At 39.7% G+C, this 144,179-nt stretch overlaps 2 long non-coding RNA genes across 2 annotated transcripts; one reads left to right on the forward strand and one right to left on the reverse strand.

Annotated features, from left to right (window-relative positions):
• Positions 1–34,264: 34,264 nt before the first annotated feature.
• LOC109145562 lies at positions 34,265–90,209 on the reverse strand. Its single transcript, XR_002047009.3, has 3 exons — positions 90,088–90,209; positions 78,516–78,611; positions 34,265–35,131 (listed from the first exon to the last, which is right to left on the reverse strand). It is a non-coding gene; the product is annotated as an uncharacterized LOC109145562 (long non-coding RNA).
• On the forward strand, positions 65,444–66,965 carry LOC109145561. The gene is made up of 2 exons (XR_002047007.2): positions 65,444–65,785; positions 66,134–66,965. It is a non-coding gene; the product is annotated as an uncharacterized LOC109145561 (long non-coding RNA).
• Positions 90,210–144,179: the final 53,970 nt, after the last annotated feature.

Genomic DNA, 144,179 nt, shown 5'->3' on the forward strand with positions numbered 1-144,179 from the left:
AGCTCCTAAGACTATTTGTGGAGCAGATACTGCAGTCATTACTCAGCTGATTTCTGCACGGTGGATAAAAGGCCTGGCTGCAATGAGAGCTCTGACTCAGTCCTCTGAACAAGCCAGCCCAGCTGCAGAGCTGATGTGAGCACTCAGTCCCTTAGCGTGGGACTGCATTGCCTTCTGTAGAAATACTCTAGCATCTCCTGAGGGTCCTCTGGTATACAAGATTTCTCTAAAAAGGAATGGTTTTCATTCTCTCAAAAGAGACAAATATGTGCATCACAGATACTCCATTAACAGTTATTTGAATAACTTAGCTCCCTATTTCATGCCTTTCACCTGACCTTGGCCCTCTGAGGCCTGCGGTATGGAAGGGCATTGGGTATCTTTAGTCCACAATTGTCCTCACAATATCTACTCAGTTCAGTCATGGGACTGAAAATTCACATTTGTTCCTCTAGATGAAATATATCCCAAGTGGAGAATGAAGTTAGTGGTATTACTGGTTTTTATTGCCTCATATGCTTTACACTTAACATTATTTCTTGGTGCCCATTTCAGTGATTGATTCAATTAGGAGTGTGTACTGTGGAGCACTATTTCTGATGAGCATATTCCTGTATGAGCTGGGGAACATCTACCGAGAAATTGCCTCTGTGAGAAGAAACAGAAAACCAGTGAACACACACACGCACAAAACCAGGAATTTTAAAGGTTATTGAATCAGTTATGCTACCTTTAAATACATATTCATGAAGACATCTGCAGGTACTGTCAAAGTCTCATGGAAATTTAGAATGTATTTTTTGACTGATTATAAGGCATATAGGTTTGAAAATGTTGAGAAATGTAAGAAGATGATAAATACAGTGAAGTGAAAAGAAAATGGCAAATCTCCTTCTGGGTCAGAGTAAGTGAGGCTGCTGAATTCTACTGCATCTCTTTCACAACCTTTTCCTGACCCTTACACAAAGGACACACCTTTGGAATAGCCACCAAATTGTCTACCTAGACACACTGGGGCTTTTATTAAATGGCTATGTGTACAGACAATACACCAGCCCTGCATTACCTGCTCTAACTAGTCTAAAAAAATTTAAATGAAGCATTTCTTTTAGAAAGAGCAACTAAATATAATTTTTCTATGCTCTTAGAAGTATGGAAAAGAAAATTCCCAAAAGTAAAGACTAAGGTAAAGGCGTCCACTCCCCCCTCCCCTTTGAAATCTATCAGACAGTACAATATTCCTTTCTGCAGCCTGAATTTCCACCTACAGGGGACTTTCTTCACAGCATCATAAATTACATTTATCAGTGTGATTCCTGACCTGCAAGGCAGATCAAAATTAAATGCTTCCAAAGCTCACATTAATTAGGCCCGGAGATGCCTCCATAGGTTGTGATTTAACAAATATTCTGTACCTGCAAATAAGGTATGTGTGGGGGGAATATTGTGTTTAGGCAAGATATTTTAGCTGTCTGACAATACAGGTTGATCTGTATTAACTGCTCTCTTCTCAGAAACTGGGTGCAAGTCTGTGATGGGTTACCACAGCTATGGAAGTGAGTCTCTTGCAAAGAGGTGCTTACAGCTTCCTCTATGACCTGACAGAACCTATCAACTGGCTAATGTGAATTTTGACAATTTTTTAAGCCACTTAAAGAGCTTGACACACCTCTGTGGTCCACATTTAAGAATGGACAAACCCCGGGAAAGCCTCTCTCTCTTGCTTCTGGCCTTGGGACATGTAACTGGGCAGGGCCCATGAGGCCCAGTGGGGCCGGGCCAGGACACAGCTGTCCTGGAGCTGTGCGGCCCTGTTCCATCTGCACCCCCCCACAGTCCTGTTACATGCAGACAGCGCGTGCGGCCCGGCTCTCCCCACTCCCCCTCCAGTTTGGCCAAGGTTCAGCTGAAGCTTCCCCACTGCCCCGCAAAGATCATGTGACCAAGAGTGATAAACGAATTCCAGCTGCGGGCCCGGGTGAGATTAACCCTTTTAGGGCTGTAAGTTTCCTCCAGAACAGATGAAGCCTGCAGACATTAATCCTCTTCCGAGTCTGAGGAAGTGGGAAGGTGAAGAAAACACCATAGAGACACCAAAGTCAGTAAAGAAGGAAGAGCTGAAACTCTGAGGGAGGAGAAAGAGGAGATGCTTAGAAGCTGAAATTCTGTTGTAAAGCTATGGTGGTGATGGACTATGATACATCAGAGTACTCGTTGTAATTTCATGAAAGCATGGGGGGTGGAGCATTCAAACTGTACTTGTGAGCAAAAGTACCTATGCTGAAACAAGCAAATGATTGTAATTGTGAGCAAAAGTACCTGTGCTGGAATAAGCAAATCCTGAAGCAGCTGTAATTTGATGAGAAGTTTGAACAGGGAGAGATGGAAGTGATGAGGACCCTTGCTCCAAATCGGAAGGAGAAGATCTCTGTTCCTAGAGATGCTCCCAGAGATAGTCCTAAAGAAGAAGATGATAAGGACCCAGGGAAGGGGGAGGGCCTCTATTCCTAGAGATGAAGATGCTCCCAGAGATGGGTGAAGAGAGCCTTTGTTTCTGAACAGCTCAACCTTAAAATGGTACCCCAGTAGCTCAAGATTGGACCCTCAAAAGCAGTTGTGGAGAAAGCTGCAAGTCGGGGGAAGGGACTCTCACACGCGGGCAGAGAACCAACCTGGGCGGCTGTCTCGCTGTGACATTGAAGCCATGAGAGAACCTCTTGTGGAGATGTCTCCATAGCATGAGGAAGAGAGACTCCTCTTCTAAGTGAACTGAAAAAGGTTATTATAGAAGTGGTAAACTGACTGAAAATCTCAAGGGTTGTCTTTTTACATTGTCAGTGGGAGAAGAGTGAAAGTTGGGGGGAGGAGAAGTGTTCTGAAGATGTGGTCTGATTTTTTTTCCCCTTCCTTTTAGGTCTGTTAATAAACTTCTTTAATTCTTTTAAGTTTTGTGCCTGCTTTGCTTTCTCCTAATTCTTATCTCACAGAAGGTAAGTAAGTAAGTAATGAGTATTTTGGACCAAACCACTACACTAAATTGGTGTTTCTGCGTGGTTACAAACTGAACCCGTTACAAAGTCACGTCCTGATGCTCTGCTTTGGAAACAAAGAGAGAGTCTGCTCCTTTTCTAAAAGAAGGTTGGGCTCTAGAAGGCTGCTTATGTCCATGAGCAAGTGTGGGCAGCAATAAATCATATGGACTTATTTAGGGAATCTGTACACCTCTGGCCTTTTTCAGAAGTCTTGCACATGTTATGCAATAATTATGACCTGGCAAAGCAGGTACCAGGCCCAATTCTCAGGCAGAGGCAGCTGTAACAAAACCATATGAACAAGCTACACAGGTAAGGTGACAAAGACTCGTTATGGAAAACTAAAATAAGCACCATTTAAAACAAGTTCCTGGGCCAGGTGAAAATTACTATGGTAGAGAAAAAAAAAGAGAAAAGGTGCAACAAAAGCTCACATTCTCTGCCCTAAGCACCACCAGAAGCAAAAATCCTGGGCACTGCTTGATCATATCACTCACCGAAAGCATTTGTTAACACCTGGTATTTCATTTGCTAATGACTGGTATTCAATGCAGAGGCAGCTGACACTGCTTTATATCTTACAAACTCTTTCCTGGAAGACAACGTGCAGAACGGAGGACCCTCACCTATGATCTCCTTCAGTGCTGTTGGCCTTGCAGTGATGTGAGCAGATGGTCACTGGAGATCAGGGGCACTGTGGAACCAGGGGAGAGCTCAGCCCTGCACACCACAGAGGCAAACTGGAGTCAGCAATTCAGTCTTTTGAAATATGAATGCTCCTTCCTCCTAAGTCTAATTACCACAGTTCAGTGGCTTAAATGAAGTGATCCAATAGGTTCAGACCTGTTTTCTAGACACCAACCTTCCAGTGAAAATATTTAATCTTCTTTATAGCCCTGTTTGTTTTCCATCTCCCTGCAAGGCTTGTAGTTTACAGAACTAAGTTCTCTGTTAGGATCCCACCAGAGGACAGGGTAAGACAGCAAGGCAAGCAGAGATTTAGGCTGCTCTGGATAGTAATGTTGCAGACCTAAGCAATGAACCAGACACAGGATATCAGAGAGACATTAGAGATCACATCTAAAATCTAAGCAACGATTTAAACTGGTTTCACACAGGTTACCACAGAATATGATACATTATTGAAATAATGTTACATTTGTAATATAAATTAGGGGAGGAAAGTATGATGAAAATCAGGGCTGATTCTAATTTCTGAATATCCTTAGGCTGAAAAGAAAAGGAGCATGAAAATTTAAATCATTATACTCACTTTTGTTGATTTTGTAGTATGCTTCTGTCAACTCAATGTATCTCCTATCTATACCATGGAAAGAAAAATAACTACTAGTTGCCCTTATTACTTTCTGAGCTTTTCTACCTTTCAGTCTTGCACTGAGCCTGTATTACCCAGGTAATTCTTGCTCAGAACGAACTCTTAGTAATAGAACATTTGTTCTACCTTCATCTATACACACAAGTATTTACCAGTAGAAAAGAACCACGTTAGTAAAGAACTATATTTTACATGTAGAATATAGTTCTTTATTTAACAGGAATGGCTTCCTTTTGTTAGCAGAAATTACATCTAATGAATGGATATTACGTAAAATGTGAAATAACATAAAATGCTAAATAACATGTTTTCTTTATTATACTCAGTGCATTCCCTACATGACTGACAAGCTGGCTGGATGCACATGAATTTGTTTATGAGAGATTACACGTATTCATGTCTGTTCACCATCCAAGATGAAATCAATTAGCCTTAACAGTAATCCTTCACCTGCCCCTGGCAGTTTTTAATTACAACAGTCGATGTTTTGGAGAAGGTACTTTGTTACCTTATAAAATCTGAAGCCTTTGGACTTGTAACAAACTAAGTGGGAAAAATTAATTCCTTTTCCTAAAATGAAGGGAAGTGATGCTTCAATACAAAAAGAAAGCATGATAATTGCAAAATAATTAATGAAAGTAATGCTGAATGATAACAGTAGAAAAGCACAAGCATGACACAAAAAAAAACTTAGATACATGGTCTTAATAGAGAGAAATTTACTCTTCTAGTGAAGGACAGAAACCTCAATCAGAAAATGAGGAGACATGTTGTTTATTTGTAGATTTTTGTTGTAGATAAAGTCAGCTGACTGAAGCTGCACTGACTTGCATCCCTCCCAAGCTAACAGTCAGAATGTATCCAGCATTTAATTGTAACATTGACAGGCACTGAGCTCATATGAGCTGCTTACCCTCCTCCTTGCACTGATGGAATTCCAGTAGATTCATTTTATAGGAGAGCAGGTATGAGCAGGAGGGATTTTTATGGCTTTCTCCATACGTTGGGTATGCTATAACCAGTACTTATTTATTCCATCAAAACACTTGGCATATTTTGAATGACGACTTGCCAGGTGTCTGAAATCTGCCAGTGCAACTCAACAAAAAAGTCTCTGCCCTCTCACCTCCATGTGGAAGATACAGAAAAAAACTGTTATGAAATGTAAAATGCTGAGCTAGGTGTGTGGCCAGAACTGGAACTCAGCTTTGTGCACAAAAAAAGTAAATCATTAGATGATTTTGAAAGAAACTAAATAGTAAATTTCTTACATTACCTATAAAAAAGAAAATTAAACTAGCAAAAATCAAAATCCATCTAACCAATCTGATTCAATTCCATTAAGATACAGGACATGTGGATTTGTGCCTTTTCTGAAGCTGAAGTTTTCTGCTGAATATTTATTTTCTCTTTCTCAACCCTCCACCTCATGATCAGAAATCACTTCTCTGTGAAGACTTTAGGGAATAAGAAAATCAGTCCACAAGGCCAGTGTCTCACATGTAGAATTGATCTACATCCTCTTCTTAGCATGTTGGCTCCATTAATTGATACAGTACTGGAAAATAACAATCCACTAATAGCTCTGAATGTGGTTTTAATGGAATAGAAATGTGGAAAGCATTACACTAATAAAAAGAAATGGAACAAGATTTATGCAGTAACAATAAATATTAAAAGGAAAGCAGAATTTAAGACCCAGTTATGATTCTGACTATTCAATACCAATCTCTTCATTTTTTTTAATGAGGTCAGTTTTAACATGCCATTTGAGATACACACGCATTCCTAGGGAATGCCTATAGGGAGCTTGCAGCTGGGAATGCATGAACCAAATCAACACACAATACATCTTTTCACTTTGTTTCCCCTATTATTAGAGTCAATTCAGACTGCAAAGTTCTAAAATACATGGGATTTGGTTTTTTATTTTGTTTTGGTGGTTTTTTTAACTTATTTCATTTGAATGTGATTAGAACAATCACCACCCTTTATTTAACCTGTTGTTAAGAAACTAATGGCAGCATTTCTTCATGCTTCTCTTTCAGGTGACTAAGCATTAAAAAAGTTAACTAGTCTGTATTTTACATTCAGCTACCTAGAAATTATGGAAGGCTATTCTAACCAGCTGGATAACAGTAGAGTGTGGGCATAAATTCATTTTCTTGGTGAAACACAGTCATCCAGCTTCATCAAGGGCACTGAGAAGAGAAACCAAACATTTCAAGCCAGATATTTGACTTCAGATCCTGATGATATATTTTTTTTAAATACAAATGGAGTTAAACTCACAAATGTTTAAAAAGGAGGTTGGAGATATATTCTACAGAAATTTAAATTAGCACTATTAGAATACAACAGTAGGAGCCCAGGACCTAGGGTTACCATACCACCAAACCTGACTTTATTTTGAGCAATATCTTGTTTCCTCAGAGGTCTAATTAAATCACTGGCACTATCATGCAAGTAAAGCTCTGCCCCCTTGATCCTCCATTACAAGATCACCAAATATTCACTTTACTAAACTGTTTTGGATGTAACATTTTTCTTCATTTCATCACTACATTTAACCTTCTAAGTTATTTAATCCTGTAAGGGTAAGAAATGAAGATAACACCTTGGCTCTAGAGATATCTCTTTAATGCATGCATGTCCTTTTAGATATATAGCCTTTGCGATACTTTATGTGTGCTAATAAATTAAGCTTCAGATCATAGAAGTACTAATAACTGCTTCTTATTTCCTTCTTTCTTCCAGATTCTACTGAAGCACCTCAACCGTTCTGTTCTTTACATATAAACACATCAGAAAAGCAACATTCTGGAATACACTAATGGAGAAATGAGGCAGAAGTGCCATGATAAAGATCATAAAACAAGTCACTGGGAAATCAGAAAACTAAGCCACATTTGCAGATCTAGTTTTTCAGCTGGCATGTAAAAGCATAGCTCTGAAGAAGTGCAACCCCAGCTGAGATGTTACCTCCCCTGAATTAACAATTTAACCCTACTCTCTACTGAATAATTGTGTAAGACATGTAAATGAAATTTGTGTCATGCTATCAAGTATTATACAATCTAGGAGGCATAATTTGAAGTGTCTTGATTTTCAACATACTGCAGTCTTCTATCAGTACTGAAAATGTGAAAAATGAGCCATTGGAGAAAAGGGATTAATATTGTCATACGAAAAAATGAATTAACCTGAAGGCCAACACAGAGTCAGAGCCCAATTTGAAAATTACTGTGCTAGTCATTCTAAGAAAAGAGACTGTACTTCAAGTAACTATTTATACAGTGCAACATTGGTACGGTCACTGGGTGGAATCTAAACAAGGATCCACGTAGTACTGTGTTTTGTCTCTCATTGTCATATTTGAAGTGAAGAGATAAGATAATACATAGATCACAATTACAGAAAGATTTAAGAACACAGGGAATTTAATGTAATTATTACTTTCAGTAGTTAGTAAGCTTTAATCTAACAGATGTTACTGTAAAATGCTACACCACGTCTATCCTTTCTCAAATTTTACATACTTTAGACTTAATGATACATGATGTCAAATCAATTTGACACCAATTCAATTTGACATCAATTAATTCTAAATGCAACAGTTTGACAAAAAAAACATAAAGTCAGAATTAACTTAAGTACAGCAATTGTAAGCATCACTGTGAAGATATGAGCTACCTACTAAATGCAATTCAAATTCAGAATATTGTTTTAGTTTCAAAAAAAAATCAATGCCTGAAATACACTGTGGATGGGCTACACTTGATGCTGTTAGTCTAAGCAGAACATGGAGTTTGCAGATCTACTGAGATATTGAATAAATTGTAAGATTTTTCCAATATATTATTGTAGAAAGGGTAATTCAAGTACACTATTTACAGGGAAATCAATAAAAACCCATTGATTTGAGAAAAATGTTTTCCATCAAAATGAGAAATGTATGACTTGAAAGAAATTTAAGAAGTTTCTTATTTCTCTCATTATCCTCCTTCTCTATTTTTCAGTCTGACAAAGGCCAATTCTAGATAACAGACAATGAAATTTCTGTATTGATAAGGAGAAAAAAAACCCTGCTATCCTTCACTGTATTTGCGTAATTACATTGTATTTTTCCCAGAAAGTCAGTATATTGCTCAAATGTAATTGCTTGAGTCTGTAAGTTTGTTTTATATTTATTAGAATCTATTATAAAAACCATTAGGTGAAATACTATAGTACCAAAGAAAAGAAAAAAACACCTCCAAAACCATGATACTCTTCAATAATGAACTTATGAGAGTTGAAGGAAGTGCCTGTTCCCCTTTTCTGGGCACTCAGAAGGACACACGTGGAGAACTTTGTCCCATTTTGGGTCCCCAGACCCAACTAGGAAACTGAGTTCAAGAAGAGGAAAAATAAGATGCTTATGTGAGGGAGCCATGTTCATTTAGCTCACAGAAAAGAAGCACCTGCAGGTGCACAGCAAAAGATGCAACGAGGAAGGAAAATTCCAATTGAGTATTGGGGAAAAAAAATCATAATGAGGATGGCTAAGCACTTGGACAGATTGTCCAGACCCTGAAGAATGTGAGCCACCTTAAAGGGTAGTCCACAGTTAAATAGGTTACCAAATTAAAGAAATAGGAAAACAAGACATCAAATTAATGAAAGAGAAACCTTCCATGCAAAAAAACCTAACCAACCAACCAACCACTGCTAAACTGTGGAAACAAGTTCACAAAACCTGCTATTAAAACTCTGCATGTAGCCCTTTTTTCCAAACTGGACACACAGAACAGACCACTCTGACATCCTGTATGTAAATAACATCTTACATTAAAGAGCAAAAACATTTCTAATATTTGTTCTGTGTACTCGGTAGATTCTGGGTATTTTGCCCCAAGGACTGGCTGTAAAATCTGGATGAAACAGGCTTCACAATACCTTTGTGAGATACATATGAAAGACTGTCCAAAATTAGCAGATAGTCAAACTAAAGAATAGAGATTAGATACTGTTAAACTAATCATAATATGAAGTAGAGCTGGGCAAGACATTTTAGCAGAAGAGATGCAAACACAGATGGCAATTTTTTAAAAACAAATTTATGTTTGAACACATCAAATTAGGCGGCAGAACTCACTTTCGAATTAAAAAAAAAATTAAGATTAAAAAGAAACCAGATAAATTTCAACATGACATGATGTCTGCTTAATGGTGTATCTTAATTTTGAAGAAAACAAAGAAAGTATAACGTTCAGGGCTAAGGAAAAAAAAAAAATCTTTGTAAGAAAGCAGGGAGTAAGATTCCTGGTAAGAAAAAAATTTTGGAGGCTAAACTTTAGCTTAATTTGGCAAGGTATTAGCTCTGCCCAAAGAGTTTTACTTATTCTTGGAATTGTACTATGAAGGCAGCAAGCACCATCTCTTGGTACATTAAGATAAAATTCAAAATACTGTGGCTTACCTGGAGAAAATTCTACAGATCTGAAAAGGTATAGTGAAGCTAGAATAATCTACAAGTTGAACTGGAAAAACAAGACAATCTTTTCTGATTCAGAGACAGATCCTAGGAGCTTTTCAATGATAAAGGCCATAAGTACAGATTTTCAATGAAAAAAATTAAGATGCAACCGAAATGGTTCTTGTCTTTTGAAGCAAAGATGTGATCACAGTCTTCCCAGCCTGCTTTCCTGGCTTTTTAGTTTACAAACACCCATGGGTTTGTGCAATTTGATTAATAGTTTACATATAGATGCATTATCCTCTTGCCAGCAACTGCCTCTACCTACACTGCTTATGATTCCTCCTGACTGCAACTGAGCTGAAGATTTGTTCACTTCAAGCGACATCTTGATGAGCACACCAGCTTCTGCACTGGCCACCTTTCACCCTCCAGTTCCATTCCACACACACTGGTTTAGCCCTGAAGTAACCAAGTGTTTGCTATTGTCTTTCAGCGGTTTCATCACTACAGTTAGAGCAGCCATTCTCTAAAAAATAACAGACTTAGGGAGAAAAAAACATGTCTAGGCAGGTTCCAATAAAATGAAACACTGAACTTACTGCCTATTTGGTGCAACTGTATGAAAATTAGAGGCAATAAAATTTATATGGCTTGCTCACAAAAAGTTTCATGCATCAGTGAAAAGGAAGCATTTCCTTCCTTAGTTATCCATTAAAAAAAAAAAAAAAAAAAAAAAGAGAAGAATTTCTGGCTTTAATTCCCAATTTTCTGCTTGCTTGATGCATGTGACACTCCCTTGAAAGAAATTCTGTAGCCTCACCTGTGAAACTTGAATTTTAAGATATATCTGCAATCACTTCTGATTATACAGGATGTAAGCATGATAAAATGTCACTGGATGGAATTATAATAGCATCTCAAAAGATCATTACATTATGTTAAGGTCGGAATCAAATATACATTTTAATTCAGATCGATTCATGCAGAAATCCATTGACTTTTGTATCCCTTGCTTTGGTCATACCGTGGGCTTCATGCTTCACTCACGGAATATAGGTTCCAATAGGAGCATAACAGGATTTCAGGTTAAAACCATCACAGATATTGCAATAATCTTACTCTTACACTGCTGATCCTTGTAGGCATTTGATCATATTCTCCCTTTTGTAATACTGCAATCAACATGCAATATCCTAATGGTCTAATTAAGCAATGATGACTCAGGCAGGAGGTTTCCTGGGAATTAATGACCTCTTGGGAGGAGCTGATATCCCAAAATATAGCCCAGCACCATTAACTTCATTTGTTTATTAATCCTTCGGAAATGCTTCATGATGAGATTGCTACCTCTACTACAAGATGGAAGAATTAAATTTACTGGATATTTTAAGTCTGTCATGTTTCAGCTAGAAAATGTCAGACGTGTCTAGAGGATTTAATGATCCGTACAATTATTTATATTATGCTTCACGATTGTGTTGCTCATATTTGTGGGATTTTAAAACAGAAAGTATATAAATGTGTATTATTGAAACTTCAAAATGAGAAAATGAAAATATTCAAAATCTGAATAAAGATGTTGTGGTTGAGCACTAAAGAATCACGGAAGCACTACAGAGGTGTACTTGGGCAAAGAGGATTACTGACAGAGATACAACTTGCTACTGGTACTGCACAAAGAATACAAAACCAGATAAGGAAACCTGAAGGAGTCTTTTCATGACCCTCAAAGCTCACCTTCCTGTATCAGGGCTAAGCAGGCTTAATTTCTTATTTATAACAATCCCATGAGTGATACCTTGGTCACTGAATTAATTTATTTACATTGAATTTTGAGTTTTAGTCTGATTTGAAAGTTATGAACATTTACAGAATGTATCTCCTGGCAGGGGTGAAGCTGCTGAGAACACAGAGTGGTTTTAACCCCAAGAAAACATGGGGGTTTATCACCCCAGTTTGTAAAATAAGTGGTTTTTTTCAATTTTGCAAAGTAACAGAATTCCCACTCAAAAGAAAGTTGTAAATTCCAAAAATCTTTCACTGACTGGACATGAAGCATCAAAAATTACTTCTGAATACAAATTCCAAAGTGTAATTTTAAACAACTCAGATGATGTCCCATTTAAATTTTATTTTAAATAAAATGGATATGTCTTGTAATTTAGAAAGCCAAGTCTTTGTTCAGAGTTCTTAGCCACCTGATTCTGAGTTACAAAGCCCAAATTTCTCAGCCTAAACCCAAGCCAACAATTAGCAGATCTTGGTGTGAAATCCTGAAATGGCAAATTACTGACACTGATGGGGGTGAAGGAGTACTCAGGGTTTGGCAGCTGTAAATTGTTTTTCATTATGAAGTTCAGGGAGGAAGAAGAGTTGGTTGAATCTTCTATGCAAGTAGATTTACTGCTAGAGAAACATTTCTAAATGACATGTTCATTTTACCAATACTAGAACTGAAAGATTTTGAGCAGCAGTATAATAACATCATTAATATCAGTCCTTCTTATAAAAAGCATGTTTTGACAGTTAAGTAAACAAACATCATTGATGTGAACGTATTCTCCTAGGCATCTACACTTTCATCTGAAAAATAAAGACTTCATCCAAAGCCAGTGAAATTAAATAGATTATTTACCTGAAAGTGTTTTTTGATTATGGCATTAAATGAGAATAACATTCAAGAAGCATGTGTTTTACCTCAGAGCACTAAATTATTACAGCTAAAAAGAGGAATTTTTTGCATATTTAGTTTCCACATATAACTGCTAAACTGCTTTTGCTCAACCCATAGGAAAAAGAACAGCATTATTTTAGACAGAAGAGAATACAAAGAGAAGATAAGCTCCTTGTAATCAATATGGTCACAACTCTCCTGGCAGTTTCTTTCCATTGTTCTTGTGTCAGCCACCTTCTGACATGCTAACAATGGTTCTTGGTTACAACATGGGGGGAAAAAATCCCTTATTCAGAGCTGCATATATTACTGTGTAATATAACATCTTGGTAGAAGAGGAGAAATTAAGACTAGAATATTCACTGAAGATTCAGGTAGCGTGGTGACAAAATTCCATTAAGAAAAGGCAAGGGGTTATCCCTTTACATGTCTGTGCACATGCCACCATCACAGCCACCCACTGGTGTCTTGCATACATTTGCCTTTTATAAAGTGTGTGCTCTTGGTTTTGAGCTACAGCACTTAAATTGGACCCATGAGCAGAGACTTCTAAAGGTAGCTGCCACCCCTGGATTACAGAAGAAGCACTGCTCTATGATGAACAGAAGGGTCCCAACTATTATGTGTTGCGTAGTTTGCTGCAGACCTGGAAATACTCCAGTTTTTCCAGCACAGCAGTTGACTTTTTCAAAGATGTCTGGCTGCTTACTTGAATTAAAGTGAAATTTATAGAATATCACTGAAAGCACCATAAAATAGCAGATTTATTTGGATCTTATCCTACTAAATGCTAGCTGATGTCTCTAAATCTCAGCACTTTTACAGTTGCCTAATAGCATAGCATAGGCATAGCACTAACAAAGAAGATTGTACACTTGAACTACCCTATTCAACTAATAGAACAAAGGAAATTAGCAAAGCATAATTAGCTCCAATCTTACTCGAGGTAAAAGAAGGCAATGAGAAGTTATTATTCCAAATGTGGAATATTGAATGGGTGGTTTTACAGCACTTCAGATGACATCATTACTCTCTCCAGATAAGCGCCTAAGTGTTTGCCACATTAATGAGCCACAGGATGAAGATGCTCCTTTGAGCTCTACAGAAAGATCAATATAGAGAAGAGATGCTGTGCAGGCTCTTTGGTTCATTTGTGGAGAACCGGTCAGTTGACTTAAGAATGAGAGTCAAACTTTGACAAAGGAGCTTCATACAACCTTCAGAACCATCATAAACACTGCAAGTATTGCACATTTATCAGGAAAACTATTCTAGATAGGTAATGTCAGAAATTATGAAAAGAGAAACAACTGCTTACAAATCTTTCTTTTTAAGTCGTGTCTCCTATAACAACCTCATGTGAAGACTTCACTGCTAAAAAACTGTCGTGTTTCACTCTAATGATGAAAGTGAATATATTAATGCTTCAGATCTGTTAAAGGATCTCCTAGCATTTCACAGTTATAGTGATAAAATCTTCAGAAGAAATGGCCTAGACGAATTACTACGAATGTAGTCCCTGTTGCAAGTAGTCTTCCAAGAAAAGTATTTTGGAGATTTTATTCTCACTCTCCTCATTCAACCATGTGTGCATCTAAGTCAATGTTTATTTCCCATGGTAAAGAAAGCTGGTACTCTACCCTAATTAATGACACAATAGATGTAAGAAGAAACAAATAAATAAAATGACACAACAGACAACTCTGTTGACCCAAACTGGATACAGGACCAGTGACAGTAAGAGATGAGGGACTGTACTGGCAAGGACTGGCCTCATTCAGTAGTATTCTGCAGTCACCCTACCACTGTGGAACACTCAAAAAAAGCTAGGATGCACTGCATGCTTGTTCTTATAATCAGTAATGGGCAAAAAAAGAAAATATTCAATTTTTTTTCTTTTGTGGCCTTTCAAAACTACAAAAGCAGACATTAAAAGACCCAGAAAACCTCAGAAGGGATTTACAGGTTCTATACACATAGTTCCTCAATAATGTCTGTCCTGAAATGATTAAAATATAACACAGCAAATCAACACTCAACAAAATCAATGGGATTATTCAGCCAGCTCGCTCTCCCGCAAATCAAATTGTTCCAGTTTACAGCCATGAAGCAACTGCCCCAGGTGAGTCTGACAAAATGACTACGATCCCCTGCCTCCCTTCATGTTCCATTCACAAATACCTCCCTCTTCCTTCCCTGGTCTCATGAGCTCCCCAGGCAGAGCTGAATGTGAGCCTGCTGCTCAAAATCTTTAGTGTGCTGAAAACGGAGCTGTGTTTGGTGTGACACAGGCTCGGCATCAGCAGTAACATCATTCAGATGAATCATTTTTTCAATTCTCTCATAATAAAAGATAATCTGAAACTAAAGAGCAGTTTAAAACCAGACTGAAACAAAGTCAGTTTAATCAACTGTAAACACATTCAGAAAATATGAGGATATTTCATTGGAATCTTTTGAATTGGACACAGTTGTTTCTACTTATCACAGATTTTGTTTTGTATCCTTTCTGAGGCTATAGAAAAGGCTTATTGTTAAACTGTTATGGTTTTATTCTCATTAATCTACCCTCATTTCCTTTTTCCAAATGCTTTTGATTTGAAGGGTCACATTCAAATGCCACTATCCCAAGGACTAAACGGAGAAAATTTAAGCACAGGCCAACGTATCACTGGGATTAGCAGAACCTTCTGTAAGGTAAATAAGGCCCTTGTGGCTTATCAGTCATTGGTGTGTTCAGCTCCCTAAACTAAGAGAATTGAGGGGATTAGTTAGAGGAGAAATGAAATGTACCTAATTAATTCCCCAGATCCCTGCAGATTATATGGCATGTTCGGAACAGCAGGAAACTGTGACTGAAATTAAAAATACATACCTACAACAGTGATGCTGAGAAATGCAGCCTTTTCTCCTACTACTACAATATCAGTGATTTATTAATAAGGACCATTACATTTCAGGGGGTTTTTTATCATTTTATAACAAGTTTTCTTGTCACACTTTTTTTTAAAAAATATATAAAAGAAAAATTATGGCAGTTTCAATTTGTTGAAGCGTGAAATAATTTTTATATTTCAGCTCCTCATTCTAACCTACTTTGGAAGAAGTGCCTTAGTTGTCTCTACATATTCTTACTGCATAGTGGGGAAGAAAAAAAGTGCTGCTTATACAGCACATAACAAAACTTTTCAAAAATTATCTTCAGGAGAAGATTACAGAAATATTTCTCTGAATTCATGCCAGTGTCTTCAGAGTTCTGCTATTATTTATCTTTTCAAACCACATAAATTGAAACCAATATAAATGTTTCTGCAGGTCCAGTCAGTTTTACAGAAATGTTTGCCAGGTGCTTCTTCCAGTGTTGATTACGGATTCCTCGTATTTTCCTAATGTGGAATATAAATAAATATCTTTCCTTGTTTGTCCATTCTTTTCTGTGGTCCTTCCACATGCTCTCATCCATGGAATTGAATATCCACTAAAGATGAAATTTATTTTTCTGTGGGAGCCCTTTACAATAGCACTCCCAGTAGGTAGAAATACTTAAAAGTAGAATTTCAAAGAAAGGGTTTTAACAAAAGAGGAGCTAAAGAGGAACATTTGCACTCCACTCGCTGCGAAACTACGGGACAGCACGGAGAAGGCATGGAGAATGTAAAAGCAGCTCTGGGAAACATTTGGAGAAATAGTCACAGATAGACAGGAAATCAAGTACTTTTTCATACATTTTGTAAACAAGAAAGGTAATCTGAACTGACCACAGGGAAGGACAAACAGGAATTCAACAAAACCACTGTGTGAAAAATCACTCAACTACATCAGTTCCCATAAGACAAAATGATTCAATTTGCAATCCATCAATCATTTGCCATAATAATGGAAGTAAATACATCATAATAGAGAGCTGTCACAGGATCAATGTCTTCTACTTTCAAAATAAACATTTTGAGATTCCTCCAGTATTTATCTTCCATAAAAGAGATAATTGTAAAATAAATAATTGGGTTTACTACAGCATTTCAGTGTCAGCAGGAAACCATTGCTTTGCAACTTTATTTCAACAGCATTATGTCTAAAAAATTTAAAAAATAAGAAGGTTGAGTAGTTGTGGATGTGTCTGTCACATTCCATTTACCTGACCCTAACTACCAATGGCTCCATAAGAGCCACTGGCTGACAAATAATTTCATTAAAAGACAGCAAATTAACACAATGCAATTGTCATCACCTGCAGATTTCTGGACTTTTTGTATTTTAGAATGATATCACTCATATAAGACCTAAACACTTATTAAAATATCTCAAAATGTACAATTAATAAGCTACTTACATTTTGCATGTCAGCTAAAGCTTGCTGTGGAGTAGAAAGGTATCAGTTTGAGACATTTTTCTTAAGGATTATGAAGCATTTGATTACAAACATCAACAAACATACAGAAAACCTATACAATTGAAAATCCTTTCCTAGTTTCCTTTCTCTAGTATCATTACAATTCAATAGTTTCAATCTCTTGAAGTGTATGCCCACATTGTACCCATTTTTGAGAAACACGGAATTAATAGTTAAATTTTTTCCCAGCTTAATTCCTGAATAAACTGAAAAATAATATGTGTTTAATTAATTTAAAACTGCCATGTGATAGCAGATTTCATGTGCTACTCAGAATTTTTATCTGCTGGAACATCTAAGATTGATTTGTAACCCAAACTGAAACTCAAAGCACCTCAAAAAGCTCAAGAAATTTAGGTTATCATACCTAAGCCTATAAACCAGAAAGGAAAAGTACATGGGATCCTGCCTATAACCAGCACTTGCCAGTGGCAGACAGAAACTCTAAAAGATTTATCCATTGTGAGAGATGGAGTTACCAGCCCAGTTCCTCAGAAATTGAATTCTCAGGTTTTGTTTGTTCGTTTGCGGTAGAAGCCTGAATTCTATGCTGTAATTCAGTTCTTGGCAGGTACTGCCTTTCATTAACCTTCAGTTCACTCACCTGAAGTCAGAGCTGTTCACATAACAGGCCAGGCCCACAATTTCATACACCTCTAGATTCTCTCAATGAACTGTTTGCAGAAACTTGCTTAAGCATCTGCTTAGCTCTCATAAAGCACCTGAAGACATACCAGGCTGAGCCAACTATCTCCTAGAAATCTGCATAATAATTTAACAGTGCAAATGTTTTCAAAGGGGAATATATGTAGTATGACCAAAGTATTATGCAAATGTTGTTTTTACAATGATTTAGCCCTGCCATAATATCTTATGCTATTTTACAAGCAGTGCATTAAGCCATGTCATTGCTGACAAAGGCAGGCAGGAGCTGGACCAGATATCCTGCAGCCTCAGCCTGAATGTATGGATGCCTTGGGGGCACACTACCTATTAATTTTAAATCCTGAAACTAATTATGTATGTCAGGGTGACCTCTTTCTAATCTACATTCATCACAGAACACAAGCCTTCTGTCTCTGTTGTTTCCATAATAAAATAGCTGCTGATAGACTTATATAATTGACTGTATCTGAAGTGGACTCCTACCATGGTGCTACATTCAAATAGTATGTAATCCCACCTGAATAAAGATAAGCAAAAATAATCCAGCTATTTCAAGTAATTAACTTCTAAGGTTACATAGTAACATTGGAAAAAATTATTACCCATAATCTTAAAAACAGTGTAACAGAGTACATAGAAGTCACATTCATTGCTGAGCTACCAAGAAATTATTTGCAACATTTAAAAATGCATGTAGTGTAATACATAGACATTTCTATTTACTTATCCCATAAATAGCTTGACATGTTCAATACATATTGATGAAATACGCACCTACAGGCCCCCCAACCTGACAGTGGGATTTTTAGAGATGCCTAAAAGCATTAAAGGCAAAATTATCACTGATTTCTAAAGGAAACCATACCTAAATCTCATTGAATTTTAAAGAAAACAAAGGAGCAAGCATGGTAGAGCTTTCATTCTCTGCTGGACATCTATGGACACTACAACGAAAAACAGAGAAAAAAAGAGGTGCTGCTGCCTTCTTCTCCAGCCAACCTTGGAGAATTCCTTAGTCACATTGCTTCAAGAGAAATCAGACTTACAGTCCATTCATATGCCCAGCTTAGAATACTAACAAGATCACATCCCAACAACCTTAAGTTCCCTTTTCTTTGGCACTGGTGACTCACAGGCTGGTGACTGAGGAAATTCCAAATGACTTGGAAATAATTTAGACAGTGGTTCTGAGATCTTCGAGCTCTGTAGACCTGCTCACTTTTGGGAGCAGTCCCACAATCTCAAGCCAAGTGACTCAGACACATAACAGTCTTCATAAGATCATGTTTCTTGTGAAGATCTTTAAACCCCCAAATAACTTCACTCTATTGCATGTATGAACAGCAAAATGAAACTGAAAAATCATCATTAAAGGGATCTCTGAAATATCCTGGCTCAACAACCACACATACGCCAAGGAGACCTCCTAAGCTGCAGTACAGGCAGAGGGACAGAATGCAATAAGCAATCAAAAAGCAAACATCGTAATAATAATGTAGGAGACATAACAGATACATCTTTTTTGAAGCATGTTCAATTTCTAGTGGTCAGGAACAGAGAGCTTAGTGAGGCAAGAATTCATCTGTTTTCCCTCTTAGACAGCAATTATGAGAACAGCTACACTACAGAAAACTATAATAACACGTTAAAAGATGTAAACAAGATCCAGCTTAAAAGTCAAAAGTACATTTATACTTGGAAATACTTGGAAATATTAACTTCTATTACCAGGAGTGCAGCAGATGTCCTAAAAATCACAAAAGCAGAAGTCTGTTCTGTATAAATGAGCTGCAATGAGGAAAGGAGATGGTAAATGCATTAACTGATCTGTGTGATATTGTACCATAAACATTTGATTTAATCAGTAACAAACATTAATTTAACATTTAATCATCAGTTAAAAACAAAAACATTAGCATTTTTAAAAAGCAGGTCAGTGTGCGCTCCTGTGATACATATCTGAGTTGTACATGTAAAACAGCTGTACACTTGAACCAAACCAAAGCTTTTACACTTCTATGTGTATCTTTACCAAATCAACTCTGCTCTGCAGCAATGTTACTCACTTTCTCTCTTGCATTTCTTAATCCTCCTGATTTCTGCAATATTTATTTATGCTAATAATGAAATATTAAGAGTTCTTTTTTCACTAGAATGCATTCATTTGCACTGTGGAGTGCTCCATTAGTATCCATCTCGTCTGAAAATGATGGATACTCACTTTTTAAATGCTTCATGCTTTTCTAGAAGAGCCACTTCAGACTAATAGGTTATTTGGCTCAAGTAAAATGTAGCTGGATGAAGTTGTATGAATCTTTCATAGGGCACATTATACCATGTACCAGCCAGCTGTGAAGAATCCCGCTCACAGCTGTGAAATAACTCCTACAGGTCTAAAGACCTATGTACCCTACTTCAGGTAAAAATGAGAGGGTTTTTACCTCATTTTCTCCAATAGGTGCACACATGTCCTTTCCAAATAAAGCTTTCCCCTGGATAAATTTTGTACATGGAAGAACAAGCACATGTCACCTTATGCACTGCTGGTAGGATCCAAATGCTACACTGACAGATGCAGTGTAAGGGTTAGGACAGAATAAAATCCACAGCACAGAACATCTTCCTGTAGTCCTTAAAACCGGACAAAACACTACTTTACAACTGAGGTTACTTTTCACGCAGTTTAGCTGCCTATTTTGCCCATTTGAAATGTCACTCACTAGCATTCTAAGAAAACATGAACGCATTGTTTTTACTGAAAAACGCATGTGAACTTTACTGAATGCAAAGCTGAGCTCCTGTAACAATACTACTACATGGGACTAGTGAATCTGGGTTTGCAAAATTCCCTACTGAGCTTCAGAAGAAAACATGAAAGACAACTTACTTTGCCAAAGACTAGTATTATGCCCTCGCTGAAAGGAGGTTCTCTGTAGAAGTCACTTTTGATATTTCATATTTAGTGGTCTCTACAAAATCAAAAAACATACCATTTCAGGAAACATTCACAAAATATCAAGTACTAAAATAATTGAGAAAGTATTTCCTCAAAAGACCAGTCAGCTTATCTAATGCTTACCATTTATATTCTTTGTATTCTTACTATAGAGTCTACAAAGATGGCATTTCTTCGTGTGATTGTAGTACTTTATTTTTTAGACTTCCTATGTGCAAACTTACCCTTTTCTCAAGGAACAGTTTTACCTTCTTTGTGTGTCTGTTTGCTTGCAGCAGGATGTGCATGTGTGTGTGTGTAAACTACATAAAAATTTCCAACTAGAACAACACATTTTAATTTCTTTCATTATTGACAAAAACACTTCTAAGGAAAGATGCAAGCAAATGGTACATTTGTCTGTAAGGGATTTTTCAAGTAATAGCTAAAGAACAGAGCCACTCAAATCTTACAGACCTTTAAGATGTGCAGCTCCAGAACTGAAGTTTTGTTCTCATATTACGGAGCTTAGCTAGCAATCAAGAAGCTGAAATTCCAGACTGCAACGTATTTGCAAATCACAATAGACCTCCCAGTCTTCTGTCAGTCATTTGGACAACACTGTCCCCGCTGAAGCTCTCAGGCATTTTCTGATACACCAGACAGGTTCTACAAATAACCATATCGCAACAATAATAGGTTGGCTCCCTTCTTGTGAACAACAGTTGAGAATATAAAATTCATTATTTACACAATGCGAATGTTGTGAGCATAAAATAGTTTTACTTTATTAACAACATGCTTCTACATTAACAATCCTGGTGTAATTTAAGTGATGTCCCCATTAGAGTAGCAAATCATCTTTTCACTAATACAGCAAGAAAGCCACCAATATGAAAATTACTTATTCTGAATCACATTAGGTAATGTACTTTTCAAGTACAATAGGGCTTAATTTTAACCTATGTATTGAGCAACCTGTGAAGCAGCACCTTCCAGGGGTATCACCATCCCAGTGTTCCCTCAGTGGCTTTTATTATTCTTTTGTCAAGAGTTTTGAATCATTTTTCAGCACTGCACAAAGCCCACATTTTTTTCCAGGTAATCTATCTATTTTACATGCACAATGTTGCATTTAGTAAACCCCAAAGTGCACCTATCTCTCATCATAGGTAAGAGATTTAGAAATGAAAGTCACCTTGAAACTTGCTAGAATTTGAGGTCCCAAGTAATTTGAATTATTTTTGTATCCTTTTTTTTTTTTAAACTAAACACATTTAGCACCTGTGCTCAGCACAGCATTCAATGAAGGGCACCAACTGGCAACCCCAAAATCTCTCTTAACAATAATTAACTTACAATTCTCAACTTTACATTACAGCAATGACATATGATAGCTCTGTAATCCCCTTCTAAAACCAATCCCTCATTCCTTGCACAGAAACAGTTTTATAGTTTTGGGGCTGTGTAATGTGAATACATAGAAACAATAGAATGAACTCTTCACTTAATGTCTCTTCATCTCAGAATACTTACATAACTTTTCAGCACGTACTAGTACATGCCAGGCTAGGCAATGGGTTGGAATCAGCAAGCTTTTTTTTCGTATAGAGAACAGGATTCTTTTATTGACCTACTTTAAAACATGAGATTATATCTATTCTGATAAGAATTTCCTCCTAGTTATCACTACCCTTGAGGAAAGAGCATGGTAAGTCAGACGTTTACCATTCACTGCATGACAAGAAGGCACCTAATCTTTCAGAAGTTTTCTCTGGTTCAGGAGACAAGTTTTTAATGTGGTCTGTGGCAATGACAACACCCATGAACTGCAGAAAAAACTAATCTGGACTTTTACTGTATGCCCACCAGGCTATCCAGAGCTGCTTTGTTCTCAAAGGTTTTTCAGTTTTCTTCTTATTATTCACCTGTTCTCACTAACATAATGCCCAATAACATCTTAAATGAGGTTTGCATTGACTTCCAAAGCAGTGAGAAGTGAAAAATAATCATACTGAAATAATAAAGTGCCAAGCACCATGACCATCAGGGATTTGCATTATATTGTACTTTTGAGAGAAAAGAGTCATCATCAGGAAATGAAACTTCTGAACAAACCCCTCTATGCAACTGACCTGTTGTGATTAGAGTTCACTGCTGAGTCTATACACTAATTTCTTAGGACTTTGTCCTGAAGTTCAAAGTTATATTTCTTAGCACAAACCTTAAGAGCATTCAGAAGTGGTTACAAAGCTGTGTCAGTCCCTTTATCCATCCCACTGATAATATATCAGCAAGCTGCAACTCACTTTCACTGTCACAAGAAGTTCAACAGCAGTTAAAGAATTTTCTAGAGCACCTCTCTATAGCATTGGCACTTCTTTCATGCAAAATTCTTAACTAATTGAAGCTAGGAACTACATAACTACATTTTTCTCCATTAGGAAGTGACTGATGATTCCTGAAGAAATTACTGTTATGGCCCTTACAAAAAAATAACAAAATGGGATTTTGTCTTTTTCTTAAAATGGACAGTTCTTTACAAGTCCTAGTGTGACTTTATTTAAACCCTTTTGAGTGGAACCTTTTCATCTCCTACTGGCAAAGACTGTTCCTACCTTTTTCTTTTAGTGTCAGAGGAAGGGCTTTTCCACATGCTCAGTTGTGGCAGTCAGGGATAACTCCGGGTTTGTCAGTGATGAGTGCACAGCCTTGCAGAACAGAACAGCTAATCCTGGGTTGTGACTGATCCAGCTCCATCAATAACTTACACCTCCTCCTGCACTTACAGAGCCAATGCCATGCTCAAGGGATGCTTATGGTTGTCTCACTGAAGACTGTGGGATGATGCTTAAAGTTGTGCTAAGTTTGAACTGTTTGGCAGAAACCAATCTCACTTGCTTCTGCTTAGTCGTTAGCTTAATTACTATCAGTCAAAATAGCATCTCATGGAGACCACACTTTTGCAGGAACCGAGTGACGGGAAAAGACACATGTCACTACTGATGCTGTAATAAATCTGCTATTTATATGCTAAGAAGCTTCAGAAGTACCCATGTGTTTCATGTTGATTACACAGGGAGCTGTGGATCATGTGGAGCATGTGGATGACACATGGACGAACACAGGCAGCTGCTTTACTACTGGGATTTCGTCATCTTGACTTTGCACTCCAACCTTACAGTGTATCTGTACCTTTACACTGTAGGAGATGACTGCAGTAATATCTGCTTTCACACCTCACATTTTAACAAATCAAAAGAAAAGCCAGGACTTGGAAAAAATTCAATATCTTCATATCACTAATAAGTTATTCAGAGGATTCAGCACATATTGTAGTCAACCTGTACAGTAATAAATTATGCCACATACTATACTTTCTCAAGTTGCATATTCTGCTGTAGGGGCTTGGTGTGAGAGCTAGTTACCAATTTTTCCCTTCTTCCAAGAGAGTGAGCCATTAAAAAAATAATTTATTGAGCTAATTTAAAATGGTTTGAGTAGACTTACAAGTTGATTGGCAGCAGATTTTTTTTTTTTAAATAAGTTTATTCTTAAGATTCCCCCAAACAATGTATTTTTTCTTGTAATCTGCTATTTGTGATTCTGGGTGGACCACATTATAAATGTAGCAATAGTCACATATTTGGTATAGCCTGCTCACACAATATAATGCAGGTAGGAGCACAGGAAAATAGGTCACTAGAGCTTATCGATGTGCAGCTGTCAAACCTTTTATTCATCTCAAGGTTTGGTGGTTTCTGGACAAATGCACTATGATTGAAATCCCATTGCAGAAGTAAAGCTTTCAATATGAAATAGTATTTCATTTTCATTATCATGAAAGAAAAGAAGAACAAATGTCTGCAGTAGCAGAATACCACAGCAATATGTTAAGAATGGCAATTCTACAACACTGTTAAGTGTGAATAGAATGGTGTTCATGGCTGTCTTTTCCTTTCCCCCGATCCCCATTCCTTTCCTTTTCTTTCTCTGCACTCTTCCAGTAAACAGAAGTTATAAACAAGAAAGGCTGCACCAAAAAGATGTGCTTTTGAGACATTACTCACAGTATCACTGCCTTCTCTGGGAAAAAAAGCCACCGTTTTGTCTCAGGCACCTTACAAAGAAAAGCAGAAAATGGCAAAATAACCTTATTGTTACATATTAAGCAAACAATATTTTTACATATTAAAGAACAAAATCCCAATATTTTGTCTGGTGGTATAAATCAACTCTCTCCTGGAAGAAGGCTGCCCTCTGTCCTTAATCCTATGAATTTTTCACAGCACCATTCCCAGTACTGGTTTTCCAAGCACAAAAGGAAACAGCTGAGTATCTAGTGCAGCAGGACAGCAGGACTCTCACCACCAACCCTCTCTGCCCTTTCCACTTGGGTTAGCAGGGGCCTCTGGAGCTGTCAGGAACAGCACTGCCAGGCAACACCTATTTCATCACCAGATCTACCCATCAGGGCTCTGTACTGCAGCAATCAAACAACTGAGTGTGGGGTGAAAATAACCAGCCAGTCCCAGCACTGCCCACAACAAAGTGGGGATGACCATGGAGTGAACTATACAAATGATGTAGGCCCTGAATAAAGGATTTTAATTACTTGTAAAGAAGATGGTAAGATATGGCCATGTGGGAGGGAACAGCAATCATTATCATCCAAATTTTGGAAGCATAACCATTTGGAACAGAAAAGGAGGCAATGCAAAGGGCAGCAGGTTTAGATGAAAATTCTTCCCAGGAGTGATGCCCCCACCCAAATCTAATGGGAACAGGTCAAGCACTACACAGGGCAGGCACAGCAAGCCTGTGCCAGCTGATGTCAGGATCACATAAAGGTCCCCATTTCATTAAGCAGAAAAGAGTTTATTTAGTAGTACAGAGCAAGGCCTCGAGGATCTCTGACTGGAAGCCACCCTGGCCATCTGCAGTCAGACACAGGTGGCTTTCTGGCATGGACTTCCCTGCTGTCCCTGGTCAGCAGCAAAAAAAGGGCTGTTGGCACTGCCAAAACAGCTTGAAAGAGGCCTGTAAGCAAGGTGGTGCCTGGGGTCTTGCTCAGAGCCTCATGGAACGAAGACCTGATTGCAGCCTGCTTACTTAGGTTTTTTAAATTCACTTATACTCATCAGTATAATTTTTTTCCTCTGTCCTTACCATCTCCCAATTTATTTTTGCACATTCTACTCCTCGGGTGAGCTTGGCATCTCATTAGAGAGAGGAAGAGAACAGTAACACGGGCAGTGCTGCACCAACCTCAATACAGGGCTCTGGCATGAAGAAACTGTTCAAAACAGTGTGCAGAAGCCTGGGAGCATGTGAGCTTGAAATATTCACGTAGGCAGCAGTGAGTGCCCCAGACATTACATTTCTTGGCTGTAACCAACACTTTATGGCATGCAGATGTTTACTACTACACAGGAAAAAGGAAAAAACCTCTAATTTTTACCCTTTCCATCAAACAGTGAGAACTCTACAATAACACGGCACCATATTATTAATGCATAGAGATGAATTGCTTGATATTACAACTAAACATCAGTGTTTCATTGATCTTTGAAAAGTATAGTGCTTAAAAAGCCAACAGCATCTCCATCATACAACAAACAGCCCTGTTCCTAGGAAAGCTTGTCTCTTACCTCTTAGATACATGGTAAAGGGTAAGCCTAAAACATCTGCCGCAAGATAGGCTTCAGAGAAATCTAATTAACACCATGTCCAGGAATGATGATAACAAATGTATCCTGGATAAAGTCACTGACAGGAGATCACTTTGTTATGCCAACACAATTTCAGTTTGGAAAGAAAAAGATTTGGAGAAGTCTCCATTTAAAAAAATCATATAATATTAAAATGACAAATTACAGCAAAGGAAGGAGAGAAACACACCTCATGTAAGAAAACCCAAAACTGCACAAGGGAAAAAGAAGCTGAGAGGAAGGATCCCATCCTCACTTACACTGGACCTTGCAACTGTGAAGGTCAATAAATTAAAAAATGGCTGCAGACATTCTAGTGAGCAGAGCAGTGCCCTGAGCTGTTATGAATGTTTTAGAGCCTGCTGAAGGTGTTGACTGTAATTAAAGCCCAAATAATGGCCTCAAAATACTGAGAGCTGATATCACTGTCTTTTCTGTTTGCATTCAGCAGCAAACCAACAGCTTGGAATCTGAATGACTTCATTGTTAACGTGGTCTAGGATAAGTTCCCAGAAATCTACAATCAACTCCTCTGTCACCTAAACAAGAAGGAACACAGCGCTTTTCTTTCGAAATATTGCCATCTTACAGCTTTGCAGATCCCTTAAATAAAAACAGACTCAGACCTGGTTTTGGGTACAAGTGAATAACTCTCATTATTGTATGTATGGCCTATGTTTTACAATGATTTTCACTTTATTGATTGGCATTGCTCAAATCTATTTCATTGCCTCCCCAAAGGACTGAACTCACAGAGGGAGATCAACAAAAAATATCAAGTTCATCATGTTTAGAATGGTTTCTCAGCATCTGCGCTGCCTCTCTTTGCAATGACCTTTCACTGATAGCTTTTCAGAAGCATTTTCAGAATGACTGAAGAGAAGGAATGGCAGCCAGGTTTGCTCTAAGTTTTGTGATAGGTGTCTGAGAGATTAATGTTTTGATTAAAAGAACCTTGATTGAATTTTCTGATAGAAAATTGTTCATAAGCACATGTGCCCCTTAGTTTTGGATCCTAGGTTGGTTTTCTTGCTTACAGAGACACTGTATGTAGAGGGAAAGAAGAGAACAGAAGTAAACCCAGGCAGTGCTCAGGCGTGTCATGGTTAAATGGTAGGTGGCACAAAACAGACTATCAGGCTCAGGCTCCGCGTTCATTTTAGTGCCAGTTTGGACAACAGTTTTCCTCCTTGATCAGAGTTCACAGGTTCCCATAAATAAATAGTGACTTCATTGTTCTGTCCACTAAATATTTCACTTGTGACAGGTCACGTTTCAGGAATGAAAACAGATATGACACAGATCGTGAGTAATACGCTCATTCATTTTGACTTACAATTAAAAACTTGTCACCCTGGTGTTATTAAATGGTTCCAAGGAGATTGATTTCTTTTTCAGGGTTCTTTTTGGTTTTGGTTTGGTTTTTGAGTTTTTTTTAAAGTAGAGACATACATTAGAGCAATCTTTTAATCACACATTTATGGAGTAAGTAGTGTGTCTAGTAGGCAGAGAGGAAGCTGGCAATGAGGCTTCCCAAATTTTACTTTTAAGCTAAGCCATTGATCTCTACGTTGCTTTTGGCAAGTCACTTTTTGCGTTAGACTTGATCTAAGCATAATATACTGTAAATAATGCAGGTGTGCTGAAGTCTATTTAATCTCTGTAAATCATATTGCAGGATTTAAGCAAAGCAGAGATCCAAACACCCCTGTGGTGGGAGGGATATAAAATCCCAACTGGAGTAGAAAACCGAGTACTGTCTTTATTAAGGTTTCAAGGGTCAGTCTCAAAACAAGCAATTTTCAATTATCATTCACATACTACGTGCATCTCCTTGATTTTTTTTTCATTAAAATGTTTCCTTCAGCCACTGACAAAATGACAGATTCTGTTAAGTGCTAAAGGTAAGGGCAACTGGACTTTTCTTTTTTTAATTTTTTTTTTTTTTTTTTAGTTTCATGCCCAATTTTTCCATCAACTTCAATCCTGAATAGTTCCTTTATGTTATGATTTTACATTCACTTTGAACAGAGAAAAATGAGACTATGCAGTTTAAAATAGTGAAGAAGCAAACTTTTGATATAGAAATTTGAATAGTTCTACAACCGTTATTTAGCTTTCATTTTAGTATCCTGAGATGGGATGGAAGCAGACATCCCATCTCCAGCATCCCATAATTGCTACAAAAATGAAAGCAGAAGGCTATTTTCAGTTGGTAATTTCTCTGCTGCTTATGTGTAATAGCAGTAGAAAAAGAAGAGATTAAGTTATCCATCAGCCTTGGAAGAATTCTCCATGCTCGTGAGAGAGTAAGAAAGAAGCCTTTGAGATGTTAAATCAAATACAGACATTGCCAAAGAAGAAGGAGGCCAAGCATGGGCAAAATACACACAGGTAGACAAAGGAAGCAAGTATGCTGGAGAGCTCTGAAATGAGTAAAAAAACTTGGATTTGCTGTTGAAGAAATACAGGCTAAGAAGGTATTACAGAAGGGATGCAGGGTGAAAAAAATGCAGAGAAAAAGGTAAAATCTGGGGACAATGTATCTTGAGTGAAGGAAGAGAACAGGCAGCAGATAAATTTTAAGCAAGAAGCAAATGCTGAAAAAGAGGGCTGACAACAGTAAAAACAGTGTAAAATAAGTAGAGAGATAAAAAAAAGAGAAAGAGGAGTAAAATTGAATACACAAAGCATTGTTCTCTTTCAAATCCTGCCTTTCAGTTTTCTGATTCAACTCTTCTGATATTTATTCTTCACACCTCTAGTCTTCCATATCCTCACCCTTTCTACAACATTTAGCAAGAGTATTTCAGCATTCTGCCATTCTTCTGTCCCCCATGCTCTCCAATGTTTCCTCTGCAAACACAACCCAGGCTTTATCTGTGATGTCTTGTCATTCTTCTCTAGACTCCAGATCCACCCCTGCTCATACTAAAAGAGTGAGCTGCATCCGTGATCTCTCCTCTTACCTAAATAACTAGGAGAGAGACCTTAAACCCTCATTCACCCCTAACATCTTCCCTTCTCTCTCCCATAAAACAAAGGGTCTACAATCTTCCCAGCATTCCTTTTCCATCCACTTCTTGGGGCTCAGGCTTTTCTTCAGACATCCAACCTCTCTCTAGTACCTCACATCCAGAACACACCAAACCCTTACAGAACTTCCCTGCACGACATGCAAAATATGTATGTAATTATGCCAACTTTCATACTAGTCTCTGAAAACATTATTTTCCAAACTTAAGAGTGTGTAGGAAAAACAGTTTCTTTAGGCACCTCCTCCTTTTCCTATTACCTCAAACCTGAGCTGCTCATTTACATGTTCGAAGTCCTTCTAACCCTCTATCTTGCTTGACTCCTACTGAATATCAGGAGGTCAACCCCCACCTAAGGTTAGACCATGACCCCAGCATCTTGTATCTGCTTGTCACATTTTTAAAAAGCACTTTCTCCCCAGCTGCTCTAACACAGGGAAGACATCCCATAAATATCCACAAAAATATTACATTATACATCTTCAACAGTTCTTTAAACCATACTATGATGCCCACAAAAGTTTTAACAATGCATAAGTAATTTATTTTATAAGTACACAGACAGTTAATACTGTTTCTTAATGTCACTGTACATCTAAATCTGTTGTATGCTACCAAATACTTAAAGGAGAAGTCTTTTTGATCTGTGTTCATACCATGTCTGGCATATACATGAATTTCCAGATGTTAGTACACAGAGCCACAGTTCCTATATGCTGTATTGTTAAACATACAAACAGGTACCTTAGTAAAACATGCAAGCATAAAGCCCTATAACAAGTAGAATGAGGGCCTTGTCAATGAAGCCAAAATTGAAAACACTGGCTTCAAACCCTGGACTTTTACAACAGCTCTATTACTATCATAGTATAAGTCCTGAAAAAGAAGCTATGACTGAATTCATTGGGAAGCACTAATGAATTGTAGCACAAAACACAGCGACATGAACAAAGTTTGTTGGTATCATTCGTATATGATTAAACGAACATCTATAGTCATAAGAAATGAGTATTTTCTGCCGATCGCATGTTTATAATTTTTTCTCTTGCTAAAACAGGAAATGGGAAGCCATCTGAATTCTAATTTGGAGCAGAAAGTACTTCACGGAGATCTGCTGTTTTTAAAATATAAAAAATATGCAGGATTCTTTAATTAAATCAAGATTTAATGCAAATAAATGAACAAAAATATTAAAGATTCTAGGGCTTCGGAAGCGCTCAGCTGACCAGAGATTCACTTATTTACCACACTTTGACATACGCTCGATTCCTCAAAGCCATATTTTAAAATAAGCGAGAAGTCTGAAGAACCTCAGTGTTCTACATGAAATCATTATTCTGAAGACTGAACCTAATGCTGAGGTAATGTACAGTCTGACCTTTCCAAATAAATCTCTCTTAATAAATGTTCCTCTCTACTCTCAGGAACAATAGAAGTCTCCAATGCAGCAACAAAGTAGAAACAAGGGCAAGATGCAATACCGAAGCAAGAGGCAATGTGATTTAAAGGTGAAAGGATTTGGACATAACCCTACTGGGCAAAGGGAGGCAGAGTCTACATCTTTCATGAGTGCCTAGGGCATCTTGTTTGCAGTCTGGATCTCTGGTGAACAGCTCACTGCAATTCTTGTCTTCTATTTTTGAATTTTATCAACTTGATTTTTATGTCAATGAGACAAGAGGTAGACTAGTTGCTGTACGTCAATTTACAGCAGGGAATTACCACTATGTATACCAGACATTCATAATACCACTAGAGGTGCTATTATTTCTACCAGAATCAGTAAGTTTTAATTCCCAGGTATAAAGAAGACTCCTTTTAAAAAGTTAGTGTAAATTTAAAATCAAATAACTGCACAGAGACCCTTCTTTTGACAGGATGATGCTTAAATTTTCAAGTAAACCAGAGATAAAGGATTGCAGCAGAGGTGAGACAGAAATGATGTTAATGACCTAACTGAAATGAGGATTAAATAAAGGGGCACAGCAGGGGAGGCATCCAGAGTCTACAGGGCAGCACTAAGGACGCACTTAGGATACTTTGTTGGAATTCTTGAACAAATTGCACCACTTATTGAGTCCAGGGAAAGATCCTTTCACTTGTAATAGGCTGTAATGGCTCCTCCTTTGTTAGTCTGAGCATTCCAGACAAAGGAACTCCAGTTAAGACACTGGTTCTGCTTGGACACCTGTAGAGGTAATGGCATTCAATGACACATCGTCTGAGTGACAGGCCCAACACAAAAGGACTTTTCAATTGCATCTGGGATAAGGTTAAGATACACACACAAAATCACACCCAGCAGAAATGCTGACAGAGAAGCACAGCAGAAAAACAACTTGCTTACACAATTTTAAACCCCAGAACTATGTAGTTACCCTGAGATTTTGAAGCGATGCCCTCTGCTTTAAGTCATGCCAATTCTTCTAGAACATACCTGCTCTCCAGAGGAGTAGTAGTTATATACCAGTGAGGCCCCATACTGGCTGTTTACTCAGTCTTTACCTTCAGAGTTTATTCAGTCAGTTCATACTTAGAGAAAATTCTGGATGGATTTTCTTTTGCTACTTCAAACACTGAACAGATCCTTTAACAGTTTGCATACAAGTCCACTGCAATCTCCTCTAAAAGTCCTCCTAGAGAAAATATATAAATAAAAATTCTTGTGCATTTGGTAACTTTACTCCTATAGAGGACAGAGAGACCTATGCTGAGGTAATACTCCAGTTATGCATTCCTAGGTAATGAGCTTTATCTCTCAGGATCAATTTTCCATTAATAGCATTCAGTGCTCCATCCCACTTTCAAATTGATTTGACCTATGAACCTGGGGTGTTCTGATGTTTCTTTTTAAACTACTGGAATGTCAACACAACACAGAAAAAAATTATAGCAGCAAGACTTTAATGGCCAAACTGATGCTTATTGGATGATTTTAAGGCAGCTTAATGGCAAGTAGGCAGCCGAAATTCAGATGACAATTAAAATAAATAAGTAAGTAAAAAATAAAAACAGAGGTTTCTGCTCTTTCTACCTTAGCCATTAAGTCAGTAAGATAAGCAATTTAAAACTGCATTCTCCATGACTTTCTGAGCAAAGAAAGAATGCTATGCTATTGATCTGCAAGAAGTTTATTTCTTCCACTCTGCAATGTTAAAGGAATCAATCTCTTAACTAAAGAAAAAATAATGGTATTGATAATGAAGATGAGGGCTGAGCTTTTGTGGGACAACAAGTGTATTGTATTGGTGGTGTAATAGCATAACTGCCAGGTGAGCGTCTTTGACACACCAGCTGGGAGGTTATGACTACTGGAGTCAATTCCTGACAGTGAAAGACATCTCCAAAATGTTCAGTGGGACAAGCAAATTGTCAGGACACTGTCTGCATTAATCTCTCAGTGTTCTGCATAGCCCAGGTGCATTTTATTACTCACAGTCCGAAAGTCTGAGGACACATTCAAGTGAATGCAGATGAGCTAACGATAGTCAGTGGTGGCTTTAAGTACATTGATATACACATGTATATATGTGGCTGTATACATGGGCTTGCATTCCTACCTGTTTTATTTAATTTTTTTTTTTTTTTAAATGGGCATTGTTTTCGTTTAAAAACCAAAAACTCTGCTATACCAAAAAGTGAGTTGGTTGGAAAGGGGTGCTTAAGCTTCTAGAATTATCCCTTTTGCCAGAATCCAATACCTTGTTACAGGAAACAAAGATAGAACTGTTTCCACTTATCTGGAAGTGCACAGTAAAAAGATAAGAAATGCCAATTTCTTTCTTGCATTTTTAAAAAGCAAGCAAGTAACATCAAACATCAATAAACCTTTGGCATTGAGATTTTGGCTGTGATATGCAAGTTACAACTATTTTAAGAGTCATAGTTAAAGATGTATACCAATTAATTTAAACCTTGAAGGTACTGAAAATACCTGCTGTGTTCCAAGAAAAATGTTATCAAGGAAATAGTCTAGTTTATCCTTGAAAGGATATCAGTTTATCAGTGAAATGAGAAAGTACAGGCACACAGAGTAAGTACTGCAGATCTCTGGGAACTGAGGGCTATATAGAAAGGATAAAGATAGCAGGGTTATTATAGAAGAAGTCCACAGACCTTCAGAGTAACAATTGAGAAAGCCTGTCTTCTATGCAATTCATCAATGAACAGAGGCACAGATAACAGCCACTGAGCTTACAAGCATCAATCAATCCCTGACCTTTTCACTCCACTCTGACCCATGGGTAGTCACCTTCCTGTAGCTGTATCTGCGTATATTTTCATGGGAGTTTTTGGTAGTTATTTTGGTTTTTTTGTTTTTTTTCCTTTCCTCCTTTTTCTCTCTTTGGTCTCTTAGAAGGTGATACACACACTATTTTAATTGCAGGGATTATCTGTCTTTTCACCTACAGCAAAAGAGAAGAAATAGTAGGTACTACACAGAGTTAAGCCTAAAAAACCAACAAGCTGTGATTTCCAGATTGGGCACCAGCCACAATAGCAATGGAATCAGCTACTGGAGAATTCAGTTCACACCTCTAGGAAAGCTCACGGAATACTTGCTTTCTCTAAGATCTCCACAAAAATAAATATCCCTATCACACATCAGGCTAGAGGATTCCCACCAGGATAAAGGTGTACACTCTCTCTCCTGTCAATCATAGCATTGTACTGGACCAGGATAGCATCTGCGAGCTACCACAGAATGCTGCAATACATCTGTTCTGCAGGAAGGGCTGCTGTGCGCGCATCTAAATTGTTCTCTTGCATTTCCCAAATGTGCTTGCTCTTCCTTCCTCAGGGAAAGGCAGAGAAGGACAACCACACAGCAGGTGTTAGTCACATCACATGGCAGGATGCTTCAGCACTAACTGTAGCTCATCTTTCTCTCACTCCAGTGCAGAGCATGGCAAGTCATGCTTTACCAAAGAGACAATAAATTTAGCTGGTCACAACAAGAATCACTTTCTAAACTCTACTTCTAAGAGTTTTTTAGGTCTGTAGCATTAAAGTATACCCTCACATACTTGCTCCAGAATTTTACATAGTCTGTTTTGTTACACATAGAACAATCAAAGAGAACACTATGTCTGTTTAGGAAATTGAGCTAATTCTTACAGCACAGTAGGAAAAGATTAGGTTTCAGATAAGTTTCAATTAGTTATTAGAATATTATTAAAAACACAACAGGAAAATTTGACATAGTAAAGCTTTAAATATAAAGTTCAGAAAATATTTAAAAAAGGAGATATCCATGCAAAAGTAGAGTTTTAGTGTGTCTCCTTATGATAGCAGTTCCTAATAATAAATGCAGAATGCATTAAAAGCACTACAGTAATTTAGCAGTTGTGGTTTTATGTCTCCATGGCACAGCAGGCCTCCACTGAAACAGGAGAGGATGTAGCTAAGCCACTTTTAACTTTTTCTGTGTGGTTAATCTTAGAAAGTTTTGGGTTGAATCTGATATAACAACTACGGCACAGACTGAGACCGACAGGGAATCTGAAACGTTTATTGAGATAAACAAGCTGGTTTTTATACACTTCTTCAAGACACAGTATTTCCTTATATGGTTTTTTTGTATTTTTCACTAAGCGACCTATCACAGATTGCCACGTCAGCAGCACACTTTCCCAGTGTCCCTATATGGGGGTGATCACGCGCTGCCCACCCATCCAGCAGGCTCCAGCAGGCTCCTCTCCGCAGGGCTCTGCCGGCTGGCATCTCCTCCCCCCAGGGTCAGGCGGAGACAAGCTTCTCGGTTCTGCCATGGTGTTCTGCAGGTGTGTCCCACAGCCTGTAGCTCAGTTCTATCTTATCTCCCACCACATGAATCCATCGTGGAAAGACTCTCAGTTTATACGAACATTTTGATAAAGTCCTCTCTGTACCTATTGAGAGCAAGAAATACATAACAATTTTTAAGGTTTTTACATAAAATTTATAATAGTCACCAAGTCAAGCTCTTCAATAACAATTTTTCATAGCTGCTAATCTTAGTGGGTTTCAATGCACCCATAAAGGTGCTTTGCTCCAACATTCAATATCATTTTAGTCCAAATATTATATGACTTAGAAATAATTCATTTCAAGCTAAATTTCGCCTTAGAGTCAATTAAAAGAAGCAACACAAAACTAAAAGCATCAGAAAAGGCTTTAGTGAAACCCTGTCTTATATGGGGTTCATTTGTTACAGTTCCTGAAGATAATCTATATTCAGGAATACTGAGCCATAGCAACTGATTAATTTGGATCATTACTTACAAAGACCTAAAAATTCTACCACCGTAGACAAAACCTATGCATCTACTTAAATAGATATAATTACTCTGTCAAGTACATAAAATGCTATTCCACCCCACTAACTTTTTTTTTTTTTAAAAAAAAATGCACTATGGTGATGCATTCATATTCTTCTGAGGTATCTGTTCTTTACTGAGTTACATTCAGCGTGTTTAAGGAAGATGGCTTATTTTGGCATTAAGACCAAGTTAGGATGTTTTAATGGGTCTTTGCCTTTCAGTGTTTCTCACTATGACAGTGGTGGAAAACGCAATGTTTATAAAACCATGTATGCCCTTGGAAAGCATTTTTGTTGCAAAAAGCCCTTCTTAATTTCTTAACAAATGCACTTCAGAATTTACTAAATTGACTGATTTTTGGCTGCACAAAAGTACATTACTCAGAGGTGTTATCAAGTAGACCAAACTTCCATTAATAACACTCAGATCTTAACTTATTATTAAATAAAACCAGCATTGCAGAGCTCAGATCAACTCTGTTCCAGAGACTGTCCCTTCATCATGTAGTCTTGTTTCCTGAGGCTTGATTTAGTGAATTTAATGAATATTAAATTTACTTAGTAGCGCCCTTTCCTTTGCCAGACAGCAAAATGGGATCATGAAGACAAAGTCAGCAAAGAGCCTATTAATGTTACAATTCTTAGAATGACAAGAATCCCTGAACTAAACACACCACCATCAATCATGTATCAGCCAATGCCATGCCCTAGAATGCTAACTCCACTTGACGATGAGGAAGAAGTCTGACTCACACTTCTTTCAAGTCTTACCTTTGCCTCTAATTCTCAGGGAAAGCAGCTAAAAAATACAGATACTGTCTGTACCTTTACATTGCCTAGCGCAATGGGGCTGGGGCCTCCAAGAGGCTTGCAGTGTAAATAACACAGAGTAAATAACAATGACATACTTTTTAACTGCAGAAACTCATCAACCATGCTAAAACGTACATCACATACTGTCACCGTTTCTCACTGTTCATTAAAGAGAATGAATCCTGAGGGAAGCATCACTGAATACAGATATGTCTCCAACACACCAAATCATATCCTGAGCCTCCAGTAAAGCTAATAAAACCATGTTAAATACATCCCAAAAGTTCCCTTGGCTTAGTCCAAGCCACTTGGGCAATTTATAATTTAAAGGAGAATATGAGATTAGAGAGTGATGAAAACGGTGTGATCTAGAATTTGAAACAACAGTTTAACTGTTTTGTCATACTCAGAGGATGTACTGATTTACTGAAATTTGCTTGTAGAGAACTGAAGGTCTCAGTATTTTCACTTTCAAAAATTGTACATACAGTAATGTTGGACTCCCAAATAAATGGTAAAATATACTACTTGTAAAATCAGTATAGTCAAACCCACTCTATTTTAAAGATAATGGGGTGTGACAGTGCTCACATTTATATTCTACCTACCCTAACCGTCAACAGCATCCTACACTCTGGGCTGATAAGGCTTTTAAGTGAGAGTGCCTGAGATGCACTCTCTGCCCTTGTCACAGTCATTCATTCCTAGCAGTTCAGTTCCATAGTGCACCTAATTTCAGTGGAAGTTACAGATCATAAATGCCCAAGAGCAGCACAAAGAATATTCACTGGCTCGACTCTCCTTCTCCCTTCATTCTTGCTATTCCAGACATTTAGCTCAATTCAATATCTTAAAGAAGCAAGAGATTCCTAAGAAAGAACTAAACTAAGAATGACCATAACAAATACTTGATTAGTTTCAATGAAGTGGAGAACAATTACTGCGATCATGAAGTGATAAAGTAAAATGAGTGAAATAATGTGAAATAATGAAAACAAGCTTCTTAGCTAATTCTATCACAGTTCTTATGGGATTCAGTTGAGTGTGTAAGGCCTTCTCAAAGAAAATGACAGTAAGCTGCAAGAGAAATTTAATATGAAATTCAGTGATGTGAGTTTATTTTCTTATACAGCACCTACTTAACATCTAAAATCCCTTTCCTGCTATTACTGTCTCACAACACAACATTTTGCTAGTACATCACAGCTTCCAGACTGGAGTTAGCCTGGGAGAGGTTGAGGGACTTGGTTCAATTCTACAGCCTTTGGGATAGCAGAAATTCACCCAAACCAACACCCTTTGCCAAGCAAAAGATTCCCACCACTTCTGCAGTAACAGAAGGCTTCAGCCCTGCCTGCTTAGGTAATATTACTGACCCAAAGGAGAGACTAAAACTCTCATCTGCAGCACTTCCTTAGCAATAAAGAAACATCCCTGTGAAGTGGTTGCTAACATTTGCCTCATTATTGGTTCTTTGTGAGCTCTGCACAGCAACTGCAAATTTAGTTTCTGTAAAATATTAATCTCCTAAAATGCAGTGACAACAACTTTTCCTTTTAAACTTGCATTCAAACCTATATCCATATTCCCACATGAATGTGTGCTTACAACACAGCAAGGAATACAAACCCATTCACAACTACACTGCTGCATCTTGCAGATTTTTTTCCCTGAAGAAATCCCCCCAGGATATCAGCTTAGCATGACACATAGAATTGTTAAGACCTCCATCTATCCTCCTCCAAATCACGGAAAAGACCGCCAAGATCCTCTACCCCAACATTTGACCCTGTCAACTAAACCACAGCATCAAATGTCAAGCTCAGTCATTTCTTGATCACTGTCAGGGATGGTGACTCCACCACCTCCCTGGGCAGCCCCTTCCAATGCCTGATCCCCCTCTTCAGTGAAGAAATACTTCCTGATATCGAACCTAATCCTCCCCTGGCACATCTTAAGACTATGTCCTCTTGTCCTGTCACTGGCTGCCTGGCAGAAGAGGCTGACCCTCACCTCACTCCACCCTCCTCTCAAGGAGTTACAGAGAGTGATAAGGTCTCCCCTTTTTCCCCAGCCTAAACACCCTCAGCTCCTTCAGCCACTCCTCACATGGCTTTACCCCCTTCAGCTTTATTGCCCTTCTCTGCACATATCCAGCACCTCAATGTCTTTGTTGAAATAAACGGCCCAGAACTGGACAGTACTCGAGGCATGGCCTCACCAGTGCTGACTACAGACATGATGTAAGATTTCACAGAAACTTCTATTTTAATCTCAAAGAATCATTCTTTTGCATAGCTTTGGTTATTTAAAAAAATAAATAAATAAACACACAATTATTATATTCTTTGCAGTTATATGACACCAACAAATCTGGAATTAAAAATAAATCTAAAGAAAGTATTCCATATCACTGTTGTGCCCTGTCAGCTTTTCATTTGTGTATCAAGGTGAAATATTTGACGCTTACAAGCCACAAAATGCCTAAAATGGTGTATAGTTGTACATCGACACTGGCACCAGTACATTACATTTTGTTTGTCAATGGCATTTAGAGCAGCTGGCTTTTTGAAATAAAGCATGTATTCAGTGGAGTATCATTAAGGGCAATTGAATTGCCCTTCATCTGTTTCTGGGGCTCTGAGGACTAAAAGGCAGCATCTGGAAGCTTTATGGGTATTATCTGGCTTTCTGTTTTATTCTGTTTAGGCAGACTTGTCTGGTTTTTCACACATTAGACTCAAAGGCAAAAGGATTTCCAGCAATAACCTCCTTCTGATGAAACTCATCTTTATCTGCTGCTTCTTGTTTCTTAGCAAGTGATGAAAAAATCCTTTATGGGCATGAGATTACTTAAATCAATAGTGACTTGCCTATGCACAGCAGTGCTTTGTTGCCTGTTCATCAAAATGTCTGTTTACTGGCTGCACTGACTGTTAGAGGGAACACTCACCTGTCCAAGCACTTAGCTCAGTGCTATGGTAAACAGGGACACTAAATATTCCAAATATTCATGTTTTCAGGCTTACTGGTATCAGGGGCAAAGTTTCTCTATTTGTGATGGCAGCAGTGCTACACTTGAAGACAGCTGGCAGTTCCTAATAACCGGACAGCTTGTTGTCCCTATTGCAGTAAGTGCCACCTTATTATCCTTCCAAAAAAGTGGCTGGTACTTGCTTCCCAGGAAACTTCCCTGAGCTTGCAGGCTGGGCTCAGTCCCAGGTATGTGTCTGCTCAGCTGTCACTGGCCTCCCTGTCCAGACAGCTTGCATAGTGATTTCTACATAAATATGAATTACACACCTTGAACAGTCAGTTCTCTTTGGCAGCCACACGATCCCTTCTCTGTGCCTGCTGGCTCCTTTGACCTCTGCTCTCTGGACACCATTTTATATCCCACTCATTGGATATTTAACTTCTCATTTTCCTTGCACGCTGCTCCAGACAGCCAGTCCAGTTCCTGCTGACTCCATCCTGCCAGCTAATCCCTGCTGGGCCAAGCTAAAGAAACCTGACATACGGGTAGCTGGCAAAAGAGATACAGGCACATTTTGGTGAACGTCTGGAGGGAATAGCCCAAGCATAATGATTTTGGCTGGATTAAGAGAAGTGCTCATCTGTTATATCACTTGAAAAAGAGCTTGTTCAACTGGGTGTTTTCAAGGCCAGCTTAGCATGCCCAGACCACTGCAAAGAGCTCTCACTGACAGGAGGAGACACCAACTGGAGTTCTACCAATGCCCAGCTCTACACCCCTTCTCTAAAGTACCTGACAGCTCACCAAACATCAAAACCTTCCTTACCACAGACTTCAAGGAAAAAATGTCAGGCACATCTCCTACAGAGGTACAAATCACTCTTATCAGCCCACGGAATGAGCAACAAGTTCTATGGAATATCTTTGGAATATTTGCAGATGGCATTTCCTCCCCTGTGATCCCAGGAAATAAATGCAAATGTTCAGGAAGGCAGGAAAAAGCTTCATCCCAAGAATTGCATCCTGGGGGATTTTCTGCTATAAAAAAGAATGGATAAGAAGTGAACTATATATTGTTCATGTAAACGTGTAGAGACCATGGACACCAGTGGAATGCATAACTTTTGGAGAAGTGTTGGAGGAAGGGAGGGGAAAGTGCCTCGTTTCCTTTTTCTGTCCATGAAGGCTGAGTTTCTGTGGAAATAAAAGATGTGATTGACTGGCCCATCCTTGTCTGGGGCCTCAGACAGGGCATCAGTCTGGTCTCAAGCTATTAATCAAAAAAGCTTTACTTCATTAGCTTCTTAGCTTTCTCTTGGATCTTTTCCCACCCTTGACAGGGGATGCTGTGTCACACAGCAGGAATTTTGCTCAGGTGGGACTCCTGACATCTGCAAGTGGCTGCATTCACACTGATGCATCACGCCCTCAGCAAGCCTGGCAGTCTCCCTTTGGAAAGAGAAATAAATGGGGAGCAAATGAGGGAACAAAAAGTAGGAGAGAGGGAAGGAGTCTCCAGGGAGCAGATTTCAGGATAAGCAACCTTAAAGAGCACTGGCTAACTTTCCATATGAACATTGAGTAAGGAGGGGTGCTACCTAAACCAACTTGTTCATTTAGATATCTGCTCCAAGAGTGCACATATAAAAGACAACTTGGGAAGGGAAAATAAGAGGCTTAATAGTTCTCCTGGTATGGGAAAGAAGGCTAAATTTTAACCTTGCAATTACCATTTTATAGCAGCACAAGTCAGTTTATTTTCTTATATTATTGTTCCATAGTTTAGAAAGCATTTATTTCCTCTAAACAGTCAGCAAGGCTAAGTACATTATTCATACTTTTTCTCTGTTTTCATAAAGTCCTGTTAAATAGAACACATTCAAGAAGGCTACTGTCATTACCAGAAGGTTCTGTTACAATACCAAAGAGAGCAAGCAATCTACACAAGTGAATAAAGCAGCACCCTCTGTTCCCTAAATGACAAGTGCAAAGCACTATATTCTGATTATTTTAAACCAGCCAAAAAATCAAAACCTTTTTAACATAGTCCATAAAATTAATCAGGCAAAACCACTTTCAATTAGGTTAGCAGTCCTGTCACCCTCTGAATTTCAAATAATAAACACAAGAATCACTTAAAAATTCCACAGTGTCAGCATAACACACCTTTTCATCCACTGCATATGAAAAGGCCCAGGCATTAGCAGCTGACCATAATAAAAATGGCTTTAGGTGTGACAAGGATGTGGCAGTACCTGGTATCCTGGGCAGCTATCACTAATGAGCATCGTCTCTCCAGTTCTGCAAATTTGCATTATTTTACTTATATAATATATAAAACATCTGTAATAAATATACTATAGGTCCATTTTCACAAGTTCTCTTTGAGAAGGACAGGGGAGGTTTCATACCAGCCAAATAGCAAATCTACCACATCAGAGTAATCAGGTTACACCATCAGTGTCAGGAATAAAAAAAAAATAAATCAGATGCAAACTGGAAATAGTCTTGATTCAGAAAGGCCAGAACTCAGCACTGTCCCAGACTCCTGGTTGTCCTGTATCCCATGGCCAGAGACTATCATTAACAGCTGTGGCACAGTCAAAAGGATTTCTGAGGAGTAGGATCATGGAGCATTCATAATGAATATATTTTTCCAGCCCATCAGAAGTTTGGTAATCAAATTTCTAGAAGATCTCAGTTTAAGATGAGAAACCAAAATAGAAACTTTGAAAGTACAGAGGTTTTGAGACTTGAGTCAGACATAAAATTTTGGAATTTTTAGAATCCCCAATACAAAAGGTTTGTTTAATGGAAATCAGAGATTTAAAGGCCAGAGAAAAATAAGGGCAGAAAATGGTGATTGAAATGTAGGGGAACAACACAAAGAAGGAATTTTCAAGCTGTAAAACTGCTCAAATCAAGTAAGTTTTGATGGGGGAAGCCAGGTATAACCACCCCAGGCTGCATTACCAAGTCAATAATCTGAGCAACACAGACAGGCACAAAGAAGTCCAAAGTTTCTAGGAGAAGCACTGAAAACTTAAGCAGAGTGACTGTACAGGCAGAACCAAGGTATTCACAAGGTACAAAGGCAAACCTAAGCACTGTCCTATTTTTGTAAAAAGTCACTAAATTTGTGTACAGAAAAAAAATCTGTAAAGTTGTAGACAAACCTCAATCCCAACAGAAAATATCAGGCAGAGATTTTCAAAAGCCTTGAGTCTGCAGAAGCTTTACTTGCAAAACCTTTCTGAAAACTTACAGAAATTTTGCCAAGTGTTTTTCCATGGGATTTATTTTCCATTATCATCTTATATAAACTTACCATTTTCATGCCACAAACATACGGATAGTGTAGCAAGAACACTACCATTTGAAATGCTAGACTGCTTGAACATTGAATTCAAAGGATTTTTTCTAACTATTAACACCTGAAAGCCCTGACACACTTGGAGAAATGCCCTAATTCATAGAAGTTCTCTGACTGGTTAATGGAAAAATATACCCTTTTGCCCCCAATCCATTTTGGTGTGTGAAACCATAGACATTTCATTCCAATAGAGCATCAGAGCGCAACACTAAATTTTGGACACTCTTAGCATGATTACTTTGCAATTATGGCATATGTATTATGGCAAGTCCCAAGTAAATTATGAACTCTGTATATTACAAAGGCACTGTGAAACACTGATTGATTTGGACAGTTTGTAGTTAATTAAGTTCATTTCCAATTCCATCTCTTCACACAATTTCAAAGCATTCTGTGTTGAAAGCCCATTTTCAATTAGTAAGGAGGTTGAAACAAAAAAGTATTAATTATAAAAGTGGCAATCCCCATTGAAATCTTCATAGTACAGCAATTATTTATGTTAAGTGTTGAGAATCGGAGAGTTGTACTTGTCTAATACAATTTTTTCCTTGATATATATCTCATATATATTAAATCTGTACAAGTAGTGGCAGAGCATTTTTTAAAGTAAGGACTAAATTATTGCTCACAAACTTGTACAAAGCTCCAAAAGGTAGGAAAATGTCTGTGCTTGGCTCAAGTCAAATTAAGTGTCTTGGACTGATTCTTCTCACTGCTACTGCACTATTACCATGTAATTCCATTACTTGGACTAAAGCACACATTCCCATTGAAAAAGTAGTGATGGAATACTGGGATTAGTAGAACTTTATGCTGCCAAAGGAGTAGCCAAAAGAAGATACTGAGTTTTATTTTAAGTGTTTGATGCTGTTCAAAAAGAATAGGTCCAGGCACTTACCAAACTGCTTTTATAAAGAGGTACACACTTCTTGGAATATGACAAAAAAAAAGAAAAAAAAAATCATCCCTTAAATTTCAGATGTTATTCTTCTACAAAGCAGGTGTTCTTTAGCACGTTAATACCTTTCTTCATGTGAGCCAAATGCTTCCAATGCCCATCTTAATTTGCTGATTATATTCTCTTCACCTCTATCAAAGACTGCCAGCCACAAACATGACACCAAAATGAATGATATGAGATCAGCAGATGCACAGTGCTTTAAACCAATTTTTTAAACTCCATTTGCTGGATTTTGAACTGTCATCTACCAGCCAGTTGCCACTGACATGGAGCCCCTGCTCCAAAGCCAAGATAACTTCTTTAACCACTGGCAACGCTTCATGGCCTGGATCCTGGCTGGCTCATTCCCTCTGTCCTCTTCTCTGCCAGTTTGGTAGCAGGCTCTGTAACTGCACTGCAACAGCGGAGCAGGAGGAAAATGACAAGCACTAGAAAACAGAAAATTATTCAGGGCAGGTAGAAGGACAGGCAAGAAGAAAAAATACAACCAAAAGGAGTTAAAGTAGAAAGTAAGGCTTCATGAAATGGGAAACTTAAATTAATGAGAAACAAAGATAAAGTCAACCAAATGCAGACAGTCTGGTAGCTTCAAAAATGAATGCAGATTAAAAGGAAGGAGAACAATACAAATCTTTTGTGTTTGTGAGCTGTCTGCAATATTCTGTGACTTTCTCAGCTATCACCAAGCACTCTAAGAGGGAAGAGCCTGTTCCTTACACTACAAATGTTTTAAGCGCTGCTTTCAAAATACCAGCAGATAATTTATCTTAGACAAACCTGGGACTCTGTGCTGAGGGTTTCAGACAGGGCTGGAGCTCGCAGTCACATAGAGACAAGCTGTGCCCAATGGCACCATGATAAAGGGCACAAAAGAGGGGTTTTGTGAGATATACTGCAAGCTTTCCTTGTTTTCTACTCTTCTGCTCATTTCCTTCGTTTGAAGTAGCGTCCAATTGAGAAAAACACTTAAACTGGTATGAAATGAGATCCATGGAAGATGATTTTTATCAGAAGCTTATTAGAACTTATTTCAAAATCTGCAGTTTACTCAAAGAGAAGTATATTTTGTGTCATCTAAGTAGAAAATCTCATCAGTGGAAAAACATACTTTTTCTAAATCTAACTGTACAATCAATGAAACTACATATATTGTACTGGTTTGGCCTTTTATTCTAATGAAGGACAAGTTATGAGACACAGGCAAGAATTTCTATTAAACACCCCCATTAGAGCTGCAAACATGCATAAATAATTTGTTTGATAAATCAAGAAAAAAATCCCTGTAATTTTGATACCCCATTCCTACATCCTGTGGCATCTGAACACACAGCAGGTATAGCCCACCGGTACAACAAGTGCTCCCAGCTGCACGAGCAGCCTGAACAGCTGGACCCTGGGCTGGTCTGCACTGGTAACCTAACAGTGGTATTTGTGTATTCCTCCAACACAGGGGGCCAGAGCCTTTTCTTCGGGAGATATTTAGCCATCAATTCAGAGAGACAGAGAGATGATCTTCAGGATACATAGGTATCCATAATTAAGATATATATATATAGAGAGAGAGAGAGAGAAGATATTTATCCTTCAAAAAATTCAGGTGCAACTGAAATATTAATAATTAAAAGGAAGGAAGGAAGCTTTGATAAAAGCTCACACTTACCTAGTTTTGAGGGGTTTCTCTGTGTGTGTGTGCATGTGCTGCCTGCAGGAAGGAGATATTATTTTTGATTTTTATTTTTTTAATCAGCTTCATGTTACTGATAGTGAGGCGGCCAGTGGGTAGAGAGAGTATTTCTAGACTAGTTCTCCTTTAGGAAAATTAGGACAAAGAACAGCTGGCATAAAAGTATCTTAAAGAATTTTATATTTTTCACATGGAATTACCTTCCTCAGCACTTGACATGCATTTGGAAACTGAATTCAAAACAGAATGTTGCAAGAGACTTGTAAGGAAAATCCTTCGGCCATTTAATCAGTGTTACAGGATATCTACAGGCTTGCCTGTGCATTTCTTTGGAAAAGTCAAGCAGCTGGGGGGTGGGGGTGGGGGTGGGGGGGGTGTTTGTTGTTTTGGGGGATTTTTTCCTTTTTTTTTTTATTTTTAAAATGCAGAGTCCTAGATGGGCTGAATCTGCTCTCACAGTGTGTAATACTGCTCCAATTAGAATCACAGCCACTCAAACAATACCACCCTTGAGAAGAAAATAAAAAGCCACTGACTTTAGGGTCTCAGCCACCTTGCTCCTTGATTTGAATTAGCTCAAATCTGATGTGGAAAATCAAGAAACTTTTTAAAAAAGGAAAAAAAGAAGAAAGAAAATAGAACAAATGGTTTTAAGAAGAGTCTGTTTGGTGACCATAAAAAAGGCTAAGAAGAGAGTGCTGAATACTGAAAAACTTTCTCTCAAAGGCCCAGATATAACACAGAAATTATCTGAAGACTCTACTAACTGCCCATCAATTTACCATTTTACATATTTATTATTTCCATATAGAAGTTCACATCTTATTTCAATAGTGAAATCTCAAACGTACACCTATCAAACAACTTTGAAAAAGAAAATAAAAGGAAAACACCCCACTGACATTCCAAATGCTGCAGCTGGAGCTCAGGCCCACATTCCTGAGCCTGCTGGGAGGGTTTAAGATCGGCTGCCCTGCAGGGATCCTATCACTGTTCTGACCATGACCAGGAAGAGGAAGTGCAGATGAACAAAGGGGATTGGGCTGAAGGTCCCATTGGGTGGGCTGAAGGAAAATGGACTTGACCATGGGCTACACTGTCACAGGATCAGTAAAATACTGACTGAGCTAAGGTAACACCTCTTGCACAGAAGGCCAGTCAGAAGTACAAAGCCCAGTATTACTCATGATACAGACTAAAATATTTTAGCCAAGGGAATCCTAGAAGTTGGCTAAGAGAAGAAAAAAAAAGCCATGGTCACCAACAACACTGACTTTCCTGACCCTTGAATAGTCAAAAGTTTTCTTCCGAACAAAGTAGCTAAGAAGCTAATGATGCTAAGAAACAAAAAATATAAACTTTCAATGCTTTTTAACAAACAGATATTGAATCTTTAACCAACATGGACGACAAACAGACTTCCAAGGGTATTAAATCCTTTAATAAATTAAGGACTAATAAATTAGTCCTTTAAAATTTAAATTAATATTAAAATAGGTACATTAAATTACGAAGCTTTACATTTCTGATTATTCAGATTAGCCACACTGGGGAAAAGTATCTTCATGCAAACAGGAGCAAATTCCTAAAGCTCTATATAAATGTACTGCTATTAGTGTCATTATACTTCTTATTCACAAAGGGAGACTTCATTCAGGACACCCAGAGCTTTAAAGTGAATTGGGTCATTCTCCTTTATTAGAAGATGGTAAATGTATTTCATAAGTATCTAAGTTCCCACACTAAACATGGTGTGCCAGACCTGGGCACAAGCACATTTATCAAGTGATAACCATGCTATCATGTGAAAGAGTTAAGGCCATTCCACATCCTACTATAACAGAGGTGAAAGTTTGTTTCCCTGCATGGCATTGGGCATTAGGCTCTTCCAAAAAATTCAGCAATCTTTCTTGAATTCCTACTTCTTTTTGTCCTCCCTTTCTTCTATGTGAAGATTTTTCTCAATAGCTCCAAAGCTAGAAACAACCAAAAAAAAAAAATCCCACCTGACTGAGCTCTGTAAAACTAAAGAAGCACAAAGCACCTGTGTAAGTCCAGAGGACTGGAAGTACTGGTGCCACTTAAATCAACAGCTGAACCCCCATCAATGTCAGCAGAATTACACCTAGGCCTCCCAGTTCTTGACAGCCTCTTCAAAATAACAGCAGCAACAAGCACGGGATTGGGTTGACAATCATTTACATGCAAGTGTGACCTTTTTTACTCAGTGGTGACATTTGTATCCTATTAGCAAAATACTGTATTGTATTTAAGCAATGATTGCATTTTCTATGGAGACAAACGACATGTAAATCAATAAATGACAAGGCTGCAAGCCAAGCACAGTATTGATTTTCAGTCATGTTCATCTCTGAGTTTAATGCTGAGAAAACACAGTATATGCTATGATTTTTTACAAGTTACATCTTTTGGGCTAGATAGTTTTCTAAGAATTAAGAAATAAGAAAGTTGTTCTCCACTTGAGAGAGAAGAGATTAAAGGGGAGTGAGAATTTAACAGTTCTAATCGAAGTTAACACAGGATCTTAAAAGCAAATGCTGAACAGATCAATACTGGTTTGTACAACACCCTTGTCATCTCCTCAGCTGCTATGGTTAATCAAATTACACACGAATACCATCTGCATTAAACCCATGGTTAAATGTACCATCACTGAAACAAACAGAAGGTTTACAGAAGTGAGAACCATTCTTACTGCTTTTGTCCTTCACAGGAAAACCAATTTATTCCAACCCCACCACAATGAGACCCTGGCAAGTGGCAGATACTGAGAAGGGCATTCCTGAAACATGAAAAGTGTGTTCCCATATTTGCTGTCATTTCCAATGACAACACAGATTAGAAATTTTAATATAAAACTAAAGAGAGAAGGGAATCATCTCCTTGTCTTCCTTTTATAAACAGATCCAGAAGCAGGCAGTCCTTTATTAAAGATACCATATTCTAACACTTAAATAAAAACTGTGGTTTTAAACAATTCATTTTTAGAAAACAAAAACTTGACCAGTTCTTGATTGCTCCTTTCTGTAACTGCAGAGAAAAAACAAGAAAAATCTGGAATGGATTTCCTAATGGATCAAAAAAGTGATCACGACCTGATCTCTGTGACATGTGCACAAGTGGTTGCTGGAACCCTGGGTTCTGAGAATTTCAGCCTGTCAGTGCTGAGAGGCAGTGATCCTCAGAAGTACATTGTATTCGATCCAAAACCCTGGGAAAGGCTCCCTAAATTGTGTGATAACACTGAGGTTGTTGCTGTGTAATTAAAACTCGTATCACTGGGTGGGATATGTAGAGATGTAGAAAATTAGGTTTAGGGGATATAGGTAATAATAGGTTACAATATGGACGAATTTGGGTGTGGATCATCTTCTTCTTCCTTTCTCCTCCTTCTTCACAAATCTAGGGGTTATGCTATTGGGTCAAGAGTCCCACACTGCGGGACATGAAAAGTTAGCAATTGGATTATAAATAAAAACAAGTTACTTGGTCTTTCATAATTGGTTAATTTAGACCTTAAAAAGCCTTGGAATTTAGAACTCACGGCCATTTTCCACCCTGTTACCTTGGAGGCATGCTCCCGTGCAGCTGTATTACTGATAAGATATAATAAACAACTAAGTCTGAACAAGGATTCTTGGTCTCCTGCATTTTAATTCAAACTCTGAGTAAAAGAACTCACGGAACAGCAAAAAGAGAAAAACAAAAAATGGGAAAATTAATAGTGGTCTGCTTGTGAATAAGAAAAAAAACTTCAACACACAGGCAGCCTTGGCCATCTAGGAAGATACAAGCAACCTTTGCTACCAAAGGTACCAAGTCAGCACTGTGAATATGAGACAAGATGTCTGTCACAGGAAATGAGAAATTCATTACACTCTAGTACATTATTGCAGTAGCAGCACTGACTTTTCTAAATGTCCTCCTAAATCTTCAGTAAGGTCATTGACTGAAAATATTTTAGGAGATCTAGTCAGACTGATTTGGGATATTGTTTCACATAACTATCTCTGTGACAGCCATAATTTAAGATCCTTGTGTTTTTAACTGAAACTCTTCTCACTGTAGCCCTAACACAGTGGTGTGAGGGATGAGTGAGGAATAATCCCACAATATTATTTTATGCTGATCAGACCTTTCTATACAATATAAAAGGAGCAGACACAGATGTTCACTTCCTCCACAAAGGCCAATTTTCCTTCCACTAGATGCTATTTTGAATTTGGATTATACAATATAAATGCAGTTTTTCAGTATGTAAGACTCCATAATATCCTACAATTGAACCAACAGGTTAAGGCACTTTTCATCTGACTGCACTAAATTATTGATTCACTGGTCCCTTTTTCAGATTTTAAATCACCTGAACAGAAGGAAAAATAAATGCATTAAGACTTTCCAGTCTCAGTGAGAAAATATATGTAGATAGTTTGAGTCCCTACAGTAAAAATAATCACATAGAGTATCTTGCAGTAATCCATCTGATTTTGAATTAACCACTCAAAAAGCAGTTTATTTCAAAAAATATATTTTTAGTTTGCTTGGGAGTTGACTATATAAGCCCCATCTATCAATTCCTGCAGTTTGGGTATTACAGTATGAATAATATATGCCTTTGCCATGTGTATAAGATAACAGCCTTCACTCCTCAGTGCTCTATGTTTCTTATTCCAAATGTGACATAAAATACAATTTTCCTCAAGTAGCTGAAAAGGAATTTAGAATAAATGAATTATGAATACTTGAATACTTGAATGGAGATAGACGCTAATTTTGTAAAAAAAAAAAAAAAAATACAAAGCAAAAGAGAATACAAAGCAAAATATCAAGAATTATTTATTAAATTCAGTGAGACACTGAGAAGGGCCTAAAGATACAGCTGAAGAGTGATGTTTTCTCAAAAAACACGCCTGAATACCTGCACATCTTTTTAAGTTATCACTTCAAAAGCTTCTTAAGCCCTCTTGAGCCTTTTTCAATAGCCAACAAGAAACGTGCCCCTTGACCACCTACAGCTGTGAATTCAGATGGATTCAATTCTAGTCACTTTTTCTTATTTTAAATTTTTTTTTGCTCTGTTTTATTTATTAGGGAGGCTCAGGTAATCGTCTCTAAAGCATCAGGAAACTGCATCTGTTTAAAACAGGTTCCAGGGCTGGGCAGAACAGGGATATCACCCAAAGCCAGCTCCTGAGCTCCTGGTCAGCAGAATCATTATTTCTGTTTCTGAAACAATTCAAACAATATATTCAATATCTGGTGCACTGTTGTATTGGGTTGACCCTGAGTTGATGGACAGTCTTTAAGACCAATTACGCTTCTCACAATTTACATATTTAAACTGCACAGAAAGGCGGGACTTCCCCTTTTGTCGGAGCTCGCTTGCTGGAAGGTGGGGGGGCTCCGAGCCTCCCGGCCCCGCCGGGCCGGGCCGGGGCCACTGCCCCTTTCCCCCTTTCCCAATGCTGTGGCACGGACCCTGGGTCGCTGGGGGGAACTGTCCCAGAGCCGCAGGCAGCTCAAACCAGCCATGGACTGCTCACAGCTAAACCCATCCAGCGCGGCTTCTGGGGACAGGTGGGTCCCTCTCCTCTCCATGCGGAGCCGGCGGAGTCAACGGGAGCCGGCAGAGCCTCCTGTCTGCAGCCAGCACACTTCGGGCTGAACTGAAGAGGGCACCATGCAGCCAGCAGCACAAAGGGAGCGAGGCTTTCCCCACCGTAAAGCCTGAACAAGAACACCCTTCAACACGGCGGCTTCAGAGTCAGAGAGAAAGAGAAGTGAGTCACGTGGGACGGAGCTGAGCATGGCGACGGGAGAAAAGAGGGCGGTGCCGCGATTCTGGCGTGTAGCTTAAAAGAAACCTTCTTGCATGCCGTGGTAAGAAACTGTAATACCACAAACTGTTTGTCTCTTTAATCCATTTGAAGAACATGGGGGGATGGAGTATCTTCGTGTGCCTGTGAAGATTGTGAAGAGTGCCTATGCCAGGCTATATAGAAGTAAGTAAGAGGCTGTTAGAGACTTGTGGCGAAGAAAAGCCTTTGTGTGCAGGCCAAAATAACTTATCCTTAAAAAGATGAATAACCCCATGTGATGGCCCATGTTTTGTAGTGTGAAGGAACTGTGAGATTTTTCATGGGAGAGATGTTCTACACACAGCAGATTGTTTGTTTCCGGGCGGATCTGCTGTTAGTGGCAGTTTGGGAACCATGTGCAACTGAAGGAAAACCCTTTTTTCCTTAAGCATAAGAGAGAGACTTTTCAAGAACTGGAACACTGACTAACATCCCATGTTCTGTTATCCCTTGTGTGAGCTGGGTAAAAGGAGAGAAGTGCTGGAGGGGGATTTGCTTTAATTTTGTTTTGTTATTTTCTCTTTACTTTTAATTCTATTAGTAATAAAACTCTTTCATTGTACTGCAACTGTTTAAGGTTTGTGCCTGCTTTGCTTTTCTCCTAATTCTTATCTCACAGAAGGAAAATAAGTAAGTAATGAATATTTTGAACCAAAACCACTACATTTAATTGGTGTTTCCGCCCGGTTTCGAACTCAACCCGCTACAACTGTCCATAATGCAGCACTATGGATCTGCCTGGATACTGACTGCACTCCATAGGGCTCTGGCAGTGCAAATAATCATGAAAAACTATCAACTGACGAGAGCCACTAATAAAGGATTATTTGGCACACAACATATGACTGAAATGTTCTCTGTGTATATTTTTGGCCTGTGGCCTCCCTCACCCCATTTTCTTTATGTTCTTAAAAAAATAAAACAAAGCCTTGGCTTTCCCATTTTTCACCACCCCAGACGTATTACTTTCATTTCAAGCCAAAAAGGAATTGGAACTTTATTGTCATGGAAGAGTCAGGAAGAAGCCCAGTTCTTATTTGTTTTGGACCAGGAACAGTTTCTTTTTCTGACTTCTTTTTCCAGGTTTTTAACATGTGGGCACACACAGTTATTTGGACTGTCACAACAACTATTTAAGACATCTCTCTGTTTGATGTATGGTGAAAGAGTCATAAAAAAAGACAGGAGTGGAAGAGCCAAACAATTACAGGCAAAATTTCAAGGGGTCATGGTGGGAGGCACATGGAAAAGAAGAAAACAAGACTCCACATAGTAACAAATCCAAGAAGCACTGAAAACCTTAGAATTGTCAAAATTCTCAAAAGAAAGCATTTGGATTTTTGTTTTAAAATGTGTATACATCTTAATTTTTAAAGACTTAAATGAGTTAAATGAGGGTTTTCAGAGGGAAATGTATTTTCTGCTGACCCAAAATGATTTTCAAAATTATTTCTCTTTTCCTGTGCCTGAGAAAAACACAGTTTAGGATAACTCAGCAAAATGTTCTTGCTGCCTTCTCCTCTGGTAAAATCAGCAATCTAACAACATAATTTATTCACACAGATGTAACCAGTATCTCGACAGACCCACAACAGCAAAGCACTTTCCAAAAGCCTTGGGCTGGTGGTCACAATGAGAAAGCAGCCCAACAGTTTAACAGCAATGGACTTGGGCTTTTATTCTGTTATGGGAAAAGAAACGTCTTTATGTCAGACAGAGAATTCCCTCTTCAAGCCTTCACTTGACCTTTAAAAATCACAAGGAACCCGAAGAAATGTCAGGGATGGATAATGGTTAATGATGTTCACCAAAGCACAGTGACAGCATCCTGAACCAAACAAAGCCATCCGCCTGCACTCTACTGTTATCCTCGTTAGAAATGGAAAGTCACAAGCACTAAAGCAGATGATAACATTTGTTTTAAAGGAAATGTTAATTGAAATTGGCATGCTGCTGCTCACAGCTAGGAACAGGACCCCAAGGGATCAGCAAAAAGAAATGGAAAAAAAAAGGTGAGTTTTTCCAGATGAGCACTGACTCCCAGCCAATGATGGGGAGGGCTCCATGTCTGATAATCCATTTTTAACTACAGCAGGATTAACTTTGACCTGAATAAAAAGCCATTTCTAAAGTGCAGAAAGCCTATTATCTGTTCTTTTAAGCATGTGAGTGGGAGTGGAAGAAAATAATCACGCGAGATCTACTTTTTCTTAATTATTTTTTAAAGAGATATTGGGACCTGAATATCTCAAAATAAGAAGAAATAAAAATATTCATTTTAATGCATGCCATGTAATACTTATCACTTAGTCACTGCAAAGTGCTGTCAGGTTTAATTACAGTCTTCAGTGGCCCAGCAAGATGAATAAGTCATGAATCTTAACACCCAAATCCGAATCATGAAAGTTAGCTTTCTCCTCCCCTCCCAGTGTATACTGGATCCCTCAGGAGAAAATAACATATATTAAAAACAGCTTCTAAACAGGACAACAAACTTGCCCAAATTAATTCTTTGTTAAAAACTGTTTTTATAGCAGGGACCAAAGTTTACTTATGGACAAGAAATAACCTAAGTCAGCCTCACTCTGCATTAGTACTTGCTTAGTACAGTAGGAGCTATCCAGGGCTGGGGGACCCTGTAAACACTGAATAGCAGTTGGAAAGAAAAGATTCAGGTATCAGTGGCTGCAGAGACTGAGCAGAGAGACAAAGCAATCTCAGGAAGCTCACTGCAGCAGCCTCCCAAGCCCAGCACTCACATGCCTATGATCAGGAAATGCAGCACTCTTCCCAGGCATAAAACTCCAGGGGGAAGACCTCTTCAAAGTTTTTTTCCCGTGTCGTGCTCCATCTCACAGGCATCCTGTTGGCATGAACTACCACTTAGCCTTCAGCTACTCATTTTCCCAGGAGCTTGTTTATTCATGAGCACCTCAATGTTTATCTCAGGGCTCAATACAGTCTAAAATGCACCAACACCTGAATGGTTTGAGGAATGGCACTTAAGAACCTGATCAATGAAACATTTTTTCACTGACTTCAAAGAAAGCACAACTTCAGATAAAAAGAAACCCTATTCAAGGTATCCAGCAACTATTTTCTCATATTTTGAGGAACATGGTAATAATTTTTCTTCATTACTGTTTGGAGAATAATTTCTGGCCTTTGGGAAATTACCTGCTAGGCAGGCCTTACAGAAGACAGGTCTCCATGCCCAGTTTTCAAATTAGACTTATTCACATCTCCAGTCATGAGAAAAAATCAATACAAGTACAAATTGAAGATTGTGTCAAAGTCACAGCCCCATGGCAGCCACTCTTCATAGGGTTAGATCCCTTGCCAATAGAGATGGCCTTGGCAGCTGGACAATTCACTCCTTTGTGCTGCAGCATCACCTCTTTCCCAAGCACTGTAATGTTTTGCTACTTTCAGGGGCCAATACAGCAGGAATTAATCTGATCCAAAATTCACAATGTTCAGCAGGATGCCCTCACTTATTTTTAACTGGCTACCAGGGAGATTTCCCTGACTTTTGTTTTCTCCTTTGCCCTTCTGAACGGAAATGAGAAACTGCTCTCTGTGCCTTCTTGCCCTCTTTTGGTTCTCATTGGGTCTATTGCTCTCTCTAGATTACATCTTGCTCCAATGGTTGTGTGTATTTGAAAGGCCCCTTCCCTCACTGCAGTAAAAAAACCTTCTTACAACAATTGGCATCACCTGAGCCATTCTGATTGACTTCCAGTCACTGCCAGTGAAGATGAAAATACGGTCATTATACAAATACACACACACACACACTACCCCCAAAAAATATGTAAGAATACTTAAACCTAAGACAGTTAAGGTCTTGCATGTGCAGAAAAATAAGTGAATTTGCTGAAAACATCAAAAATATCAAATTCCTCTGAATATCAATATATGACTTTTTAAATTCTATTCATTACATTCAAGTTGATTAGTAGTTCCAATACCCATTGTTTAGAGAAGAGATGGGAATGCAGCTCTTTTCTGACCTCAATGGGTTGTTGCATTTCAAATGTGAATACTCATTATCGTCTCTTTTCAGAGTTTTTGATTCAGCAGCCAAATGATGCTTTTAAGGAAAAGGAAAGCCTAAGGCCCATACTGAAAAAAAATGGATACATTAGAGCTATGGAAATAATTTATTCATACCCTAGTGTGCAAGAGCCACTCTCAGCCAGATATATGCATGTGACAAAACTCTTTAGGAAATCAGCTTCTATTATAGAACATATTTGGAAAGGTAAAGCTGATAACCTATCTGAAGTATATTTAACAGGCTTCTTCCTTTAAGCTTTCATAATTACAGTATTAAATTCTCTGCTTTTTAATGCATTAGACACACTGAGGACATAGGACACTCACTTAATTAATGTTACATAGAAAAAAAAGGTGAGGTCTTCACAAAACAACTCAAGAGTAGAAGCATATTCTACATACCTGCACTGAGTTCCTTTCTGAGAAATAGGAAGAAGAGGGAGAAACATTTGAAATGGAAAAGAGGATCACCTTTTGCAACATTAGGTCTGTTGACTGACATTCTTAAACGCTACTTTTGATTATGTTTTATTTTAATGAATAATAAATGTGGCTCTGTAGAAAAATTAAAGTAGTTGATAGAAAAACCCCTAGCCCATAATTTTCAAAGCTGCATTCCTGCATACAGGGCCCTAAGCTTTGATACAGGCACAGAAATGGAAATTTATCCAAGAGCAAGAATTAAGAGGCTCCTGATACAGAATAATTAGAGCCTTGGGGAGGTACAGGTTGAGAATTCAAAAATGTGTGTGAGTTTACATGGTTTCCAAACAGATGTAAAGTTAAGGGTTCTTCTATGAGTATGCCTTCTAAGATAGTGGAAACTTAGTATTTCCTGCCTGTAATTGCCTGCAATGCATTTTATCACTGCCTTACCACCATTCATTTTCCTTTTTTATACAGCTCTGAGGGGAAACAGCAGTTTCTCTGGAGTACAGAAACAATTCATCCAGAGAATACAGGGTATGATAGTACCTTATAGAAAGACTGAAATTATCACAGCTCTCATCACCTTCCAGTATAGGGGGCAAAAAAAAAAGTACCTTTCCGGAGGTCAGAACAAATGCCACGTGCATTTCAAAAACTCCATTTTAAAGTTCTGTTCTGAAAAAAAGGGTTAACAGAGCAATATTTCTATTCTGTTTCTGGCACTTTCATTATGCCATCAGTTATTACGGTGACATCTTCTAATAGGAATTTCATCATGTATTCAAACTGGTGAGCAGAGTCATTCAGCAGCCACAACAAATTTAGCTCAACAGGCTTTATTTCAAGAACTACAATGGTGTCAAGTGGTCAGTCCTTCATTTTTAATTTCTGGTTATATGAGATGCAAATGCATGATCTCTCATGCTAACTGCCAGCCATGGCAAACAGTTACAATTACATTCTAACATATCCTTAACTATGGGCAAACAACATTATCAAGCTGGGGATGGGGCAGTTTGAATCACAAAGAAAGGACTTATTTTATTATGGAAATTTTTAATTTATTTTCCTCTTCATTTACCACAGTCATGTCTTCCTAATCAGAAAAATAAATACCACAGTCTGTACCTTGATCCAAAGTAGAGAAGTCCAATAATTGCTAGATTTATTTTTCCCCCCTTTTTATCTACACCTGCAAATTTGAAAAGACCAAGTCATCTGTTACACAACCAGCTCTGTGTACCTAGGTCTTAAATGCTGCTTAATAGTGAAACACAATGTTCTCCTCCTATACACAAAATGCAGTGGCACCTGGCACACAGATATCTGTGCTCTCTGTCCAGCACAAGGGTGCCAGTGGTCCCTGCACACACTGGACACCATCTCATGATAGTCAATGTAATTGAGGCCCAACACTCTCTGGAGTTCTGTGGATCTGCCTCCCTATTTGGATCAGCGAATGCTGGAACGTCACCAGTAACTGGCCCAATGAAATTAGTGAACATAATGGCACTTCCTTAAGGCTTTGAGGACACAACTGGGTCACTGGCAATTCTCAACAGTGTAAAAACATAGTTATTCATTCAGTCCTTTAGCCAACAGCCTCTGTTCCAACGGACCTTATCAGTGATGCCAAATACTTTCTTTTATTTTAAGCTCCTTTAACTATTGACTGGTTTATTTTTATTTGTTGCTACCAAACAACTTCTGACACATCATATCTTTGAAGTCCAGTCTACTGTTTATACAGAAAAAGTGAAGCTGACTCTCCTTCCTCTACTTAATTGGAAAAACACCCAAACATTATAAATGAAGCTCCTACTTCAAATGCTGATAGGAAGCAATGCTGAAATTTGCTGTAAAAGAGTTGAAAACACGCAAGCTTAACATCTGCTTTCTGAGCTGGCCAGGTCAGTAAAATCTTTAATCATGATACATGTGCTAAGAAAATTAAGGTACAAGAGATTCAATGTGAGAACAACAAAAATTCATTTAAACTCATGAATAATCATGAATGCTATCTGGAATTTTATTATTAGTTCTGTGTTGCACATCCATATTTTTAGGTGGAAGTGTATCCTGCCCTACAGCAAGCCCTGTCTAAAGTCCTGACGAGCTGTAAACCCTTGTTTCTATTGCCAGCATGCCAAGCTATTGACCCATAGCACCTTAGGGTTGTTCTGATTTGGACACAATAACTTGAGGAACATGCTCACTTCAAATGCCAGATCAATTTTGTTGTTTGCACATGGGAAGTTCTTCTGTGACATGAATTGGAATGGTTGTAAAATCTATTGATGTTTGTAAAATCTAATGGAATGCAAAGGAAAATATCCCTTGATTTCATATTGGGATACTGTAAAAGGCAAGAATGGTTAATCCTCACCAGCCCTATCAATGTCACATATATGCAGTCTTATTTACATTAAATGCCATAGCAGAGTTTACTTAAATTAGAAGGTTACACATGACTAGATAAAATTAAAGGAGTCACTTCGTGAATTTTTAATTTCCTCTGTAGTGATTTAATTCCGAAGTAATTTGAAAGAATCCTCTCAAAATGTAATATCAAATTACAACAGAACCTGCTTATCTCTACCTAAGTTATCTTTCATTGACCAGTCTTCAGATTCCAGGCTCTTTTTTCAGTGTTCTAGTGAACTCTAAAATGATTACTGAACAACATCTAACTCTTCATTCCTTCCAGACTGCACAATACAACTCTTTACAGCAGAGATGTGTTTAGTGTTGGTCTCCTCCCCATATTACACAAAAGATAAGCATTATTGTTTGGGAGTCAGCCACCCCACATTTGTTCACCCACAATGTATCTTCAACAAATGTCTAAATGAAGAAACAGACATTTTTTCTCATTTGCACTACCCCAGCCTGGATAAGGTCCTCCCATCTCACCCTCAGGCCACTGCCAGGACCTTGAAGAAGTGCTGTGCAACACTGCTAATTCATGCAACATCAATACAAAACTCAATCCCAACTTTATACTAGATAAATTAAAAGTGATGGAAAGAATTTCAGTAAGTTGCCCAGGGGAAGCAGAATATTTATTTCAACAGTGCTCCAATTTCCAAATCGTCCTAACTAAGCCGGTTGTCAACACAGCAAGATTACACTGCTGGTTCATTGCTGTTCTAGCAGATGGTGAGGACCTGTAAAAGCTGAATGCGCTGCCACTTTGCTGTTCTAACAAATTAAAACTGAAGTCTTGAAAAGTAAATTTGTTCAACAGCAATAACAAATGTGAAGTTTAGACCCTTCATAACTATATACACAGGTACATATATAAGTTTGTGAGCACTTATCCCATCTTTTGAGAAACTCAGAGCTGTGAAATAGTTTTTCTGTGAAGATTTTGGATTTTGTTTTTAAACAAAATATAACCAGTCACAGTTCATTTATCATTTCAATATAAAGTCACTGTAACTGCAAATGTCTTCAAATTTTGGCAGGGCACTCTAAAGCTCCAGAAAAGGCTTCCAACAAAAACATAAAATGGATTGTGAACAGCTAATTAAGTGTGATAGCCAGCCTTGTGAAAGAGAGAGAGCTATCTTTGGATGTGCTACATCATTATAGCTCTCTCTGGAATAATTTTCTTAAGAATAAGAGAAGATTTCACTCCCTGTCCCAAATCTCCAAAACATCAAAAGACAACAATTCTAAATGACATAAGTCACACTTCATCTCTTACTCTCTTAAAATCATAACCAGGTTATCTACCGCCATTATTAGAGAAATTGTTGCTCTATGGCTGGAACCATTGCAATATTCTCACTGACTGACACTAGCTAAGGATGATTTCTGACCAATTCATAGACCACAGCTATTTTTTTTTTACAATTACTGCATCTCTTACAATGTCTATACATCATACCTGAAATTTTTTGTTGTCAGTGTGGACACTTCTGGTGAAACAAACAATTATTATCCACATTTTACAGATGAAGCAGAAGGATGATGAGTCTGGTTTGGGGTTTGAGGCATTTTTGTTTTGGTTTGTTTTGAGCTTTTTTAATGTGATTGGTTGGTTTGGCGTTTGGTGGGGGGGGTTGGTGGATTTTTGTTTGTTCTTTTAAAAGGCATTTGAATGCCTTCCGGCTCCACAAAACAATAGCAAGCACTTCATTAAACACTCCTGTTTTCACAAGCAAGTTTAAAATACTCTGAATCAAGGAAGATGTTCTTTAACTAAGATGCTTTTGGAAATAAACTTTATAACTCAGAGCACTAAGCAGATTCATACTTTCAAATATGGGTTCTGGGAGTATCAGAAAATCACTCCAGAAGTCACCAGCAGCACAGGGAAATGAACCATGGATTCAGCAGTCTGCACTCACTCCACTGAGACAGGCAGACTCTCATTGTCTAATCCCCCACCCACTTAATTTTCAGGGCCCTATTTATATGCTCTCCTCTCTTACCCAGTCCTGCTCCAAAACAACCCACTTCACCTTCACACATGTCCTTGTTAAACCTTTTACCAAATTACATATTAACATACTTCTTATCATATCTTTTCCTCATCATTTGTCTTTCTGTATCCCAAGAGTGCCATGGAACTTGCTCAGCATTCCTTTGTGTTTGTACAGCATCTAGAAAACATAGACCCCTGATCCACTCAGGGGTTTCTTTGGTTACTATGGAGATAGAAGTAACAGCAAAAGGATTTAGGATGAACAAGTCTAATAAGAAAAATACACACCTATAAAAATTACATCATACTGTCTAGACCCTTTGACCACATTGCAATAGACTGATTGAGGTTATGTTTCTTCATTGCCTTATTTAACAAGGAAGGAAATCAAGATATTCCTCCCTGATGCACCTGACAACACCCTATTGAATGTCCAAGCTGAAACTCTACTGAGGTAGAAAACGAGGATAGGAAAGAAGATTTAAGATTGCTTGTGTAGTGAGGGAGGTTTATCAAGGTTTAAAAATATCCAATTAGCACATTATAAACTGTTAACCTAGATGGATGCTACTATTTGGGCCTGCTTTTAAAACCTGCATGGATTTGCCAGCCTTTCTGGCTTGTAAAGATCCATCCCTGTTAGATACATCACCCACCGGCACAAGAATTTCTTCAGCTGCTGTTCCCGCTCTGTTCTGCATTTCCTCCCTCTATTGCAGCTCCAAAACTTCTCTCTTACACTGCCTGGCAGAGTTAATCTCAGCTATTTAACTTTACAGAGCAATACTGCCCAAGGTAAGGGGGAAATATACAAAAAGTAATCACTAGAAACAGAAACAAAATTCAAAAAATTTCAAAAGTCAAAAAGAGCATGACTGCTATAGTAGCCATACATACATTTATTCACAAAATTATATATCTATTTTGTGCATACAGAAAATAGGCATACAGCTCACTGCCTCTACAAAATCAAGATGCCTACCTTGATAACTGCTATCAGCAGTTTATGTAAGTAAAATTTTTCCACACAGATGACAAAATTTCCTAAAATAAGGGTCTGTACTAGAAAATCAACGTTCAATAAGCCAAGCCAGCATGCCTGTGGCTGAGCCAGAATTCTGTGAAACCACGATTTAGGTCTGGGTGTAGAAATACCTACTGACAGCTGCACTTGCTGGTGGGTATGGTTTGATTTCACCATCTATTTCACAAACACCCACAAAAGGGTTTTTGCATCTAAATATTCATAAGGTGCAAATTAGTGGTTTCACAGCTATTTTCCCTTTCTTTTCCTCCCACAGTCTGCTACAATAAAGCCTCATTTCACAGAATCACAGTTAAATGTAAGCAAGGTCTCTCCCTTGATCTACACTCAAGCGTATCACCCCTTGAGATTATTTAAAATACTGATTATTTAATTGTTTCTGATGCCTCTGAAGCAGGACATACATGTTGATACTGACTTTCAGCTAGTGAAAATAATTGGAACTCTCAAAATATTTTGAAAAAGGCTGAGAGATGATCCCAATGGCCAGTTCAAAACCTGAAAAGTTAACAAAGGTATCACACACAACAGGTCCTTCTTGAAATCACCTATCTCAATAGTATGAACTATAGACAGCATCCTAGTAGCAAATCACATTTGCTTTACAAAAAGAGAAGTGTAGCACAAAGTATGTTGTGTGGGAGGAAAACAACAGAGTTTCTAAGAAAAGAACAAAACAAAAAAACAACAACCAAAAAACCCCCAAAAAACCCAAAAAAACAAACCAAAAGAAAAAACCCCACACCAGAAACCCCTCTCCCTTTTAATCAAGTTACTTAAAACAAACTTCTATTAAGGTAATACAAAATATATAGGTCCAGTCCAGAGTCCTGACTCCCACAAAGCCTCTGTATTTGAAAACACTGATTCCTAGTCCCATGGTTTAGCTTCCTTAAAAGTTTATTTGATCTAAAGAGTAGAGCTCATTAACTTAACACTGAAGTCAGAAAACTCACACAGGATAGATCACATGGTGAGGAAATCCATCCTGATCCCGGGACTGAAGAAACATGACCTGCACCTACCACTGCTGCTGACACAGATCATTCTAAGGATGGACACATATGAAGACCATACACACAATATCCTCATCCTGAAGTCACTGCATTTTTTTTTTTTTTTAATAAATACTAGTAAGTTTTAGGAAAAAAACCCCAACTTTCTTTTTAACATGAAAAAGAGAGGTTTTAGTCCCAGACTCCTAAATTATTAGTATTTAAGTATTTAATCTGAACACTGAAGAGATGAATCCCTATCATTTGCTGATACACAGTAAACACATGCATGGTAGCTTATCTGCTTACAGCACTGCAGTATTTCTTACAAGGATGAAAAGAATTCTTAAGGAAAATTCCACTCTGCAGTCCCTCCTCAGCCATCAGACAACACTGGAAGGTCAGAACTACAGGGGGTGGAGGACAGCACTGAAGGAAGCTTTCCACTGACTGTCTCAACTGTGAGACGTTCTAGAAGACTGTGGTATTTTGGTTTACATGCACTAGAAGAAATGCGGCAGAACATTTGCTTGTTTTACATTGTTTTCTTTTCTTCTCTTCCTCAACATTTGTTTTTTCCATCATCTGATGTCATTACATATATAAGAAAAGTTAAATATTTACAGCAGCTCAGGCATATATAGCAAATCCCTATAACAATTCCCCTGGGAAACCCATCTCTCTGATTCAGTTTTCAAGGAACCACAAGACAAGTATTTTTTCCTATAAATAAAGATGACACTACAGTTCCACATTGAAACTATTTTCCCCCAATTTCAAACCTGAATATACAAATTCCATTTGCTGTCCTGTTTTATTCCAATAAATGAAGCTTTACCAATGGATCTAAGCAGAAATGTCATCAGTGCTTGAGTGATTGTTGGATATTATTTTTTTGATATGAAATGAACACTGCATGAATTGGCAAATTAATCTGCAAATGACATTACTAGCTTGAATAGATTTAAGCTACTCCATGTCAAACTACAGCTTATTGTTATACAACTTTGATCACTGGCTAAATGTACAAAGTCTACAATGTACAAGGCATCAGAAATGATCTTTATAAAAATAAGATTAGAGAGTAATAAGAACAAGGTGGTTGCTGGAGATATTGTTGACATTTCATATTAAAGCCAGAAATTGTTATGAAATTGAGTTGAAACATGCTATAACAGGGAGAAAAAGGTGATCATCAATAAATTTCATTTATTGGAGCACTCCATTATTGACATTTTATAAAATTAGAAATCATGAAACTGCTGCTTTCCACAAGTTTGACAAGGAGTAAGATCATTTAATAGCATATTAAGAAAAGGGAACCAGCTAGAAGTTACAGTGAGTGAAGCATTTTCTCATTGAAGTTTTAAAATATTCTCTGCTAATTCTTCCCCTCTTCTCACAGAGATTTAGGAACATGATTCATGGACATGCATAACCATGTTCTTTCAGCCCCACTTGTTAGGGCAGTGCACAAGGCAGAGGGCACAGAAGGATGAATGCCCTGAATGGTATGAAGATGTGGGACTGAAGAGGTGAAAAGAGGCTTGGAAGGAACCATCTAGCACCCAGCTCTCTCTGCTGCTCTGTCTTCTCCAAACACCCTGACTGCAGGAGCTGACCATCACAGTTCAGAATTAAAATTGTAACCCTCTGTGAGATGCAATAGTCCAGCTTCCATAGTCAAATTTCTCTACTACTTTATTGCTTCCTAGCCAGTCAGACACAAAGCACAGCTCACTGCATTTTTGACCTGTTAGCTAAAGCACCAGTTAGGGTTCTAACTGCTCATTTATTAAATACATCTTATGCCTGTTTCTAACAGTAGGATATCCAAAAAAACATTGCTATCTACGCAAAAGAACTCACTATTCAAACACATATTCTGAATAGCTTCCCAGCCTCGATAATTTCCTCACTTGCAGCATTCTGTAGTTGAGACATTTCCAGTATCCAAATGTTGCCATTTCATCTTTCTTAATCTATTCCCAATAGAACCATCATAAGTTATAATAAGTAACTCTGAATGGCAGATTTCTGAGGCAAACACATGATTTATGATTTAGCTTTAAAAAGACCTCTTAGGTTTAACATTCAAACTCCTGTCAAACACACTTGTAAGTCAACACACGCTGATTGGGACTGCTGGAGCCTTATGTGAAAATGGCTGATAACTAACATGCCAAGGCATTCTTTTGTTTGGGAGCATTATTCATGCAGTTCTGAGGTAACTGGCTTGTGCCCACCCATCAGCCTCATCACCAGCTGCTTTCCCATAGAAGATTCCCAGCCACAAATAGGGGTATTTCATTTGAATCACACAGTTGCTCCACTGGACAAAACTGAATCAATATCCTCACAAGTAAAATTGACTTAGCAGCATTTACAGCATCATTACATATTTCATCTTTACATACATACCCTGATAGGCCACTGAATTCACACCTCCCCTCACCCCAGAAATATTTGAAGAAATGTTTCCTTCAATAAGCATTATATTTGGAGCTTTTTATTTCTCCTTTTGCATTATAAATAGGTTCATATATCACAATTAACTCTTTCATTCTTCTTGTACAGAATATATAGTCCTATCCAAGCTTACTCCCATAAGCTTTGCTTAGATGACTATATGACTACAGCATAAACTTCTGCATATTCTTTAACACACATATAGGACAAAAGTATGAATTAGAACTTTTTATATTATTTTAATGATATTCACTGATGATCACATACTGAAATGTGGCCCTATTTAAATAATTTATCAAAGAAAAAGATAACTTAGAAAAAATAATATTGACCTAAAAAGGCTAATTCACCGCACTGCGTGTAGGGAAAAATATTCTTCAGTTTAATGTAGACTAGCTAATCTTTTTTCCTGTGGTTGAGATGCATCTTTTTTGATGCTAGGTTTGTTTTACACCTTTGCATTCTAGCTTATGACACAGGTAAACAAACGAAGTGTGCAGGCACAACTGTACTGACTGAGCTGCTCACCCATGACCCTGCCAGGCCAGCTCCCAGGGTAGCAAACACAACAGAGCCCTTCTCCACCAGCACAGCCACAGCAAGCCCACACTCTCCCTGACTTCAAAATGGTTTTGCCTCAGGACCATGTGGTGGTTTAAACTTAATTCGATGGACTGGTTGCTAAACAAATTAAAAAGTTGGTACCGCCTCTGCAATTCACATATTTGAAGGAAGACCAAGCACAGGAAGTTCCTTTTGTTCCTGTTTCCCCCCCGGGATGGCGAAGCGGGGGGCCCAAGCCCCGCGGTGCAGCAGCGCGGGGCCGAGGCGCTGGGGAAAGCCGCGCCGGCTCCGCAAGCAGCCATGACCAGCCTTAAACAGCAGCGCAGCCGGAACCGCGCAGCGCGGCTCTGGGGCCGCTGGGCCCCTTCCACGCAGCCAGCGCGGCTCGTGTCGAACCGAGCAAAAACATGCAGCCTACAACAGCGAGTTTTCCCCAGAGCAGAGCCTGGACAAGAGACAAGATCAACTTCTTAGCCGCAACTTAACAGGAACCAGCTTTCTTCCAGGTCAGAGAGAAAGGAAAAGCGAGATCATGTGAGATGAAGCCAACATGGCGGCGCCAAGGTCAGTAAAGGAAGGGAAGGAGAGCAGGAGCTCCCAGCGCTGGAGCTGAAAATTCTCCTTGCAAGCCATGGTGAAGACTATAATACAGCAGGGGTTTTTTTCCCCCCTATAATTCATAAGATGAATTGGGGGGATGTAGCAATTCATGTGTTCATGAAAAATATTCATGCCAGAGTATATAGATGCAGTGAAAGACTTTTAGAGATTGAGAAGAGAGCCTTTACTTTCAGGCTGGAATAGCTCATCCTTAAAAGACTAAATCCCGTGTTATTTGTGACCCATGATGGCAGTGGGGGAAGACTGCAAGATTCATGGGAGGGATTTCTTTTTTTTTTTTTTTCGCTGCAGCAGATTCCGGGCAGACTGTTGTTTGTGAAAGTTTGAACCGCCCTAGAGAAATTCGCAGAGAGCTATCTCCCGTGGGAAGGATCGCACAGCACAGCAGAAGAAACTCTTTTCCTTAAACACAGGGAAAGACTCTTAAGAAATGAAACTGTCAAACTCCCATGTTTGTTTCCCTTGTGCAGGTTGGTGGAAAGAGGGAGGTACTAGAAGGGAAAGGTATTCTGGGAGTTTGCTTTAATTTCGTATTTTTTTTTTTTTTACTTTTAATTCTGTTAGTAGTGAATTTTCTTATACTACAACTGTTTAAGTGTGGAACTGTTTTGCCTTGAAGTTTTTCCGTTTTCCTCAATAGTCCTCATTTCACCTTGTTTTGTATGTGGTGCTTGGCACCTAACCAACGTCAAACCATGACACTGTGCTATGCTTTGGGACATCAAATTTTGTTTTACACATCTTCAGAAAGCTCCTGTCTAATTCGAGCCATTTGATACCATCAGAACTTGGCCCTTCTTTTATGACAAACCAATCACAAAAAGAGTTTTCACGTCTCAATTGTAAAGCAGTCTGCAGGAAATTAGCTGTAAAAGAGACGGGAGGCTTTTGTGGCACAGCTGAAAGCTTATGAAAAACAAATTACAGAAGAAACATTTTTAATAGACATGCTTAATGTTTTTATTGGTGAGAATGCTGAAGTGGCTGCCAATTCAACTTTGCATCCAAACTGTCAAACATAATTGCTTGTATATGTGACATAATAAAAATCTCCATTGTAAAAGCCTTAAGAACGCTAAGTAATGTAACACTGGCTTTTACAGCATTAAAAAGGAATAATAGACTTGTGTCCAGTTATTGTATTTAGAGAAATGCAGGAAACCCATTAGATTTCAAAGACAGACAAATTGTTAAATTGCTTTTGCCACTTTGATCTGCACAAAAGACAGAAATCGTTCCTTGGGAACATTTTCAATTTAAACTTGTCTCCTTAAAATATGCTTTTCAAAGTGTGCATTAAAATAAAAGGTATGTTCAAATTCAAACACTCAACTAATAATTTCTCCATGTTGATAATTGTATTAATCGGGTAGCAATCTGTGCATCTGTGATATTGCTGTGACCTCTTCAGTTGAAAGCAGCTTGTAACCGGCACTCTGAAAATTCAAGAGTCATTGACCTGAGTGCAAGAATTTTCTATTTACAAAGAAACGTGTTCAGCGGGTAAACAGGAAAAAAAATTGTGTTGAATTCTCAAGGCAATCTGAAAGATGAAGCAAACCTACTAGAATCAATTGAGGCATAATAAGAAAATGGAGCGGTAAAAACAATTTAAATGGGGTTCTCCTGCTGCTACAACCAGTCCAAGATGAAAGCTTAACTTCTTTCCTTAAGCAGAGAAAAGTCCTTTCCAACACTTTCAGTGTAATCCCAGCACATCTGGAAACTTAGCAAGGGCATAGTCTATTTCCAAGGGGAGAGTCAGACAGGCAAAAACAAAACTGCCACAAAGTATACCTACGACAAAGTATACTGGAAAAAACTCTAGAAGGTAATGTCAATGGTTACAGAAAATAACAAAAGGGAAAACAGATTAGAAATTGTGAAGGTTATGGTGGAGATTGAATCTTATTAAATATAATCTTCACCCAGGCAAGACCCCCTTCGATAACCCCAGGAAAAAGGAGAGGGAGTAAGACATGGATGATGTCCTCAATTGTGTTCCCAAACTACAAATCAACATAAGGGACAGTAGGTAAAAATAAAAGAGAAATTTCTTTCTTTTTTTTTTTTAACTGAAAGAAAAAGCTGCTGAAGAAACAGTCAGCAGGAAAAGGATGGCCTCATACTTCATCATACTTTGAAAATACAGCTTTATTTAAGCATTTCATTTATATTAGCTCTTTAGAAAATAAATCTCACATCAGCCTTTATGTCTTCTACAGAGAAGAATCCTTTCCTCATAAAAACAAATAATGTCCTCATAGCATACAGAGCTATGGCATCATCTTGAAAAGCAGTATTCTCTCTGCAAGTAACTGCCGCACAACCTTCCTCAACAGTCAGTCTTTTAAGGGAAAGAGAGCACAAGATTCTTAACATCTAATATTAAAGAATGTAACTTGGTTTGCTTCGGAAGCAAATCCAAAGAAGTTACATCAGACTGCCAGTATCAGTGCAAGAGCTCACCTCCATCTAGAATGCCTCTGACTCCTTTTCATCTGCAATAGTAAAGGCATGAAGAAATAATCAGGTAAATATTACAAAATCACATGCTTATAAAATAGAGCAGGCACTCCTCATTAAGATGAAACTAGAGAAAAAGGAGCTATTATTCACTAAACTATGTCCACCTTCAAGAGCTTTTTCTTTTTAATCCTGGTCTGGTACCAACTTCCATATAGAACCAAAATTGGAGACCTAAATTAAGACAGGATTCAAGAACAGATCCCACCAAGCAGTATGCAGGAGCAGGTTTGGATTTTTTTTATCATAAAAAGATATCAATAGAAATGAAACGTATATGAGAATTGCCTGCTGGACACTACTGGACTCTACCATCATCAGTTTATTGCTAGCTTATGTATCTATATAGCTATTATTCTTAGAGAGAGCTTGTTTTCACTCCTCTCTGTGCCAGCTATTACTGTCAAATTCTAACAGTTCATCTCCTCTCCTGTCTCTTGATTTGATTTCCTACTTCCTTGAAGTGCTACTATCTTCCCTCCAAAGGAGAGGGGAAAAAAAGAGAAACAATCTATACAAGATGCAGTTTTCAAGCAGGGCTTCACAGTATCTCAGTGGTCAAACTAGACAGGGATGCAGTTTGGAGGATTCATAGAGATAGTGGATCAGCTGTACCTCTGTCATAGAGTAAAGCCAAGGCACTTCACACTGGGCAGATGGGCTGAGTTTGAAACTCTCTGTGGCTGTTTTCATCTTCAAGTCCACACCTTGAATACTTTAAAAAAAAAAAGCTTATGACAAAACCAGGAAGAAGCTACAAAACTCTTCCCTGCCCCCTAATGCCTAAAAAGCAAACACAAAGCTTGGGCAGTGCCACCCTGCCTACCCCACAGGCCCCTCTTTACTGGTACACTTGGCCCATCGCTGTTGCCTCAACAGGAGAAACATTTGCTTCCCTTAGTCAGTCTTGACCAGGCAGATCTCAAAAGCCTGAGAGTTTCTCCATGCCAGTCCTTACCCAAATGTTGCCTTTTCCAGCTTCCTTTACATCCAGTAGAGGAAGTCCTGTCCTTAAGTTCTACAGTTTAAATATTTGAACAAAGGTATTGTATTCTCTTAACACTCATAACTTTTATTCTCAGCCTGTATCTATCACATTTTGCTCATTAATCAGCCCTGGTGATTTGCATGTCCTAGTTCTGAATGAAAGCTAAAAACTTTTATGAGGAAAAGAATTTTAAAGTTGTAGAGCATAGTTAAAGCATAAAACCTACAAATGGCAGCTTCCTCAAAGCTGGCCTCTTTAACAATTACATCCTTTCAAAATACTTCTTTGCCCAAAACCTGACCAAGCCCCTTGGTTTTTTTCCTTATAGTTATTTAAATCCCAGCCCCTTGTCAATATGGCTCTTCAAGAAAAGAAATTTAAAAATTCAAGTCCAGATTTTTCAGCACAAAACTGCAGAATGGAGCAGCAGGAAAACTGATCCTACACATACTGGGATAAGATGTGAGAGCTACATAATATTTCAGGAAACATCATGTTATTTCCTAGAACTGCTCACTTCCCTGGGTTGATTTTTCAGCTGACAGCAAGTAAAGGCTTCGAGCACCTAACACAACAGGTTTCTCACAGGAACTCTTTTTGTGGAAAGTCTTTTAGATTTCAAGAACTATGTAAAGAACTTCAAGTCCATCTTTCCTTTGCTTAGAAGAGACAAAAGTGCCTTCTAACTAAAATTGGAAATATTGCAAAATATCTACTTATAAATGGCACAGTACATTTGTATGCCAATAAATTTATACTTCCATTACACTCAAAATAAACAAGGGAGTACTGTACTGAAAGGAGGATTTCCCACTATTCTAATAAGTAAAAGAATATTATGAACTTCAAATTTTGCATGAAGACAACATGACATCATTAGCTTGAGTTACATATGTAACTAATGTGTTTTAAATGAAATAAATATGTGAAAGGCTTAAAGAAAAGTGATGGGGTTTACCCTAACTAAGAGCTATGCAGTACATATGGATGTGTGCAGAGAGGAGCTGGGGCACATCCAGCTAAAAGGTTTTAGGCCGTTAGGAGAAGGTAAAGGAACAGCAGACATGGCAAGCACCCCTTTCATTCTGGTGTTAAATAGTGCTCTAGAGAACTGCAGAAGACATACAGAAAATCAAGATCTTAACTGGAACAGACAAAGAAATAATGAAAATGAACTCAGACACTTACAAAGTAGAATTGAACAGACAGGGAAATGAAACAGAAAGAGGAAATTCAAAATTATCGTGCAGGGCATCTTTGGATAACTAAGCATTTTAGTGCTATCCTGATGAGCAGAAGCTTCATTAATCTTTCCTGACAAGTGACTTGCAAGAAACAAAGTTGTGGCAATATTTCTGCTACTAAAGGAAACTTCCATGAACTGCAGTGGCTGCAACTAAACCAATATGGTAAAACTCACCAAGAACACAATAAAATTGCTTTAAGGAATTGCAAACATAAATCTCTCTCCTGCAATGTCATTTTCTTCCCCAGTGCTAGGCTTTATGGGGCATGTCATCAAACATAGCACTGCTGCAGTGCCATTGACCCTGGGGTCAACAGAGCTGCTGTGAAACTGCATCATATCTGCCCCTCCACTGGGGTTTGTTTGCCCTTTTAATAAAGTATTCTCCTCCCTCACAATTCAGGTGCTGGTCCAAAATCAGAAAAGAGTTTTCGTTTCTTTTCAACCAGAAAAGACACCTACTTGTATTCTGGAATGGTTTTTCCACCTTGATACTTTGTCTTCTCCTAGGGGAGCACCTCCAAGATGGGGCTGTGATAGCAGCAGGGAAAGGCCTAAGGAAATCTTGCCACTCAGCAGTTTGAAGGAGACACTGCCTCTTAATCTTCCTCCTCCACCCCCATAAAACAGAACAGATGGTTTTAAGGCAAAACCTTCAGCCTGCCCTGAATGCCTGGGCTTCTCCTTGGACTTTGTCACCAGTGGGAAGGAAGAAAGGATGGCATGGAGAAAAAGACAATGTGGCTCAGACAACAAGGCCAAACATAGTTCCATGCCCTCTTTTCATGTGGCAAAGGAACAATCTGACTGTAAAATTCTGAAAGAACAGGTTAGCTCCATAGCTGAGTCATTAAAAGGTGTCACATTTAATTCTACATCAGAGTCAAAGTTCTTCTGGACAAACCACTCTGCTCATGCCATAAATGTAAGCAGCAACTGGCCTCTCCCCTATGCAACAAAGGGACAAAAATTAAAAGATTTCTTTCATGGGAATGCACACAATTTGATCACAGTGACACTGATTTATGCAAAAGCTTATCTGCTTTCTTGTTTATTCCATTTCAAGAAAGTTTGCTTTCTTGTCTTAGAGCCAGCTCCTTGCTATCAGAGGTACAGGGATCTGGAGGAGAGAGCAAAGAGTCCTGCCCAGAGGCAAGAGGAGCCAAGATGTTGTCAGAAATCGGCCCTTTTTCAGGTTTTAAAGGCATTTGGGACCTGTACAGATGTGAGTTCTCATTTTTATTGTTGCAGTGAGAGTATTATTCCCTTATGAGAAGCCGCCTGAGCTTCAAGCCACCTCTTGGTTTCATTAAATGGACCTTCCCTCCTCAGTGTGCACCTCAGAGAAGTTCAATTTGATATCCACAATCCCTAATGAGGCAACAGGGTTTTCTGTTGTGGAAAGGAGGTGTTCTATCAGTCCTGTTTTGGGTCACTCCTTTGGTAACTAGGGCACCCTGAATATATTCCTGTCCCTTTCCCCCTCACAACCCCTAAAAGCAGAAACAAGGAACAGATTTCCTGCAGAAGCCATCACCTATTGCCTTCGCTCCTTAAAAATTAAGTTCATTTTTGTTTCTCCAGATCAAGCTCCTTTTTTAGGAGATAAATCCTACATCTCAGAAGACCACACCTAAGACAGTATGGCAACTGGCCAATTTTCCCATGCTTGTCCCTAATAAATTATAAAAGTGTGTTTTATATTACTTTTAAATGCAATAGCAATTCCAACTTTATATTCTATAGAACTTACACATCATGTCAAAATACAAACAACCTGGAGAGCAGAAGGATCTGAGTTTTCTCTTAGATTTGGCACAAACCCCAGTACTGAGTGTTTTTGCAGACAGCTGGGAAGGGGGGAAGCTACAGAAGAATCAGTTTTGACTTTTTTTTTTTTTTTTTAAATGAAATCAAAAGACAACAAACCTTCAAATTGAGACACAGTATAACAACATTGCCAACAGAGAGAAGAACCAACAGGTTCAGGCACCCATCCATTGCTGCTTTCTTATGACCTGAACATTCTAACTGCATCAGAAGTGGGGTCTGTCTAACTGTGAACACAAGTAGCAGGACATGGTGCCCATCTCAAGTGAGAAAAAAAATCAACCTCTTAATACACCCAAAAAAAGTTCTTGAACAAAATATAGGTTTTCCTCCTTATAAGTATAGATTTTTACTTTGTAAAAAGCAAGGTCAGAATTGTGGGTGTTGCTTTAGAAGGAAAATAATATAATTAGAACATACTTTTTATTGAATTAAGTACAAGGCAGAGCAGTTCATTTAATTCAATAAATGCAACAACAAAGAGAGCTCCAAGTATCAGATCTTTTTAACAACAGTGTTTAGGTTCACCCTTCACATTAGCAGCTGGAAGACAAATCAATCTCAAACTGAGAAACACTTGAGCAGGGTTGCCTCCAGGAAACCGACGGCAGCAGCACAAACACACGTTACACATTCTGCAAGGTTAAATTAATGTGAAGTAAATTCCTCAAGTTATGTAAATAAATTACAGTAATGTTGTCTGACAGCTCATATTAAGTGAGATTAATTCAGCAAGCATAAAATATGCAGGGGACTTAACACCCTCACGGATCCCTGTTCATCTTATGGCAACCAGGCAAACCTTCAGGCCTAAGGAAGATGCTGCAGCCTGGAAGCCACAGCAGCAAACCCAATACGTGGCTGCTCAGCAGGGGCAGGGCTCTTGGATGGCTCTGGGAAAGGTCACTGCTGAGGCTCAGCCCAGCTGATCTCACACTGCAGACAGTGCCTGCCTGCAGTGCTGGCGAGGAAGGGACGCCCTGAGTTCCGCAGAACTGCTGAAAAGGGGAGAACCTTCAGAAGTGAAGCAGAGACCTCTCTGCCTCTTGGAGAGCTGTAAACTGACCACCAGGTAGGTTTGTAAGCTGTCCAATCTGTGAACAGACAAACCAGAGAGCTTCTAGATAATTCAGAGGAAAAGGAACTCGGTTTGCAAAATTTAAGGTCTCCCCTCCCTCAAGCCTTTTTTTTTTAAACAATTTTCTCTCACAATCAAGACCTCAAACACAGACAGCAAAAAATCCACCAGGAAACACCAGCAGAGGATCACTCCTCCATAATTAACACTGCTATCTCCATTCTTCTCTAACTTTGTGAAAATCTTCCTGACCCAAGTGAAATTCTTTCCTCTTTAGGGGGAAAATGATACAATTCCATCAAAGCCACCATTAAAGGATTCATCTTTTGTCCTATTCTCCCCCTTCAGACGGACTTGGTATCCAGTTTCTGGAAGGTCCATTCTCTGAATCTGCTTTTACACACAAAAGAATGTATTTCCGTAGTGAAAACAAAGCACCACATAGACACATATACCCACACTGCTACAGAAAAAGGAGAGCAACTCACTGAACTCTGGGCTTTTGAAACTCAGCCCTAACCATTTTACCATAAAAAAAACCCAAAACCAAAAGTACTGAAAAATGGATTTTATTCTAGTGATTGTGTATAATAGTATTCAGTTTATAGACCAATATAAAGAGGAAAATATTTTCATTAAAGGAAGAGTAAGTGCAAAAAAGGTTTGTTTGGAAACCTCAAAGTAACTTTAGCTGTGGATCACAAGAAAACTAAAGATGTGGAGACACTGAAAACAGCACTCTGTCCAAAACCATAAGCCATTCATTCCACAATATATGACTGACTTTATCCATCTATTCTGTGATCTTTTTGCAGGCGTGACTTGACTCTAGCAAGCAAAATAGTTCTGCTCTTGTTAGGTTTAATCTTACTTCTTAATCTTCCTTTCAAATTTCATCTTAAATTTCCTGCTTTCAAGTATCAAGCCAAATTGATTTGATGCTTAATCCTCGACAAATAAATAATGAGCCTTTGAATTAGCCCACGTGTGATAAGGCAATGATCCCATTATTTCTCACATTCGTATAATCAGGCAGTGATTAAATTATTTCTAATGTCCTCAACATGAATGCAAAAATACACTAAAGAGATCTTTAACAAAGCTCCCCACCATGTTTTTTTATTAAATGCTCTTAATTTGAGTATTTTATCACATGATTACACTAGCTGGGCCATAAGAGCTTATTTTAATGAGAATGGGAAGAGCTCAAACAGTGGGTGTTCTGCATATCTCTTTGACATCTTTACAACCATTTGCCATTTTGAGTGTGATTAGCTGAATAGCAACTATTAGGAAGGTTGATTAATACTTTTTAAATTTGTCAAATCTTGGATAGCACTCAGATTATTTTTGGGGAGAACAGACTGAAACAAAGACTTCCACTATCTCCATCCGAGGACACAGCAAAATGTAATGTGGGCAACAAAGAAAAGACCTCACACCCAGCTCACTGCCAGCAGCACTGACATTTCTATTTACAGAGACCTGGATGCACATATGACATCCAAGGACTTAATTAATATCACGTTCACATAAGAAGCATGAGCACGGTTCCAGTTAAAGAAATGGTGTAGGCAGTGTGGTTTCAATGGGTGCCTCTGGGACGTTGCTATTGATAGCAGACACCTATTTAAGTGCTAAGAATCAACATGAAATGCCATTTAACATCCTATTTAAAAAAAAAAGTTTTTAAAAAATCCCCTCATAGTGAGCTTGCACAACAGAACAAAGAAGCGCATTAAAAGCACTGATAGGGGTATTAAAAGGCAATATTTGATGTATGCATATCTAGTACATTCATATTGAATCTGGCTGTGATATGAGTTGCACTAGTTAAAATTACATATTTCTCTTTTTCCTCGAATCAGAGGAGGCAGTTACAGGAAAAAATCAATATCTAAAGCTTACAAAGCCAAAATCTTCTTTCAGCACTAAGATATCATAGTGATAAAGGCCATGAAATAAAGGTCAGAATACATAAAATAGTCATTAGATGCAGAGAGACATTTGTAACACACACTGAAATTAGTAGTGCCTTGCCCTTACAGAGGTTTACCTGAAATGCTGCTCCTGCCAGCACAACACACCCTCTTCTCCCCACAAGCCCACAGGGATGCAGAACTTGCCAAAAGTGAGTAGACTTTCCTGGACTGTGTGCTATGATTGTGGGAAAGAGATGGGGAGAACTGCACTGCTGGCACTGAAAACAACACAATTTTCTGTCATTCATGCTACTGTTCATCCCTAGGGCTAACAATCAACCAAGTGAAAATACTCCTCCAGAGGAACTTTAGGATGCCTCAAGTCTCTGTAGGTTGCAAAAGAAATGGCTGAAGGCTTCACTGTTCACCAGTAGTTTCTGAGTTAGTGAAGCCCTTTGCAAACAGGTGAGAGACAAAATTCTTTGAAGATGTGGGATAGATGAAGTGACATGAAGCCAGAAAATCATATCTTAATGTGCTTTTCCATTGGCTATAGCTCATGTCCAGCATGGAAAAAGAACAAGATGGAAAAATCAGAGAACTGGCACTACTGATATGTCTGTGAGGAAGGTGTCAGTCTGAATTCCCTGCAAGCTCCTCTATGCCTGCAGTTTGCCCTAGTGTGCCTTCACGTTTAAGGAGAAAGGAGCAGAAAGCAAGACTGGAAGGAGGCCTGGAGGAAAAGGTGAAAGGAAAATGGAATAAGAAACAGATCAGTGCAAAAGGGAAGAGTGTTAAGACAGTAACAGAGATCAGCATGTGCAAGGCAAGTGGCTAAAGAGGAATAAAAGGAAATGGGAAGATGCAGCAAAACCTATTCATAACTATCACCAATGTCTTGTATTGCCTGTCTGAAGACTACAGAGCAGGAGGGAAAGGAAGCATTCCCAAAGAACTTGCCTATTACTTCTCAGGTAGGGGTGGGTGAACTGCCTTTTAAAATATGTAACACACTTCCCCACTCCTGCTCTCACTACTCTTAAAAGAAGTTGTATTTATCATGACTATATGATAATTCTGAAGGAACAAAATTTACATTTCGTCCCCCAAGTGCTGAAGGTGACAGAATATACTGATGCAGGGAAAGAGGTTCATTTTTAAACACAGAAAATAAATGGAAAGTGTAGGAGAATGGAGAGAAGGTTACATTTACTTTTGAAAAATTAAGGAGAAAAATAGCTCATTTTCCAAGATGACCTTGCAACTCCTACCCCCTAGGGTCCAGCAGATGGGAGCATCAGGCATTGCTTTCTTTGGCCTGTGCTGGTACAGGAGCGATTTGTGAAAATGTCAGAGCAGCAGCGGAACCATGAAATCTTCCCACAAGTCGTTCCCTACTAGCATCATACCACTTTAGCTTCCACATCATCATCCCAAAAACTTTATCGAGCAAGCTGCCCCACATAACAGCCCCTGCAATCAGACAAGTTTTCCTACAGCAAAGCAGGTACTAAACAAAGAACCCTCCCTTGCTATGTGTGCATAGGGAAACCATATTTTTGCAATCACTCTTTATTTTTCATGAGTGGAATAAAATGGCCAAAACATTTACTCTCCATGAAAGAGCAGTGAGCATGCTTGTCATTTTGCAGCAGGATGCTGAGCTGCCAGTGGAATGGCTGCTAGGGCTCCAGGCTGCATTCCCTCCACCCCTGTTAGCATGTTTAAAGCCATGGAGCACAGAAACCACCACCCTAACAATTCACAGCTAAGTACATGCACTGTCATTTATTTTCCAGCAGTTAAATGAGGCCCTTTCCTCAAAGGTGATGCAGTGAGTGGTTAAATTGAGGGCATGACTTAAGAACGTTCCCCCAGAAAAAGTAATGATATGCAAATATGAATGGAGTTCTCAATTTGTGGGAAGCTGATACATCTTTACTGTATCACCTGGCATGCAGCACTAGAGATTAGAAGACAGAAGACACTTCAGAAGTGGGCTGGTGCTACAGGCAGCAACAGATTGCTGCCATTAAAATGACATTTATCAGAACACTATCAGAGAGTCTTTAATTTCAACAGTGAATAGCTGGTCCTTGGTAAGATTCTGTGTCAGAACATATAAAGAAATGGCCAACAGCCACAGTCATACCCACAGTACTCAGCTAGTTATTATGACAAGCAGCAGTTATAACAACAATCTTGTCTCGTTTCCTCCAAAATATAATCCTTCCGCCATTAGCATTTGCTGTGTCCTGAGAGTGCTTCATCTGAACCACTCTGCAAAAAAAAGGAGAGGACAAGCAGCATTTACCCATAGGACAAGATAAATCCAGTATCACAATCATTTAATGAGGACTACAAAGCCTACTAAGTGCTTTTTCATTTATAAGCCCTAGATAAAGGGCAGGACAAAGTGTGGTTTCCCTCCAGAATGCTCCAGACAAAGACAATGCCAATTTTGGCCTCATGACAATATGTTAATACAAGAGTATCTGCAATAAAGCCTTCACAAAGAACACCACAGAGTATATGTTTTAGTGACTGTGCCACAAAACTGGTGTGGTTTAGCAGCATAATTCCCCATCATTATAGTCATGCTTCAGTGAGGTGCAGTCATTTTCCAAAGATAACACTCTTAACAGTATTATTCCATTTCTTTTATGCTGTGTAATAAACAGGAGTTTCAGTTACTTCATTTGGCAGATGCTAGAGCAGAACCAAGCCTGTTTTTCTGCTTTACAAAACATTTTCGTGTGCTGTTTTCTCCTTACCAGATCACTCAATGGGACATTTCCAAGTCAATCTTTACATTATCTGGATCACAATAAAATACATTAAAGATAGAGGAAACAAATTAGATCAGAACAAACTATAAATTAACTCCTACACTCCTCTTGCCTAATCGCTTGGATTTGAGGTCCTGCAAAAACAAAGTAACTAGAGCTATTATTACAGGACACAGAAGAATCATGCACTCCTCAGATCCAAAGATCTTCTCCAGGTTCTCTCACTAAGAAAACAACTTGCAGTATCATCCTCACACAGTGACTATCACAACATCTTCAAATATCAATACGCACCTGGAGAAACAGAAACTTCTGCTGAGATAAATCAATGACAGAAACACAGCCCAGGCTGCACCCAGCTGGCAGCACACGCAAGCTTAGATTCACATTCTGCAAATACAAATGAAGAATAAAATTACCTCCAGGTTACCTTTGCTTACCTCTCCCTCCTGTCCCACCCAGACTCCTCCCTAACAGGCAGCCTTCAGCAGGAGCCCAGAGCACAGCCTCATCCACATGATTCCTTACCCATTCAAGGGTTAATGTCCTGCACTGAATGTTCAGCTCCACTGTGCTTCTGTAACTCATAGAGCCTTTCTAACAGGTACACACAAGGGTTAATTTTATACATAATTCCAAAATTAATTTCTAGTCTCCAGGATAGCACTGAATGAAGAACAAGAGTCCTGTTCATATGCCAGCTGTCTCGAGCAAAACAATCACATTTATTGCTCCCATTTCAAAAGGCAAAAAAAACTCCACTACCTTCTCTCAGAGTTGCTTACAGCTTTGCTTTCCTCTTTATCAGCTATGAAGGACTAGCAGCCAAACACATGTCTACCACTTAAGTTGCAGAGCTCCCACTTCCCCTTGTTGGCTGACAGAGTGGGACTCAGGAGTGGAGGCTTTCCTGCTTCTGCGCTTCCTTTGACCTCAATCTCCCCAGCAGCCACACCAGCCCTGGCCAAATCATTTAGATTACAGAAGCAGGGACCCAAAATCAAGGGGTATAGCTGTAAATTTAAGAATTAGGCAAAATGGTCTATTTTACCTGCCAGTGAATGCAATAACAAGAACATTTATCTGCATTTATCTGCAATTTCCCCATTGCCAGAATCTGCCAAGAGGAATCAACTTGTATGAATATTGTCTTTATTTAGATTGACTTGATAATTCTTCTTGTGCCTATAGCCCATATCTATCTATGTACCTCCAGTTCCCTGTACAGTGCTCCAATGCAGAGAGAAATAACTTGCTAGGAGCTTTAACCACACATTAGTTTGCATTATCAGCACAGACATGCTGAACTAGTGAACCATGGACACTTACCCTCTCAACCCACTTCAAACACTGCAAGAGCTGATAAGAGACTTGCCATCCAGACTGAGAGACAGCTGAAGTTTATTTCCCCTCTTCCCAATGCAATAGCATAGATTCTGTTGCATTTAGCAGGGTAGTGCAGTGTCACATCAACAGGACATGATGAGGGGCAGTGTAATGGCACTGCAGATGGGCAGCTGGATTTGTTGGTAATCCCTATTCCAGTGAGCCCTCCAAGGGGATGTCTGTTTAACATCTACACTCTCTCCATCAATTAGTATCACTTTGACAAAGCCATACATATGCATATGTGTATTTTCTTTCTACATATGCATGCCTGTCTGAACTATGTGCTCAGCAATCAATCCGCCTTTAAAGTTCCCCATTAAATACAAACTCCTACATCTTCACACTCTGCTTTACCTCATCATGACTACGAAAATCCCTTTATGATGACTAAACTGGCCTTTTAGCAGAACAGTTCATCTGATGGAGGAGGGAAGGGGACATGAGGAAGACACCAACAGTGCAAGTCAGAGTTAGGAAACAGGAAAAGTCTTTGCACCCTTTAAAAAGGTTGTTAATTATAATAAGCCATCCTCAGCACTTGAGAATTCTGAGAAAAAGCTTATTACATAAAAAGTGCTTGGCAAACCTGGTATCTCAGGTTTCCCACTTAAAGGTTTCAGAAACTCCCATCCTTAGAGAAAAACTGAAGCATTTCACCCTGATTTTTCCCTGAGACAGGGAGTGATAATATGGCTTATGTGGTTATGCAGAGATACTCTGATTTCTTAAAATCATTTCTGTAGATTTGTCAGTACAAAATGTTCCAGTAGAGTGAGAACATGGAGGAAAATACTATTTCCACATGAATGAGAAACACATCACTAAATCTGCTCAAACTGGCACAAAGAAGACGAAAGAGCACAAAATCTGGGGTGAAGCTTTTTTCCCCCCTGAATACACAATTCCTGTATTTCCTGAAATGCCATAGACTTGTAACAGGCTTACAAAATTATGTCCAAATTTTTGTCCAGCTTGAAATAAAAAGCCCTGATTGACAGCAAAAATAGGTCTTTCCTAGCAATCAGCATGCTTTGTTTTTCAGCCTCTCTTCATTTTGTGGACAACAGCCCAGATTTTGGCAGATTATTTCATTAGGGGAAGCTTGCAGTTTAACTAAACGTGGCTTTCTCATATTTTAAGCAGACTTGATGATTCATCTCCAGGAAATCTGTATGAAAATCTAGAGTTATGGCTGATCAGACAAAATGAAAGGTGCACATCACTTGATTTTTACCACTGACACTATTGTATCTTTACACACATACAGAAAATTTAAAAAAAACCCAAAAAATCTCAAACCAAGTCTGTTTCTTTACTTATTTTCTTCCATCTTCCTTCATGACACTTACCTCCAAAGACATGCACTGCAATCCACTTATCTGCAGAAAGGTAGGAAGAATCCAAGCTACAGTCAACTACTATGACTCAGCTGCTGCTTTATGAAATTTGATGTTTTCCATTCACAGTAAATTTTGCATAAACCTTTTTGTGGCTGTGTTTCAGCTCCCAGCATCCTGCTTAGATACAGCGGGTCTGTACAAAACAGTCTATTCTTGCCAGTGGCAGAGGGTAAAGAGGGGGGAAAAGAGTTTTATTAAAGAATTTATAAATAGTTCAGTACTCAGTCATAAAGCCAGGCTTGCCAAAGCAACTATATTTGTTCAGTGTTTGATTGTTGGCAACATCTCAGGCCTCAACAAACCCTCATATGAACAACTTTAGTTTTCTAAACACCAGTGAACTCAATGGGGCAGAGGGCAAATTTCTCCCCCAGAGTAGTTTTAAAGAGACCTTGATCTCTTTTTCAACTTCAGTAAATACATGATACATCTCTAACCCTACTACGTTATTTACCAATTGACTGGACCTATATTTAGACAATTTGCTACAACATATGCCCTAGGTAAATAAATAACTTTACCTGAATTCTCCTGTTCTAGATGCCCACCCAGAACTTAGGGTCCTGTATCTCCTCAGGTGTGAGGCACAATAGGAGAAAACACTTCCTCCCCCAACCTGGGCTTTAAGAAACAGGTGATTTAAATGTAATCAAGCTTAAGTGCTATTTCATGCCCCACACCTGATCACAATTCTTTCATTTGCCCACAAAGTGGAGCAACATAGTGACTCCATTTGAAAGATGAGGTTTAATTTGTTCTGTGAGAATTTTTATTCTTTCCTAAAAGAAACAAAAGGGTTCTCCCCACCCTACCATCTGCAATTTTCTTTGTAGTCACTGCTTTACTTAGTCAAGGCATTGCTGGGTCAGACAGTCACTTTAAAACTAGAAGAAACCAGGTGCTTTTTATATAAACATAATTAAGCAATTTAATGAAAATCTGTTGAGTCCACCTCTCTCTGAGAATATGCAGGGCTCAGCTTGGTTTATTTCTGCTCCTTTTTCAATGCATGCTGCACTTAAATGTAACTTTGCTGTCACCAACAGGTTGCCATGAGAATTAAATATTTTTCCTTTTTTTTTCTTTAATTTTATACCTCAGGATAAAAATACAAATGTGACTCACCAGACTTGCTCTTAGTGAGTATTGTTTTTAATTTGTAAGTAGACCTGTTAACTTTGATGCAATTAATGATGACTTAGTAATCTCTGACTAAGAGGAATAAATGTAGTATGGGAAGGCAGATTGAAGTTGCTGCTGTTCAAAATACTACAGACAAAGAGAGAACATAATTAAATTATCTATCTGATTTTTCAAATTGTAACACAGAGATGCATCACACAGTATGTAACTTCTGGTTTCTCAGCTTATTCTTCTTTTTTTATGAACAGAATCATCTGTATCCACTGCATGAGACAATTGATTGGTTTCAGTATAACTGGATGTTTTGCCAGCCTTCACCGTGCTCCCACTCAATATGTCATGTAAAATAATGTGCTGAAAACTGGCTGACCTACCTGTCTGCTTGGTGTTTATAAGGAGTTTGTCTCCATGGTATTTCAGTTCTTTATCAGAAAACAAAACAGGAGATACAGGAAGCCAAGGAAACCTTGAAAGGAAAGCTGTAACAGTGATAAATAAGATTTGATGGCCCAGACACAATCCTGAGAGGCTAATGGCATGTCAGTGCTCTCACCCCGCTTCCTGAGCAGCCCTGGGAACACCACAATTCTCTCCCTGCTTCCCCTTGCTCAGGGCATTTATCCTGCTCTCCCCTCATCATAAGCACATCACATACAAGAAGGCTGAGCTGCCAAGCACTAGGGGAGAACAGAGCCAGGGTGGGACCCATTACCACCTCCATCAAAACTCCACCCTGTCCAGCCTGCTTCCTCCAGGGTCATATCCTGGTTTCGACTGGGATTGAGTTAATTTTCTTTTAGTACCAGGTATAGTGCTGTGCTTTGAATTTAGTGTGAAAATATGTTGATAACACAGAGATGTTTTGTTCTTTGCTAAGTAGTGCTCACACTCAGGGATTTTTCAGGTTCCATGCCCTGTCAGCACAGGTGCACAAGGTGGGAGGGAGCAGAGCCAGGACAGCTGACCTGAAGATAAGGCAAGAGGGATATTCCACACCATAGAATGTCATGTCCTGTATATAAACTGGGGGAGTTATCTGGGAACTGGTGATCACTGCTCAGGGATGGGCTGGACATCCATCAATGGGTGGTGAGCAAATGCGTTGTACATCACCTGCTTCTCTGTCTTTGATTTTTTATTCTCCTCCCCAGAGGAGGGAAGGTGGGGACTGAGCAAGTGGCTACGTGGTGTTTAGCTGCCAGCTGGGATTAAACCACAACAGACATTAATACAGACACAAAATGCATCAGCTAAATCTTGAAATACTTGCAGGAAGCTGCCTGGTAGCAGCTGTGTACAAGAGATCAGTCAGTGCACTGGAAAGCTGAAGAAACAGGCTGTGTATGGAAGCAGACGTTAGAGAGCACTGGGCATTGAGATCCAGGGCTCCACATGCTACTGTTGGGGCCAAGTTGAATCACTTCTAGGAATTGTATCCTGAATTCGTAGCTGGGACAACTCCATTTGTCTTGAGTTAGCCTGGTGTTTTGTCCAAGGCCTAAGTACCTTTTGTACAGAGCACTCACTTTATCATGCACATAAGGGCTGAAGAAACATAGAAGCAAAATTAAAAGACTGGAACAGAAGACTTAAATTCTCACTTTCTTTACTCTCTCATTTTGTATCTGATCCAAGTTCAAGTGAATAATAAGGTAAACAATTACTATATTCTGTAGTAAGAGGTACAATCTTCTATATATGACTTTGTTTCAGCAATATCTAAGGGCAGCAGAGAAGAAAGAAACTTTATAAAATCTGGGCTCATATGTAACTTACCTAAGAATTTTAAACCACTTGCTTGGATTCTAGGGGTCTAGCACATATTAAAATATAAGGAAGTTAGCCTTACGGGAGTTATGTGTTCCTGCAAGTCTCTTTAAAGGCTCAAAAGTCAAACTGGGATCAGAGGCCCACAGACACCCAGACTACACAGCAGCTGCTTCTACTTCTGCTCCTCACTGGCCTCTCTGAGTGGTGGTGCTGTGAGAGTCCCTGCAGAAGTTCACATGATGAACAAGAGGGTAATGTCACAGATGTTGTCAGAGTGACAGATGGCCATGAAGCAAATTTTTTGATAAAGAAGTGGAGGTATCCAAGGAATGTGCCTGATTAAGAGACTTGCTGGAAGGCTGAAGCTCATCCCTATGGCACCTTCCTACACACAAGGCACTCTCCAAAGCAATAGAGCAGGCTGTCTTCTGCACAGGTGAGACCCAAAGCATCCCTGGAGCTTGTCAGCAGGGCTCACAGCAGGGAGTCCAGTGGATCTGTCTCCTCAGATGGCCTTTAAACCACAGCACTTGATACAGAGTTTTTATAGTTCTGCAAAACCAAAGAAATTAGTGCTGTCTCTTGCTTTTCACGACCCTTAATCTACTTTGATTTGTGTTGGCTCCTTAGACAGCTGTCTCCTCTGCTTGCCCACTTATACTGTAACCAAGTTAGGGTGTAATTCCTAAAATGACACAGGTCACAGTGACAAACAGGCCTCTAGAAAGCACCTTATACCATAGGGCTTAGTCCTTTTGGCAAACAGAAACAGGTCATGGAATTGAAGCGTGTGTACACCAGGTTAACTACATCTGCTGCCAGGTCTGTGAGGACAGAAGCGATTAAGTGACACCAGTACTGCTAAAGTGGTACAACCTTTATGTTTAGACAAGGTTGTAGAACCCTCCAGCACCTGCTGCTTAAAGGGGCATCAGGACAAGAACAAGAAGAAAACGGGAGTAGGTGAATTTCAGAGCTGTCACGTTAAAATGGCCTCACTGCTGCAGCAGCTCTGTGCTGCAAGTGTACACAGCCTGGTGTGCTTGGGAAACAGCTGAACACCAGACAGAACAAAAACAAACAAAAAAAAGGAATTCGCTCACCACCAGGAAGGTTTTCCCTGGTGTCCTCAGCTAGAATGTTAACCTGGATGTCTTTCAGGATAAATATCTCAAGAGTTATTTGTACACAATGCTGCAGTGTTTACCTTTTGATTACAGATCTTTACACTCTGTCCATTATTATTGAATGCCAGGATGAAAGGCAGCCTAAGGGCCTGAATGCAATGTTCTGTCACAAAGAAAATACAGCGAAAGTAATGGCAGGCTCTGAAAGTAGAGATATATTAGGTTGGAAAGAAATACGAGCACAGTTATCAGCGTTTCTTTTGCAGAGTGTTTGGCTTTTGGTTTAAGATTCATGCAATTTTGCCTTGACAGTGACATGTAAAGCCTGGATTTGGATATAAATTGAGGACACGGGTATAAAATTCTCATGACTAATTTCTGCCTCTTGCATTTGTGTCTGTACAAATAAAATGGGAATTACAGGGGTGTTATTCTACATGTCTTTCTCTCCAGAACCACAATGAACATTAAACTGTGCTTTAAGCTATCTAGAACCCTGATTTTTAAACATCCTAATGACGTTTAATTTGTGGTTATACTACTCATGTTTCAGTACTCATACAAATATCTATGATTTTTATTAATCTTCTCTTCTAGCACTGGAATATAGTTTACTCCTTAGTCTGCTGCAAGAGTCATACAACTTGTTTGCAATTTTTATGCTCATGTTCCAACAGTCCAGATTTGGATTTTGAAAGGCCAAAGCCTGGGGCCCTTTTCAGAAAGCATTTTGATGTGTCACCTGATATAGATGATTAATATTTTCAACACGGTCACTTGTGAAGTCTAGACAGCAGCAGAGGTGTGCAAACCTCTCTTTTAAATTGCATTGTGATTACCAGATGGTAATCAGAACACTTTCTTCCACTGGCCAATTTTTGGCATGATTTTTAATGAAAAACCTTTCCACAGCAACTTATTAGTGTAACTACACTGACTGGTTAGTGCAGATTACCTGTAAATCTTGAGTTTAAGGGAAGTTTTTTTGTTCTCTTTTACAGCATCTCAGTGCTTGCTGCAATACTTCTAAGAATAACAAACCCTCTAACTACACTTAAAACATTCTACCTGTTAGATCCACTTGAAAATCCTCCTGTCATAGGCCAGTTAGGCCTATACCACAGCACCATCTGACTTCAAAGGACAAGAGAAAAACTGACCTCAAGTAAATACAACTGCTTTACATTTAAGGGTAGGAAAGCAGGCAGTAACAATTTTTCATATAATCTTGCATTAGATTTAATTCTTATTAATAAGAAATTAGAGTCATTAACACTATTAAAATCAAATTACATTAGCAATTTTCTATCAAGTCATATATGAGTAGTTAAGTATTGATATTTGTTTTTCCTAACGAGATTCAAAAGTCTAATTAAAAGTCTCTCTTTTGTGGTTATAATGGAATGAATCTTTATGAAAAACAAGATACTTCTAGTAGTCAGAGATGGCATATTCCCTTAAATATCATACTTCACAACTGCCTTCCTCTTCAGCACTTTAACCAAAAAAGAAAATAAAATAAATTTACTTGGTGCTGAAAGAGCACAACTGTGAGTCCCTTTCTCCTCTTCTCATTCCCCTCTCCATGCCCAGTTGTTTTACAGTTTGTAAGAACTGAGTAGTAAGGACAGGTATAACAAAACCTTTTGACCCTTTAAAATAACACTAAGAGCAGGATTTTGCAACATTGTTCAGTCATATTTATGAAAGCTTTATTGTGAACAGAGTTGCAATGGAATAAATTATTCCTCTCAAGAAATTGAAACAAGAAAGAGCAAAAAAACCATTTTCCAGACAGCTGCCCCACACAGTTTGTCAACACCCTATGTTTCAGCACAGCTATTGTAGCAATATTTGGCTAGATTAGGCTGGTCTCAATTCTATTTTCTAAGCACAACTGGTAATAGATTGTAAGCTAAAAATTTCCATTGCCACTGGAAGCTTCCCTGCTCTAGAGAAACACACACTACCTTCAACCCAGTTAACATTTCTGAGAGACACCTTACCCTTGCTTCTGTTGAGCATTGAACTACATCTGTGTAACAGAAATGACTGGTAAGGTGAAGAGAGATGGCAGAGGTAAGAAAGCAAAACCACCAGATATTCAGGACATTCAGGACCTCCAAGAGCATCAAGACAAAGATTAAGTAATTATATGAGTACAGCGCACCAGTAAAATCAGCCATTCCTTAACAGCCTAGGACTTATATTCCACCTGTGGACTGAATCATCAGTCATCCTATCCTGAAAGAAGCCTGTCCTTCAGTTATGCCACTTGTTTTGCCACTGATTATATATGGCACTGAGTGTTGCTGCTTTATTCTTCAAAAATCAGAGCACTTTACCACAAATTGCAAGTATAAAGTGCTCCTCAGCATGCTGGCTTTGCTTTTCCTTAACATGTACAAATCAATGACAGGTTAATGCTTAGTTAACATTTATTAAGAGCAACATGGTTTCAGAAAATTCAGACTAAAGGTGTCAATTAGATGACAGATCCTTCATGAAAGATGAGAAAACCTCTGTGTTGGGCAGATACTCTTACGCTTTGCTGTCAATGGTTTATTAGTTACAAGGTCCCAAGTGTCCAAGCTTATCAGGAATAAGAAAAGCAAGTATGAACTAAAGGGTACTATTGATCCTTTATTTCACAGAATCTCACTAATGATGAATGGAATCAAAATAGTCCAGAAATTACAGATTCACGCAGCCTTACAGTGACTACCACAAAGTAACATAGCATAGAATGGTTTGGGTTGGAAGGGACCTTAAAGATAATCTCATTCCAAACCCCTGCCCTAGGAAGGGGCACGTTCCACTATCCTGGGTTGCTCAGAGCCCCGTCCAACCTGGCCTTGAAAACTTCCAGGGATGGGGCAGCCACAGCTTCTCTGGGCAACCTGTGCCCGGGCCTCACTACCCTCACAGGGAAGAAGTACTTCCCAATATTCTATCTAAACCTGCCCTCTGTCAGTTTGAAGCCATTCTTCTTTGTCCTGCCACTCCAAGCTGTTGTCCCAAGTCCATCTCCAGCTCTCTTGGAGGCCCTTCAGGCACTGGAAGGGGTTGTAAGGTCTCCCTAGATCCTTCTCCAGGTAAACATCCCAAGCTTTCCCAGCCTGGCTCCAGCCCTTGGAGCATCTTCATGGCCTCCTCTGGACTTGCTCCAGCAGCTCCCCATCCTTATGCTGTGGCCTCAGAACTGGACACGGTGCTCCAGATGGGGTCTCACCAGAGCAGAGTAGGAGGGGCAGAATCCACTCCCTTGACCTGCTGCCCACGCTGCTCCTGATGCCCAAGACACAGCTGGTTCTGGGCTGTGAGCTCTCACTGACAGGGCAAGCTGAGGTTCTCCTCAACCCACACCCACAAACGTACAAGTTCTCCTCCTCAGACACAGCATCAGGGAGTGAGCAGTGTGAGGGAAGCCTGCTAAAAGCCTCTGGAAGGGCAGCCAATCTATATTCAAGGTCACTCTACAAATCAGAAACATCAATGTTGATTACAAATTAAATTCTCTACTGTCTTTTATGTTGGTGCAGACACAGACTGTGTGAAGTGTCTGACATCCTGTACATAATTACTACTAAATCTGATTGAGAGAGAGTCATACACTTGAGCAGTGTACCCACTTGAACTTTGTGACAGGACAGCAGAGAGTTAGCATGCTTGACTAGGCAGAATCTTACACCCAAGGGTTTTCACACTTTTTCAATTTGTGAACTCTCAACAGTTTGCTAGCACAGGTGTAAACCCAGTGTAGCTGCCTGAAAATGCTCTGGCTTTACCTGTTTGTGCCCTGGAGATCAAACCCCACAGCACAGATGTGTCATTTTGCACAGCTATGAAGGGCTGCACAAACCACAAAAAGTCAGCAGGAACCCAGATATGCAAGTTTAATCTTAGTTCAGCCTTTAGTCTGAATTTTCAAATAAAAGCATGCTACAAACGACAGTCAATATCCAGAGTACAAATCCATCAAGCACAGAGCAGTTTTAGAAGCTTCATGCTACCACCTTACAAGGACGAACATCTTTGTAGAAATGACCCATATCTTTGTGTGGACTGACAAACAGATATGACTCTTTCTCTTGCCTCCAGTAAGACTCACTAATCACTACCTCCAAAACCATCCCCTAAATAAATATCATAAAATCTATGTTAGAAAAGACATAATGCAAAAAATAATTTTTCCCCATCCTCTTTTTGTCTGTTCCAGACTCACTTTCTTTCACGGCAGAAGAAGTAATGATGATAATCATCCTAAACCTGCAAGAAGATTTCCATTACATAGATTTATTTTTCAGTATGTACAGGACTGAACCTGACCTTAGTTTATCAAAACCAGGAATGTTAGGAATCCCTTTTGGTGTGGGAGATTTGTTCTTTTTTAATCATTACCCATCAGTAGAAAAAAAAATCCCTCAGCAATAGAAATAAATCAATAAATTGGACTGCCAAAATTTTTAAAAGGGGAGAAAACCAGATCTTTTTGCAAAAACAGGGACTGTAAATTCTTTTACAAAAAGGTACTACCAGAATCTCTTCTGCGTCTCAATCAAAAGGCTGCAAGCTGCAGCCTTGAATTTCAATTGGTAAGATGACATACAATTAATATGATTCTATTTATGTAGTCTAATCAAAGCATAAGAGAACAGGAGAAACAAATGTAACATACTGTGTGTCTTCAGTTTCAGCCTGGGATGCACTGAAAGAAACCATTAGCATTTCAGTACCAAATTCACATTAATTTCCCTGCATCTGCAAGTGTTCCCTCCTTTCTCAGTATCATCATGCCATCCTGAGCCAGAGGCAGCTCTTATCTCTGAGGTGTTTACAGAAACTGCCAAGAACACATTTTGTTCCCCTCTGGAATGCACCAGATGATATATCAGGTGTCAGATTTTTCTGGCAAAGTTTCCCTAAGGGTAGATCATAAAATCTTCTTTGTTATATGTCACTCATCTCATATTTGACTACCCCCTTCCACTGCTCCTCCATTATTCTTTGTGAAAAAAAAAGCCAAAAAATACCTACTGGAAGAACAATGTTTGCTCCTGATCACACTCTGATGTCTTCACTTTGTGTCTCTGCATCTTCTACAGACACAAAAACCTTCAATGCTTCCCTGCTCACCACATGCACCTGACTAAAATCTCAGCACACAGTGCTGTGATCCCGTTCTTTGTTACAGTTTTGTTTCATTGCAGTGACAATGGATTTCTGTCCATCTGGATTACTAAAAGCTACAGAGAACAAGGGGAATATTCTGCAGGGAACAATGGTGCTTTGGTAAAAAAAAAGAGAGGCATTAAGATGACTAATAACTCTTTTCTATACCCTATAATGCACAAGCGTAGTTACTTTTCTTAAATAGCTCCCTTTCTTAAGAAGCCTGTTCTTGGCATAATAGAGCTCTGCTATTAGCTACCCAGCTCTGATATATCACCACATCAGGAGATAAAAAAACAACAGCCACATAACAGTGAACTGACAAGCAGACATATTTCTGAACATAAAAGGAACACATTTATGTATTCTGATCTTATATATACAACTTATTTGTGTTTTAAACTGGGATTTGCCTCAAAAAACAGGAAAAAAAACCAAACAAAAAGATCTTAAAGTAAGGACAGATCTAAAAATGTTGAGAGAATGACAATTTACTACTTTTTTCTCAGTACAGCACCATATTCATAGAAACTATTGGTTTATTGCTCCCAACCTTGTCTATTTTTTTCCTCCTAATCATTTTATTATAGCAATTGATTTATTTTACTGTACTAGAGGAGGTACCACATGTCCCTACGCTCCTTTGCAAGGTGAGACACAGGTGGATACGTTAAAGCCTCAAAAGAGAAGCTGGTTGCTGCACCAGCTGCTGAAAAACACCACCAGTTGCTGGTTTGATGGAAGAATTGTCCATAAAAGCAACGACCCCCAAAAGGAGCCATTTCTTCAGCTCCAAGACCCTCAGATTGAGCGCAAAAGACACCCAACGTTTCATGCAAATTAATTTCATTCATTCATCAGATGGCTCACAGACTGGCATTACAAAAATTCATCACCATTTACCAGAGCTGGATCTGTCTCTGTGAGGATCCAGCCACAACCAGCACTGTGCTCAGTATGGGGCTGCTAATACAGAACATTAACAGAGCGTGGGTAATGGTCTGTACCACTGCTCAGGCTGAATTCCATCCTTTTAACTGCATGACAGGTCATTTGGTACTGCTTCTACTCCCCCTTTGCATGAGAATAATTGTGTAAGCTCTCAGATCAAAATCGTGCCTGTTTGAACATGCACGCCAACAAAATCTTCCTTCTCTGAACCTCCCAAACAATATACAGAAAGAGCTGTTAGATAATGCAATAACATACTCCAGTAGTAGCTTCTATAGAATTCTTCACACAATATTTTCCCATAATTTAGTCTTATCTGTCTGTGTCTGACTTTGCAGTTCAGCTCAAAAGTTCATCCATTCTTAGTGGCTTAGTCAAAATTAATTTTCATCCTATATGTGAAATGAAGACCACGAAGGCCGTTGTGCTGTGAGACATAACATCCTTTTACATCCACTACAGTTGTTACTCCTACAGAGTACAACATATGTATACAACAAGCATGTAGAATGTTAAATGACACATGAATGAATAATTCTCCCTCTACACTTAATTAATTAATCAATTTTCAAGCATATAAGTAAATGTTAATAGCAAAGGTTTAATGTCAGTGCATAATAAATAAACTTAAATATCACTGGCATATCTTTTGAAACATCAAAGGAAGGAAAGGAAAAAGGAATTGTGAAAGTGAACAGTTTAAAAGAAAATGAAGTTTAGGTGACCTAATTAAAGGCTTTTCCTCAGCTACAAAAAGACATCAAAGTGCTGCTTCTGAAGTTCTTTTGCCAAGCCAACAGCCTCAAATTAAAAGACTGCATTAATTTCAAGGAGTGAGTCAGAGAACTACTACTGTAAGAGCCTTCAGTCCCTCTGTGTTGCCACAGAAACAGAACATTATGGCTAGTTTATAATCCAAGTGCCCCATTTATATAAGAGAATTTATTTTTCATTTTCACCTTTTCATTTACTCTTTCAGATATATAAGAAAGCCCCTCAGAAATTAATGATGCTTCTCCCATGACTGACAGCTGGAGTTTGGATGTCAAACAATGCTGAGTTTACACTGTTTATTCCTAATGGCTTTCTGCAGGAGCAACAGTGTATTTGCACAGCAGAACAGCCAGACTGGTGAGCCTCTGGCAAAGCTGGGCTGAGGTCCTCTGAACCAAAGCCAGGATCCAGAGAGTGACCAGAGCTCCAAGCAGCAATGTCCCTGTGGGTGTGCACAAGGGAGGAAATGCTCCCACTGCAGGAAACATCCTGCTGGCAAGCCCAGATGTCACCAGGAGTATTTAGGGGACGCCCTGGGCTGTCACCCACGTTTGAGGCACACTGGGCGCAGTTCAGAGCACACCTCTGCCCCACACATTGCTTCGGCCAGTGAGATGATTTTGCCACTGGTGTTTGCTGACTTTACTGCCACGATGTTGAACCTGGCATAATCCAGCTTCTAACATAAACAGAGGAAAATGGGGATAGATGAGCTGGTGAAACTCCACCCAAATAGTTCCTTTCAGGACAAAATTGACATAAGCTTTCATTCACTCATCCTGTGTACGCTTTGCTGCAAAGGACACAAACCATAAATTCTACACAAATTCAATATATATACACTATGCTCAAAATACAAGTTAATCAGGTTGAGTGCTACCTTCTTGGAAACAACTAGCAACATGTCTTATTTCTATGGCTTTTAATGAATATTCTAAATTGAAGAAATGCATAAACATAAGGGTAATTTACATTGCTAAAGTTAATCAGTTTCCTTATACATTTTATGCATCCGCATGATTTTTCATCTGTGTTGCATAAATGCATCTTCTCATTTTTAATATACATATGTACATCCAAACACTCTACTTGTACCTATTTGCTTTTACAAATTTCTAGAACCACACCTGTCTCAAGATTTAAGAAGTCTGTGGTTTACAGGAAAAATTATCAGCAGAAGGTTGTAAAATAGTTACAGATTCAAGGAGGCATTTAACTTAGATGTGAACTTGCCCTTTTGTAACTCAGTTTTTCTATCAGTAAAATGATAATAGAAGAATCTCCTCCAGAAGCTGGCATATCAGCAAACGTCCAATACAAAGGACAACTCCATTAAAGATGGTAAAATGTTAGGTAAGAAATTTGACAAGGGTACAGAAAATCTTCACTGATTAGCATTTGCAAAGGTCCCTGAGATGCAGAGATGAAAGGTCTTCACTATGAAACAAAATGCGTATTTGTTATTAACATCATTCTACATCTAAAAGCTACCAAGTCCACCCTAAGTAGATACTAATGAACCTTCAAACATTTCTCTAGTTCATTCCAGCACAAAATCAAGGTCTTGGCAGGGTCAAGAGAATTAGGTACCTAACAAAACAACTTATGGTTGTTTTCTCAAAAGGGTTGACCTTTACCTAATTTTGTTTAAACCACTATACATCCAAGTCAAGTCCCCATCACTTTACACAGGTAGAACTAGAAGCAATATAAACTTCACCTTTTAATATGCAACATTTCATTATTTACAAACCAACAAAAGAGGTTTAATAATATAATTTGAGAACTGAAGCATGCCAGCTAGTTGAAGGGACTTTTTTATCAGTGAAGCTGCTATTAAAGTGCCATCAAAGCATTTTTGACTCCATAGAATTAATCATGAAATCTGTTCCTGCCAGCTCACTTATCATATCCGAAATATTAATTTTGAGCAAAATTAAATTGGACACCTACCGACAGCAACATTTTGCCCTTCAGAACTCCCCTTCACATTGATTTATTAACGGCTGCCAGAACAGTGCACCAGAGCAATTTATTACTACTTTCTCGATGTTTCCCTGTGCTTACAAATAGTTCTCCAGAGTGAAAGGTGCTACCTGACATCATTCTGACAAGGTTCATTTTTCAATTTGCATAACGTTCTTCAGATTTATTAGGATGTAAGGAAAGGTATTTCTTTTCATTATCAATGGGAATGGGTGATTCACAGAGTGGAGATTCTGTGTTGAGTTGCTTTCCAACAAAGTAGACCCAGCATTTCCATTAGTACTTGATGTGATTTTAGACAGAAGAGTAAGCAAATTCTTTTGTTTTATTCATCAGCATCACTTTCTTTGCTTGCAAGACAGCCAAAGGAATTTGTACTGAGCAGTAGGTAGAAGTGGGTCTGAAGATGCAGCATTAGCCCAAAGAGAGATAAGGACATAAACACACACAAGCCTTACAGCTTTTTGAAAAATACCATGTCAGAAAGGCACTTTTCATTGGGTGAAAAGCAAAAACCACCCACCAAAGTTCCACTCTGACCAAACTGAGGTTTCTTTCCTCTGCAGCTAGAAGCCTTGGGATAGATCCACATAAAACATGAAAGTTGGGCATGGGGTGTTTTAATTTGACACCATACAAGTACAGCTAATAGAAGGGACACTTCAGACCTTGGTATGCCTGGTCTGTGTTCGAGTTACTACATCAAGTGGTCAGCCTGATCCAAATCCCTAACTTTCAAGTGGGGTCTTCAATCTTTGAAGTATTTGGTGTCTGGCAGAAGATTCTAATTCAGTGGCTTTTAATTCCTTTCTGTAGAACTATTCCATCCTTCCTCTTCCTTCCATTTCTGTGGCTGCACAAAGCAGAAGCAGTCCCACTGTTAGAGATACTGGTTTATGAACTTACTGCCTAAGAGAAAGACAATTCATAAATACCATGGCTGCTGTCTGTTAATATTCCTGGCTCCAATCCAACTCTTCAATCTATGTGCTTATTTTTAAGCGTGAATAGTCCCATTAATGACAATTGGGCTGCCTGTGTTCTTAAGTAAAACAGGTGTTTAAGCACTTTGCTGCATCAGAGCCTGTAAATGCACATCTGCCATCTTCTCTGGCTCAGTTAAAGGTTCCTTCCTAATTATTATACATTTATCCAGGAATTCCTCTAGTTTATACATGCATACACACATTCAGACTGCAACAGGCTACTTGACACATTTAAAAGCAGTTGTGTTTGTAATCAGAGGCAAAACTGTCTAGCAATATAAATTTGAATATATATGTTGAGGGAACCCACGTAGCTGAAGGTATAATGGGGAGAAGAATGCACGGTTGGACATGAGTGGAAGGGAAGTTTCCAGTAATTGACTGGAAGGCAAAACAAGTTAAACATGCACAGCACCAATTAAGACACTCCAGATGGGGCTAGAAAAAAATGTCACCAGCATGTAGCAGAAACCAGTCTTTTAAAACATGAACATTAGAAGTAAAATCTGTTATTGCTCTTGTCAACTCTAAAAATTCATTAAATACAAAACTCCTGTCCTTTCTAGAGCCACCTATGGAAAACCTGCTGCTAGCACTTATTTGCATCATTGTATGTAGTCGAGGCCAACATTTCCAATTCTGTGTGAAAATGGAACTCCTTTTAAATAAAACATAAAAATTCTGTTTTGTCCCCTGCCATCATGCCCCTGGGTATATATTCAGCATGCTATGATGTTTTATACTCTACCCTGATTGTCATTAAGTGGTAAAGATCTGTCTTGGGAATATTTAACATGGTTTTTTGCCAGTCTTGGACAGCCTACCAAGAGCCAATTTCCTCGTAGCCAAGCTGCCTCTCTCACATTGGGCAGTTTGGTATGTCGTAGCTTGAGCTACTTGACATTGTCCTTGACCTCTCAAATAAAGATAAAGGAACACAGGTACACCCCCAAAGTCACATACTGATGTACCAAAGGTTACAATTCTGCCCAGGAAGTGCTGATGTGTAAAAGTGACTATGGCAGGAAAAGGGCTGGCACAAACCAATCTCTGGGATTTCCCCATCTGCTCCTGAACGTGGCAGACAGAAATCATGCTTCTAATAGAGGAAAAGACTGAATTGAAGTATGCATTTCTTAAAACCTGCTCCAAAGCCTCATGGATTATCTTAGTTTTACAATGGAGCTCTCTTTTCCAGTCTTCTGATTTGTCTTTTGGAAAGCTATTTCCTATTAAAGACTTCAAAGTTTAGCCTTTGGAGTACTTTCTGCTGTAATCATATTGTCAACAACAACCCTAATTTTGTAGACTTCACCAAGTTCAGTTATTTCAGACTTGTTAATCTTTCAGAAAAAAATGACGTCACAATAAAAGCAGAGTGAACATTATGATGGTACAGAAGTGCAAAGGCTTTAGACCGTCGCACTGCACTCAGTATTAGGAACAGGATGGGCCCTGTCTGGTTTATCCCCCTACCAATTCCAGAATTCATGCCATATTGTACTCCATGCTCCATTTCAAAAATTATTAAATGCACTTCCACCCTCAAGTTATTTATACCATGTAGAACAATTTAGTCATTACTCTGATAAATATTGTTTGATTTCTTTTTACTTTTTGTTTCATAGCACCCATTATTCCTACTCATAGGTTAAGCAAGCTGTCACGTTTTCTAAACAGTTATCCTTCAGTGTTCTCAGATATTTATTACATAGATGTTTTATCATCATTTTGGCAAATTATTTATTCAGTTTACTGGTTTTTTCTATATCAGCCTTTCTAGTTCTTTAAGCAACCATTTTTGCTGAAGTTTTCTCCTGTACCTTCACTTTTGGTAACGGATGTCAACTTTTGATGTGTGTAGGAGATCAGTATTGCCGAAGTAGTACTTAGAACTTAAGACTCAAATATATCAAGACAAGGTTAAAAACACAGTGCTTTTAAAAAAATACTTGAATTTCCATAAGAGACTCAAAGATCACAAATGCCTTAAACACTGTTTAAGATCACCAGAGGACTTTGCCCACTGTAGCAAACAGTGCAAAGAAGCAACTGCTCCTCTGTGACCACCAAACTGCCCCACCCCTGAGCACAGGACATTCACATTCCCAGGTAGGCCAAGGGCATTCATCCCTTCTGAAGGAGCAAAACAGGCTCAGCTATGACAGGGAGCTTTCATGTCTTAGAAAGTGTCATAAACCACCAAGGACCCCCAAAATACCCTCAGACTGATCCTCCACCTAAGGCCTGCACATGACCAACAGTGTTACAACAGATCCAGAGTGCTGTAAAAGACAGTGTAAAACTTCTCCCAGTGGGAGTGTTTGAGCATTCCCAGGTACACCTGAACATATAATAACCCATTGAACTCTGTGTTTTCTGGGACCCCCACCACTGAGAAGCCCAGAAGAAGAGGACTAACAGGATACCACCTGGAACTATGAGCAGTGATATCTTTCTACTAAATCTGTCTCCCTCTATCTCCCCCACTTCCTGCTTTTTTTTCTATTTACTTCTATCTCCACCTCACATTTATTGTTAAAAATAAAATCTGTACTACTGACTTTGGCCTCATTTGCACCTTAATTCAGGCAGAGGCATATCTCTAATATAATCAACGGTTTCTTTTTACTTGTCTTATGAGGTAATTCTTTTACTTATTTAAATGCCAGAAGCTAAAAACTCATTGAAAATAAAAAATGAGACTCTTATAATAGCATCAAGAACATAGGAGCTTTCAAAAAAGAAGATACTAATGATTTTGAATTTCTTTTGCCAAATCCACAGCAAGTCGAAGCAAGTGTACGAATTCAGTCTTCACCATTATTATACGCCTAGTTTAATACATAATAGTCCTGTAACTATTCCTTGACAATCCCTTCCCCATTATTTCACACACATTTCACATTGTAAAACCATACTGTTTCCACTATTTCATCTCCTTCGTGTTGAAGTATTGCTCTCTTATTACATTAAACATTAGTTTCTCTATTTGCATACTTTCTAGATGACATTATTTATTATTTTCTGTCCTATTTCTAACTGCAGGATCTTTAAGTTATCATCCAATCTCACAGCTCTTCCAAAATGTAATACAACCTGTGAATTTGCCATGCTGCTTACAGTACCTTCTGGATTATTAAGGTGTTAAATAAAACTAGGTGCACCAATAAACTCAGAAATACCGCCCTATAACTCAGTGCATCTATTTACCAACTTTTGTGACAGATAGTGCTCATTTCTAAGATAATTTAAACTATTTTTTCACAAGTACACTACAGCAACCTATGATATCAAGTTTTCCTGGATGTTACTATGCAAATACAAAACATAAAACCAATGTAGTCTATGGGGGGATCCGTTTTGACATAGATTTCTTGAGTAACCATTGCTGTTGATCTTCTCTACATTACTACACCTATACATATTTTATAGATAGACCTATAATGACACTACGAAATCTGTTCTTTCCTTAATAGATCTAAAATACATATTGCTCACAAACACATTTATACACTGTTGGGGTCCCTCCCCCCTGCTGTGGGGTCCTGGGAGAGGGGCCCTGGGGGGGAGGCACGGGGTTTCCCTGCCCCTGGTCAGCCTCATTCCCCATTGGTTGTTTTGTGTCCCCCTGAGTGGGCAAGGACCCTCGGGTCCCGTGATTGAGCAGTTCCTCAGCAGATCCTCAGCCATGCAGCTGGGGAAATAAACATCTCTGAAACATCTATCAAGAATCGGTCCATATATATTTCTTTCCACCGGCCTCGTTGTCTGATACATCATGCTGCAGAATCCGCACTGTAACAAATGGTGGATAATGCAGGCAAGTCACCAATCCCTAAGGACAGAAAATTCGTGAGTAAAAACCACTCTAGATCTCTCTCTTCTTTCCTTGGTTTGGATATTCCCTCTGGACTATGGAGGAACCGTGGAAAGACTCTTGGCTCTCAGAAACGCATATGGACATTTATCTTAAACTTGAAATGATTCTTGAACGATTTGTAAATTTTAGCTTAATTCAAGCTCAAAAGGAACTGAAACACTTCCTTTCATGGTTGTTTAAGAACTTTTTCTATGTTTCTTGAGATTTAATTCTTACCAAAGACTTTTGGAACACCGTTCGGACACAGTTAATTTCTGAGTCAAAATATATGCCGATGGAAGAATATTTTCGTGAATATTATTTAATTACCGAGACTGTTGAGCAATGTCAGCTGTGTCTTGGCGAAGGGAAGCCTGATTCAGAGTCCGTGTGACCCAGGCCACGTGGACCGAGCCCTCTCTGAGCAGCAGCAAGGCAGTTCTCGCGCGCAGGCGGAGCGGCGCGAGCTGCAGGGTTGGCAGCAGAGCGAGGTGCAGCAGGAGCGGCGCAACCCAGCGGTGCCTGCCTGGCCCCGCGCAGCACGTGGTGGAGCGAGCCCCATAAACATCCGACTGAGAGGGGCAGTGCGCGGGCGGTGGCCAGCAGCGGAGCGGAGCCGTGCCCAGCCAAAACACGCGCTGGAGCAGGGCACGGGGGATCGTCGCTCAGGGGCCTGGCCGAGATGTGGGCGCGGCCCCAGGCAGTGGCAGTGCAGCTGAGAGCAGAGGCAGTGGCACGCAGGGAGCTGAGCAGCGCGGCCCGGCCTGGCCCGAACGCGACCCCGGGAAGAGCGTGCAGGCACGAGCAGTCCTGGCAGTTACAATGCGGGAGTGAGTGAAAGAGAAAGCAAAAATGCAGCGAGACAGAAAAAGCAGCCACTCAGAAAAAGGAAAAAATCACCATAGCTAAGGTTTTAGGAATAGTAAAATGGTATAATGTTAAACAAAATTATGGTTTTATAACAAGATGTGACAACCAAGAAGACATATTCGTTCATAGAACTGCTATTAAAAGGAATAACCCTAAAAATTACCTGCAAAGTGTAGGAGATGGGGAAGTTGTACAATTTGATATAGTGCAAGGAAAGAAGGGTTTACAAGCAGCAAATGTTACTGGGCCTGGAGGTATTCCCGTCAAAGGCAGCCGTTATGCACAAAATTATAAACAATATCCATCCCAGCAACTTCCCTACCCACAGCCTACTTTCCCCTTTTACCCTATACCCAGTATGTACCCTTTCCTAAGTTTACCCCATCCCCAGTTTATTCCTAATCCATTTTTCACCCCATGGCTTCCCTATAAAATTCCCTTTCCCTACAACTCCTCTCCGATGCCGAGGGGGGATGAAAAGGGGGAGGGAAGACATTAAACCCTCTTCTGCCTCAGTTTCCCCACAAAGCATGCTCAGAGAGTCCTGTCTCCCTTCTGTCAGCCTTAAGATGTTCCACAGAATCTGTTTGGACATTTAAAGGCTCAGGAGGGTGGCTTGTTTTGTTTTGAAACTGTCCTTGTTGTTTTCAATGTTAAGTTTAAATCTCTTTTTGTTAAAAATAAACAGGTTAAATGTTGGGGCCCTCCCCCCTGCCGTGGGGTCCTGGGAGAGGGGCCCTGAGGGGAGACACGGGGTTTCCCTGCCCCTGCTCAGCCTCGTTCCCCATTGGTTGTTTTGTGTTCCCCTGCGTGGGCAAGGACCCTCGGGTCCTGTGATTGTAACAGTTCCTCGGCAGAGCCCTGGCCATGTGGCTGGAGAAATAAACATCTCTCTGAAACATCTATCAAGAATCGGTCCATATATATTTCTTTCCACGGGCCTCGTTGTCTGATACATCATGTTGCAGTATCTGCACTGTAACAATACACTACTTTGACTAAATTTATCAGAAAAATATTACAATATGCATGTTAACAAGACACAAATTAAGAGCTTATGATCCAAAGTATACCACTGTCAGAAATAGTGAAAGAATACAGTAACCATGGGGGGACTAAAATAAGCCCAAGTGATCTATTTTCAATGTCTTAAAGAATGAATGAAGGATGAGGAAAGACTCCAGTTCAGCACAAAAAAACGCCTTCATCCTGAGGTAGGAAGAAAATAAGTATTCTACACTGCCTAGTCCTTCTTCCCTTCCGTGAGTAAAGCTTTTTGTGCTTTGGTCCCTCATACGTCCATCAAAATTAAAAATAATCAAGCCAGGATCTGTCACTGAGAAAGAGTCTTCTCCTTCCTTCATTACAATCAAGCAACTGCTCGCCTCCCTGCCTTAATGGACTCTGCTGCCTTCGACACCGGTGGAAAAAGCCCTGCCTATCTTGTTTCAATCTTCTGTAAGTTCCTGGCTTCAATTTACTCACGGGGATGAATCTGACTCGGAATCCCCCTCCCCCAGTTCTTATCTATTTATCTTCCTTAAGAGAGAGAATTTTTACTAGAGAACCGATCCTTCAGCCCAAGCTGAGCAGTGCAACAGTGACATCTGATGGCTGCCTACATTAGGCTCCAAAGAGCTTTCCTGACTTGGCAGTGGCCTCCCCTACCTTGGTAAAGAAAACTGATGAAATATTAGCTGCCCTAAGAGCATTTTATCCATTCACCTCCACATTAAAACTACCTGGGCAGTTTCCTCCATGTTTCCAAAGCACCAGGAATTCTCTTCAGATGCAGCCTTAGACTCAGACTTACTGAGCTCTCCTTGCACTGCATGTTAAGAAGGCAGACTCAGGAACAGACAGGTGTGTAGGTGTTCTTATCATTCCTCATTTATGGCTGCAAGGAAGGTGCATGTGAGGTTTTTTTGTGATGAACACAGCTCTCAGGAGTCTGCTGCATTTTTTCCTATATCGAAAAGGTAACTGGAGCCTAATAGAAACACTGGAAGGCTGTGTGTGTGTACAGCAGTGTTCTGTATGCAAACGGAGTGGAAAGGTTATGAGAAGTATTAAATACAGAATTGCTATTTAGTTCAAAGGGATCCAAAATCTACATTCCTCAGAGACCATTCCAAGGCTAAGTGAGCAAACTAAACCTGAGCTTTTCATTGCTCTTTTCATAGAGTCTGCACTCTAGATTTGTCTTAATACCTGAAGTGATTGTACCTGAAGTGAGGAATAACTTCTATAGTTTGATGGCAATGGATTTAATTATGCAAATTTTATTATGTTTGTCTAATTCTGCTTTGCAATACAAGGACTAAACATCTTTTATTATGCTTTCCCTTGCACTAAAAGGACCCTATTCTGATGTTTCCCAGGGTGGCTGGGGACCTCCATTGGCCTTACCATGTACAAATGGTCTCATATTTTCTCTCTACAGACATAACTTTTTCCGTCTTAACTGAACGGTTTGGTAACTTAAGTATCAAAATCTTCCTCAACACAAGATAAACCTGACACAATGGCCAAACAGGAGCAGCCCAAATAAACTACACTACACACAATCAGAAGGAATGCACAACACAAAGCTGTAAGACAAAAGAACCAGTGACTATCCTGATCCAGTATTCTGTATTTGCGGGCAACCATCCAATAAGTTTTTAATGCAAAATATTTACTTCACATGCTCCCTAAAGCACTTCACAAGCTAAGCAAGTCTTGAGACCAAAAGGCCACATCACAGGTACATTGTCTCACAGGTGGAGTCAAGGTGCAGCTCTGTTCTTTGTTGTTAAAGCTCTGTTTGTACATGAAGTACTAAAACATATGGTACCTTCTACTCCATCCATTTCTATCAGAAAAAATGTTAGTTGGATAAAGCTCTGTTATTAAGTAATACAGTAAGTAGCCGATATTTTTTAAAGCCTGAAACATCTACAACTGTGTTCTCTTTATAACTTGTGCCTATTGTGTTTGTAAGGAAAAGTCATCATAAGGAACTGCCACTCTTCCCACAGACTTTCAAGAGGACTGTAAGCCATGTGTAACTATCCATTTTTAGTCTAAAGGCTCTCCTTTGTGTGCAGAATGCTTTCCAATTTACACAGACACACTCCTTTCAAACTTAAAAAACCAAAACCCAACCTGAAGCGAAGGAATTTTGCCATTTTCCTTTTTTCTTCCTTTTTCCCCCTTTGTGTTGTCTACTTTATTCAGTTTTTTCCACTAATGAATCTTACTTGGCCCGAGTCTTATTGTCATTTTGTTGAAACTATTCAAAGTGCCTCAAGCTGCTAAACAGCTGGCAAAATACACAAACATTTAAGACTTTAGTCTGAATATTAAATCATGGTTTCCAGGAGAGAATAATGTTGTCCTTTCTGATTTAATACCTTCTTTTGAACTGTATGTCATTTTTGCTTTCAAATTAATCTGAACATGGAAAACAGGTTGAATATATTTTTATTAGAAGACACTCCAAATATTTAGACAGTCATTTTAATCATGTTGTGGCAAAATTGTTGTGCTTGTCAGTCTGAAAACATACAATTTCCATATTTCCCTTACATTAACTCTCCTTAACAAAGGATTAATAAAATCTTAAATGCTATTTATTCTTCTTTTCCCCTCCCTCTCTGGCATGCATACTTAAAAGAAGCCCTAATAAAATATTTGGGCTGCATTAAGAAACATCTGAATTGCAGTTACAATTCTAGTGTAGTCACAAGCTTGTCATTAAAATGCATAGCACAGTGCTAGTGCAGCTGTATACAGCTTTTATTATTCAGACTGCTAAATAGATGAAACATATTTTAATTCAATGTAAACTGTACAACTGGAAACACGAGAGTTTGAGGCTTTTTTATTTCCTCAGGAGAAGCCAAGATCCTTGAGCTCAATAACTTCTCTTGGCCAAGGGCCAATCTAGATTTATTGCAAGAGTCCCTGTACTGCCTCTCTAGACACACATTTTGTAATACATAAGGAAGCTGGTGGGAAAAGCAAGCTTTCAGCCTCCACCACCTCTTTTTAGTAACATGTACCTGTTAATACTTTCAGGCTCTAACTCCATAATCCCTAGGCAGGATACAGGCAGCCACCCTCAGACTGGGAATCAGCTCTGATACCACAGGAGTCAGCTTACACAGGGGTGCACCAGAGCCCAGGGCCTCACTGCTGAGTTAGAGAACAAAAATGTCCCCGACTCTGCAGCTTTAGACACATGCCACACCTTTTATTAGTGTCCTGAGGAGTTCATGAAAGCTTAAATCTCCTGCAAAGATTGAGTCAATCCCTATCCTGACCAAATTCTAGCTGACCAGTGCATAAACAAGCTTTGATACAAACCTCATGTCTCAAGCATTAATCTGTATTACTAGCTGCTAAACATCAATTATTTATAATCACAGCCTGTGTAATCATCCCTAATTTTTATTTTGAATTTAATATATCAGGACAAAAATAAAGCAGAAGAAAAGCCCCAAAGCTCACACACAAATCTTTGGGAGTAAGTTGCTGAAATGACAAGGAAGAATCATAGAGGGACAGTAGAAGACCACGCAGAAGAGACAGCAGCAGAGTTTGGCAGATACATCCCTCTTTAAGTCAGTTGTGCAGCAGAAATGCAACAGAAGAAAATAGTGCAGGCTCTAAATAACAGTGAGCAGAGCCCATGAGCCACATGAGCCATGAGTGTGAGAATTAAAGGATATAACCCTAAAAGGAAGCAAGTCCTTTGCCAGATTTCAGCCCTCTGTAAGCTGAGCAACAAGGAATTTTCTGGCCCATTGTGTGCCCTTCTATTGAGGTGGCAGCAGAGTCTCATTATCTCCATGGGCTGTAAAAGTGCCTCTAATTAGGTAGTCACCAATGCTCTACCAGAGGGTATTTTGGAGTAGATATATTCTAATTGTCTCTGCTGGGTGTCTACAGCGATTCCATAGAAAACAACCTTCACACAGGGTATGCTCAGCTTGGAGGCATTCCTGCCTGCTCTTTCACTCATTCACAGCATTTTAAGCCTGGATGCCACATAAAGCTGAGATGGACGTGCTACGATTAAAGACAGAATAAAAATGAAATGAACCAATAGTCCGAGGTTAAAAATTGGAAGTAGCAACAGTTAATTAGTTCCATAGTTGAAAAGAGAGAAGCCATGGTGCTTCTGCTCAAGAGGCTAGTGCTGCTATTAGAATGTGCTGCTATTAGAATATGCTGCTATTAGAAAGTTCCAGGAATGGATTTCTACATTTCTATTATTTAAAAAGTAACATGTATTTTATTATTGATTTCCAATAGATAAAGCTTCTGTATTTCTCTATTCTGTCTTCCTATAGCAATTTGTTGCTCCTCACTCTGATATCTACAAGGGCAGTCAATACCTACTTCTCCCACACCACAAAAGAGGGCTCTGTAATGCAAAGTAAAAGAGAATATTCATTAGCTATGACAGAAAATTATTTGACTCACAGTCTTCATCCTCTTTTCCTCTGCTCTCTAACGCAGCCATAAACATTCAATTGACTTTTATCCCTTCCTTGTAATATTGGTTATACAGATGCTTTCAGGCTATAACAGGCTTTCATTCTGTCACCTAGATCCAAAGGTCCAAGTTTTCCTGATCCCACACCTACAGGACTAAGAGAATCCAGACATGTCTTACTATATATATATATATATTTATGGAGAAAGACAAAAAATGGTTACTTAGAAAAGTCTTATGCCAGCCTATTTTCAGAATTTGTAATTTCCAAGGATCCTAGTGATAGGTTCCTGGGTAACATCTTTTGAAATGCAAATTATTTCACATGATTCACACATTTGCAGTAAAAAAAAAAAAAAAAGCTAAACAAAAAGTCATATATATGTATAATACAACATGTAAGTGACTCAGATTCCAGACATTTCACTTAAAATATGTTATTGTCTGCCTGCTGACAGCATTAGTAGTGCATCTGAGAAGAGTTATCAGTCTTTGTCTTTTTTGGTGTTGTTTTTAAAGCAGACAGTGCTTCTCGAAGCACTGGCACTGGACCTCACTGGCCACCAGACCAACTCCAGTCTAGACCAGTTTGGGCAACAGAAGTTTTGGTCCCATGACAGATTCATTTGCAACATCATCAGTCTGAGCTAACTGGCCCCCAGGCAGATATCAGCCACTTGTAGCACTAGGAAGTTTTCACTCTGGTGGACGAAATTTTACTTTTCTAAGTCTGCTTTGTCATTCCTCTGCCCTATAATTATCACTCAAATTTTTAGATAGGAGCAAAAGATCACTGAATAATGCTGTCACACTAGAGGCTCAACATGCACCAGTAACCTCAGTGTGTTTGTATTAATCTTGGCTACATATACGTGTCACATCCAAGAGTATTTCTGTTTATAGCACGATATTCCCAAAAGCTTTCTCATTTTCCATGCAATTCACTTTTTTTTTTTTGTTGGTTGTTTATGAGAATATCTAATCCACTTTCTTTAAGTTTGAAGGTTATTGGAGTTGCCATTCACTCACATTTCACAGGCTCATGCATGACTTATACTTTTGATCACGAATACAAATCAGCAGCATATTTTCAGTTTATTGCTTTTAATCAAGAATTAGGCTTTCATGTCTGGAGACTTATCTAGATACTTCATCACTTAAGTAAGGACACACCTTAATGAAAAATCACGGGATGCCGACAACACCGCTTGAAAACTTACTATTTTATATGAACACGATGTTCTTCCATCCCTTCTCTAAATCCGCTGTCTGTATGTCTAACAATAAGAACTTTTTCCAAAAATATCTAAGTTCCCTTCAGCTCTGTTTTGGTTGACTGAACAAATTACTTAATATAAAGCATACACAGTCTTCTCTGCCTTTTACTCCTTTTAATCTTGCTGATATGTTATTTATGTTCTGTTCAATAAATAAAATCAAGATTAGAAAGTTGAGCTGCCTGAGGGCAGTCTTTGCTAACAAAGATTTTCAAGTGTACAGCTTGTTTTCAACTTTTAACAACATCCAGAGTGATACTTTGCTCTATAAGCTACCCATGTGATGTGTGCGCCTAATCAGTGAAACTCCCAAAAATTAATGACATTGTCTCTTCTAGGTACCTGCCATCTACTTTTTGATTGTTCTCTGTGATCTGTATGAACACTCCACTCTAACAGCACCTCACCAGCTTGCTGCGTGAGGACCAGGAGAGCAGAAATTCATGGTATGAACACAGAGAAACCCTCAAGGAGGGTAAGGGTGACGAAGTAGTGTTTAAGAATTACAGAGCTGATGCGCCTCACCAGCAGAGAACAGGGATCAGCCTCTGGGAGGCACACTGGGTTTTTTGGGGGGCCTATATTGTGTATGGCCCCAAGCTGAGTGGGGTATGTTGCCAGACCAACAATTGTCACTGTTTATTATTTTTCCTCAACCAGTGAAGTGAAAATGACAAGAAAATAAGCAGTTGTCTGAGAACAGAAGCCACCAGCAAGCAGTCCTTTGCAACAGCATGGAAAGAGAAAAAAAGAGCAGCCATTAAGCTTCCTTAACACAGCTGGAACTGGCACTGGCTCTGCTTCTGAATTGCTGCAGAAAGCAATGGAAAAGCCCAATTGAGAAAGAAGCAGCTGTAGTACCCAAATTGCAAATGGCTTGGAAAGAGGCCTTTTCAGCTGACGCATTCTTCAGCAAGATTGATATGACAAATGGTGCACTTCCTTCCCAAACGGTGGGTTAACTGTGTAAGAAGGACCTTGTGCAAAAAGTTGTCCATCAGGATTTCTACCCACTTTCCCTCTTTTGCCTAGATTCTGCTGCTTCTCTCAGCATGCTGCAGTTCCCAACCCAGAGATCTGCGTCCATGATGCCTTGTGCCATACAAAACTTGTGCTGGTCCTCTCTGTAGTATATGTATGCCACAGGTCACCATCCTCTTCCACTCTTCATGCCTGACAGGGACCAATCTGACTTTTATTTATGCCTCAAGATACGTTATACAGGAGGTAAGGGATTCCTATTGTTACGATTAAGTTTAGGAAAGTTGGCTTTCGCATTTAACAATTAAAGTTGTTAATCAGTTTGTTAAATGTTTTTGCAGTTGAACAGTTACGCATTGAAGTACTTGTTGATCCAGTTGATTCGTTTACTATCGGATTTAATTGTTGTAGCCGATCAAGGTTAAGTTATTCATTGATCTGTTCATTATGCTTATTGTAAATAAATTTATTATGGGGATTGTTGTACAAAATGGAGAACTGCGGAATCTTCCAGAATATCTATAATGTAATTATAAGGAGAGGGTTTCAGACCTTATTTACATAAAGGGAGAAATAAAGGACTGTCTTTGGATGTTCACTGGACCAGTAAGAAGACCCTAGACAACGGCCAGATGACAACGAGCCAGTAAGAAGATCCTAGACATCAGCGAGCCAATCGCAATGCTCCGGTTGGGCGGGGAAAGGGGTGGCCGGGAGGCAGGGACTGGGGGTATACAATATATTGCCCGAGGCTGCGAGAAGAGTCTCTGATCTGTTCTGTCCCAGGTCAAGTTCCCAGTGCTGCACCTTTTGTCCTGTGTATGGCAGATCGCTGCAAGAGGTCTCTTATTGTCAGTTAAATTTGTTCTTGTTAATAAATCTGTTTAAAAAGCTCAGTCATGAGCCCATTTTTAACAGTTTTTGGGAGCTTGTTGGGGATATTAAGCTTTGCCTCAATGACTTTGAAGGAAACTCAGGAGAGGAGTGTGCACCTGCTGGATTTTCGGCAGCTCAACTGGGCTTCTTCTTTGGTGTTGACGACGCCTGATAAAACCCCGGATGGACAAGAAGAGACCCGCGCAACACAAACGGCAAGGAGAAGGTACCACAGACTGCCTCAACTTAGAGGATAGCCCTAATCCTGTGCACAGACATGCTTGCAAACAGGGGATTGTGAGTAGCTTGCGGGGGCGAGGTGAGGGCAAGGGTGAGTGTCTGTGAGAGTGAGACGTGGACCGGGCAGCCTGGACCCGCGAAGCAAGTTTGGACCCCTTATAGCCGCGGTTCCAGATTCCCGCGAAGGGGGGAAGCGATAGTAAAGAGGACTGAGTGAGCCCTCAGGATTTTTTCTGTCAGTCGGGTTGAGGGGAGATCATCCAAGAAACCTGAGGTAATCAAACTCGGTCAGGTTGAGGGTGGGTTTCATCCAAGAAACTCGAGGCAGGGTCCATCAGTTGGGTTGAGGGCAGGACTTCGAGAGCTTGCTATAGGTGTGAAAGGGGAATCCTTTTCCAAGAAACCTGGGGAGTTCTCATCCAAGAAACCTGGGGCGGATTCCTCAGACAGGCTGGGTATTCCGGACTCCAGATTGGAGCGTCTGAAGGGGACGGGGAGGGAGCCAGTTTCCTAGGTTGGTCCACTAGTGAAACCACAGGTTGGGAGGACATCTGTTCCCAGTTTTTCCAGGATTTGTCCTGAGACAGGAGATTCAGAGGTAGAGCGCTGGCTCGTAGGGTATGTGAGAGTGTGAGCGAAGGACACAGTTTAGGATTGGTTCTTGTCTGCTAAATTGGTAGTTGCAAGTGGTGTGTTGGTTTGTATTTTGATTGGTATCTTTTGGTGTCGGTTCTTGTACTGTGTTCTGATTAAGAGTTAGGCTGCATTTTGAGGTTATAGTCAAGTTGTGTTTGTCCTTCGTGTCCTTGAGGGGAAGGGTCGCCATTTTGTGTGCCCTGTTCTTGTGAATTTCGGTGGGAAGGGCCGCCATTTTGTAAATTTCAGAAGGAAGGGCCGCCATCTTGTAAATTTCTGTGGGAAGGGCGACCATCTTGAATTTTCCCACAGGAAGGTAGCCATTTTATAACTTTCCCACTGGTAGGCTGCCATTTTGAATTTTCCTGTGGGAAGGCAGCCAGTTTATCATTTCTCACGGGGAGGTTGCAGGCTTATTGGAGGTAACATACAAGTGGAGAAATAATAAGAGAAGCAGGATTTAGAAGAAATGGGACAAAAAGGCAGTAGATTGGAATGGAAAAACAAAAAGAATAGGAAGGACATTGTGGATATTCCTCCCGACAGTACCTTGGGGTCAGATTGGTAAACTGGAGTAGGGACCCCCTTACCAAAGATAAAGCAAAGATAATACAGTTTTGCAGGTTTGATTGGACAAAGGAGGAGATCAGAAGGGACAAGATTTATTGGCCGAGGTACAGGTCTACCGAACAGTGGATATGTCAGGCTTTATATTCATATGTAAACCTGAGAGAGCCTCCAGATCAGGAAGAGATAGAATATGCTGCATGCTGGTTAGAACCAGACAAGACAGTGATGTCTGAGGCAAGGGTGTATAAGGTGTCAGAGGTAATTGGAAAAGAACATGGACGTGAGGTGAGAAAAAGGAAAAAAGATGGGACCCATTAGAGGCTTTAGCTCCCCTGTATGTTCCTAATCCAGAGACTGCGAGAACCTCAGGAGAGTCTGCTTCTGAGACAGTAACTCTACCCCCTGACCAGACAGTTCCTTCTACCTCAAAGGAAGGTAGTCATGATAAGTCTAGTATCAAGCCAGAAAGTTTGGAGTCCCCAAAAGGACCTCCTAAGATTACTAAAGCCTCTCTGGATAAAGAAGGGCCATATTTAAATACCAGGAGTAAAAAGGCCCAAACACAAGGAGAAGAAGGGAGAACGGTATACTCACCAGAAGTTAGTCTCTTTCCTTTGAGAGAGGTGCCTATGGGTGGAGCTCAAGGAGGAATTGGTTATGTGAATGCCCCTTTAACATCTTCGGAGGTAAGGGGATTCAAGAAAGAGATGAAAAGCCTGTTGACAGATCCAGTCGGGTTATCAGAACAGTTTGACCAATTTTGGGGACCCAATATATATACGTGGGGTGAACTGGACTCAATATTAAAAAGCCTCTTCACCCAAGAGGAAAGGCAGATGATAAGAACAGCAGGAATACAGATAAGGGAAAGAGAGAACCAACAAGGACCAGCAGGGGAACGTAAGATGCCAATAGACCCCCCCAAACTGGAATCCGAATGATGAGAGGGGTAGGATGAATATGAATGATTATAGGACTTTGATCATAAAGGGAATCAGGGAGGCAGCACCTCATGGAAACAACATCCGGAAGGCTTTCTGTGGGATGCAGGGTAAAGAGGAGACTCTGATGGACTGGTTAGAAAGGCTGCGGTGGGATATTCAACTGTATTCAGGTATTGTACTAGTTTGAAAACAAACCAGTGGGAGGCACCAAGTCAGAATAACAATTTAATAGGGAAATTTAAAAAAATAAAGGCAGAAAACACTGGGGTAAACTGACAGTCAGGATACAACCTGACACCCTGTTAGTCAGGATCGTGGTGGCAGTCTGATAAAATGGTGGCTGCAGTCCTCCTGAAGTGATGGATGTGGTTCTGTTGAAGCGGTGATCCTGTAGAAGGGTCTGCTCTTCCTTGGAAGGTTCAGTGGTGGCTACGCAGCTCCTGTCCTCTGGGAATCCAGTGGAAAGGTCCCTGTGGTGTTTGGAATCTCAGATTATATCCAGGATGCATTGCTTGGTTTCTCCTTCTGGGTGGAACATCTCACAATGGGATGATGAGTCATGAGGCCAGGCGTTGATGGGCTCATTAACAGAAGATAGTCCGGAGGGAGTTATCTATGAGTCATGCGGCAAGGCATCGATGGGCCGTTAACAGAAAGATAGTCTGGAGGGAGGAGGCAAGGAAAACACTGCCCCACCTGGTTTCAACAGCTCATGGGGATGGTAATAGAATACACTGCAACCCAGGACAGGTATAGACCCTGACAGTGGGACAGGTGAAACCTTGCTAAAAGTTCATTTTGTTACCAATGTGTGGCTGGATATTCACTGGAAGCTCGAGAAATTAGAAAACTGGCAAAGGAGAGGTTTGGAGGAGCTCCTGAGGGAGGTTCAGAAGGTGTATATAAGGAGAGATAAAGAGAGGATGAAACCCAAGGCAAAAGTGATGATGGCTAGGGATCACCAATCTCCAAGGAAGATACCCAATGAAGAAGAAAAGGAGGGAGAGGAGAAGTTAGTGACCAAAGGAAAATAGAGTGTTACAGCGGGGATTCTGCAACACACCTATATCAAACCAGGAGTCCCGTGGAAAAGAAATATATATGGACAGATTCTTGATAGATGTTTCAGAGAGATGTTTATTTCTCCACCCGCATGGCCGGGGCTCTGCCGAGGAACTGTTAGTCACGGACCAGGGTCCTTGCCCGCGCAGGGAACACAAACCAACCAATGGGAACGAGGCTGAGCAGGGGCAGGGAAACCCCGTGTGCTCCCTCAGGGCCCCTCTCCCAGGGCTACATGGCGGGGGGGAGACACATCACCCGTTTTATTTTAATAAAAAGAGATGAAAACTTAACATTGAAAACAAAAGACAGTTTCAAAACAAAACAAGCCACCCTCCTGAGTCTTTAAATGTCCAAACAGATTCTGTGGAACATCTTAGGGCTGACAGAAGGGAGACAGAACTCTCTGAGCATGCTTTGTGGGGAAACTGAGGCAGGAGAGGGTTTAACTTCTTCCCTCCCCCTTTTCATCCCCCACTCGGCATTGGAAAGGGATTTTTGGGGAAACAATTGGCAAAAGCATGGTTTTGTGAGGGAAACCATGGATGAAAAAACGGATTGGGAATACACTGGGGGTAATAGGACATAGGGTAAAAGGGAAAGGTGGGATTAGGAAAGGGAGACTGTAGGGGGGCTTACAATGGAGATATTGTCTAACATGACTACGATTTTTTGCATATATACTGCCTTTTACAGGAACACCATCAGGCCCAGTGACCTGCGATGCTTGTAACCCTTTTCTACCTCGTAAATTTTGAATTCCACCACCTCTCCATCTCCCAAGCTTGGGATGCATTTTTCAGGGTTATTCTTTTTAATAGCAGTTCTATGCACGAATATGTCTTGCTGGTTGTCACACCTTGTTATAAAACCATAATTTTGCTTAACATTATACCATTTTACTATCCCTAAGATGTTAGTACTATGATCTTTTCCTTTTTCCGAGTGGCTGCTGTTTTCTGTCTCGCTGCGTCTTTGCTCTCTCTTTCGGTCGCTCCCGTGTTGGAATTGTCGGGGCTGCTGGTGCCTGCGCGCTCTTCCCGGGGTCGCGTTCGGGGCTGTGCGGGCCGGCCGGGCCGGGCCGCGCCGCTCAGTTCTCCGTGCATCACCTCCTCTGGTCGCAGCTTCGCTACCGCTGCCAGGCGCTGCATCTCGGCCGGGCCCCCGAGCGATGACCCCCCTGCCCCTGCTCCAGTGCGCGTTTCGGCTGGGCGCGGCTCCGCTCCACTGCCGCCAGCCGCCGCCGCGCCCCTCTCTCGTCGGGTTCACGGGGCTCGCTCCACCACGCGCTGCGCGGGCCGGCGGGCACCGCCGGGTCCCGCCGTGCCTCGCTCCGCCACCGACACTGCGGCTCGCGTGGCTCCGCCCGCGGCAGGGAACTGCCTCGCTGCTGCTCGCAGAGCGCTCGGTGCACGTGGCCTGGGCCGCACGGTCCCTGCGCCAGGCTTCCCTTCGCCAGGACACAGCTGACATTGCTCAACAGTCTCGGTAATAAATAATATTCACGAAAATATTCTTCCATCGGCATATATTTTGACTCCAATTAACTGTGTCCAAACGGTTTTCCAAAAGCCCTTGGTAAGAATTAAATCCCAAGAAACATAGAAAAAGTTCTTAAACAACCATGCCAGGAAGTGTTTCAGTTCTTTTTGAGCTTGAATCAAGCTAAAATTTACAAATCGTTGTTCAAGAATCATTTTAAGTTTAAGATAAATGTCCATATGCGGCTCTGAGAGCCAAGAGTCTTCCCACGGTTCCTCCATAGTTTAGATATGGAATAGCAAAACAAAACCAAGAAGAGGAATCCAAAGTTTCCAGGGTTTACTCACACAAATCAGTCGCTTAGGGATCAGGGATCGTTCTGCTCTCATTCTCCACCATTTGTTGCAGTGGGGATCTGTAACACACATTATCAAACCAGGAGTCCCGTGGAAAGGAAATATATATGGACAGATTCTTGGTAGATGTTTCAGAGATGTTTATTTCTCCAGCCGCATGGCCGGGCTCTGCCAAGGAACTGTTCCAGTCACAGGACCCGAGGGTCCTTGCCCGCGCAGGGAAACGCAAACCAACCAATGGGGAACGAGGCTGCCCAGGGGCTCGGAAAACCCCGTGCCTCCCCTCAGGGCCCCTCTCCCAGGGCTACATGGCGGGGGGGGACCCCGACAATAGAGGACAGTAGGTCAGAAGTTTGTTATTACTGTAAGCAGGAGAGACATTTCAAAAGAAACTGTCCAAAGTGGATTAAGGATCGGAGAACCTTTCAGGAGGTTCATCCGGAAGGACCAGAGGATTAGGGGTGTCAGGGGCTCTACCTCCTGGGGCAAAATTTCCATCAGGAGCCCTTGATAACCCTACAGGTAGGACCCCAGGAGGAAGATTATGAATTTTTGGTGGACACAGGGGTGGAAAGGACTTTTGTGGGAAAAGTTCCAAATGGTTGCAAGTTTAGTGGGGAAGCCATGAGTGTTATACGGGCAAAGAGGGATCATTTTGCTGTTCAAGTTACCAAGCAGGTAGTCATTAAAGGAAATAATAGGGAAGGGAAAGGAGATATTCTGTTTGTGCTGGCAGCAGGGTGCAACCCTTTGGGGAGAGATTTTCAAATTCAGCTGAAATTAGGAGTTATCCCAAAGGAGGGGAGGATGGCGGTCAGGATTTTGCATATGAAATCTGAAGATGAGTAGGCAATAAATGATCAAGTATGGTCTGGGGCTGGGAATTGGGGAAGCATGAACCTTGCTCCAATAAGAATAACTATCATAAATGAGAATCCCCCAGTAAGGGTACGTCAGTACCTGATTTCAGTGGAGGGCAGGAGAGGACTACAACAAATTATAAAGGACCTCCTAATAGATGGTATCTTGGAACCATGCCTGTCACCGCATAACACCCCAATCCTACCCATAAGGAAATCAGATGGGAGCTATAGATTGGTGCAAGATTTAAGGGAGGTGAACAAGCAAGTCCAAACCAGGTATCCCATGGCAGCAAATCGATACACACTCTTGAGCAGAGTGCCTCCACGACACTGTTGGTACAGTGTAGTAGATTTGAAAGACCTTCTTGGGCGTGCCCCTTAGCTGAGGAGTGTAGAAACATTTTTGCTTTCAGTTGGGAAAACCCAGACACGCTGGACCAGGCTACCTCAGGGGTATGCTGAATCACCCACCTTATTTGGTCATGCCTTAGAAGAGCTGTTAACAATCTTTTTCAACCCCATCTGTAATCCAGGTGATACAATATGTACCTGATATCTTACTATCAGAAGAGGAGGAAGATATAGTAAGGAGGAGCACCATAAATTTGTTAAAACTTTCTAGGGGTAAATGGGTTGAGGGTCTCCAGGAATAAACTGCAGTTTGTGGAAAAGGAGGTTTGGTATTTGGGCCATATAATAGGGCAGGGGAGCCATCGGCTGAGTCCTGAGAGAGTGGCTGGTATCCTTGCTATTCCTCCTCCAAAGACAAAGCGGGAGATTAGGAAACTTTTGGGACTAGTTGGCTATTGTAGAGGGATGTACTCAAATAGCGAAGTTCCTCTATGAAAAACTGGTTGAGGAAGAACCTTTGAAATGGACAGAACAGGATGGGGTTAGACTGGGTGAGCTGAAACCAAAGTTGGCTTCCGCTCCGACCTTAAGCCTGCCATCATTAGAAAAACTTTTTTATTTGTATACAAATGTGGAGAGCGGTGTGGCTCATGGAGTGCTAGCCCAGGAGTGGGGCTGAATTAGGAAACCAGTCACCTACTTATCAAAATTGCTGGATCTGGTTACTCGAGGTTGGCCCACATGCGTCCAGGCGGTAGCGGTGACGGTTATCCTAATAGAGGAAAGTCAGAAGTTAACCTTTGGGGAAAAGCTGATTGTCCACACACCCCATGCAGTGAGGAATATATTAAGCCAGAGGGCCAATAAATGGCTAACTGACCCACAGATATTGAAGTATGAGGCTGTGTTAATTCATAACGACAATCTAGTTCTAGTCATGGATAAAAGCTGTAACCCTGCCCAATTTTTGTACGGTGAACCTCAGGAGAGATTGATTCATGACTGCTTGGAAGTTGTCAATTTCCAGACAAAAGTAAGGGAAGACCAATGGATCAACCCCTTCCTGAGGGAGAGAGAATATTTGTAGATGGGTCAGATAGATGTATCCAAGGGAAGAGGTGCTCAGGGTACGTGGTAGTGGATGGGACCAAAATGACAGTGATAATAAAGGAAAAGTTGCCTTCTCATTGGTCTGCGCAGTGCTGCGAATTGTATGCATTAAAGAAAGGGCTTGAATACTTAGCTCAAAAGAAAGAAAGGTACAATCAATACCGATTCCAGGTACGCCTATGGTGTAGTGCATACATTTGGAAAGATTTGGGAGGAAAGGGGATTGTTGAATTCGAAGGGAAAAGGCTTAGTACATGAAGGATTGATATTGGAAGTGTTAAAAGCGTTAAATTATCCCGAAGAGATCACAGTAGTGCAGGTGAGAGGTCATCAGAGAGGGATGGCATTGGAGATCAGGGGCAACAACTTGGCGGATAGGGAGGCTCGAGATGCAGCAGAACGTGGCAGTGAAAGAATACTGGCACTGAGAATAAGTGAAGAAGAGGAAAGGTTAGAAGTTCCATCTTTTAGTGAAGCTGAGGAGGACGCATTATGGAAAATAGGTGGAAAGAAGGATGAGTCTGGGAAGTGGGAACTCCCTGATGGGAGGCAAATGTTGAACAAAGTCCTGACTAGAAAACATTCATTTAAAGACTCATTGGGGTACCCAAGCTTTATGTGATCATTTCCTAAGGTCGTATGGATGCATGGGCATATATGAATTAGCCAAAAGGGTTGTATAATTTGCCAGAGAGTTAACAAAAAGGTAATGAGGAAGACGACACCTGGAGGACTGGGGCTAGTGGTGAGCCCATTTCAATGCATGCAAATAGACTTCACCAAGTTTCCTCAGGTACAAAGATGGAGATACCTGTTGGTAATGGTAGATTATCTTACTCACTGGGTGGAGGCAGTACCAACCACTAAGGCTACAGCCAATGTAGTAAGCAAAGCCCTTCTTGAACAGATAATCTCCAGGTATGGACTGATAAACAAAATTGACTCTGATCGAGGAATGCACTTCACCTCTCAAGTATTACAAGTGGCAAAATGTCTGGGAGTGGATTGGAAGTTACATACTCCTTGGCATCCGCAAAGCTCAGGGAGAGTAGAGAGAATGAACCAGACAATAAAAACTACATTAACCAAGTTAATGCTGGAAATCAAACTCTCATGGATCAAATGCCTGCCTTTGGTATTATTGAGAATACGTACCCAACCTCGATCCGACTTGGGGATCTCCCCTTATGAAATGATGTTCAGATTACCATTCCTAGTCACCAAACACAAAGTGGCCACTTGCAAGGTAGGGGAGACCAGTGTTAATAAGTATATACATACCATCTCAAAGAATTTGAAAGATCTGAGGGCTCGAGGACTGATTCCCCAGACTACCCCATTGGATTTTAAAATTCTTAACATCAACCCTGGGGACTGGGTATTAGTAAAGGCTTGGAATGAAAAATCACTAACCCCCAAATGTGAAGGTCCTTTTCAGGCTCTGCTGACAACAGAAACCGCTGTCAGGACCAAAGAGAAGGGCTGGGCACACGCAACCAGAATAAAAGGGCCTATAATACCACCAGAGACCTGGACCGCGGCCTCTATGCCGGGTGATATGAAGATCACCATTCAACGAAAGAACTGAGGACTCCTGAGTAACAGTTGGAACAAGAGTCAGAAGTGGAATATATGGGGTTAACTGAGTTAAATGAATTAATGGTTATAAGGTTAATTAAGTTGATGAATTGTTAGAAAGTAATTAAGTTAATGAATGGTTATAAGATTAACTAAGCTGATGAATTTTTATAAAGTAAGTAAAGTAATGAGTGGCTAAAGTTAGCTAAGCTAATGAGTTGTAAGTTCACAGGTTTATCTTGCTGATACGTTCCCTTCCACATATGTTCCTGTCCCGGGGATCCCTGATTTCTGCATACTCACCTCTTGGCAATCAAAACGGTATATCCTGTTACTACCCCTTTGAGGTAAGCAAGTGGGTCAGAGAAAAACAAATAAACTTCAGTATTGGTCTGGGTACGAGAAAGGAAGAAATAGCTGGAAGTCAAGTAGAGGTTGTTCCTGCCTCGTGACTGTCCCCTCTGTATGCGGCACTCCTACAGGAATGGAAGGAGGAGGGGCACCCCAACCCAGACCCCTAAAGCTTTTCCTCTACCTACTGCTGGTTCTCCTGCATGGAGTAGATGCAGATACCTGTCACAAGTGCTACCAGACCATATACACAGGTACTGTAACCAAATCTGTTCTCCAGACCCACACACACCTGGATAGAGCTTGCTTTTATCAGTCCAAAGTGGAAATTTGTGAGGAACGAGGGCACGCCTACTGGCTGGCCGAAAATGTGGGAACATATGAACAGAGGGGGAGAAGTGGGTGTGTTTTGAACATAACCCTAGGTATTTGGAAATTAAGCCACATTACCAAGATCTAGTCAAAGAACAAATGCTGGCAGAAGAAAAGCCTAAGGAAGACCCACAGCTTGAAATGGGCCATTCAGACGAATTATTGATGAGTGGGAAAAATTTGTTTGTAGAACTGGGGGAAACAATTAGTAGATAATTAAACGTGTCAAATTGCTGGGTATGCGGGGGGACCCTCATAGCTGCAAAGTGGCCTTGGAAGGGAAGCAGCCTAGGTCCCACTGAACTTAAATGGAACTATTCCAGTCCAGGTGCACGGACTTTAAGCACTCCCACGATTGGAGAAGAATGTATTTGGAGAATGGGAAAAAAATTCACAGACGAAGTAGGAAGCACTTCTTGTAAGCGCGACCTAGTATCAAATGGTACTACCACCTGGTGGATTCCCAAGGCACCAGAGTTACATTGGGCAAAATAGAAGCGCAAGGGAAACAAATGTATTTATAAACATCTTGAGAAACTGTTCCTATGCCATGCCCCAGGTAAAAATCCCTATTCTGAGATCCCTGAGGTGTCTAAGTATTGGAAAAGTGTAAATAGCAAAGACCCACAGTTTTGGGAGGCTCCAAATGGCTTGTTCTGGATTTGCTAAAACAAGGCTTATCCTACTTTACCTCCTCGCTGGCGAGCAAGTTGTACATTGGGTATAATCCAACCAGGATTCTTTTTGCTTCCAGGAAAGGAGGGAGACGATCTGAGAGTGCCATTATGTGACAACATAAGGGGGGATAAAAGAAACATAATCCAGGGATCTCAGAAGTGGGGGGACGAAGAATGGCCACCAGAAAGAATTATAGAAACTTATGGACCAGTGACATGGGTGCAGGATGGGAGTTGGGGTTACTGAGCTCCCATCTATATGTTAAACCGCATAATTCAGCTCCAAGCAGTGATGGAAATTGTGACTAATAAAACAACTCAAGCTCTAGAGCTGATAAGTCATCAGCAGCGGCACACTCAGGCAGCAGTTTACCAGAACCGATTGGCATTACATTATTTGCTAGCTAAAGAGGGAGGGGTATGTGGAAAATTTAACACCTCTGATTGCTGCCTTAAAATTGATGACACTGGGGAAGCAGTTCTGGAAATCACACAGAACATTAGGAAAATCGCCCATGTCCCTGTCCAGAGGTGGGAATCCATTTTGAAAACTTTTTGGTTGGATAATTTTCCTGGAACAAAGGAGAAGAAGAAATTGGGGGTTTTCTTGCTATGTGCTGTAGGCGGGTTATTATTTCTACCTTGTTTAATCCCGTGTTTTATCAGGCTCATTACCAGTGTGGTTCAGGGTATGCTAACCACTACTGACCCCGAGACCTTAAAGGAGATCAAGGCCAGCAAAACTGGAAAGGTAATGATGATAAAAAGGAAAACAACCACCCGGGACGTCTCCGAGGAAGCTAAGTTGATATATGAAAGACATGAACATATCAGTAAGATCAAGAAGGAATGCAAAAGCCAAATGGTTTAACAAAAGAAGAAAAGGAGGGATTCCTATTGTTATGATTTAGGAAAGTTGGCTTTCGCATTTAACAATAAAAGTTGTTAATTAGTTTGTTAAATGTTTTTGCAGTTGAACAGTTACGCATTGAAGTACTTGTTGATCCAGTTGATTCGTTTACTATCGGATTTAATTGTTGTAGCCGATCAAGGTTAAGTTATTCATTGATCTGTTCATTATGCTTATTGTAAATAAATTTATTATGGGGATTGTTGTACAAAATGGAGAACTGCGGAATCTTCCAGAATATCTATAATGTAATTATAAGGAGAGGGTTTCAGACCTTATTTACATAAAGGGAGAAATAAAGGACTGTCTTTGGATGTTCACTGGACCAGTAAGAAGACCCTAGACAACGGCCAGATGTCAACGAGCCAGTAAGAAGATCCTAGACATCAGCGAGCCAATCGCAATGCTCCGGTTGGGCGGGGAAAGGGGCGGCCGGGAGGCAGGGACTGGGGGTATACAATATATTGCCCGAGGCTGCGAGAAGAGTCTCTGATCTGTTCTGTCCCAGGTGAAGTTCCCAGTGCTGTACCCTTCGTCCTGTGTATGGCAGATCGCTGCAAGAGGTCTCTTATTGTCAGTTAAATTTGCTCTTGTTAATAAATCTGTTTTAAAAGCTCAGTCGTGAGCCCGTTTTTAACACTATAGGGCCTGTACACGTGCTGGCAGCGCTGTCACGGCTTTGCCTGACAGCCGATCAGGGCTGAGAAAGCTTCCACGATCGGGCTGCAAGCAACCCCCCACCTGCCGGTGGGGCAGATGCCCGGATGGCCAGGAAAAAAAAACAGGAAGTGAGGCCATGGGAGGAGCTTTAGCACATAAAAGCAGTTAACTGCCACACAAGCGGGGGCCATTTTCTTTGGGTTTTTTTGGCGGGAGAAAGGGTTCGCCTGGCCGCATTGTTTCCCCCCCGCCTCGCCTTTTTTTCTCTGCGGTCCTGCTTCTTCCCTGGCTGTCTTCTCTGTCTGCACCTTCCCTTCACCCTGCTTCGCGACGGCCTAATGCTCTGCTGTTTCCCTGGTGGGGCGGACGCTGCCCGCAGCCATCCCGCAGCCGTCATTCGCCGATGACCGAGACGCGCTGCCGCCGCTCACAGGAGCCGCGCGGCCTCCCCGCGCCCTGACCCTGGGGGCCTGCAGCTGCTCCAGGAGTGCGCCCGTGGCCACGGCAGCCTGTTCTCCGCCGACGGAAGGGACACGCAGCCTGCTGCTGTTCGGAAATCGCACCCAGCCCGCCACGGGAGCCACAAAGACTCTTCGCAGCTTGCAGCACGCACGCTCCATCTGCCGAGCTGACGCCACAGAGCGCCCGGGGTTCTTGTGGTAACGATCTGTCCCAGTCTTCTGTTTATCTCTCTGGTTCTCTTTTTCCCTCTCTGCTCCCTTTTCTATCACCCTTCTGTAGGAACATTTACTCTTCTTTATTAATAAGCAGATCTCAGATATAATATTGCCGTGTTTGCACTTTATTTTCGTGTGATAAATCTATCAGAAAGAATGCTCCCCGACTCCCCTTTTTGTAGCGGGACAGGACAATGCCACCGATGTATGTGAAGCTCAGGAAGCGCATCTGAGAGAGGGGCACAACTACAGGAAGCGTTTCAGAATTGTCCTTGTTGGTTCCTCCGTGACAGATAACCACAAGACTGACGTTGTTTGCTTTCTGAGGCCAAAATGGCTCCTGACAATTAGATACACACCAACGTCCTCTGTCCTCAGCTGAACAGGATTTTAGAGCAGCACCAGGACACCGAGGAGGAGGTCATGCAAACCATCTGCTCCTATCCCTTCCTGGGAAAAGGGTTTCTTCCTATCATTCATCTGTCTCATTCTTCCCTTTTCTTCTTTCCCTTCCCCATTAGTGCAGTTACAAGAAGAAAGTTGTAACCACGACAGTGCTGCACCTCAGGGAAATGGCACAGGATCGCTTTTTTTATACCGTGAAGTGTCCAAGGCTTAGGGACTGCAATGCTCATAAATACCACTTTAAGCAATTCTACTAGAGGTCCTTAGCTCATTATGACATAATTACACTCTTCCAGGTGCAGCACTTAGCCTGCAACCATTCCAGAGAATTGCTAAAAATTAAAACGGAGAAATAATTTAAAAGTTCACCAGCTCACATAAAGGTTCTTACTTTAAAAAAATAGCACTAAACTTTACTTCCATTTGGGTATTTTTCAGAAAAAGAATCACCAACTGGCTGAGATCCCATTTATCTGCGTAAATGTATAGAAAGAAACAAACTGAAATTACTACCAAATAGCTTCTGAAAAAATGCATTTTACAGAGACATCCAATCTACTGTTGATTCCTGAGGATTTACTAGGAAGCTCCAACAAGTATCTGAAATCCATGTTCTTGACCATATTTCTCAAAATACACAGCCCTCAATCAAAACTTTGAAATCAAAATCCAGTTAATTCTGAGGTTTTCCTTTTTATACATCATCACCTTTTTCCTTACAAGGAGAATTTCTTTAAAGAGATTAAAACCTGAATATTACATTTAATCCCATAATACCTAATAACTGACTTATTTAAATGTTTTTTTAACACTGAAGAGCAAGGAAGCTTCTTGAGAAGAAAGAACAAAAGAAACAAGCAGCAAATAAAAGTGATCAGCCACATGACTGTCTGGAAACGATAATTCATCTTTCTATTTTTGAAACCAGATGACAATCACCTGCTGTTAGGCCAGCTAGGAACTGTGAGATTTTAAAAAGCATAATTCATTAGTTCTTCTTAGTAATTACCTTCACAGAACTCTTCCAATTTTCCTCTGTGCCCCACAATTCAATAGTGCCCCAGCTTATCTGCTTCATTTTTTGTCTGTGAATTTTAGTAGAAACTAATTGAGCTTGATAAGGCTCAGAAGGGCTGACCGCTCCCAGTTGCAAGTAGGACCAGCCTCCACATTTATCTGAGTTTGGTTTTGGGTTGGGCTTGAGGATCCTTTCTCTTGAGGATCCTTTCTCCTTTGGCTCCAGTCAGCAGATCCCACCGGCACTCAGAGATGAGGCTTTCCCCACCACCTCCTGAGCCAGGCTCACAATAGGCCTTATTCATCTCACGCTACTTTAAATACCAGTGAACTCATTTTTTCCTGTCTTCAGGAATGTTTTTCCTATGAAATAAAACTGAGAGATCTGTTTCTACTAAATCTGTAACTTTTTCCCATCTGGCTCCACACTCCAGGGCTGGGCTTTGCCAGTGCTCCCTTGCAGGGTGGGGTCTCCTTCCATAGGCTCTTGCTGAGCTTTCCCAGGTCACACAGCATTTGTCTCCTTTGTCCCACGATTGTTTCCTTGCCATCCATTTCTTTTATCCTGTGTACATGAAGCAAGGTGTCATTTAAATAGACCGCATCAGCCGTCAACATGATTTCTTATTATTCATCCAGCAGGATGAAATTGTCATACCCCACACTGATATCTAAATATTTCCTTCAGCTAATGACTGAATAGTCCTTGAAATTGTACCCATTATGCTTCTGACCCCCATTTGCCACCTGCAGTCATCATCTTTGTCCATCTGCACTCATCATGGCTGTTCATCTTTGTCAAATTTACAGCAAATAGTCTTGGAAGGAACAATGCACCAAGCACAATTGTAAAAATGACAAACCAGACAGGGAGTGGGGGTTGGGGATGTGTCTAACAAAAGTCAGGTGTAGAAGTTATTAATTAACTGCAGAGATATGGCACAAATTATTCAAAGTACAATTTAAGTAATTGGCACAATGCATTTGCTTGATACAGCTGTGAATTATGTGCTCTTACCTTTTCACTAAAGCACTACAGAACATAAAATTATTTAGGAAAGCATGTTCATTAAATTGTACCATATTGTGAGAAGCAAGCCTTAACCAAAGCATTTAGAGTAAAATATTCATATGTCAGGTGATACAGGCAGTAAATTTTGACAGCATCCAATCTCAGGACTGCAGTATCTATACTCAAGGCCCCAGAGTAGTTGTGTTGTTTCTCTTTTAAAGCAGTACTTAAAAAGAAGAGCTTTAGTTTGATCAGATGTAACTTAATGAAGGTGATTTAGCCTATAAAGTTAATCATCACTTTGGTGTCACTTTCACAAGATTGGAGACTTTCCATTCTAAGGCAGGAATGCAAACTTCACAGAAAAGAGCACATCCATGTTTCTCCACTATCGGTTCTACAGATAAAGAAGAAGATGCAGTGTCTGATTCACAGGCACACTGGTTTTCCCAATTGCTTTATGATAAATATAATCTTCCTCTTCTTGGACTTACTTGTAGATAAGCCTTTACTCTACACACCTATCTGTGTGCTCTCCAGGCTCCCCAGTGTGTATTTCTGCACTTTCTAGAGCATCTTAAAGGAAGGAAGGTCTATTAAACCCTCATCTGCTGGGCCAGGCTTTCCCCTGCACTCTCAGAGCCTGATCCAATGTCCACATTAAATCAACATGAATGTTTCCAGTATATGCAATATGCATTCAGTCACATCCCTGATTACTTACCTCTGTCCCCCATTATTCGGCCTGCAGAGGATACAAGCGTTATGAAGGCCACACACACAGCTGCAGTAAGGACAAATTATTTTCCCCATTTTAAATTATCTTCCTGAAGTAAATGCAGCCTGGGGCTGTAGGAGCCAAAAGGCCTGTCCAGAGATTTCCATGCTATTTCACTTTTTTTCTAGCAACCAAAATCACCAGAGAGATCATGAGGGCTGAAACTATGATTAGAATAGCTGCATACTTTAAAAACTTTTTTCTGCATCATGTCCAAAAGTAGATTTTTTTCATTACATTTGCTTTGGTAATAATAAAGAGAAGATAAGGTCTGGTGCCAAGGTAGATTATCTTGTTTCTGTAGGAGAGAAATTTGGCTTTGTGAATCCAGCTACTTGGTATCATACACGTATGTGTTCACAATATTCTCCTCCCGCCAAACAGGCCAGCATGAGGGGGCACCAAGCCCAGTATTATGATTAATTAATTAACAATGAACAGTAACTCTTTAGGAGTACACTGTAGTCACTGCATTGAGAACATACAAGGCAATTCCTGCAAAGTGTTTGAACCCACAATACTACATTTAGATAGGAAACTCAGTTCCATGTTGAGCTTTCTCATGTTTTCTCTTCTTCTTCTCTGTGACATGTTTTCCACTGCTTTACTACCCAGTAAAATTAACCTGAACAGAAACACAGCGGCACTTTCATCTACCAGATCCAGTTCAAAGTTGTCAGATCTCAACTTAGAATTCTTTGCTTTTGCTCATTCACATTTTATCAATTGCCAGCAATTAAAAGTGGGGGTTTGTGTATCAGGCGGCTTTTATTTGTGAAATATATAACATTTTGATAAATACTATAATTTTAAATGTTTTAAAGCCTACTTTATACTGTTAATGAGGTCATACGATAAAGAAATGGCAATTACAATGATTTCTTTAAATCTATTTTGCTTAGAAAATAAAATGCCTGCACAAATTTGCCAGTTAAAAATCAAAATTGTCATATACTACATGTAAGCCTTTAGTACACATAGAATTTCTGACAGATTTATATTCAGGATAAAAGAAATGTTACCTGTCAAAAACAGCCATAAAAAATTAAATACCTGCGTAATGTGAGGCTTTAAGTATTGCAAATGTAACATGCATTATAATAAATACAGTAGTATGATCTAATTATGTATTCTGTACTAAGTTTGTCAGATAACACAACTTGAAAATGGCACAACTAAATCAAATATGTTCTACTTACCTATTGAGTGTTACTGGAATTGCACATAAAAAGGCTTCTTTACAGTCAATTTTAAGATGCTGCAACTTTGTGACAGGTTTTATTTTATTTTAGGATTTTATCATCAGTTTACTAACTGGTATTAGAGCTTCTTCCAGCATGAGAGTATCGTCATATCCAAACACAAATAGATGAGTTGTTGTATGAATCATCAATCTCATTAATGTTTATTTTCATCTCACACACGCTGACCAAGTGTGCCCATCTATTACATCTGGTGATGGGGTCAGTGGCTCTGACCCAGGAGGAGGTGACCAGTCCGGAGAGATGGTCCCGAAAGGAATCGCCTTCCCGAGGCCCGGTGTCTTCCCCCAGCTGCTGGCAGAGGAGCCCTTGCAGAGACTGTCAGCTCTTTAGTGATTATCAGCTCGTGATTCCAGCTCAGCTCTGCAGGGCAGCCTCCAGGCCAAGCCAGACCAGAGAGAGAAACGAGAGGCTCGTGTGGCTGGTTCCGCACGGAAGGAGCTTTATTGTTGGTCCCCTCCGGCGAAGGGGAAAGCCAGAGACGAGAGCTCTCCTCGCAGGGGCAGAGGGCTTGCTTTTATAGGGATACAGGGGATGGGTGAAGACCAATGGGTTACAAAGGATCTGCATAGGGTCTCCTAAAGGATTGTGGGTCTGTCTTTTCTCCATGTGACCAAAGAAGTGGTTGTCTTTCCAGGGAGTCCTGCTGGGCGATTACACAATTTCCTTATCTCAGCAGAGATCCCTCCAGGGCACTGGCTGGGCATACCGTACACCCATCTTTTTCCGCTGTCCTGTGATTCACAATTTAGACAAAGACAAAGTAAGTCTTTACAAAAACCATATAACTGAAATAGAAAAGCAAGGCAGGAATCTGAAAGCCAGCTTGCTTGGGTTTGGGCTGGGATAGAGTTAATTTCCTTCCTTATAGCTGGCACAGTGCTGTGTTACCCCACCAGTGAGCAGGCTGGGGGTACACAAGGAGCTGGGAGGGGTCACAGCCTGACAGCTGACCCCGACTGACCCCAGGGATATTCCAGACCACATGGCATCATGGTCAGTAAATAAACAAGGGAGAAAGGGGCCAGGGGGACACTGCTCAGCAGTGGGCTGGACATCACTCAGCAGGAGGGGAGCAATTGCATTGTGCATTGCTTGCTTTCTGTATTCTGTTAATTTTTATTAATAATAATTATTGTTATACGTACTACTTCTGTCCCATTAAACTGTCTTTATCTTGAGCCACAAATTTTACAGTTTTTTACCCAATTCTCTCCCCTATCCTATTGATGTGGGTAGGGAGCAAGCAGACAACTCTGGTGTTGAGCTTCCTGCCAGTTTAAACCACCACAGGTTCCAACATCAGCATGATTGACTTCAGGGGCAAAAAACGTGGTTTGTACCATTCCTCTAAATAAAAAATAGCCTGTTCTCTTAAACTAAAGCAGTGGTAAGAAACTGTAAGAAATACAACTTTCTCATGAACTAGAGAGGCAGAACCAGGGCAAAATTAAAGTAACTAATCTTTCAAATAACTTTTCTTCAACATTACATGAGTTTTACTTCAATCAATCTAGTCCCTAATATGGATCCTTGGGATGTCAAATAGGTCTGATTTTTGCTTTCCTCTCAAACTCCTATGCCTTTGACTGTTTCTCTCAATAGCGGTGGAAAAACACAACTTCTGCTGTCTCACCCTTCAGCTGGAGTCATTTTCTCTGGAATGATCCCTCCCCTGCCTCTCTCCAGTATGGATTTGCCCTCACAGCCTTGTGACACAATGCTTGTTCACCAGGTGCATTTTTAACTGTTCTTCAGAAATCAAGAGCTACACCTGCTGTCTGGGGTGGTCTGAATTTTCTACTCCTTCCATTGCTCCCTCCCTGAAAAGTAAGGTTTTGATCATTCCCTTGTTCTTTGGCTCCCAGCTTCTTTCATGTCAGTCTGAACATATTCTCACAGTGCCTCTTTATACGTTATGATGTCTAACTGGAGCATCTCAATAGGATTGGAAAAACTGCGTTAACACAAGGAAATAGCCTAATTAGGATCATCATCATTTCCATTCCTGCTACTTGCAAAATTGGTCCTGGGGTGACAGTCCCATTCTATTTGACACACATACACAAAACATTCAGCCAAAAGACCATCTCTGTTCAAGAGGCTGTAAAAATGGGTTCCGAAAAATCACTCTAGGTTCTTCTTGATTTAAAGGAAGATGTCTCATTTATTGAGACATTGGTATTCAGGCTTTCTCCTGAATTTTTTAAACTTCTAAAAGCAAATTTATATCCGTTTCATGAAAAACAGAGCAAACATCCTCCTACATGCATAAAAAAAGGTAACATAAGGCTGTAAAGGTACATAGAAGAAAATGAAGGAAACTGAGTGTACACACACATGTAAAAGTTATTCACATAAAAGCTAATATTTACTTCCAAATCCCAATTCCATTATGACCATAATAAAACAAACCTAGGTACAGATATCTATGAGACACAGGCCACAAGTGTCTCTTAATACCTACTGCCCACAAAGCACAGTAATACAACTCTTCCAGTCAAAGGAAATGCTGGGCTTAAACACCTTCAGAAAAAAGCACCCAAATTTCATACAAGAGACTTATTTTTTCCTCAGCATTCACCCTGCCATGATACTGGTGAAAAAGACTGAAAAATTAAAAAAAAAAAACAAACTTCAAAAGTATTGAAAAACCAGAAACTGTCTTCATAATGTGGCAGCTAAATTATGAATTAAAATCATTCCATTATTATGCCACACAATTGGGGCCTACTGGGGAAATTTTGGCATGAATTAAGAGTTGTACTAATACAATTCTTGATTTCTCATACTTAAAATTCTCCCCATGGTGATTATGGTAAGAATAATAATAAATAATGTGTAATAACAGTAATTAATGTAATTAGTTCATTAAAATGATGATGACTATTAACACTAAAGGTCATAAATTAAGACAAGACCTTCTCTGAACATTAATAGAGATGAAATATGTTTTCCTCCGCACAGTGGACAAGGCACCAGCTGCTTCTTTGGTGAAAAAAATAGCAGGATGATTATCTGAAGATCCAAATGGGAGTTTCTTTCACTACCCACTGTGAAGGTTGAATATCAATGACACAAAAATAATTTTTCTTCAGCTGGAAAGGGAACAGTCACAGCCCACTGCAGAGGAAGGAGAGCTTTTCATTTCCCAGTTCAAGGCCTATGACCTGGCAGCACTTCCCCTGCCCTACTGTTCCTCCTTGGTCCCCTTCCTCGTAAGAAACTTCCATGTGAAATGCTATATTGATCACTAAACTTTAAACAGTACATTTGCTTGCTCTCTATAATACATTTATGGTGTTTCATTCATGAGCTTTTGGGTATTTATTTGTATGCATTAACTCTACCTATGTGAAACATCATATATGATAATAAATACATATCTTGGTATGTGAAGGTGAAAACCTTGTGCAAAGTTGCAGAAACATATGATAAATCAATTATTTATATCCTTTTTATTGCCTTACTGGCCAGATAATTCTGTGTTCCCTGGAGCTTTAGCATTCCAATCCAGTGAACAGATTACAGCATCCATCATTTGCTTGAAATTCACATGCCAAATAAATATTTCTTCCATCTGCCTCTAATGTGAAATGTCACCTCTTTTCTACAAGCACTGGTATGATTCAGTCTTGAAAGAGCTCCAGGTTTCTCTGCTGTAAAAGCTTCAGAGTCTAACCCAGGCCAAGGAAAATGATGCCATCAAGACAGGACATTCCAGTGCCCTGCTCACATCTACTCCAAGGCTTTTGAAGAACCCAAATCATCTTCCTTGAAAACAGGGAATTCACATACAAAGTATTTTGTCAGAAATACATATGACTGCAATCTATCCTTTCCTGGGTCTCCCAGGAAAATGTATTAGTGCAAAATGCCACTACGTGAAGCTCTCCATGAAGGTTAGCCTTGTGTACCCTAAATATTGCCTTCGTCTTCACAGCCCAGGGCCAGCTGGAAAATGAGATCCTACAGGGAACAGCAAGACACAGAGAAGAGCAAAGTGGAACCTGTAGAGAGATTGTGCCAAATGACAGAATTTGTAGAGATCACAGAAGAAAGGTCACAAAAAAATGAAGTCCTCTATGGCTTCTGGGTTAGCAGACCTGTAGTTGACTTCGAGCCCAAGTGACCATTTAGCCTGTTTACACAAGTTATTTAACACTGTCACAGAGGGTTTGATTCTTTCATAAACAAGTATTCTATTCAGAAACTATGTTTACTATATCCTGACTTGCATCCTTCACACATTTCTACTGGTAAGCTTCAAAAATGGGCGTTCTATTAATAGACAGACAAAGGCCTCCTTCCCAAAGCAGCCCCTCTGTAACATGGCTACTCCTTCACCAGCCTCCCAGATAGGTGCTTTGGGATGATAAAATTTTGAATTGACTTACTTTGTAATTTCCTATCCTAACAATTGAGGTTATGTCGGTTGATACAGACATGAGTGAAGCAGAAATATGACCAAACTCTACAATCTCCTTATCCAAAAATATAACATGATAAAAAGAAATCATCTAAAAACTTGTAAGGAATTACAACAAAATTGCAGCTGGGAAATGACATCTGATTTTGCTTTCAAATATAAACCCAGAGAAGGCACAAAACAGGTAACTCTCAAAGTATGATAATTAGTAAGAATTCATGGACACTGTCTAGGCATGGATTTTTTTTTTTTTTTTAATGTCCAACTTCAGTGGCAGTCTTAAGTTAGAAAAAAAATGGTTATTTTCTATGCATTTTTAAATGAAATAATGAATAATTCAATTTTAAGGAAGGAAGCATAGGAAGAATTGACTCAATCTTTCCTTTTCACTGTATTATTTATGCTTTATTTCCATAAGAGGTAAACCTCTCTTTAAAGAACTAATACTTCTAGAATAAAATTACAAAATCTCAAAACATCTTCCTAGGACTGAGTCTCATTTTGTGAAATAAGCTTGATTAAAAAAAATAGGAAAAGACAAAAAAGCCTAACATTTTAATAAGGAACAATAGCAATTTTGGCCAAAGAGTTAGAGACTATTAGCAGTTTTCTTCCTGTGAGCTGTTCTATTTACAAGAAGAAAAATGCTGGTCTGTGGAAAATGGGAAAAAATCCCAACCTCTGAAAAAACACAGAACTTGTAAGTATTCTGCTCTATGCCATCATTTTCCTTGGCCTTACCCTTCCCAAAGCCTGGGTGCTATTAGAAAGGTAAAATGAGATGGAGGCAAATGATTTCTTCCACAATTCATGATTGCTTTTCACTCTGCTTTATATTGTTCTTAATAAGCCAGCTACAGTTCATGCTCCATATACAGTGTACTACAGTTCTTCCTTGTAAAGAAACTCAATAATTATGAGAGAAAAAAAAATCTCCCTCTCCCTCCAAATTATAAGCAAATTGTTATAGGTCTAAAGATCTTGCTTCCAAAATAATGGCTTTGGTATTCACTCTTTTATTTTCCTTCCTTTTTTTTTAGTTTTCTTTTTTTGTGTTATGGGTCATGTTTTCAACTTCTCTGGAACAATGAGAAGCAAAAACAAATATAGCACTTTAAAAAATGAAAGCTGGCTCTTGCAAAATACTACCAGCCTGGCAACTGGAGCTTTATAAATAATATCAAATATTGCAAGGAAATAAAAACTGAGAAAATAATTGTTAGAGAACATTAAAGACAAACTGCCTTAGAGGAGAAAAATTTTGTCAGCAAAACTAAGAAGTTGAAGAGGACCAACCAGCCTCTTCCTCTTGTCTCACAACCTGCACTTGTAACTTCATGGTTATTCTTGGGATTTGCAAGCTGGTCAGCACTACTTGCAAGCGTACAGAAAAATTACAGAACCTTGTTCAAGGTCCTATTTTTTTAACTCTGGTATTTTCTGTCTGCATCTTCAAAAAAATACTAATATCCAGGAGAGATATTGATGAGGTCTAAAAATCTTACCAAAAAATACCTGTGTTCACTTGGAGAATTTTTACCTCCATGACACTGGATACACAGGTATCTTTTACTGGAAAAAATAAATTCACTGAAAGTTTATGCATAAATAGATTTCACTTACATCTTTGTAGGTACAGTGCCCTCACTGATGTTACAAAGACAACAGAATGTTACAGAAACAACAGCAAGAGCTGATTATAACACCTTCAACACCATGATTTCCTCCTTAAGGCACCCATATCTTAGAAACACTGCTGGCAGGTTTCCCTTTGTTCATCGTGTTCCTGCTGAGTCCAGATGTTTGCCTTTGCTCCACTCCAGTCAGAAAAATCACGAAAGGTTTCCTGATTTGCTCATGGGCAGAGCTGTGTAAGCACAGCTGGTCCAGCCCAGTGACACAGAGCCTCTGGCCCCAGGGAGGAAGGAGAAATAACTGCCGAGCTCCATTCCAATGACTGCCAGTCACAATTCTGCTGTACCTTTGAGTGAGGAGCTGAAACACTTCTGAGCCTGTCTGGATCATCTGCATCACTTCAGATCACTCAGTGCAGGCCTGTGCCATCACAGCTACACTACACTTTTACTGGGTAGCTAGACCATCCTTCTTCTATCCCATTTAAAAATACTGCCTTCAGTCAGGACTTCAACATGAATAAGAATCTGGAACCCATGTGCTAAGAATTTACAATGAATTAAGGTTTTTTAAAATGCAGGTGCTCAGCACTTTCTAAGAATCTTGGAAGGATACTCAGGGTAGGTACTTCTGAGCACAAGGCAGTTCAAAGTCAGTGGTCAGAGTTTAACCCCTTATCTCTCATTTGGAAAAGTAATGTGGTGAGGAGTTGTCATATTCCACTGCTGGAGCTGCAGGGATCCTCGGCACACAATTTCAAGGCTAAAGCACGGCCAGCACAGGCACCTCTGGGGCTCCTTCACCAGCCCCATATTCCACTGCACTCCCTGACAGCTCAGCCCATGCAGCATGTTCAAGGAAAGTCTTCGTTAGTTTAATTTCAGGGCTGAGCAGGTCATTCTTTCAAGTCTACCAGTTCCTCGATTTTACTGTGTGCTATAGGTGCAATTCTTTGTTGATTCCTGTGGGGCTGAGCATCTGCTCAGACAGAGAAGGAGAACACCTCAGCTAAGGTCTGCTTCTTGGCCTAGTGACACTCACAATTAGATTAAGTTCTGATGTTTGGCTGTCAGAATTCATTCTATTAAAGAACACTGAGTATAAATTGCATAGTTGTGTCACTAATGATAATTTTTTTTAATGAAACATTTTTACATATAAAAAAAGTTAAAAAAAAAAAATCTGCATTTTCTCTGGCTTAAAACCAAAACATGAGTTATTTCTCCTGCACTAGAAACAAATAAAACAATTAAAAGGAAAAAAGGAAAAACAACTTTGCTTCTGGGAAAAATTACTTCTTTTTCTTAATCAAATTCATGAATTTTAATCAGTAAGTGCCTTAATGTGTGAAGGGAAAATGGTGATTTTCAGAGCTCTTCTCCCTAGAAGGATATTAAATTATATATTTTCCATTCTGAATGTCCCAGACATATTTTACAAGTGCCTACTGATACTTTAAAGTTAGGATTGAATTCTCTATTTAAATTGCAACCCATCTCCAGTTTCAGGTCATTGAGATACAAAAGGTCATGATATTTGCCTTTCATTTTTCTCCTCTCAGAATACTAAAACTTGAGATTATAAAGGATGCTGCATGAAATATAATTTCTTGCCAATTGCATGAAGAATATACAGTGATTAAGTAAGTAGTTTGACCTGAGTTGTTTAATCCTATTCACCTAGGATCACCTTCAAAAATTTGGCTTCTCAATGCAAGTATGAATATTTTAAAGAATACAGGAAAGATTAAAGGTGAAAAAAGGCCACAAAAAATGAGAATCTGCTTCATCTTTGGGTCAAAAACATTGTCTCTGAATAAAAACAATGAAAAAAAGATATAAGTGACTTTTCTTTTACATACAGCAGAGAATATACTATTTTCAATGTGGGACCTGAGAATGTAAAATATGAAAAAAGAAAATCTAGGCTAGATGGACTCTCTCCTCCCATCCCCAAAAACTTGAAGACAGATTTTGGAATAAAGCTTTCAATCCTAATTCCACACAATCCCTTTTTACTGTACTAGAAGTGAAGAAAGTAGACAAAAGTCAGTAGATCTTGAATCTACTTTAAGCTGCTTAACACCTCCAGATGGATGTGAAGAGGTCACAGTGCAAATGACAGTCAGAGGCAGCATTTCTACTGAAATTACTAGATTCACCAATTTATAGGAACTGAAATGGACCATTATCATCATCCAGTCTGACCTCCTGCATCTTGACAACCATAGTCTTTTACCAACTTATTCCTGAAGTGAGCCTGTAGTATCTATTCCAGCTATCCTATATCTTTTGAAATACGCCCATTTTGATTTTGGCACATTACGGAATGAATATTCTGTCTCATTTCTCAGTAAATTTTCGATTGGGCAAATCAGTCTCACTATTAAAATGTAATGCCTCAGTTCGACAACATCAAGTCCCTTATTTTTCATGTACTATCAGTACATTGGCAAAACTTTGCATATCAGTTTTGCCAAGCACATATTTATGCCTCAAAACAAAAGCTGGCTTTTAGCATCCCATAGCAGGGACTCGTCAAACTCAAAATAGTCCATAAAAGCTACTGTGACAGGAAGTACAAAGACAGTTCCTCCACAATTAACTGCTCAGTAGCCAAGTTCAAGAGAACAGCTCTGAGGGCCAGCTGCCATAGGAACACTGTGCCTCCTGTGCTCTTCACCTACTTTTCCTTTGCTCCTGTCAGGGGCACAAGGCACATCTCAGAGCTTCATTATATGCAGAAATACACAGATACATCCCAAAAATATGGTCTTGTCTCAAAGTAACAGCACTGACCACTCCCATCAGACCCCCAGTGACCCACACCAGATCTCTGCTGGGAGACATCTCATTCTCCAAACACTGAATACCGAAAACGTGTCTTTCCTAACACTTCCCCACACGTGTACATCCACAGTATCTGCAACCCAAAAAAGCAGCTCAGAGTTGTGATACTTGTTCCCTTTCCCTCCCACTTCATCCCTTCAGGTGTGCTGACAGGCCACAAGGCAGTGTCTGAGCTGGTTGAGCTTCCTCCTTTTCCTCTCTATCTAGCTCAGAGGTCAGAGAGCAGCCGTACAGGGAAGGGGGAGAGGGGAGGCTGCTGGCAAGAGGGAAAGAGTAGCACAGGAACACCTGGCCATACACAGGGCCTCCAACACTTCCCCTCTGGCAGCATCCTGGAGGTGAGACTCACCCCAGGTACCCACAGGCACAAAGAAACAGAGACAGGGCTGTGACCCTGCCTTACTCAGGGAGCCAAACTGATATCAAGCCCAGTGTGGGCAGTCACAAAATCATGTCAGAACCCATCAATTCCATTAAGAAGCTCCTGATTACCCTTGGAGGAACACATCCAGACTGCACTCCCCAGCCAGTAAGGGTTTTTTATTTACACACCTGTGGATCTCCAAAGATAACTTATTTTTTTTTAATCTGCTTCTTTTGAAGAGATAAAGTATTCACCAGGTTGATGGAGCTTTCAGCTGCAACTCTCTTGCTTTCTCACTCTTAAGCTTAATAGCTCATCAAGATGCAGCTTGCCAAAACTGCTTCGGCTCCTCCTCCCCCATAATTTCCATTGTTCTTTTCAGTATACAGAGTTTTAAAGAGTTTCTGCTTATGGGGTTTAGAGGTAAGACACTCACAAGTCTGCTGATAACGCATCATGTTACTTACTGATTTTTAATCCTGAATCAGCATCTTCTCACTTTTAAATAGAAATTGTATCTTTACCAGCTATTTTTTTTGTAAAATTTAAATTTGACTTTGTGTTGTGACTGCTAACCTAGTGCCTCCAACTGCTGGAAAGCACTTCATTCTCTTTTCATAAACATCATCTACAAATATCTATTTAACTTCCCTGAATATATTATCCAATCATCTTGTGCATTTGTGATCTTACTTTTATGCAGAAGCTGCAATTTATTACCATTAAAATCTTGTTACAGAGGATTATTTTCAATTTGTTGCAATTTAGCTTCTGTACTAGAAAACAGGGAAGAAAGATGGAAAGCAAGACCATGATGGACTTATTTTCCAGGATGCTTGTCTGCATTCATGCTAAGGGTATTAAATGGATTTACTTCCTCAAAGAGTAGTAAGAAGGGAGTTACAGAGAAAAGGAAGAAGATTAGTTTGACACTGAAAGACTGAGAAGATTTATTTAACAGTATTTAGGAAAAAAGGAAAAATATAAAACCTAGTTTATGCCAAAACTTCCTCCCACCCTTGGCTCCAGTGTAGGTTATATAGGAATGCTAGATTTTCAACTAATTTATTATTGAAAAAAAAATACTATTAATTTGTTTTCTCTTAAAGAGATAAAACACGTAAATAATTCTCCATCCTTTCACTTTGAAGTGTCAGGTGTCACTTTACAGTGCAAAGTTTGTCAGCCTTAAAAGTCTTTTTCTTTTTTTGCTTTGTGCTACTGCTCTTTTTATCGTGTGTCACATTTATGGAAATTTTAACTAACATTTCAGAGTGTCCTGTTTATACCACAGATGGTGTATTTTTAATTTATATATTTATTTTTATTTACTGTTTTCTCTTTTCTGACTCAGAAATTTAACGAGCTCTCCCACACCTCATACCCAGGGGAAGTAAGAAGACTTGAAGAGGCAAGTAGTAAGAAGGAGCTGATTTTGTAGCTGTTAAATGTGAAATATGCTATTTATAACAGAGAAGCCTGTGGCCACTATAAAAATGCTCAAAGTGAGGAAAAGATGCCTTTAGTTGTGGGGAAGAGTAACTTCTTCACAAGTCATCTTACTAAATTTAACAGGAACAACTGAGTGTAAAAACTGAGTGACTACTACATAGTAACACATCATAAAATCAAAAAATGGTTTGTGTTGCAAGAGACACTAAAGCTCATCCAGTGCCACCCCCTGCTCTGGGCCGAGACACCTTCCACCAGACTAGGTTGCTCCAAGCCCCGTCCAACCTGGCCTTGAACACTTCCAGGGATGGGGCATCCACAGCTTCTCTGGACATTCTGTGCCAGGGCCTCAGCCCCCTCTGTGACACCCTTTTGTAGCATTCACCACGTTAACTGGATGTCACAGGTCAGACAGGTATTGCTCCATACACACCTTTCCACTGCAATACCGTTGTTTCTGCTTCTGATTGCAGAAATGTTGATCTCAAGCATATTGTGGCAGACAATCTGCTGTCCCTCTATTTACACAACAACTGGGGAAGGATGTCTTCTGTATTACTCAGTTAACTTTGCAGCTATTTCCATTTTCCCCCTATGGCTTCAAAGAAGTCAATAAGCAATTGATAAATCTTCTGTTGCCCTGGGCAATTAATGGGAGTTACACAGCATTGACTGCATCAGTTCTCGTGTATGTGAAAAGCAAAAAATTGATTTTACAAATTTACTGGTGCCTATTGATTTAGTGTCTCTTCCCCAGGCTATTCCCATTTAGTGCTTCTGTGAGGTCATTGAAAAAAAAATTCAAGACTGTCAAATAAAATCTGTTTCTTCAGAGCTCTGTTACATTATTTTGCAAGTATTTTTAGCCTCAGCAATATATTTTCACGCTGAGCTTCAGGCTTGTAAGATTTTCATAATCTAGAAAGTAAGCATAAACAAACTGACCCAACCAACCATTAAGTGAAGGTGTTTTGAAGGTTCAGGGTCCTTTTAAAAAGCAAAAATTCCACCTACAAAAATCTTTACTGAGACTTCACAGGCTCAAGATGAGTTTACAGACAAATCAAAGTACTTGCGTATCTAACCATCCAATTTGCATCTGCATGCATCTGATTGGCAACTGAATACCATGAACATCCATAAAAATTGTTCGTCCAAGCAGCCAGATTTGTTCCTAGGACTGGGCTTCAAGCAGAGGATCACAGGGACAAATGCAGCAAAGATAAACTGAATGTATCAAAAAATAAAAGCCTTTTGGGAAATTTGTCCTCATGCACCTGTAGCTCACAGCTCATCACCCACATTTGTGAAGGCACAATAGGCAGAACAGCAAGGAAAAATTACTTTTCTGGTTTTTTTTTTTAGATGTTAACTCATTTTTGTTAAAGATAACATTGAATGGGAAGTCATTTGGTTCTGCATCCTCTCTAGTCTCATCCTCCTTCAGGCCTTGCAGTCAGCAGTGTGGGTTTGATCTCATTGTCAGCACAGTGATACTCTGTGAACCGTTTTGTTTCTTTCCTATAGAGGCTCTTTCCTAGAATCTCCTGTCAGGACCAACCAACAACCTCAGGTTGATGCAAGGAGCAGCTAAAATGAGATTTAGAAATTCTTAACTAGATACCAGTCATCCTCTTTTGCAAAGGGATGACTTACCCCCTGCTCTTCAAACATGGAAGTAAATTAACATTTTTTCAACTTTTTTTTTAAAAGGAAATAATTTCTACAGGATGTATGGATGTAAGTGCTGTGCTGAGCTGTGAAGGAAGTGAGGACAAGAAACAATACGGTTCTTACCTACTTTGAAAGTACAGTAGACTGTCTTTTGGAGCAACATTGCATCCAAAATTCAAAATCTCTAGTCAAAATCTAAGTGAAAATTTGCTTCAATGGAAGTGAAGCCTATGTGCGTGATCTGATACACACAAAAGAGTAAGGTAAGAATATGTCTGCAATCATAACCTAAGTCCACCAAAATGGATCCCTCCATGTGCAAGTGCCAGCCTTATATAAATCAAAAGCTGCTTCAAGGTCTCTGGATGCATTAAACTTGATTTGTTCCTCCACCCCCAGGCCATCGTACCTTTGCTTGCTGAGTAAGGCACCAGTGTCTGCTGAGAAGCCTTCGCTGTGCCTGATCACACATCAGGTCACACGTGCTCCAAAAACCCACTTGGTGCAGTGGCTGTCCAGGGCTTAAACAATCTGCACTCGGTATCTTCTTCTGTGAAACAAAAAAAGGAACAGATTTTCAACAGTCTGGTTTTTATTGCCTGTGTAGAGCAACGAGATCTCTGAAAAATGAAATGGAAACTCAGAACACTGTTATTTAAAAATACATGGTAAGTACTGAGGTAAACTTTAATATGTGAACTACAGTAAAAGAAACCAGAAATAACAAAAAAAAAAAATTTCAACTGTGTAAGTGGTATCAGAAACTCCATATGCATATATCAAAATACTGTGAGAGAATGATCAAAGTAATTTTTAATAGGAACTAACAGGCTGAAATTTAACAGGATAACTTGTCAGCTTGATATCCACCAAGTCAATGATCCTGTATCTGAGTAAGGACAACTAATTATTTAAGCAGCATTGTTGTAGTGATACTGTCAATCCCATAAAATATTTCCATTTTTCATTTGACAGAATAAAGGATCCCTATTTTTTCTAGTAATGACTGCCCTTGAACGATGACAAAATGTTCTCTGAAGTATTTCTAAAGAAACAATAAATAAATAAACAGTTACTTGTTCCTTATGTTGTTTAATAGTTGCACTTTAACACCCATTGAAAATTTTATAAAATAATATTTAATTCCTTTTTAAGTACTTACTAGGAAACACTAACTTGCTACTAGAAAGATCTTTCTCAAGTATTGAAGTGAAAACACAAATAACCATGACAATATAACAGAAATAAAGATTTTACAATGACAGATACTAACAAAAGAATAGGCACTGAAAAAGTTGAAAACCATGAGAATTGTATTTTGAAGTTTATCTAGAGATGAAGAAGCTTCATTTTTTCCAAAAGTTGCTTTGATATCTTTACAAACACAATTACTGTTTCAATATAGTTCTTTTGTCTGGACTGTCCTTGCTCTGTAACTTACCATTCTTATTGTGAATATGACTTTTATAGTTTATAAATGTGTCATTTTCATAACATTACAAATAAAAGCTGCATAGAATTCTGTTTCACTTACATAAAGAATTTGCAAGGGCCTATTTTACTTCAATAAAGAAATACAACCTGCTGATTTCATGGTTACATTGATAAACAAACTGAAAAACTCAAAAGTACATGTTTCTTATTTTTCTTTATTGTCTCAAACAGATGACAAGTACCAAGATAGAAAATGGTGGACAAGCTTTACAAACACAAAGAGTATTAAGAGTCAAATTAAAATAGATGTTAAAGATGGATATTATGTGGGAGGCAGCTCCTTCTTCTGTCATCCCATTAGAGAACTAAATAAATAAAGCTTAAAAAGTAATATATTAATGAATCAACTTTATCAGGAACTTCACTACTACAAAATTCTAAGCTGTAAGATGTGGGGGTGCAAGTGGCTCCAGCCATTCTGTCTCCTGAGGAGAACTCAGACAACCAGCTGCGGTGGTGAGCAACCCACGTTTAGCATGTAACTCACAGTCATGGTGATAACCCATGATTCCCTTGTTCTGCCTTTTGCATGTTTTCCCCTCCCTGTTTTATGTATGAAGTTATGTATATTCATTTCCCTTCTTTAATATGTATCAGTTCTAGAAAGTTCTTCGTTCCTCGATGCCCCATTGGATCCTTCCCTAAGTCCCTCCTATGTGTTGTTCCCATTGGTTCCCTTGCTGTCAACCCTGCCTACTTTCCTTTACCCCATTGGCTGAGATCCCTTTCCCCGCCTATCTTGTACCCAGTATAAAATCCCTGGACCCTCCTACCAATTGGGCTCTTCATCCCGTCTTTTCACTGGAATAAACCTGCTGGAACACACATGAAGAGTCCCCTCTCTTTCTTCTTTGCCTTTGCCTGCATGCCTCCTTAACAGCGACAGGAAGATACAGCCCCTTTTGGGTGAGGAGCTCTACCCCTTTTTATTGTGTGTTGGGCACTGAGTGCTGCCTTCCAGAGGAATTGCAGCATTGACCTCCGGGCTTCTTTCTGCCAGGTGTGACTGATGCAGCATTAGTGACCAAAGGCAGCAACACAGGGGTGGCAGATGTTGAAAATGCCATCAGATCACATTCATTGTAGGCAAAAGAAAGATTCAGACTGCTCTGTGGTAAGAAATTCACCCTGGAAAACAAAGATGCTGCCCACTGTCATGTAACACAGCTGTGGGTATTGGGCTGTTCAGAAAGCAGATGAGCAGAAAGATCATTATAAAATTTCCAGTGTCAGGAGATTCTGTTTCCCAATGTAATTTCCATTTTATGCTTCTAGTTTTTAACTTTTGGACTCTTCTTGCCTCCACACAACAGATCAACAAAGAGCTGGTAACAAAAATAATTTAATACCACTGTGGTCATAGACGGGGGATTTGTGCCAGTCAAGAGAAAAGGCTTACTGGTAATGATCAATTCAATTTCAGAAGTTCAGAGGAAGAATTCTCAAAAAACTAACAAAACAAAAACCCCAACCAAGCACTTTCAAATTGCATCCCTGCAGTAATGATGGAAATAAAACCACCTGTTTGAATATCCACTCTTTGTTTTAGTCTGTATTGACTGAAGTTATTACAGGATGCAGAACAGGAAAGAAGCATCATTAAGAGCTGCACACCAAAACTTGTGAATGCCTTCCCAGGAAGAAAGATTTAATTCTTTTTGAAATACACATCTTCGCCGGTCCTAAAAATCAGAGCACAACCCAGAGCAGGACCACGGGCTTATGGTCTCAGCAAATGAATCAGCATTGCTATCTTGATGAAAAGAAAATTAACATCAGGCTGTATTATATCATCCTGAATTTTTAACTACTGAAAGTAGCCAGTTGTGTTTAGGGGCCATACATTTTGGAACTGTTTACCAATGAAAAACTGTAAGAATTGTAGAACTAAGCCCACACCCTTTGTGACATTTAAAGCCCTTGCTCCCATTGAAATTAAACTCCTCAGTGCCATTTCCAAAAAGGATTAAAATGCTCAAGAAACAGTCAGATAATTGGAAAATAATTACATGCTAAAACTCTACCAAGAACAAAGAAAAAGTATGTTACACCTATCATGTAATTCACTCAGAGTACAAAAGAAATTACATTTTAATGGTATTACAAATATTACATTTATTCAGTGTGTATGATTTATTATTAAAACAGTAAAATGAAATATTCTGTTTAATCAGATGTATTCAAAGTAGCTTCCTTGGCCAAAAATGTAAAACCCAATTTTCTTTTTAGCTCTCCATGGAGATCCTCTCCCAGACAGGGACTGGGCCTGTGCTCCATGGTGAGTACTGCAGCTCTGTATGGCACCACTTTCCCCTGTGCCCAGCAGCTCCTCACTCTGCTGCTTCTGCCCCCCAGCCCAGCTTTGAAAGGGATCTAATTTGAAACCCACTGAGCTGAACAGAAAGATCCGCACTGATTTGTCTGAGCTGTGGACCATCCTTCTCCAAACAGCAAGCAGCAGTACCAACTGAGATGTTGATGCAGACATCACTGATTCTGGAGCTTAAGTTTTCCATGTAGTTCAGCAGTCTTAAGAAGCAACTCAACCTTTTTTCATTTCAGAAGACTGTATTTTCTATGTAAATCAATAGTAAAATAGTTGAAAAACCTCTTTATTCACAAAACTCCAATATAGATTTGAAGAATCTCTAAGAATAAATGCAGTTTTGAGATTTTTTAAAATCTCTGGAGTCATTTTCTAACAGCAGTGACGCCAAAGACTGAGAGAGTGTTTTTTGACTAGTGGACACCTCAGCCAGATCCAAGGAGCCAGTTAGGAACAGAAGGAGCAACACAGCCACATCACTGTGGCATCCTAAACGGGTTCCCTCCAGGTAAGCAGATCAGCTCAGGCAGACCAGGCTCTTAAGAGTCTGATACTTCAAAGAGCTGTTCAGAGGTGATGCAGGTAACTGTGGACATGCCATGTGGAGCTGTGCTGAGATGGGTTGCTGCTGCCAATGTTAGCATGTCCTAAAACTCCCTTTGCCACAATCATCTCTTAATTTATTCCTTTCATTCACCTTTTCCCTCCTCTGTCTTTTCATGGCCTTCAGCTGAGGCCAGCCCATTTCATCATTATTGATCTTACGTTCATTTTTCTATCTACAAAGTCTCTGCAAGGATATACTTGTATTGTGAAAGGAGAAGTCTGCTTGATGTGTAAAAGGAAAATGAAAACTCTCAATTCTGGCTAAAAACCTTATCAACATCAGATACTGAACTGTCATTCAACTGTTACCAAAGTTCTAGTAAACATCTGTAAAAGCTGTTTTTTTAATTACGTTGGTACCTTTCAATAATGTATTCAGTAAAAGTGAGAGTATATTGTACAAATTTAACAAAAAAACCAAAAACCACAAACAAGCAAACCAACACAAACCCACCAAAAACAAAGCACATTTTAGGGCTTCTCCTTCTCAGTAAAAAACTGGGAGTTGCTACTTCAATGGACATTCTTTGTCAGCAATTGAACAATTTGTTGTCATAGGAAGAATATATGAGAAGTGGATTGCCACAGAGTTAATTTCAAAAACAAAATGAAAAACATGCATACATGGAATGAAAATTCTAAAGAACTAGAGAATTAAAAAGTAACTTTAATGCATTTTTTTTTTATACCGAGTATTTTCCAAATGAAAGATTCAGAGTATTAATATTTTATTGTTGTGGGAATAGCTAGGTGTAAATCAAAAGAATGAGCTACTGCATACCACATCAAGTAGGTTAATTTTCCACTGAAGTAAAGTTAGTGATTTCAAGAGCAATGTGAAGTCTGACTGTGTTAACAGCAATTCGGTTATCCAACTGTTCGATTACATTTTGGTTGTTGTTATGAGACTCCATCTACGTATTGATTTTATATGGTGCTTGCAATTGGTACTCCCCAAAACAGTCTCATGTGCATTCTTCACCTGTAATGGCTCCACTCGAGCAGCAGGAGCCCCCGAATGAGGAGGAAGATACTCCCTGTTACTACCCAGTCACTTTTATTTCGCTTTCTTTTGTGTTCTATTATACAAACACAGAAAATACAAATACCCATGCCCATCTCACATCATCCTGCCACAGACCTCATCTACCATACTTTATTTTCTAGTCCATCCTTTAAATTGACTGTACTGCAGCTGTTAAGGTGTTCCTGGCTGCTATCACCTGCTGTAGAAACTAGAGGAACAGGACTCGAATTTAAATTCAAACACCAGTTGAGTAAACAAAACCCATACAGCCTAACACTGAATATAACAGTTCTTTAAGTATTCTGTAAAACGTCTTTCATGGACCAAACATCACTTTATTGGAAATTTTTCCTGACAAGAAAAATAGACATATTACTGTTCTGTATCCAAAGTTGTACTGAGGGAAAGGTTCAGGCCTCCTTTAATACATTAAGTCCTACACAATAATAAAGCAAAACCTCTTCCACAACAGTTTCAGAAAGAGCTAGTAAGACTGCCTAGGAACTGACAGTCCCTATTCCAGCCTCTCTTGAATGTTTCTGGGTTTTTTAGGTTGGATTATCTAACTCTGCTCAAAGCCTACCTGAAGGCGCACTAGCCAGGAAAACAAGAAGCCCGGAGGTCTGGCTGCACCCTCTGCGTCCATAGCTCTAAGGGAGAGAGTGAGCTCCTCACCCAAAGGAGCTTGTCCTGGGCTAGGCTGTCGGGGCACACAGGCCGAGGCAAAGAATGAAGGAGGG

The sequence above is a fragment of the Corvus cornix genome, chromosome 13 (assembly GCF_000738735.6).
Source record: "Corvus cornix cornix isolate S_Up_H32 chromosome 13, ASM73873v5, whole genome shotgun sequence".
In the NCBI taxonomy this organism is placed as follows: domain Eukaryota; kingdom Metazoa; phylum Chordata; class Aves; order Passeriformes; family Corvidae; genus Corvus; species Corvus cornix.